The 140097-nt window shown below is 50.0% G+C and overlaps 4 protein-coding genes across 6 annotated transcripts in view; 3 read left to right on the forward strand and 1 right to left on the reverse strand.

Annotated features, from left to right (window-relative positions):
- Window positions 1–1580: 1580 nt before the first annotated feature.
- Window positions 1581–34330, reverse strand: MAP6 (microtubule associated protein 6). Of its 2 annotated transcripts, XM_032679902.1 has the most exons (5): window positions 33563–34330; window positions 14166–14379; window positions 12154–12350; window positions 6143–6204; window positions 5744–5948 (listed from the first exon to the last, which is right to left on the reverse strand). In XM_032679902.1, exons 1-4 carry the CDS (start codon window positions 34285–34287, stop codon window positions 6189–6191), a joined length of 1152 nt encoding a protein of 383 aa, XP_032535793.1. In that variant the 5' UTR covers window positions 34288–34330; the 3' UTR covers window positions 5744–5948; window positions 6143–6188. The 2 variants fall into 2 exon arrangements, with proteins under 2 accessions (XP_032535792.1, XP_032535793.1); XM_032679901.1 differs by lacking the exons at window positions 5744–5948; window positions 6143–6204 and adding an exon at window positions 1581–1846.
- Window positions 34331–43509: 9179 nt separating this feature from the next.
- On the forward strand, window positions 43510–56778 carry MOGAT2 (monoacylglycerol O-acyltransferase 2). The gene is made up of 6 exons (XM_032679338.1): window positions 43510–43772; window positions 48298–48476; window positions 53561–53765; window positions 55053–55227; window positions 55348–55547; window positions 56192–56778. The coding sequence occupies exons 1-6, from the start codon at window positions 43679–43681 to the stop codon at window positions 56344–56346; spliced, it is 1008 nt and encodes a 335-aa protein (XP_032535229.1). The 5' UTR covers window positions 43510–43678; the 3' UTR covers window positions 56347–56778.
- Window positions 56779–68116: 11338 nt separating this feature from the next.
- Window positions 68117–89309, forward strand: DGAT2 (diacylglycerol O-acyltransferase 2). The gene is made up of 8 exons (XM_032678604.1): window positions 68117–68233; window positions 74486–74605; window positions 75397–75504; window positions 76311–76381; window positions 83187–83391; window positions 86135–86309; window positions 86907–87109; window positions 87879–89309. The coding sequence occupies exons 1-8, from the start codon at window positions 68194–68196 to the stop codon at window positions 88031–88033; spliced, it is 1077 nt and encodes a 358-aa protein (XP_032534495.1). The 5' UTR covers window positions 68117–68193; the 3' UTR covers window positions 88034–89309.
- A 6876-nt stretch (window positions 89310–96185) lies between these two features.
- UVRAG (UV radiation resistance associated) overlaps window positions 96186–140097 on the forward strand; it is a 62117-nt gene continuing 18205 nt past the window's right edge. The window contains exons 1-13 of one of the 2 annotated variants that reach the window (XM_032678601.1): window positions 96186–96330; window positions 108481–108598; window positions 109980–110014; window positions 110838–110999; window positions 111301–111375; window positions 112983–113068; window positions 122216–122321; window positions 123177–123303; window positions 124200–124284; window positions 124738–124825; window positions 125394–125454; window positions 127272–127437; window positions 136845–136923. In XM_032678601.1, coding sequence (XP_032534492.1) covers window positions 96250–96330; window positions 108481–108598; window positions 109980–110014; window positions 110838–110999; window positions 111301–111375; window positions 112983–113068; window positions 122216–122321; window positions 123177–123303; window positions 124200–124284; window positions 124738–124825; window positions 125394–125454; window positions 127272–127437; window positions 136845–136923 — 1269 coding nt within the window. In that variant the 5' untranslated portion in view covers window positions 96186–96249. Of the gene's footprint in view, window positions 96331–101651; window positions 101697–108480; window positions 108599–109979; window positions 110015–110837; window positions 111000–111300; window positions 111376–112982; window positions 113069–122215; window positions 122322–123176; window positions 123304–124199; window positions 124285–124737; window positions 124826–125393; window positions 125455–127271; window positions 127438–136844; window positions 136924–140097 lie in introns of those variants that run through there. The other variant, XM_032678602.1, reaches the window with a different exon arrangement.

A 140097-nucleotide genomic window follows, 5' to 3' on the forward strand; every position in this document is an offset into this window, starting at 1 on the left:
GTCCTGCTTTCCTGGGACACCAGCAGCTCCAGGGAACTGGAGCAAAACCTCCTGCAGGCAACCAACTGGCACTGGGGCTTTGGACTGGTGTCCTCTCTAATAATTGTGCAATCATTGTAATTATATACCAAAAAAAAAGTTAATTACTTAATCATGGACCCTTCAGCTACCGAGCCAGGCAATTATTCCCAGGCATGTAATCTCCAGCTTTTGTGCTGAGGAGTTCATTAGTCACTATTCACATCTTCTCAGAGGTGCTTTGCAATGGTTCAGTGATTGGATTTACTCCAATTCCTTCTTGCCTTGTACAAGCCACATCCTGACAAATATTCCTCTGTGGTTTATTCCTTTAACAAGGAGGTTCTTTCCAACCTTCCTGTTACCAGAGGGGATTCACCACAATGTGAACATCGGGAGCTTTGAGGCAGTTTTAGGTTCCTGATTTTCCTTCCAGGTCCTTCTGGGTGGGTGTCTTTTGTCCCATGTTTGTACAGCTCTTGGGAGGGGTACAGGATTAATAGAAGTGATCAGTGCAAAAGAAGGAGATTGGATCTCCTAAATCATCTGCTCTTTCTAAAGGTGGTCCAGCCATCTGGAATAACTCCTGCACAGAACAGGGAGCTGTGTAGGAGGAGTACTTTGGAGGGGGAGGTGTGTTATGGACTCACATTTTCACTTCAAAATCCTTGAATGACTTCTCCCACCCCAAGGCAGTTTTCTTACGAACTAGACCCAGCAAACCAGACCCTCTGGATCTGGAGGGCTCTGGAGCTGCCACACTCCATGGACACTGCACAGCCCTCCTCATTTCCTTGCATAACTCATTTGGGAAGGGAAAGCAGGGTTAAGCTTCTGCTCAAAGTCAAGGCTTTAGGAAAATAAACCTAATCCCAGGTCTAAGTGTTATAACACTTCAGGCCAAACCTGGAGGTGTTTCCTGGAGTGTGCTGGGCCAGTGACTTGCTGGAATTGCAGCCTGGGGACTCCATGCCCTCTGGAGGGGATGGGCTGTAGGGCTGGGCTGCATCCCCCACCATGTGCCACATGCACCCTATAGAACCATAGGATCATTAAGGTTGGAAAAGACCTTCAAGAGCATCAAGTCCAACCTCGTGGACATAGGGAGCCTCACCCAGAAAATCTGGGCATACCCAACAACCATGAGCCAGCTGAACTCTTCCTACAGCAATTCCAGCTGGTACTTCATGGTTTTTCAGTTAAACACTTTTTTAGAAAATATGCTGATAAGAAACACTGATTTGCCAGCAAGTTTGGGTGTCTTGTCCAGCACTTCGTAAGGGGACTGGAGCACCTCCCCTATGGAGACAGGCTGAGAAAGCTGGGACTGTTCCCCCTGGAGAAGAGAAGGTTGTGTGGAGACCTCACAGCACCCTCCAGCTTCTGAAGGGGCTACAGGGAAACCAGAGAGGGGCTGTTCAACAGGAACTGGAGTGACAGGCCAAGGGGAAGTGGGTACAAACTGAAAGAGTAGATTTAGAATAGACATTGGTGAGAGAACCAAGTGCTGTTTCACAACTATGAATAAAGGGAGAACTGGACCCATTTTTCTTTCTCTGACTTTACTGTACTTACATCAAGGCACAGACATGCTAAACTTCATCACACAGCTCCTGGTGACATAACTCCATGTGCTTGAGAGACAGGAGAAGGTGTCACTGAGCTCTGCTCGCCGGCTCTATTGGAGGCCGCCAGGCCATACACATTCCATGCAGACTATCCGTGGGCTCCAGCGGCTGCTCGGACGAGTTCCCGACCTCACGAGGGTTGGTCCTGCACCAAGGTACTTGGCTCTTGCTCTGTAGCACCAGGGTTTTTCTCAGGGGTCCTGGAAGCAGAGAAAGAGCATCATTGCAAAGCTGTCAGAGCGATCAGCTGGTGAGGACAACACGCTGCCACCCCGGGGCTGGGGTTTGTCCCATACCCAGGGGCCCTGCAGTGCCCCCCAGGCACATGTTTGGTGTGTCCTCAGGCTGCTTGGTGAGGCTGGTCCTGGGCCCTGCAAGGAGCTGCTCCAAAACCCATGGATGTCCACAAAACTGGGAGGGCTGGGGCTCTGGACTCCTGGTTGAGCTGTGAGCAGGACCACGCCCACCATCAGCTCCAAAACGTGCTTGCCAATTGATTATAACCTGCCTGGAATGGGTTTGACACCTCGCTGTGTGACTGCCCCCCAAAGCAGCAGCTTGTTCCCCTCGAGGTGTGTGGGGGGGTGGAAGCCCCGTCCCAGGGGAGCCAAGTTCTTGTGCTGCTCAGGAAGGACCTGGCTCCTCTCAAAACAACCAGCAGGAAAACAAGCCCAGCCCACATATCCTAACCCCAGTGTGAGAGCATCCCTCCTCTTCCATGCCCTCAGGAGACACCAGGGGGTGAGGGTTGATCCATCCAGGCACTGGATGCCTGCTGGGATCAGCTCTGGAGCCAGCCCTGTACCTGAGGTGCTGGAGGAAAGGCTGGGTCTTGCGGAAGCGCAGAGGGAGGGATGGGGAAGGAAAGAGCTGCAGGGAACAAGGGAATCAATCTTCATTAGGAGAGAGAAGGAGGATCTGCAGCGATGAGGAGAGAGGTGTGATGGATGGGGAGGGATCTGTGAGGCTGCAGGAAGGCAGAAAGCAGATGGAGAGGCAGGAGAAACCTGCTTGGCTTTCAAATGGGCAGCTGTACACGGTGGTTGCATCAAGGCACTGTGGAGATGCCCATTCACCCCCCAGCCCGACACTGTCTTTGTGCAAGGAATGGTTCCAGCTCAGAGGAGGGTGCTGACACCATGGCCAGGAGGCCAGAGGTTGGTGACCATCTCCTTGGCCCATGAAACCAGCCCAGCCCAGATACAGGAGTCCAACCATCCCTGCAGGAGAGGCTCGTGGGGCAGCACCATGTGGAGAAGCCTGCCAGGACCATGTGGAGAAGCCTGCCAGGACCATGTGGAGAAGCCTGGCAGGACAGCTCTCCCTCAAATCCTCACCCTGGCCCTGCCCTATGTGCTGGCCATGAGGAGCCCTTTGCTGCCAGAAGCTGTTGGCAGAGGTTGGGAGGAAATCTGCTGAGTTCTTTCCAGTTCCTATGGGCTTGAGGTGAACCCAGCACCATAAATCAGAGGATTAGGGGAAAATGCTCAGGCTGTCCTGTGCCAGTGTGTATGTGATGATCCAGGCTCAACAGGATCCAGGGGAGCCAACACCTCTCCCTTGGTGTCCAACCCCGCTCTTGCTGCTGCCCTGCATTTCAGAATAGAGCTTGGAAAGCAAAAACTCAGCTCTGAAGCAACAAAAACTCTCTGTCATCCATCAACACTTTTCCTGAGCCCTTGCCAGAGTCACCAGGGGACTTCTCAGCAGCACTGGGAGGCCAAAAGCTGGTGCATGCAGTGTATGTTCTTCATTTTAATCTACTGGCTCTCTTCCCATGACTGGCTGCATCCTTCAGCCATGGATTTCAGGCTAAGACCCAGCCTCCTGGAGAAGAAAGAGTCTGTGTCCCATCCCCATCTCCATCTCCACCTCCATCCCCTGGTTTCCTCTTTGTTTGCGCTGGATACAGACAACTGTGTGACTGTCTGTCCCAGTAAAGCTCATTCCAAACTGGGAGGAGTGTGAGAGAAGGTGATTCCATTTTTGTCCCCAGGGCCACCAGAGGATGCAGAGCAGGACCAGCCCTGGCTACTCTCTGCAGGGCTGCACAGCGAGGTCTGGCCCTTGGCAAGAGGGAGCTGGGAGGGTGCAAGGCAGCATTCCAGCCTTGCTCTGCACCCCAGCAACCAGAGGGGCTGCTGTCACTGCACAGCTTGGGGGAGACCTGGAAACCTGCCCCAGTTTGGGGCCAGTGAAGTCTGAAGGGGGAGAAGGTGCCTGGTTGTGAGATCTGAGCTGACATAGGTGTGAGGTGAGCAACAAGGACCTCTGCCCTTCAGAGTTCAAACCAAGGTCTGCCTGCAAAGCAGCAGATAGAGAAGCTCTTCCAGAGCTCTCCTGGCACAAATCTAGGTGCCAGAAGACTTCAGTGGACTCCCAAGGTCAGCTGGGGACCTCAGTGGCACATCTAGTCCTGGCCTGGGATGGAGGAAGCAAATGTTCAGGGCACCTTCTAAGCCACAAGAAACCTCCTGGGCATCCATCTCTGGAACATGCCAAGCCAGCTTCTGCTGCTTGCCCTGGGAGATGCATCTGCTTGGGCTTGCACTGACACACTCGTGCCCACTGTTCTCTGCCCCAGAGCAACGACGTTCCTTTACCATCAGCTGCTTCTGCTCTGGGCTACAAGAGTTCTCCTTCACTCTCCTCGCCTGCTGCATTTGTTGAGCCACCTGGCAGCACAGGACACCTCTGCAGGGAGCTGGAGGAAGGCCAACCTCTTTAGCAGATGCACCAGGGTGGCAAGGGACAGGAGGTGCTGCAGCTCCGAGTGTGCCGGGCTCCTACGCTGCCAGCAGAGCTCGTCCCTGGGGCTGTAAAAGAGAGAAACAAAGGTACCAGAGGACAAAAGCACGAGCAGAGTGACCCCAAAAGACTGTGGGAAGAGAGGCAGCAGTGAGAACAACTGCTCCACTGGCCACAGGGACAGACACACGATGCACTAGCAGACACATCCAGTGAAGCCACACCAAGAAAGGAGAGAGAGAAGGGGCAGTCGGTGGGTGAGGTATCGTTTATTCCAAGCAGTGAGTGAGATCACCCGGTACAGGCAGAGAGAAAGGCTTTACAGTCCAAGAGACAGCACACGAGACACTCACTGGGGGGAATGGGAAGGACAAGGTCCCTGGTGGAGCTGGGAATTCAGGATGGTGCAGAGGGGAAAGGTGCTCAGGGGGAGAAAGCAAAAGGTTGGAGAAGCAGCTGTGGGACAGACGGGGAAGAGCTGGCAGGGATGAGGGAGGGGAAATGATTTTGAAGGCAAAAAGGAACAGCACCATGGGATCTGGCAGGGGTGAGGGCACTGCAGGCTGCAGGGACAGGAGCCAACAGGGCCAGGGGTGTGTGATCAGCAGTGGAGCTTGGGGACAGGGGTGGGAGCAGGGGCAAGGGGGGCAGGGACATGCAGTGTCCTGTGGCTCCTAAGCATGATCTGTGTCAGGAAATCAGAGGTGCCTTGCTCGTGTCCCTGCTGATAAATCACAGGACAACACAATGGTCTGGAAGGATTTCAAGATCATCCAACGCCCCTGCCACGGGCAGGGACACCTTCCACTAGCCCAGCTTTCTCCAAGCCCTGTCCAACCTGGCCTTGGACAATTCCAGAGATCCAGGGGCAGCCACAGCTTCTCTGGGCAAATCCCCTGGCTCCAAACAAGGTGGCCACAACTGAGCTTGTCTTCAGTCGGGTCCTAAATCCTGAACCAGCCCAAGGAGCAGCTCAGTCCAAAGGCCAGGGGCTACTCTCTGGATTTCCCTATCCTGACCACCTGGTCCTGGCACCACCAAGTTCTCCTGGGTGCTGTTTAACTGATAAAGACAGACCCACCCTCCACCCTGTGCCATGCCTGGTGCTCCTCACCCTCTGCTGGGACCCAGCTCTCCAGACCCCTCCCAGAGCCAGGTAGGACGTGCAGGTCTCCCCAGGAAGACACAGGAGACCCAGCTTTGCTCAGGGGCTTGGGGCTGCTGCATGCCACAGGCTGGGGCAGGGTGGGCAGGGGACAACAGGGAGGGGGCAGAAATGCTTCCCCCTTCCATCTCTCACACCACTGAACACACTGAAGGCACAGTTATCATTCCTCAGGGCTCTCACACGTCACTAAGGTCTGCCACTGCTCCTCATCCATCATTTTCCCGGTGGCTGGTCCTTGGCTTCCCTGGAGCAGCCTGCCTGCAGGGAGAGTTGGCCTTTTAGGAAGCAGAAAGATGCCTTCAATCCATTAGCAGGATTTTCTTTCATCCTTGCCTCACATCTTCTCCACAGGACCGTCAGGATTAGGGAGCTGTTCCCAAGGCACCCTGCAACAGAAATGAGGTGTTCACAAGCAGCTCAAGAGTTCCTGACAGACCACCAGTCCTGAGGTGCTCAGACCTCTGTCACCCCCATCCCACACCCCCCAGCTTGGGAGTAGACCCAGTGGCACTGGGGGAATTGCTCCCAGCCCAGAAAGCTCACGGGTACAAGGACAATTCCCCAATGGGATCAAACTTACCATGGCACTGCTGGAACCAGGCAGAGCTGAAGCCCATGTCTGAACATCACAATACTTCCCAGCTGTGGAAAAGATACTGTTCTTAGAGCTGAGCACATCCATATCATCCTGTTCATACTAGAGAATTTCTTCTTTCTGCATGGCTCCTCTTCTGCAGCTGATGCCACTCTTGGGGATGGCAGTTATTCCTTGGATGTTGGGAGACACAACTTATGACAGAGGTATCTTCTTAAAAAAAGTCCCTTTCTCTCCTGCACTGGTACATCTTTAAATAAGCTCTAAATCCAGAGAATATTATGACACACAAGAGGCTGCATTTGTACGAGGGCTGACATGTCAGCTGATGGAACATCTGCACTCATCCTTTCACCAGCCAGGGAGGTAACAACGATCACTGAGGTTTTCAGAGGAAGCTCAGAGATTTGGAAGTGTCAGCACTGATACATCTCAGTCCTGTGCCCAGGCTGGAATGGAAGGATGGGGAGTATCAAGGGGGAACTTCCCCATCCCCCCATGCACAAGGATCCCAGGTGTGCACAGGGAGTATGTAAAAGCAGTTCATTAACACGGGAAGGATGGAGGCCACTCCTCGTGGGGCTGCTCAGGGCAGGCAGGGTGACACCTCTGCAAAGCCACGCTCAGGTCACAGCATTATTTAGGCTGGAAAACACCTCTAAGATGCTCTGTTATCAAAAGTTCGAGAAGAAGACTTTTGACTCTTTAAATTCCAGTTATTGTCCCCCTCCTTGTCCCCTCCCCCAGACCCCAGCACTGACCATTAGGGTGGGAGCAGGTGGGGTCCCCATCCGTGCTGCAGGCATGGAAAAGCCCCTGGACCTTTGTGCCATGGGAGAAACATTTCGTTGGCCATCATAGATTGTCACAGACAAGCCCCAAGAACGACACATCTTTTAAAAATGAACATTTTCTCCAGTACCAGCTGTGGAGGGTGAAATGGTAAATCCCCTGACCTACAGCCCAGCTGAAAGACTGCAAAGGTCACCCAGGGGTGTGTGGCTGATGGATGGATGGAGCTGGTGGGGAAGGGACAGGGAAGGCAGGGTGGTACAGCAGGACATCAGAAAGCAGCACTGGTATCAGCAGGTGGAATAAATTCAGGCAGTGATCTGTAAACCAGGCAGGGATGTGCAATAGCCCCCAGCAGCAGTAAGGCAGAGAAGGGTTGGTGCTCCAGGGAGGTAACAGAGCTATGGTGGAGGAGAGATTTCAGAGTTATAGACCTTTAAGGCCATCTAGTTGCAAACTCCCTACCATGGGACACCTTCCACTAGACCAGGCTGCTCAAAAATACAATAGTTTTCTTCAGGTCGGTGGGGATTTTATTGGAGCGTCCATTAAAAGAGAAAACAGGATTAAAAAATCAAAATTGTAGGCTAATTAAAAGAAAAAAAGATTAGGGTCACCATTTAAAATAAAATTGTGCTCCCAGCCCTGCTTTTTCACAACCACCATTTTCTCCAGATATCCAACACTTTCATTAATATAAAACCAGAGCTTTGCATTTCCACAGGCTCTCAAAGTGCTCAACCCAAGAACTTGCCACCTCCTTTCAGTGAGGGTTTACAGCCCCTCGACCCCTCATGGGCTTTTCAGGTGGTTTCCACAGAGTCCCAGAATGGTTTGGATTGGAAGGGACCTCAAACCTCATCTCATTCCAACCCCCTGCCACGGGCAGGGACACCTCCCACTAGACAAGGTTGCCCAGGCTTGGTTTTGGGAGAAAAGCAAAGCTGTAGGCACTTGGAAAGGTGTCATTAACACTGGAAAAGGGTGTGCAATCAAGTCATCTCATCCACATCACCTCCCCTCCCTCCAGCTCTCCTTGGGGTTTGCTCCCTGAGCCACTGAAGGTGGGCACGGGAGGGCTCAGCAGGGCTCTCACTGCACAGATCCCCTGCTCACAGACATTTCACATGGAAAATAAAGGCAAACCTGCTCCAACCACATGACTTCACTGCCCTCTGAGTGCTCCAGGCTAGTCTGGGGTAAGCAGCCACCTAAAGGGAGTCAGGCTGTGCCTATGGCAGGCACAGAAGGGGCAGTTCTAACAACACAAGCCTGATTTCAGTTGGAAGGGCGTTTCTTTCACTGAACTGTGCTTCTTATCGAGAAAACAAGCTCCAGGAGGTGGTATTCGTCTTCAGCATTTATTTATCATTGGAAAAAGAACCCTTTGAGCAAGCAAAGATCACAAGCACGTCACAATCAATTGGCTATACATTAATTTGTGTGTGTGTGTCTGTGTGTGTGTGTGTCACTCTCATCAGAACAGCAACAAGGAGAAAGCACCACGAGGAGGTGTGCTCAACATGTTTACAAGAGACAATCCGTGATATGCAACCGAACCCAGGCCACAAAATATTAATTAGACACTTCCTATCTGCCTCCAAGAGGCGAGAGTTTGTGGAATTCACGGGTGCCAGGTCTGGACACCGGGCAGATGGAGAAGCAGGTGATTGGTGTGCGAAGCGTCAGAGAAACAGGAGCTCAGTCAGCAAATTAGCACCATTTTGCAGAAAGGAGTAACAGTACAATACAGTGAAAATGCAAAAGCAAGCAACAGACAGCACAGGAACTCTCACACAGGGTAAAAAGCAAAACAATTTTTTTTTCTTTCTTTTTTTTACAAGGAAAGCAGAACATAATTACAGATCAGCATCGTGGGAGCTGCAAACACAGAACAGCAGAGCAGTTTCCCAGCGGGATCGACAAGCTCAGAGCCCAAAGTGAACTTGGAACGGCAGAGATTTGGTCTCCTTTCTGATAAACCTGAGTGGGTTGGATGGGCACAGAGCCTGGGGAGGGCAGAGTGGGCAGGGTTTCCCCCTGAGGCTCGACTCTGCTGCGTTTCCTGGCGTTCAGTGCAGTGCTAACTGTGTGCTGGGGGGGGGTTGGATGCATGCTGAGACCTGCTGCACATGGAGCACAGCCCAAGGATGTCTATCCCAGTTCTGTTGCTGTTGAGAGGGGGGTCTCCAGGCCCTACCAGTCTCCTAGAAAAAAACCCCTCCAAGGACCATTCCTCCCACCCTCAGAGAGGTGGCCAAAATAGGCGGCTCGAGGGCCCTTGGGAAGTTCCTTCCTAGGGTGGGAATCTGGCCCCCTGACTAACACTTCACACCTGGCTTTGTACTGAGCTCATGGAATGGTTTGGGTTGGAAGGGCCTTAAAGACCACGGAGATCCAAGCCCCCTGCCACCAAAAACCTTCACGTGCTAAGGAACACAAAGCCATGCTGTGACCACCCACTGTGCACTGTTCCACTCAGACACTGGGATGGATGCTCTCCATCGAGAAGGAGCAATCCCAGAGCTCATGGGTGTTCAGCAGTCAATCCAGAGTCATGGAGATGCTTTGATTAGGTGCTCTGAGCACCTGAATCATGTTCCTTGAGCAAAATTTAGTTAACCTTGAAGCCAAGGGCTAAATTCCCCCTGAACTCAAGGCGAGATGGTGGCAAAGCGTGACCGTGTCCCTTTCAATGTGACACTCGGGGCCAAAACATAACGGGGACAACTGTTTGGTGTGGTCTGTCCTTCTGTCAGATTGGTGTGTTGGGCTATTGGGAACTGTCTAGTGCCTTCCTGACGTGCCCTGCCTGCTGTGACACATCATCTTCAGGGCTGGTGCCACATCCTGCGACAGCAGAGGACGCTACTGAGGAGTGGGAAGATGCATGAAGCACCTCAAAGGCCAAGGAATCACACCAAGCCTTGCCTTGGGAGCTCATCTTCTCTGGCCAGTTGTCCCTTGTGGGTGGGAAGAGCTGTGAGCACACCCCTCTCCCCCAGCTCAGTGCTGGAGACAGAGCTGAGCTGCTGCAGGGGCTTCTGAGCACTCAGGAAAGCAATGGTCAGTATGCACAGGTCAGCATCTCCATGAGGGCATGCACATCAAAATTAAAAAGAAAAAAAAAAAAAAAAGCACTACATTCACAAAGATTTCCACAGTTTTACTTCCTGGAGGATTTTCCCTGGTTTCCTCCCAAACAGCGGAGGTTTAAATATATATATATATTTCTATATATGAATATATATTTTCCACAGACACAACCTGACTAGCTCATAGCACACAGTTCTAACACAGCTAAGCTTTGGAAACACACCACTGGGTTCAGAACACTACACTCACTGCTACTCGAAGGGTTAGGCTGTCAGCAAGGCAAACAGGACACGTCACACGACACACTGAACGTGGCACTTACTCAGCACTAAGGCCAGCAAACCTCACTACCTGTACAGCACAGAGCTTCCCTCCCCTTGGGAAACTCCCTCGCAGCCTTGCAGCCCACCACTCATTTATGTTTCCAAAAAAAACCCCAATCCTAACGGGGTGAGACCCTAAAAGTGGGACTCCTCATCCTCCCAACACGTCCCTTTCTCTGTTATGTTTCACATCCCTAAAACACCCTGGGCAGTGAGACTTTCCTCATCCCAGTGCCTCCCTACCCTACCTCCCACCTCTCTCTTCGTCCTTCCCAGCTGTCCTCCGAAGTTTCACGCTGGACTTCACGTTAGGAGAGAAATTTTGGGGCTGCCAAAATAAAAAATGAGAACCCTGCACCTCGACTTGAGGCCTCTCTGCTACGGGAGAGTTTAACAGCTCAGTTTGGTGGGATCAAGGTAAGTCCTCATGTATTTAGGACCCAGTCCAGGAGTCAGGCACAATAAATTCGGACTGGGACCACAGCTCTCCCAGCTCCCACTGCTGCAGTGACCCAGGTTCTGGGGGATGCAGGGCCAGTCTGCTGGGCCAGGTCACACTGCTGACAAATGGTCCTGCCCTGTTCAGAGCTTCCACACTGGGCTGTGGGGATTTCCTGGAGTAAGGGCACAGTAAATAGGATTGGAACCCTGAGATCTTGTCTGGAGGGACTCTAGGGATCCCAGCATCTTTTTTTGTGGCCCTCTTGGGACGCTTATGAGCCACATGAACCCCAGCAGCTGGAAGGGTCAGCACGGCAGGGGCCGACAGCTCCAGCCAACCTCGGTGACACGGTTCTTTCTACCTCTTGGAAGGGCACCCCTGCAAACCAAACCTCCTTCTGAAACCTAACTCTGCCTGCTGGCACCCCAAGAGTGAAGAAAGCAGACCAAGATTCCAACCAAACCGGGAATAACTCAAAAGGTCCATAACCTGGGGGAAACAACAGGGAAGAACAACCTGCTGACAACCCCGTCTAACCTGCCACGGGCTTGGAAAGTCTTCACTGCTCTCTGAGCCTTCCCTCACTCAGTTTTTTACTTAAAATCAAGGACTTCAAGTGGTGCTGAGGGTGAAGCTGCCTTGATGCAGCTGGACCTGCCCCCAGCTACCCCGGGGGAGGACTTGGCCCTTTATTTCCACGGGATCTCTTTTCCCGTTGCTTCTTGGAGCAGAAATCCCACCAGTGCCACCAGGGGGAATCACTCTTGGCCACACCACTGGTTCTGGTGGATTCCCAGCAGATCCACACCACTGGTTCTGGTGGATTCCCAGCAGATCCACAGCACCATGAATGAACCTGATCCTCTCTGCCTCCAAAACCCTTCACCCGCCGGCACCAGCGGGAGACGACCCAACAAGGTCCAACCCAAAAAGGCCTCCTGGGATGAGAGCAGAGCCCTTCCATGGCTCCACGGGCACTTCCACGCTGGCAAAGCCCCGAAGGACCAGCCCAAGGAAAGGGCCAGGCTGTTGGATGCAACCATGATCCATCACCTCCATCTCCTACGCCCTGCTCATGCATTCCCACGTCCCTCACTCTGTGCAGAGCCGTGTTGTGCAGGCAAAGCAGAACAACCTGACCTCAGAAACAAGGATTCCCTAATCCTCCTTGGAAATAAAACAGAAAAGCTTCTAATACAATCAGAACAAAAAGCAGATTAGAAGCCTCTAATTAATTTTGTGGCCTTTATTTAATCAAGTGGGTGGGGGGGGGGGAAAAGAAGGAAAAAAGAAAGAAAAGGGGAAAAAAAACGAGTAAGAAAGGAAAGTGCAGTGACATTTACTCTTTTGCCTCAGCCAGTTTATTGTTCATCTCTTTACTTTTCTCCTTGTCCTCTGGCTTTGCTGTGTTGGAGGTCTCGGCGCTCTTTTTCTTGGCAGCCCGGCCAGATGCAATCTGCTTGTCTTTGGCCTTTTTCAGGGGTTTATGGCTTGTTGTGGTCTTTTTTGGTTTGGAAGGCTTTATGCTAGGCTTTTCCACCTGCATGGAGGACAGGCAAAACGACAACAGACAAGGAGAGAGAGAGAGAGAGAGACAGGGACAGAGAGACACAAGGACAGGTGGAAAACAGGATTTAGATCAGAAACAGCACAAATGTTCCTCATCTGCTCAGCTCTGCCCTGCCATGAAGGAGGGGAGCAGTTGGGCTCATGCTGGGTTGCAAATGGCCAGCTCCTTTGCTGATGCCCTGAAGCCACAGAGCCCCTGGAGCCAGCAGAGCCCGTTGTATCCAGATCAGGACACAGCAGGATGAACAGGAGAGGGAATGTTATCAGGCATTTTAGTAATTCCCCCATCTCTCTCTGACTTCAGGAAGGGCTTTGCAAGCCCACAGGGGATTGTCTCTCTCTGGATTGGAAGCAGAGAAATGATGCTCAGGACAAAGAGGCTGCTACAAATCCCCACCCTTCCTGCAGGACAGGACTCCTCTGTCTGTTTATTCTTAACAGATTCCTACCACACAGGAAAATTCCTTGGGGATACCTGGGGCACAGGACACCGACTGGCACCTGGAGAAAAGTGCACAACACTGTCTTGTTTCTACAGCTCCCAAAATCGGAAGAACAGCTACAAAACTAAGGAGGAACAGAAGCCTTTAGCTCCTCCATGCCTGCCCTGCCACCCCTCTGAGTCCTCACAGATCCAACACTCCTGAACTCTGGGAAGGACTAATGGTCCTGGGTTTAAAACTGCACAGACTCCTTTCAAATGCAGATCCACCACTGCTCCTGGAAAACAAGGCTGGAAGACATTTCAGCTCAGGTCCTTCTCCACACATGTCCTGGATCTGATCAAAGCCAGGAGTGGGTACTGTCACTCTCTGTGCTCTGAATTAACCACAGATGAAGATCTGGCTCTTACCATGTTGTTCCTGGGCAAAAGAGCAATGTGGAGTTCCTATAGTTTTAGAGGGAGAAACAGAAAGCTGCCTAGATAATCATGTGGGAAATGACAACACAAAACCCTCTTCATCTGGGCCCTGCCCTGACTCCTCAGTTTGACACAGGGCACTACTGTCTCCAAAGTGCACCGAGCTGTTCTAGAGCCCGTAGAATTATAGCATGGTTTGGGTTGGAAGAGTCCTTAAAGACCATCTGTTTGCAATCCCCTGCCACGGGCAGGGACACCTTCCAGTAGCCCAGGCTGCTCCAAGCCCCGTCCAACCTGGCCTTGGACACTTCCAGGGATCCAGGGGCAGCCACAGTTTCTCTGGGTGACCTGTGCCAGGGCCTCCCCACCCTCACAGCCAACAATTCCTTCCCAATATCCCACCTATCCCTGCCCTCTGCCAGTGAGAAGCCATTCCCTGTGTTGTCCCCAGTCCCTCTCCAGCTCTCCTGGAGCCCCTTCAGGCCCTGCAAGGGGCTCTCAGCTCTCCCTGGAGCCTTCTCTTCTCCAGGTGAACCCCCCCAGCTCTCCCAGCCTGGCTCCAGAGCAGAGGGGCTCCAGCCCTGTCATCATCTTAGTGGCCTCCTCTGGACTCTCTCCAGCAGCTCCAGGTCCTTGTGCTGCTGTTCCCCAGGGCTGGAGGCAGCTCTGCAGGGGGGTCTCACCTGAGGGGGCAGAGGGACAGAATCTCCTCTCCCCTGCTGCCCAGGCTGTGGGACCAGCCCAGGGCACGGGAGGTTTTTGGGCTGCCAGAGCACGTGGCCGGGGCACGTTTAGTTCTCCCTCCACCACCACGTGCAAGGTGGATCCCCGGCTGGCCAGAGTGAAGATGCCCCAGGAGGGGACTGAAGGCAGTGGTGTCCAGCCCTGCCCTGTGGGTTGGACGTGTCCCCCCGGGTCCCTCACCTTGGGAGGTTCTTTGTAGGGCTCGCTGTAGAGGGTGCGTATCCTCCTGCGCTCCAGGTATTTGTTGTCAGCTGGAGAAGGCTTGCTGGTTTCCCCCTTGAACTGGGCGCTGTAACTGGTCTCGTGGATCATCTTCTCCTCCGGGGGTTTGTACTGGGGCTTGGCCCGTATGGCCTTCACCGGCTTGACGTCGATCCAGGGCCGGAACTCGTTCCTGAGGGATCAGAGGGAAACAGGCTCAGGGATCCAGCAACGGATGGAATCCCACGTTGCTCAACGACATAGGAACAGGCTCGTTTTTTACCTCACCCAAAACCCACCGACAAATCACGAGGAATTGAATAGAAACGTGGTCTGTTAACATCAGCCAGCCCTGGGCACCCCTCGGCCACGCCTGTGAGGAGAGAGTTGTGTGATTCCACCTGCACTGCACCAAACTGTGCTCAACAGTTCGGTTAACCCCATACTAACAGATAAATAATTGGGATAAGCAGGTAAATAATCAAGAGAAAGCTATCTTAGGTGCACAGTCTATCAGGTGGAGCTATGGCTTCTCTTTATTAGCTCATAGTGAATTCCTGAGTTACAGGGAAAAAATAACCCCATCTTTCATTTCTTTTGGACAGAGCTGCAACCTTTTGGAGGAAGAAAACCCAAACACGCTTGAAAGATTTTTAACATCTGCTGGACACGTTCCACAACTTCCTTCTCTTGTTTTTCCCAGTTCTTCCCAGCACAGCACCAACATCTGCTCAGTTTTGAAGCAAACCCTTTCATTTTTCTCTCTAAAAATCGATATTCATCTGAGAACGGGGATGGAGAGACCCAAATGTGTTGGTACCTTTACAGGGGTTGTGCTCAGACACAGCCCAAGGCAGTGTTTAGGTCCTTAAAACTCCAGTGCAAGCCAGGAGTTATCCCAACAGTGGTGCTATGAGCCCTCTGCAGAGGGGTGAATTTTCCTTGGAAATCACAGAGTTTGGTTTGGGAATGGTTTGGGTTGAGAGGGACCTTAAAGCTCATTTCATTCCAACCCCTTTTCATTTTCTTGCCTTAATTTCAGGGCTTCTGAGGCAGTGGGATCTCCGAGCTGCAGACCCTGCCCCTCCTGCCCCGCTCCACGTTTTTGGGCTGTGTTACTCATTTTCAGCCCGGATTATGAGGGAAATGAACTCTGTGAGGGTACTGCCAGTCAATCCCTTCCCGTAATAGCTCTGAACATCTTAATCAGCTTCAACCAAATTTGACAAATGGGCATGGGGTTATTCAGCTTTCCCTTTTACGAGGATAAGCAGCTGGAGCGAGTCCAGGGGCTCAGGAAAGCTTCAGTTTGGACATGCACACATCACCAGAGGATGCTCAGACAGGGCTGCAGAAGGTCATCCAGTGCCCTCAGGGACTGGGAATCCAGGATCCTTTCCATGTGCAGGATCAGGGCAGCTCCCTGCCTGCTCACTACTACACTTCTCATTCCCACAACCCCTCTGGAAAATGGGAAACCCCATTTCTCTTCCAAGGTAACTGCTGCCTGCAGGATGAGCTCAATGCCTCTCTGGGCTCTGTTCATGAATGGGAATGCAAATATTGTGAGATACTCACAAATACACCCCTGAAGGTAGGTATTGTTGTCTCTGAGCCACATCCCAGCTCCTACTCTCCATCCTTAGTGTTTCTTCTACCTACATCTACTTTTTATTTTACCTGTATTTCCTAAATTCCCTCCCTCTTTCCTCTTCAGCCCTTCCTGGGCTTGGACAATGCTGCCAAAGGCAGGGATACTCCCTCTTTGAGGGATGCTGTTCCTCAGGAAACCACTGCACTGAATGAGCAACACATGAATTAAAGGCTTTTCCATTTGAAAAAAAACATTCCATTCCCATTTGAAGACATTCCCAATTGAAGACTCTCCCATTCAGTGAATATCATCCATTTGTCCATAGGCATTTCTGTGCAGTCCATTGTTAAAATATCCCTCCTGCATGACAGGTTTTGAGAGAAAGGAGGAAGAAACACGTTTGAAGAACTGGATTAAAGATGTGAATATATGACTGACAAACTGCTCTCCAGAGCTTGCAGAGGAGCAGAGGGAGGACACAATCTCAAACCATTTACTACAGCTACATCTGATGCTCCAGGATATTTATGTCACTCAGAGATGTTGTATCATAAATTTAAATACTTCTTATATGCAGCAAAGAAGTGAGGGGAAAATTAGCAGCTTAAAAAGTTAATTATTTTATTTTTTTTCTGTATTCTGAGAATAGTAAAATAGTAAAACAGTAAAAACATCTGTTCTCTAAGGTACAGTCGCTCCTGCAACACTAAAACTAACTCTGGTTTGGAGAGAGATCCTGCAGTTGAGAGAATTCCCTCATCACTGCTTAACATCCTGAGGCCAATTTGTGGGGAAGGTGCCCAGAAGTTACAAATTCCTTTTTCAACCCGAAACAAGCCCTGAAAACAGTATTTTCCCCCCTGTTTTCAGAACAACAGGTCACGGTGGTGTCCGGACCACTGGAGAATCAGCTCTCAGAGTGTGCCAGACCCCATCCTAACAGAGCTCAGCTCCCAGCTCACCTAACCCTGAGCAAAAGCCTTGGTGAGGCAGCAGGGATGAGCCATGGAGCAGCTCCAGGCTGGATGTGTCCAACAGGCACAGCTCAGCCCAGCTCTGGAATTCTTAATCTCCGGGATCGTCACCGCTCTTCGTTTTGCTGAGGAAGATTTGAAGAGCTGCTGCTGGTCTTGGCAGGAAACAAAGGGCTTGGACTGAAATAGCAGCAAATTACAGCTCTCCGAATTTTGTGCCCGGCTCTGCTCCCAGCCTTACAAAGAATAATTAGAATTAGTGGGGAACCCAGCGCCGACCTGAAACGGAACTGGAAATGAAACTCAGCAAAAAGGAGAATATGAGGCACCAGACGACCAAGTTCGATGGGAAAAATCCCCAGGGCAGCTAAAGAGAGTATATCCAGAAGAATATTGGGCTGTGCAGGATGGGGCAGATGCCTTGCAGATCCTCCAGGATGACAGCAGCCTGATCCATGTCCATGAAAGCCAGGACTGATGTCCACATCCACCAGCGGACACTACACTGCTCCACCCACCCCTTAGTTCATTTGAACTGCATTTCCCCCTGGCTGGGCATGGCTGCAGGCAGGGGAAGGTGACCTGAACCCCCTCCACGGGACACTGGGGTTGAGCTGAGCTCCGAGCTGCCTCTGGAGATGCTCATCCAGACCCGTGTGGGCATGGATTGCCTTCATCTGCTGAGCCACAGCAAAGCCAAGGAGGGGAAGGAAGGGGAGGACAGGGCCAGGCTTAACCACTTCAAGGCTTCCACCTCCTTTGAAGGGCTTTAAAGAGAGGCTGTGTTTGTTCAGCATCAGCACGGGGTGTTCAGGGGGTTCTGCTGACAGCAGCTCCACTGGCACTGGGCCAGCCCAGCTCCCTTATCCCAGTGTACACGGACAAAATAATGAATGGTGCAGAGCAGGGACACAGGAACTTCATGCTGGAGTCCTGCACAGAAGGGGTATTTCCAGCTTAACCTGGAAAACCACAGCTCAGAGAGAAAAAAGAAAAATATCCAGGTTTTTCACCAGGAAAAAAATGATGCTTTACAAAGTGTTAGGCCCGAAATGTTTAATTAATTCTAAAGGGAAAAGTTGGGGTTTTTTTCAGTTTCTTTAGTTCTTTCCCGTCCCATTTTTTTTTCCCTTATTCTACTCAGGACAACTCAAAGGGACTATGAACCTTCTTTTGAAGCAAAACACCAAAATGCTTCACAGGTTGTATTTCAGAACATCACAGTTCCTCTATCAAAACAGCAATGAAAAAACTAAGTAAAAAGTTTGTCTGGGATTTTCAAATTATTTTACCTTTCTGGAATATTTGCTCCTAAATATCCTCCAGCTCCCTTATACCTCTTAATGCAGGAAAAGAGATGTTCAGTGACATGAAATAGTGGGAAACCTAAAATCAATGATAATGGTTGGTTGAACTCTGGAACTCGATGCCAAAGGAGGACACTGAACTCCAGTAAATAATGAAGTTTAATTAAGTCATGGCTGTTTAGCTGGATATTGAGAGTATTCAGAGTTATCTGCAGCATTTAACTGTTCTCTAAAAACCATGGGTCAAAGCAGCAGTAATTCCATGGTAAAGGAACCTCCTCCAACCTCCCTCTGGTTGTGATCAGCCAAAGATACTGGACTGCCAGCAAATCCTGCTCTGAAAGGACTACCTGTGTTTTGACCCTAAACTGTTCTCTTTCTAATGTGAACAGAAAACATCCCATTGGGACTCCATATAAACAGGTTGTGCATCCTCCTGCAAACATCAGTGATTTTAAGGACAGGCCTGAGCAGTGGTCACTGCTCAGCAAGAACCAAACCCTGACTCCCAACCCACTTCCAGCAGGAAAGGAACTGAGGTCCCTCATCCCACTTCCCACCCCAGCCTCCTTTAGTTTGAAAATCCAATTCCAACCATCTCCTGCTGTCACTGGCCTGGCCAACACACCAGATCTGCCCCTGCCAGTGTCAGCACTGCTCTGTCCCTGCCTGTGCACCCAGTGCCCTGTCCCCAGCTCCTACATGGATGTTTAATGACAGCTTTATCCTCTGCTGCCTGGGCTATTCTCTTGGGCACAATAATTTACTGTAAACTGGCACTGTCAATGGTATAAAGAAGCTCCTGGTGCCCAAGATCATTGTTTCCCCAAACATTTATAATCAACCTCTAAGACACACACACCCCCACAAGTATATATATATATATATATATATTTGCACACATGTACACAGAGCAAGTCAGTTTGGATGGGCCCACATCTAATTGTGTACTAAAACAAAGTGATATATATTAATGCAGGAATTGGAAACTTGGACAGTGGACAATGGAGTGAGTGTGAGCAGGATGGGGAGGGCTCAGCATGTGGGAACACCCCCAAGCACAGGACTGGCACAGAAGAGGAGCAAAGTGCTGAGCCTTCAAGAAGGTGACTTTGGCACTGGCTGAAGGAGGTTATGAGCAAGATACCAAGATTAATGTCCTGAAAAGGATGAAGTCAAGTCATTTGGCAGAGCAGAACCATGCTGTGATCCATTTATAAAAACAGCTTCAGTCAGCAGCCCACGAATCATGGATATTGCCTTGCCTGAGGGCCACGGAGCATGGACTTCCAGGGAGGAAGAATTAATAATTCTTCAGCCCAGGCTGTCGTGTCTGAAACGTCACAGACGTGGGAGTGAAGGTGCTGGTGAACACTGAGAGGGCCAAGGAGTGGGGGAGAAAAGGAGTTGTGGGTGAGTAACCCCAAGAGTAACAGCCCTGCCACTGCCCATGTCTCAGTGTGGAGAAACGGGACAGTTCAGGAGCACCCACGAGGAATAACAGCATGGAGAGGCCCATGGATGATAGGAAAGGGTGAGAGAAATCCCCACACTCAGCCTGAGTGGCCAGCCCACACCGAGCTCCCAGGGTGACCCAGCCTGACATTTCTGTGCTCGCCTGCAGAAATAACCCAGCTGTAAATGTCATGTTCACCCCTGGAAAACGGGTCAGGATCGGGTCAGAGCTCTGCCAACAGCCCATTTAACAGCCCCTGTGCCTGTTCTCCAGTGGGCAACAGCCCAACCCCTCAGTGCTCCAGAAGGGCAGAGGAGTGTGAAATTTGCCACGAGGTTCAACAACCAAAGCAGCTGCAGAGCAGGGATGCTGTGACACAGCAGCATCAGGATTGGGAACAGCATTGCCACAGGCAGAGCAGGACGGGCTGCAGGGACCTGAACAGAGGCAGGAGAGCCAAAGTGCTCCTCTGGGAGTTTGCTGGGCCAAAGAGCATCGTGGGTCTGCCTCCATTTGCAAGACAACACATGCAACTGCACAGAAATACAGACACTGCATTAAGTGGGTTCCTGCATTAGGGCCCCACGGATAAAAGCCCTCGGGAGGAAACCTTCACGTCAGGAAAAGTGGAAGGAATTGCAAATTTAACACAGCGTTGTAAATTCTTCTTCTCTTTAAGTGTGAAGGTTTTTTTTAGTGCAGTTCCTGGTGAGTGCAATGGACTCATTCAAATATCCAACTGGAGACAGGGAAACCAGGAGCTGTCTGTCCCTGCCCCTCCCCATGGAAAAGGCACAAGGAATCACTGAATCTTTTAAGATGGAAAAGCCCTCCAAGATCATCGAGTCCAACTGTTTCTCCAGCACTGCCAAGGCCACCACTGACCCCTGTCCCCAAGTGCCACTTCCACATGGCTTTTAAATCTCTCCAGGGATGGAAATTCCACTGCCCTGGGCAGCTGTGCCAGGGCTGGACAACCCTTGACTAGTGGCCTTGTGAACCTTGGCTCCAGTGAGATTCTTGGTGGGGGGATGTTTTTCAGCACCTCAGGTCGAGTGTCTGAAGACACAAATAGGAGATGAATTAAAAATGCCTTATTTCAATTTAGCTCAGGTCATGGTTTGTGGGGATAAATACAAATGAAATAATAAAAAAAATCATAATACTAATAAAATGCGTAAATACTGTACAAGGCATAAATACATAAATAAATACATAAAAATACATAAATACTACATACAATGCATAACAATAAAAACATTGGCACAGATATCTTTTGCAAGAACTCTGGCAGAAACTCTTTGAATCCACCTGCTGGATCCAACCTGACAAATATTTCACAGTAAACAGTTCTGCAGCTCGAGGAGCTGCATTTCCACCGTGTCCACAAGTCAGGGACAGGGAGATGTGCTACACATCCCACAGGCAGTGTGACACCACCACAGCCTTCCATAATGCAACACAGAAGTGGATTAACCCAAATCTGGTCTGATCATCCACCTCTGCCATGCCCCACGGGGGTTTGTATTTGAGCTCGTCCCATTGCTTTACAAAATTATAAAATAGTCTGAATCTAAAGCACTTTTAGCACACAAAAGTCCCCAGCCAGTCCCTTGGACAGAGGGCTGAATTCTGTTTGCCATCTTAGGCTTTCCTGTGCAATGCACCCGCTGAACTTCTCTGCAATTAAGAGGTTTTAACTCTCTTCAACTGGGAAAACCATAACAGGGCTGGGTGGGAACTAAGTAGATGAAAGAAGAGAGCTGAGGATTGAGCAAAGATCTTCAGATAAAGGATTACTGGGCTCAGAGAAAGGCTGAGGCGGATTTCCCCTCCCATCTTTACCCCTTAATGCTGTGCTATTGCAAGGGCTGCAAAATCTAGTTCTACAATTGATTTGTGCTGCAGACAGGAAGGTGCAGAGCTCCTTGCACGACAGATGTGGAATTACTGGAAAGGAAACACACGAAAATTCCCTTGAAAATTGCCCCGGGTGCCGTGGGGAAGGTTGTTCTAAAAGCATGAGAGACTGGGACAAGGTGGAATGGCTTTAAACTGAAAGAAGGGAGATTTAGGTTGGATATTGGGAAGGAATTCTTCCCTGTGAGGGTGATGAGGCCCCAGCACAGGTTGCCCACAGAAAGAGAACTGGGAGGCGGGAAAAATTCCTTGGGAAGAGGACAGAGCTTAAGATGCCCACGAATCTTTTTAGGAACCCACAAAACACAGCAGCACAGGTCACCAGGGCTGTGTGGGTGTAACAGGGAGCACAATCAGGTCCATTAAAGTCCATCCCTTTTAACAGTGTAATAGTCAATCCACACCACTTCCAGTTAACCCATCTTTCTTTACAAGCTCTCCCTGCCAGAGGGGAGGCACAAAATTATCTGAACTGCAGGGAATTAGAAAAACTAGTGAAGAAAATGCTCGTCATTTCCTCACCCCAAGCTGGGGAAACCACCAGCACCACTTTTCCATCAGTAATGTTCTGATGGGGAGGAACCACTCCCTCTGGCTCCCCAACAGCTGGATTAGTCCCGTGGCACCAAAATGGTAAATATTGGGACCATCAAAGCTGTCTCAGGGGAGTCTGGGGAAGAGCCAGCAGAAGGCACTGGAGCAGATGGCTCTGCTGTGAAATCTCCTCCTAATTAGTTAAAAATGAGGACCAATATGAGTGAATGAAGCAATTAGTGGTCACTGCAGGTACCACGCTGTCCACACCAAAGCCATCAGGAAATAAAGGGTAAGGAGGATTCTCAGAAAGCTTTATGTGGGAAATGGCAAGAAAGCATGTTCTGGAAGAAGGTTATTTTACAATTAATTGGTTGTTTTCAAGGCCTTCTCCAGCGCTTGCGAGGAGTGCAGAGCTCTGAGAGCAAAGCTCAGCCCAAATAGGTTGTGGTTTTATCCCAAAGGTGCTCATGTTTAGCTGCTCTGACCGGGACAGAACCCCAGAAACACCTCAGGGACTCAGAGCCTGTTCCCATTTTGGGGAGCATCCTGCATTGCCACAGCTTGGGAAGCCGATGGGATGTTCCCACCCAGGGATCTGATGCCCTGGAGTCTTTTGGCACCTCCAGACCCAGCCTGGAACATCTGCAGGAGGCTGCAAAGGGGCCACTTGCTCTGAGACAGAGCTGCACTGGTGCTCCTGTGGCCAGAGACACCAGTCTAGAGGATGGTGCCATTGTGATGTGACTGCAAATAGCCTGAAAAACAGGTCTGGATCATGGAAACCCACTTCCCAAGAAAGACAGGACTGAATAAAAGCATGCCTCCCTGCAAGCATCACCTATCCCAAACCCAGCTGCCAGCACGGAGACGTGGGCACAGCAATCCCTTCCCTAAAGCCGAAAAAAAAGGTCCCAAGGCAGGAAATCCAGGGACCAAAAATCGAAAGCATCACTTTTATAAGTCCTCTGCAAAGAACTGGGAGGAGGATCTGGCTCTCAGGAAGCACCTTTGTGGGCCCAGCAAACGTTTACAGCCTCTCCCAGCCACCTGCACCTGCTGGGTAAGTAACACTGGTCTCATCTGGAAGCGAGACCATTTGCAAAAATACTTCTTCCCTTGGAGCTGTTCCAAGCTTGATGGAGAAGCACAACATGCCAGGCACCAATGTATTAAGCAGGTAGCTAATTGAGAGAGGAGCTGATGGGAGCAGGCAGCATCCCTGTCTCCCAGGCAGAGCGTGCAAGCCCTAAACACACTCCCAGGTTGATATTTATTGCAGCAGACAGAGCAGAAAGGCTCAGGAAAAGCCCTCCTTCCCCTCCCATAAATAATTCACCTCCCGTAGCAGGTCATAAAATGTTTATATTAAGTAATAATTAAATACTGCATTGCAAAAAAAAAAAAAATAAAAACATAAACTAATGTGCCAGCCAAGAGAAAATTCAACCCAAAGGAAGGTGGGGGAAAGGATTGTTTGGGAACTGTCACGTTGGGTTTTCTCTGCTGCAGCAGTTAAATGGGGTCATTCCTGGCTGTGTTCTGCCCAGTTTGATCAAATCCTGATCCTGCCCCAAATGATGAGGTGTTTTCCATTGATCTCTGCAATATCCACGTGGATATCCTGCTCTGGAGTCACGGAAACACAGAATATTTGTATTGCAAGAGCCCTCTGAGATCATCAAGCCCAATGTTTCCCCCAGCACTGCCAAGGCCACCACTAACCCACATCCCCAAGTGCCACATCCACACATTTCCTGAACACCATGGGGTGTTTTCCAGCCAGGCAGGGCAGGTCCTGTGGTCCCACACCCACCTCTGCTGCCAAGGGACGGGGCTTTTGATTCCAAGCCCCTGGCAGTGCAGGAATGTGAGGAGGCTGTGAGCCCACACACGGGTGGGTTGGTCCTGGTTGCAAAGACACACAAGGTCCAACATGGGATAAGGCTCCAACAGTGGGACCCCAACATGGGATAAAGCTCCAGCAGTGGGACCCCAACATGGGATAAAGGACCTGGAGCATGACAGGGAGGAGAGAGGGCAGTGGGGCAATGTTTGGTGGTCAGCAGAAGCCATCAGGATCATATAAATCAAATGTCCCCACACACATACCCAGGCAGCTTTTATTAAAACTGTAATTGCTTCATCCAACCTGTGCCCCGGGGAGCAGAAAGGAAAACCAGCAGCACCAAGGTCACTGCAGACAGAAAATCAATGCAGGGAAGGAATGGCAATGACTTATTTTTTTCCCTGGATTCAGAGAGGGGCTGTGGAGACACCCTGCTGGCACCTCCCGTGCACAGTGTCCCTCAACTTGCTCCAGCCAAGCATTAATACCCTTTTTGCTCTGGACATCCCAGTCCTGACCCCTCCCATGGGTGTCCTCAGGACTCTCTGTGGTCCATGATTGCTGAAGGACAAACCTGAATAAAAGAGTCTACCTGAGACTTGACTAATGTGGAAAGATGACACGTCCTCTCCATACATCCCAGTGCAGGACTTGCTCAAAAATATTTCTTTCTTGAGTGGTTTTGTTGCCAATTTATTATTTTTTTAAAAAAATAAAATAACATTACTGAGGTGTGATTTGTGATTCCCTGCAAAATAGCTCCTGCACCAGCACTCCTGCTGATCCCCACCTCTGTGTCCTACCCTGCCCTCACCTCTCCTGAGCTGCTGCTTCTTTATTTCAGGCTATTTCTCCCCACATGTCAAGATCTCTGTGAATTCCAATTCATGCAAAATGATTTAGCCAAGCACAGGTGAAGGACTCAGCATGAGTTACATGGATGAAACACAGCTCTGAGCTGGGATGGTCCTGTTGCCACGTTCTGCCCCGAAAAATCTCTTCCCTGCACTAAGGAACCAGTCAGAACTACGGCAGGAAAGCAGGGTTTAATTTAAATTTAAATTGCCTGTGGGATGTTTAAGGCATCCTGTACCTAAAGGGGCTCCAAGAGAGCTGGAGACGGACTTTGGACAAGGACCTGGAGGGACAGGCCAAGGGAGAATGGGATACATGGGATATTGGGAAGGAATTGTTGGCTGTGAGGGTGGGCAGGCCAAGGAGAGAAATTGCAACTGGTCATAAAGGAGAATCTCTCTTGGGAGGATGAAAATGCTCCGTGTACAGGGATCAGCACATCAGTCAGCAGCCCTAGAAAAGGCAGGAAGGGGAATCATGGCCAGTGGGGCTGGGGAGAACCTCAGGAGCACCTTCAATCCCTGCCCATGGTAGGGGGTGGAACTGGATGAGCTTTAGAGTCCCTTCCCACCCAAACCACCCCGTGACTCTCTGATCCTGCTCCAAGCTTTATTCCAACCCTGCTGTGCCACCAGAGGCTTCTACCCACTGATGGAGGCACAACCACTGCAACCTTCAGCACCAGCCCCTCCCCTGCTCTCTGCAGGACCAGGATGATGCCAAAACCATCCCAGCTCCCCAAAACCCACCTCAGCTCCCTGAAACCCATCCCAGCTCCCTGAAACCCAACCCAACTCCCCAAAACCCATCCCAGCTCCCCAAAACCCACCTCAGCTCCCTGAAACCCATCCCAGCTCCCCAAAACCCACCCCAGCTCCCTGAAACACATCCCAGCTCCCTGAAACACATCCCAGCTCCCCAAAACCCATCCCAGCTCCCCAAAACCCACCTCAGCTCCCTGAAACCCATCCCAGCTCCCCGAAACCCAACCCAGCTCCCCAAAACCCACCCCAGCTCCCCAAAACCCATCCCAGCTCCCCAAAACCCACCTCAGCTCCCTGAAACCCATCCCAGCTCCCCAAAACCCACCTCAGCTCCCAAAAACCCACCCCAGCTCCCTGAAACCCATCCCAGCTCCCCAAAACCCATCCCAGCTCCCCAACACCCACCTCAGCTCCCTGAAACCCATCCCAGCTCCCCAAAACCCATCCCAGCTCCCCGAAACCCACCTCAGCTCCCTGAAACCCACCTCAGCTCCCCGAAACCCATCCCAGCTCCCCGAAACCCACCTCAGCTCCCTGAAACCCATCCCAGCTCCCCAAAACCCACCTCAGCTTCCCAAAACTCATCCCAGCTCCCTGAAACCCACCCCAGCTCCCCGGATGGGTTTTCCTTGTGGTTTTCCTGGTGTCCTGCCTCCACTGGGCTGCTTGCCAAGGCAGCCCTCTCGGGGACTCCTCCCCGTGAGTTGCCATGGCTACTGGCTGTGACACTGTGACAACTCTGCTGCTCGGCTGAGCCGCTGCCTTCCTCCCCGGGATGTGCAGGGGACCTGGGGATGTGCAGGGGACCTGGATGTGCAAGGGACCTGGGGATGTGCAGGGGACCTGGCTGGGGGCTGTCCCCCCCCCAGCAACTCCAGCCCAGGGCTTTCACACCCTCACAGGACCTCCAGTGCCCCCTTCCTTTCCCCCCCCCTCTCAGACCTTCTACCTCCACTTACATCCAAATAACGAGGGCACAGAGCGTGGTCCAAGCCCTGATCTGCAGCCCACCAAAGTGGAAACATCAGAGCACGGCAGCCAATAATTCCCCTCCACCCCACCCCCAATTTTAGGAATTAATTTCACATAACCATAATTTAATTGACAGCTGGGCCTCACACACAGGAGGCCCAAAAGCAGCACATTGGTCAGACCTCGTGCCAGGGGAGCAGGGTTGGGATGAGTGTGGAGAAGAACCTCTGAAATCAGCTGATCCAAGCAGTTGTTGATGCCTCATCCCTGGAAGTGTTCAGGGAAGGGCTGGAGCAACCTGGTCTGCTGGAAGGTGCAGGGGGGTTGGAATGGGATGGTCTTTAAGGTGCCTCCCAATCCAAGCCGTTCTGGCACGAACTAATTTGATTAATTAATACATAGCTCCTCTCCAGAAGGCCACTGGTTTCTTTAAACATCACCACCTTCTATTTTTCTCCCCTTTCCGAGTCAGACAAGTGGCACAGCACCTGCACAGCCCTTTTAAAGGACAAGAAGAGCAAAGCAGCAGCCAGGCACCACAAGCTGGGCCCCAGTGACCTTGCAAAGAATTCCAGAGAGGAACCCCTGGCTGCTTTCCGGGAGGGCACCTGCAAGGCTGGGTGGACAAACCTGCAGGAGCTCACTGACAAAACAAAACCCAAATGAAACCAACAACCGAAACCCAAAAAACCCAAACAAACAAGACAAAACAAAACAAAAAACAAGCAAAAAAAAAATCCCCCAAAACAAAACAAAAAAAACCCCAAAAAACAAACAAACCAAACCAACCAAACAAACAAAACACTCAAAACATAAAAAATAATTAAAAACAAACTTTAAAAATTTTAAAAAATAAATTAATTTTTTAAAAATTAAATTTTAAAAATTAAATTTTAAAAATTAAACACTAATTTATTTTATTTTTAAGAAAAAGTAACAGCCCTCCAACCTTCCCAGCACCAAACCCCTTTATTTTGTAGTCTCAGTAGCCCAGCTTGCAGCCAGCTCAGCGAGCAGCAGGAGTCTCTCCACATGCACAAAGTGCTGCAGGGTCCCCTCAGGTGGAGGCATCGTTTGAGAAAAAAAAAAAAAAAAAGAAAAAGTATTAAGACAAAGAAAAATGTGTTCCCTTTACAATGAGCTATTAATGGAAATAAAGCAGTTATTAATAGAAAGCAAAATGTGTTTGCTATAGAGCACCTGCAATGCTGGGGCTGAGGAGGAGAGACGAGTTGGAGGTTAAAGGAGGACAGCCCAGTTTGTGTGTATATTATTTTTAACATAAATAAATATATATAATATAAAATATAATATATCATATATAAAATAGATTACTATAAAAATAAAACAAATAATATATAAGTACAAAAATCTAAATATAAAAATACATCTAAATATGTATGTAAAAAATACAAAGGACATTGGAAGGATATCCAGAGTAATGAGTTCTAAATCAAGAGAAATAAAGCTTCCACCCTATAAAACTTCCCTAAAACAGCCCTGGTGACTGTGGTAGCAGCAGAGCATCCTTGCTCCTGCCCTGATGGGTCAAGGCTTAGCTGGAGCTATCATACAAATATATATATATTGAGTGAATGTGAACACATTCAGCTCAAAGAACAGCAAGATCGATGTGGGATGGAGCACAAAGCACTGGGAAAGCAAAGGCCTGTGCAGCCTGCAGGAGACAGGAACAGCAAAGGTCATGGAATGAACGAGAGAGAAGTCAAATCTACAACTGCTGCTCGTGATTTAGTTGGAAAAGACAGAACTGGGGGCCTAAGTGAGCTGATTCCTCTCCCCTTCTCTTTTTTTACTGTTTGTGTCACAGCCTGAAGCCACCAGTGGAAGTGGGATGTGCTCCTGCATCCCAGGGAAGCTGGTGGTCCCCCCAGACACGGCTGTGTGGGGAAAGGGGAAGGGGAGAGATGCTTGACATGTCTTTGGGTACGACAACTGACTTAGCAGACGAAAGAAATGTGAAAATCTACCAGGTTTCAGCAAAGCATTTTTATCCAGGGCCGTGTGGGAAATCCTTAATTAAGGCAGTGAACAGGAGCACCAGCAGAGCAGGGAGCTGGGCGAGGGGAATGACGAGTGCTGCAAGGCTGAGCCGCAGCCTGGAAGGGGGTTAGCAGTGTTTAACATTTTTAAGGTTGACTTTGGCACGAAAAAATGTAGGGCAGCACTAATGAGAGCTCCTAATGACACCAGGTGGTCGGGCAGCACCAATGTGGAGCGGGATCGGGGAGGCACAGGGGAAGGCAGGCTCTGACCTTGGCTGCCGTGCTCAAAACGGGCTGGAAACGAGCAGGAATAAGTGCCAGGCTTGGTACTAAACACCAGGATCTTCTGCTGTGGGATGGGAGCTCCAGGGGTGTGACTGCCTGAGGAGAACAGCGTGGACACGCTGGTTTATCCAAGGGTAAACGAGGGATCCACAGCGAATCCGTGAGACCCACAAACACGGCTCATGAGCCTCAGCACAAATGGGCACCTCACCTCCAAAGGGCAACACTCTGCAACAATCTGTTTACTAAACAGACTTCACCCCGGAAGAGCTGGAGAGGAAAGGCTGACACAGGGAGCAAACAGGAGACTAAAAATATTTGGACTTTCCCAAAGGATGTGGGCGCAGTACCTGGGGACACTGAGCAGTGACATCTGGGCAGGAGAAAGGCACTGAGCAGCCCAACAAAACAGCCAAAAAATAAAGCAGAAAGAAAAAAAAACGACAAAACAGCAAACTACAGAAGGAAAGAGAGAAAGAAAGAACGAAGGAAACCCAATAAAACAGCAAACTACAACCTGTCCACTGACTCGGACTGGAAATGGGTTGCAAACCACCAGAGACTGAGGTTCAGAGGGTCTCATCCAGCCCTGTGGGCCTAAAGGTCCCTGCTGGGGTCACCCAGATGGATGGGAGCAGTGGAAAAATTGCTCAACCTGGCCTTGGACACTTCCAGGGATCCAGGGGCAGCCACAGTTTCTCTAGGCAACCTGTGCCAGGGCCTCCCCACCTTCCCAGCCAACAATTCCTTCCCAATATCCCACCTCTCCCTGCCCTCTGGCAGTGGGAAGCCATTCCCTGGGTCCTGTCCCTCCACCCCTTGTCCCCAGCCCCTCTCCAGCTCTCCTGGAGCCCCTTTAGGCCCTGCAAGGAGCTCTCAGCTCTCCCTGGATCCTTCTCTTCTCCAGGTGAACCCCCCCAGCTCTCCCAGCCTGGCTCCAGAGCAGAGGGGCTCCAGCAGCATCTCTGCTGGACTTTCTCCAGCAGCTCCAGGTCCTTGTGCTGTTGTTCCCAGGGCTGGAGCAGCTCTACAGGGGGGTCTCCCCTGAGGGGGTAGAATTCCCTCCTGCCCTGCTGTGGGATCAGCCCAGGGCAGGGGGGCTCTGGGTGCCACCACACGTTGCTGGGTCATTTCAAGCTTCAGCCTGGTGTGGTCTCAATGCATCACCCCCTTCCCTGCAGTGGGATGGGCACCAGCTGGTCTTGTCAGGTCCTTCCAGCCCCACATGCCCACAGCCACAGTGGTGGAGCCCAAATTCCCTGCCTGTGTGTGTCCTGCTCCAGCCTTCCTGCCTGGACATCCCTCCCCAGGTTATCTCCTCCGTGCCTTCCAAACCCACACAGCCAGTCCCCGGTGCTGACTCATTCATCTCTACAGCTACTACAGATCCTCATTTGCTCCACATCTTCTGTACCTCCAGGCTCTGAGATGAATGACAGAACCTTAGCAACAGGCAATTCATTAATACCAGGGCCAGACCAAAAATTTTCCACGGAAGCCTTTATTGTTTTGCTTCCTCTCTGCCAGGAGAGGAAATTGGTGGGGGAGAAAAAAAACTAATTGCTTTGGTAAAGAACTGGAAACCTAGTTTGGGCAATATTGCTTCTCTGGGGGAAATTCATGGCCTTAGCACTCATTTTGATACTCTGCGAAGGGGGTGAAGTGTTTCCTCTCCCTTTTATATCTTTTGTCTTCAGGAAATAAAGGTAACAAAAGGAGAAGAATGCAAGACAAAGAAGAAGAAGGAGGGGAGGGGAAAAAACACCCAAGAAACACCTAATTCTGGCCTTTTTCCATATTTTCCAGACAAAAAATATAAAATATTCACTCATTCCTTATTACATTTTTGCCAGATGTGCTTCTAATTTTCCCACATCCCCAGTAAATGCTGCTGTCTGCACATTTTGTCACCTGCTCTCTCTGGTCCCAGGCCCCCAGGGTGAACTCCAGCAGGGAGAAGAGCTCTGCCCATCCCTTCCAGGGGGAGAAATCCCCTCCCAGGCACTGCACAACTGGGGTCACAGGGTCACCCTTGTGCCCAGTACAGACAAAGCCCCCCGTGATGCCACCAGATCCTCCTACAAGACATCTGAGAACTGAACAAGAAAAGGTTCCATCCACCAGGGGGTGGCCAAATTGTAGTTAATGAGTAAATAAATATATAAATAGTAAAAAGACTTTTAATAATATAAACACATAATAAATAATACACATAAATGCTGCTTATTCTGCAGGATCCCTGAGCACAGGCAGTCTCCAGCAGACACCCACTGCTGCTCTGGCCTCTCCAAAGGCTTCTGGGCTCAAACAAATCCATCATCCCTGTGGCTGGGAGGAGCCTCCATCCTCCATGGACACCTCCACCAGGCACCACCTCTGCTCTGCCCCTCTGGGCAGACCTGGCAGGAGCTCACATGGGCTCTGCAATATTCATCTGCCTTGGTACACAGAGGTTAAAAAAGGGAATTGCTCCCTTTGGCATGGACTTCCCCCCATGACCTTGGGCTGGCTGCTTACTCCATTCCATGCTCTCACAGGGAAATAATGCCCAGGGGGATAGAGGGAGATGAAAACCCACCCCTAGTGTGCTCTTTGGCTGCACCAAGGAATTGTTTGCCAGGCCTGGAGTGTCACATTACGCTGATGTGCAGCGGTGGCAGAGCACTGTAAGGAAATCTGCCCTGCTCTCTGCTGCTGGCCAGCAGCACCAGCCCATCCCTGCACGAGCCCAGGAGACAAACCAACCCCATGTGAGCCATCCCTGCTCCTCCCTAGTCACCAGGAGATAGTCTGGGCTGCTGGGTGGCCCCCAGGGTTGCCCAGATAGGCTGTGGAGCCTCCAACCCTGGAGATGTTTCAACACCCACCCAGTGTGTGAGCAGCCAGGCCCTTGGTAGTAACAAGGATTTGGAGCATTTGGCTTTTTAAAAAGAACCCAAACAATAAACAACACTTAAGAGATGCCTAATTTGAACAGAAAATGAGAACAATTAGCCACAACATCACTTATGCATTAATGAAGAGATGCTTGTGTTCCAGGGCTGAGCATCAGAGCAAACACTCCTCCTGCAATATGCTGCAAGGAAGGAAAACATGGAATGGGAGAGCAGATGAGGACCCAAGTGGAAAGAGAAGCCCTAAGGGTGTCCTGAAAGCCAAGGAGCAACAACAAGGAGAGCTGAATCCCTCTAGTTCCTCTTAGATTTGACATCCCAGCTGACCCAACCCTTTCCTTGGGGAGGAACCCCAACCCAACCGCTGTAGGAATTTGCTGGAGCAGACTGGAGGGATGGGGAGGTGAGCAATCTGCATTTAAATGTGCAAGTAAATAAGTCCAATTATCCTTTGCAGCAGTGGGAGAGAGGCATCACAACAACTCCCCAGCTCCAGGAGAGCTTTCTGCTTTAGCCCTGCCATCCCCAGCACAAGCCCAGCCCTTGCAAAGGTGAGCAGACAAAAAGCCCAGCCTCAGCCCCCAGCTGGCCACGGCAGATTAAAGGGCTGTGTCACTCCTGGAAAACCCTTTTCCCACACACTCCACCCCTGCAGAACAGAGCCCCCGAAAATCCCTGGCCATTTTCTCCTGTCTCAGCCAAGCAGCACCGTCACACCTGGATGCTCCTGAGCCTCCAGCACCACTCACATCCCCAGGGAGAGCCAGAGCTGATGCTGAGCGACAGCAAAAATCAAAATCTCACTGCTTGAACCACTCAGGGGTGAGGGACAGGAGGTGACTGTCAGCTCTGCTGTGCCACGCAGTCATCGGTGGGACAGGGGAGTCAAATCCCAGCTTCAGCTCGGATCTGCATGGATGTACCACCTGTTTGATGGCTGGGTGTCACCTCTAAACCTCCCCAAGGAGGAAAATCAATCATTCAAAGGCACAGACACCCCGGCATTCGCGCGGCCACAGGGAGAAGCAAAAAGGCTGCGATGACACTTCTGTCACCACAACCCCCGCGTTTGCTCCCTGCCACCTCCACCCCGGGCTCGGCAGCGGTGGGCTCTGCCAAGGAAAGCTCTGGAAAACACAACCGCCGCAAACCCTCCTTGCAAACGTACGTGCAGGGCAGCCGCCCCGTCACTTTTGTTTTGCATTCCCAACACATCCAACCCCTTCACCGGGAGAGAAACAACACCAGCGGCTCGCGGCGAGGAGTTCCGCGCCCCGAATCCCAAACCCGGTCTCTTGTTTGAGGTGAAATAAGGGCACCCGTGTCTGGCTGGGGGGGACACGGGGATGTGTCATCCCCCCCGCGCCGCGTTAAACATGGCAGCATCCGAGGCTGCCCCACCCAAGCGGCCTGGGATGCGTGTCCTGCGGCCCCGGGATGCTTTGTCTCCGGGGGTGCCCGTCCTGGGACGATTCCCGGGACCCTCCTGCGCGTGGGGCACCCCACCCGCGCGTGGGCCCCTTGGGGATGCTGCTCCTTTGGGTCGGCTGCAGCGCGACATCCAGGGATGCGCTGGGAAAGGACCAGAGGCCACTCGCACATCCCGGGGACGTGACCCCAGACATTCCCCCCGCGGAAATCCCAGGCGGCGGGTGTCTCTGGATTTTGGGATGCGGGGGGAGGGACCACACATACACAAAGACACTCAAACCTCCTGCCAACCCACCCGACAGAAAGCGTCCGTGTATTCACCACCTGCACAACATCTACTGCCCCATCGCCGACCCCAGAGAGGGGGGGAATTTTAAGGACAACCACCCCGGGCGGGGGATGTGCAACCCCCCCCGGAATGTTTCACAGCCTCTCTCCCAGGGTGGGATGCTCCTCCCGGGGACGTGCAAAGGGGGACCGGAGAAGGGCTGGCGAGGGGTCGGCAGGTTGGGGGTCTGGACGGGGGGGTTCTCACCTGTAGGACGAGCTGACCCCCGCCGCCACCTCCTCCTTGATCTGCCTGTTGAGAGCATCGGCGGCCGCCCGGCCCCTGCCCGGCTCCGCCGGCTGCCCGCCCGCCTCCTCCGCCTTCTTCCGACCCTTGTCTCTCCCGTCCCCGGCCCGCACCGCTTTGGGATGCTCATCCTCCGCCTCGGGGTCTTCCTCCTTCTTCTCGGGAGCGATGTGCACCTTCCGCCGCTTCTCCTGCGCCGGTTTCTCCGGGGAAGCGCGGTCCAGGGCCAGCACGGGGGAAGGGCCCGGTTTGGGGATCCAGGGGTGGTCGCCCCGCTTGGGGATGGGCCAGGCACGGAAATCCTTCTGGTACTGCGTCTCCTTCTCGAAGGGAGTGTCCGAGGGCTGGTACTCGCTCTTGGGCTTGCAGCTCGGCTCGGGCCGCTGCACCTTCCAGGGCTTGTAGTCGTGCCGCATCACCGAGTCCGCCGGGGGCGAGGCGTGCGGGGCCGGGCCGTGCGGGGCCGGGCCGGGCCGGGCGGCACCGGGACCCGGCTCCCCGCCCGCCGCCGCCTCCCCGCCCGGCTGGGTCTCGATGGGGGCCGCGGGGCGCGGCGGGGCGGCGGGGGGATGCTCGGTGGCCTCCGAGTACTTGGTGAAGACGAGCGGGACGGCGATGTCCGCCTTGTCCAGCTGGTTCCAGAAGCGGGCGATGCAGCAGGCGCGGGTGATGCAGGGCCACGCCATGGCGGCCCCGCGAGCCCCGCACCGCCAGCGGCACCGGCACCGCGCCGGGATCGCCGCGATCCGCGCCGGGATCCGCGCCGGGATCCGCTCCTCGATCCGCTCCGCCCACACCGCGTAGGGCGGGGCAGCGCGGGGCGGGGCTTGGAGGGGCGGGGCACGGGGGGCGGGGCTTGCACACGGGCATGGGGGGGGGACAGTGTGACACACCTGGGCACGCACCTGAGACATTGCGGTATATGTCTGACACACCTGGGCACGCACCTGAGAGATGACGGGGGTGTGACACACCTGGACACACATCCGAGACATGGGGGGGGGGGGGGTTTGACACATCTGGACACACACCTGAGACATGGGGATGTGTGTGTGGCACACTTGGACACACGCCTGAGACATGGGGGGGGGGGGGTGACACACCTGGACACACACCTGAGACATGGAAGGGGGGGTTGACACACCTGGACACACACCTGAGACATGGGGGGGGTGTGACACACCTGGACACACACCTGAGACATGGGGGGGGTGTGACACACCTGAACACACACCTGAGATGGCTCTGTGTGTGTGCACACCTGGACACACATGTGAGACATGGGGATGTGTGTGTGCACACCTGGACACACACGTGAGACATGGGGGGATGACAGACCTGAACACACACCTGAGGCATTGGGGTATATGTGTGACACACCTGGACACATACCTGAGACATGGCTCTGTGTGTGTGACACACCTGGAAAGACACACACCTGAGACATGGATTGTGTGTGTGACACACCTGGACACACACCTGAGACATGGGAGGTGTGAGTGACACACACAGACACACATCTGAAACATGGAGGGGGTGTGTGACACACCTGCACCTGGACACACACCTGAGACATGGGAGTGTGTGTGACACACTTGGACAGGCACCTGAGAGATGGGGGGGTGTGTGACACACCTGGACACACACGGGAGACATGGGGGGGGGGGGTGACACACCTGGACACACACCTGAGAGATGAGGGGGGTGTGACACACCTGGACACACACGTGAGACATGGGAGGTGTGACAGACCTGAACACACACCTGAGACATTGGGGTACATGTGTGACACACCTGGACACATACCTGAGACATGGCTCTGTGTGTGTGACACACCTGGACAGGCACCTGAGACGGGGGGGGGGGGGTGACACACCTGGAAAGATACACACCTGAGATACGGAGGGAGTGGGGGTGTGACACACCTAGACAAGCACCTGAGACATGAGGGTGTGTGTGACACACCTGGACACACACCTGAGAGATGGGGGGGGGGGTGTGTGACACACCTGGGCACACACCTGAGAGAAGGGGGGACGGGGTAACACAACTGGACAGACACACACACCTGCACACACAGGTGAAGACACACACGGGTGTGTGTGCATTCGCAGGCACACGTGTGCCTGTACACACTCACACAGGGGTGCACACTCACACCTGCACACTCACACCTGCACACACGTGTGCCTGTACACACTCACACAGGGGTGCACACTCACACCTGCACACACGTGCGCACACACGTGCCACACATCCACGCTGCCATGCAGTTGTACCTTCACATACACACACGTGTGCGGGTGTTTGCACACCCACACGTGCACACACACACACACACACACACACATGGACACACGAGCACATGTGTGCACAGACCTACACGCCCACACCGCCCCACACACCCCCCTGTGCACACACGTGTGCAAATGCACACCCAGATCCTTCAGGAGCTGCTGCAGCACCAGCTGCTGCTCCCAGTTCCCCTCCCTGGATGGGATTTGTGGCTGAAGTCAAACACGTGTGCACACGTGTGTGCAGACACACACACACACACATATACACGTATTTCATTCTTGCCTTTTGCCCATTTCTTCCCCATTTCATTGCAGACTTGCAGCTGCAAACCCAAAGCAGAACACCTCCCACCCTGCTCCTGCAGCGAGGCCGGCTGAGGGCTGCCTGCAAAATCCTGTTCCCAGGCTGGATTCACAACCCTAAATCCCACCCTGCACTCCATCCTCTTTAACCCTCTGCCTCCACCTTCTCCCCACCCCTTCCTCCTTCCCCCTATTTCTCCATCTCTTCACTCCACCATCCCTCCATCTCCCCATCTCTCCCTTCATCCCTCTGTCCCTCCATATCTCCATCCCTCCATATCTCCATCTCTCCATCCCTTCATTCCACTATCCCACTTTCCCTCTGTCCCTCCATCTCTCCCTCCATCCCTCTGTTCCTCCCTTCTCTGTATTCCCTGATGCCAATAAAGTCCATTTACACCCAAATCACATCCCCTCCTGCTCCAATCCTGTGCAGACGCCCCTCCCTCGAAGCTCCCGGGTCTTTCCCAGCCTCCCTGCACTGCCAGCATTCCCACCGGGAGCAGGACTCCAACAAAAGCAGCGATCCCAGTGAAAGCCACACACTCGAACACGGAATTGCCTCGAGAAAGAAACAATTCCCACCCATCAGTGGCTGCAGCTGCCAGGAGTGCAGTGAAAGGCAGGATTATTCCTGTCGGGATTGTTCCTTTAATACAACACTTTGCATCCCCTTATTGATCCTTGGGCCCTGAGGGGGTTGGGTTTGTTGGGTTTGGGGTTTTTTTTTTTGCTTGTCTTTGCCCGGATTTGCTTAATTTCATTCTCACCTGTAGGCAAATTGTGGAAGCTCATTTTATGGATGGGATTGGAGCCCTCACTGCTGGGGATGAATGGATCAAAGGGCTGCCTTTGGAAAGGGAATAAATAAACAGCAACTAGGGGTGTTCATACACAGCCATTGCTTTGTCTTCTGGGATTGTATCACCTCTGCCATTACAGCTAGGGCAATTAAAACTGGGGATAATAATTAAAGGTTTGGGAAGCTCCTCAGTATCTCCCAGGCTGGACGTAGACCTTGGTCTGGGATCTGCTGCCCACAGAGGTCTTGCACATGTTTGTGGACTTTCCTACAGGAAACATTTTTGAATTCAATCTGTGTTGTTGTTTCAGGGTTTGCAGCACAAAGAACTATTAGTGAAATTAATTGCCCAGGAAGTTATGTGGGAAGAAGGACATGGAGCTGCTGGAATGAGTCCAGAGAAGGCCACTAAGATGATGACAGGGCTGGAGCCCCTCTGCCCTGGAGCCAGGCTGGGAGAGCTGGGGGGGTTCACCTGGAGAAGAGAAGAATCCAGGGAGAGCTGAGAGCCCCTTGTAGGGCCTAAAGGGGCTCCAGGAGAGCTGGAGAGGGACTGGGGACAGGGAGTGGCTTCCCACTGCCAGAGGGTAGGGTTAGATGGGGTATTGGGAAGGAATTCTTGGCTGTGAGGGTGGGGAGGCCCTGGCACAGGTTGCCCAGTGAGGTCTAGTGGAAGGTGTCCCCATGGCAGGGGTGGAACTGGATGGTCTTTAATGTCCCTTCCAACCCAGACCATTGTCCATTTCTGTGATTCTGGGATATCAGTGTGTTCCTGCTGGATCCCAGCCCGTGTGAACCCACTGGAACAGCCCCCACTCTGGAACTCAGGTGTGTCCCAGGGGTGTGCACAGCACCTCGCACCATTTGGGGGCTGGGGACTGGCCTGTGCACAACCTTTCTTTGAGCATCCCTCACCTGCAGCCAGTCTGGGCTCCTCTCACGTGCCCAGTCCTGCCCTGACCATCCTTTCCTTTTTTTTTTGGGAGAGGACATGGGCAAACCTGCCTGGTAAGGTTTTGCAGCATCAGGAGCCTTTGCTGCTCTGCAGGCAGCAGGCAGACCTGGGTGGTGTTAGAGGCTGCAGAATGAAAAAAAAATTGCTTGGTGTCTCCTGCAGTGAAATCTCTGGTTATTTATATATATGTATATATACATCCTGAAGCATGGCTGCTCACTCACTTGCAGGAATCAGCTATGGAAAAGCATCGTCAGGCAAAATCCATTAGCTCTAATCAGTGGAATTGATGTGCTGGCTGCAAACCTCTCTCAGAGAGGATGGGAGCTAAATAAATAAAAATGTCTCTGTTTTTAAATTACAGCCACCATGGCAGGAAGCAGGAATTGCTTTCTCCTGTTCCAGCCTCTTCTGGGAAAAGGCCGTGTGAGGCCACGTGGTGGGACATTGGTTTTGGGGTGGCCAAGGACATCACAACATCAGACCGTACCAGAATCCTGCCCAAAGGGTGTGGCAGAGCTCAGTGCAGGACCTTACAGGAGTGGAAGGTGGGGTTATTTAGGGAACAAACCCCACGGGGTGGTAGGGAGGCTCAAAGGGAGGCTCCCGGCTGATCCCTGACCAGGGGCGGAGGGAGGGGATGGCAGCTCCTCCCATCGCTCCCGGGGGAGCACCAACAAACGCCGGAGTGAAGTGAACGCAAAGAAAACGAAAATCCCAACAAGGTAGGGCTGGCAGGGACCCCACATGTCCTTAGGAGCCTTTCTCCTCCAGCACAGGGGGACCTGAGCATCAGCTCCAGGGGCTAAAGGCAGGGCAGACTCCAGCTCCAAAGCCAGCCCTGGAGCACAGCAGCAGCCCCCCGGTGAAGGGTGTTCACCACAACACTCAGTGAGGTGCAGGAAAGCTCCACTGACCCGCGTTTCTCCTCCCCGGCACTGCTGTCACCTGTCCCCGTCCCGTCAGGGCTGTCCCACACAACCCCCTGCTCTGCAGGACCTGTCCCCGTCCCGTCAGGGCTGTCCCACACAACCCCTCTGCTCTGCAGGACCTGTCCCTGCCCCGTCAGGGCTGTCCCACACCCCCCTGCTCTGCAGGACCTGTCCCCGTCCCGTCAGGGCTGTCCCACACAACCCCCTGCTCTGCAGGACCTGTCCCTGCCCCATCAGGGCTGTCCCACACAACCCCCTGCTCTGCAGGACCTGTCCCCGTCCCATCAGGGCTGTCCCACACCCCTCTGCTCTGCAGGACCTGTCCCTGCCCCATCAGGGCTGTCCCACACCCCCCTGCTCTGCAGGACCTGTCCCCGTCCCGTCAGGGCTGTCCCACACCCCTCTGCTCTGCAGGACCTGTCCCTGCCCCATCAGGGCTGTCCCACATAACCCCTCTGCTCTGCAGGACCTGTCCCTGCGCTGGAGACGCTGCTCTGAGCTGCTCCTGTGCCCAGCACCGACCTCCGGGGACAGGAGAACATGACAACACTGCGGGGGACAATTTAGAGAGGATTTCTAGTGGCCTCTTCACATCTTAAATCATTTTATAATCACACACAACTTCTGGGAATGGAGTTCTGCCTGGGGTGTTCTCGTTTTCCTTGTCAGCTCTCCTTATGACTCATGTATGTTGGGAGAGTGTTTCAGGGCCAAATGGGACAGGAGCCAAAGCAAATCCATATCAGAGTGCTGCATAAAGAGAATAATTGAAATGCATGAAAAGAAGAATTTGACCAATAATTCAAGTGCTCTAAAGGACATGAAATTTCTTTGATGAAAACCACTGGCAGAACACAGCCAGATTTCAGAAGAAGTGGTTTTGTAACAGGTAGTAAAATCTGAAATACTGTGTTTTGAAAGAATTTATATTAAAAGGGAAAAAAAAAAAAAAAAAACCAACAAAACCCCAAAAATCAAAGCCAAAAAACCCAGCAGGCAGAAGTGGGCTTCTGTCACACCCACACCCTCACTCAGAGCTGGGGAGGGACAAAGACCAGGCTTGGTGCAAAGGCATCACGTGGGTTTGGGGTGATGGGGAGAAGGAGGACCTTGCAGGGGAGACACTGCTGGAGGAGTGATGGGTCAGGAAGGAATGGGACACAGAGAAACCATGGGACAACCACTAAGATACCTTCAGTCAACTTCTGATAATTTTGCCCGCTGGAGGGTAAATTAGGTTGGTGGGAAGCTCTAGGAGTGCATGTGGATAACTGAGAGGCTTTAGGGTAAATGAAAGGGGGTTATGTGTGACTGGAAGAGAGGAGCACTGATCTGAAGGGTAGTTGTAGCTCTACTGCTGGGGCACCAAGTCCCACAGGGTCCACATGTGGTGGGGACTGGCCAGGGAGCCATGGACAGCTCCTGGAGCTGTGCAGTGTCCTGGCACCCTGTCTGTGCCCTGCACCCTGTCCATGCCCTGCACCCTGTCCATGCCCTGCACCCTGTCTGTGCCCTGCACCCTGTCCATGCCCTGCACCCTGTCCATGCCCTGCACCCTGTCTGTGCCCTGCACCCTGTCCATGCCCTGCACCCTGTCCATGCCCTGCACCCTGTCCGTGCCCTGCAGCCTGTCTGTGCCCTGCACTGCTCCTTGTGCTGCTTCCCGCACATCCTCTGGGCCAGGCTTTCCCAGCCCTCCCCCTGGAGCCTGGCCAGCTCTCCAGGGACAGCCCGGGAAGGCTCCCGGGCACATCCCACCGTGCTGACTTGCAAAGCCTCCAGCTCTGACTCAGGGTTTATGAGGAGAGGTGGACGTTGCCCAGTGGAGTCGCAGGAGGCACTGATAAAGGGATTACAGGGGACGACTTATTGAGGGATTAAAGGAACTTAATGTTCCCAGACCAAATGCAAGCCGTGGGAGATTGGATAAATGGCTATAAATAACCGAGAAGGGAAAGCCAAGGGGAATGTGGTGGGAGCCCCCCATGTGTGAGTGGCTGGGTGTGTCAGGAAAGGAGGCTGACTGAGGTGTCAGGGTATAGGATATCAGGGCTCAGTGTTTGGGCATGTCACCTACTGCTCAGTTGGTTCAGTACCTCAGACACGGCTCTGCCCTTCCCAAAAGCAGGAAAAGAGAGGCTCAGGGGGGACCTTCTGGCTCTGCAACCCCCTGACAGGAGGGGGGAGCTGGGGGAGGGGGTCAGGCTCTGCTCCCAGGGGACAAGGGACAGGATGAAGGGGAACAGCCTCAAGTTGTGCCAGGGGAGGTTTAGATTGCAAATTAGGAAAAATTTCTTCACAGAAAGGGCTGTTCAGCCCTGGCACAGCTGCCCAGGGCAGAGGGGGAGTCCCCATCCCTGGAGGGATTTAACAGCCCCGTGCATGTGGCACTTGGGGACATGGGTGAGTGGTGGCCTTGGCAGTGCTGGGGGAACAGTGGGACTTGATGACCTTAGGGGGCTTTCCCAACCCAAATGATTCTGTGATTCTAAGTCACAGGTTCAATTTTATCTGCGCTCAGCAATGAGATGCATCTCTCCCAGCTCCTCCTGTCTGTCTGGAGTTCTGTGATCCCCCTCTAATTTAGGCAGGGGATCTCAAAGCCCTCCATTAGCAGGTATTTTTCTCTCCTAATTTAAGAAAGTAGAAAGACAAAAAGCAAATGACATAACCACAGCAGAGCAGCTCATAAATATTTATTACCCAGCTGAGCCTTGCTTCACTCCTTGGTCAGCCCTTCCAAGGAGCCGACTTGTTAATAATAAATCCGGAGCATGGGGCTGTGCCTGTCATAATAAACCACAGGCAAAGAGCTGGGACTCTCTGCAGTACAGCTGCTCTGGGAACAAGCAACACAACTGCTCTGGGGCTTAGCCTGACGTTTCTGGGAGCAGAAAATGCTTCCCACATGTCTGGGTGTCCCCAAGGCACAGGTGTGTGGCCCCTTTCACCAACAAAAACCAAAAGAGCTCCTTGGCATGGCTGGGTTCCAACAAGGACAAGACTGGATGGAAAACACCATCACTGAACCAGATATGTCCCTGCCAGGGCTTTTCAGAGTCATAGAATTGTTTAGGTTGGAAAAACCCCCTAAGACCACCGAGTCCAGCCCTTCCCCAGCTCTGCCAAGGCCACCACTGATCCATGTCCCCAAGCACCACATCCACAGGGCTGTTAAATCTCTCTGGGGACAGGGGCACCACCACTGCCCTGGGCAGCTGTGCCAGGGCTGGACAGCCCTTTTGGGGAAGGAATTCTCTGTAACAACCGCTCTAACCCCTCCCACCACCCCCTCCCTGACGGTGAAGGGGTTGCCCAGCCCAGGAAGACCGGGAGCCCCGGGCCCGCAGGTCTCTGCTGAGCATTTTGGAAATCACTGACGGTTTCTCACCAGGAAACATCCCGTCTCCAGGCAACAGTGCTGAAAGAGTTAAAAACCTCCTTTGCAGGGTCCTGACATCAGCTGCAGAACACAAAGGGTGGGGAGAGATTCGAGCGAAATCTAAACCATTTCCAGCTCAATTAAAGCAACCGGTGTCTTTAGGAAAAGATCCCTTGGGGTTTCACCAGAGCCCTGTTGTTCTGGTGATTGGGGAAAATGGAGTTTAACAGATGTAAATCCCTCGTACCCCCAACGTCTTCCTAGGGCCTGACAAAGGGGAGGGATTATTTTTCGGTCAACATCCCTGATTTGCTTTTGCCAAAGGTTGTTTTCGGTTTAGTTCCGTAATTCTTGGCGGCGGCGACCCTGGGGATCTGAAATGCCCCTTAGACAAGCGAGTGATGCCTTTTGTACTCGGCCGGTGCTTTGCAGTTCATCGGCTCATTGTTCAGTGCAGCCTGTTCCCGGTATTATCCCGTATCCTGGTTACAGCCAGGCCTCTCACAAGACGACTTCTTTGTTTTACCTGAGTGGCTTGTCAGTTCCCTGAGGATTTTTTTTCCTCCCAAATTTCTGTGTGTTTTGCTTTTTTCTGTTGTTGTTGTTTTGTTTTTCCCATGCAGTAAATTGCAGCTCTTGGCACTGAGGCTGAGGCTCAGACTGTGCACCTGCTTGGGGGTGGAAATGCCAGAGGGAGGGAGGATTTCCTTTCTCTGTACCCACATAAACGCGTGCAAAGATGCACGTGGACACTTGTCTGCCCCATCCATCCACCCATCCATCCATCATCCGTGTCCCGACAGAGGCATGAGGTTGCTCGTGTACCCTGTGCTGAGCAATGAAAACCCTTCTGTTGTCTCCCCACCTCCTCGGCTGAGATGGAAACCCATCCTCATCACATCACCCGCAAATAAAAGTGACCTGCCCGTGCTTGTCCTTCCTGCTGTGTGAAACCCAAAAGCTCGCCGGGGGATCGGGGTGCACGGGGTGGTTTGTAGGGGCAGAGGGAAAACCAAGCCTGGCTCACAGGCACAGGTGCCTCCTCCTCTCTACCAGCACCCAAATATGGCAAAATTTGAGAGAGACAGGGAAGGTGAAGGCGGGACCGGGCCCTGAACGGAGTTTACTTCCCATTTGGGTGGCCGAAGCAGGAACTGGTGCCCGTCCAAGAGCGCGGTGAGTCACTTTGGTGTCAGGCTGGGGCCACCTCCCGGCCGTGCCCGTCCCTCTCTGCCCGCGGAGGGTGCTGGGGGCAGCCACCAGCGCCACTGTACATTGCACAACCCCCTGTACAGTAACACTGAGCAAACATTGACGGGCGACTTTGCACTTTGCATTCGCCACTCGCTTCCTCCTCCTCCTCCTCCTCCTCCTCCTCCTCCCGAGACGCGAATGCGGAGCCCAAGATGAAGGTCGAGTTCGCGCCGCGCTCGGTGCCGCTGCAGAGGAGGCTCCAGACGGCGGCCGTGGCTCAGTGGGTCTTCAGCTTCCTGGGGCTGGGTAAGACACGTCTCCCTTTCCTTCTCTGAGGAGCCTTCCGCAGAATCCCAAAGCGGTTTGGGTTGGAAGCGACACGAAAGGTCATCCATGGGCCGGGACACCTTCCGCTAGCCCAGGTTGCTCCAAGCCCCGTCCAGCCTGGCCTTGGACACTTCCAGGGATGGGGCAGCCACAGCTCCTCTGCACAACCTGTGCCAGTGGTTTTGGCTTCTTCCCACCCCCTGCTCAGCGCACGGTGGCACCCGGGTGGGTGGCTGCCTACCTGTGCATGGGAATATCCACAGACCTTACGGAGCATCCAAACCTGAGCGGGGTTTTCAGCTCCTCCTGCTCTTTAGGTTCAGTGTTTTCCCTGTCTAAGGTGCTGCCCCGCTCGGCGATAAGTGTGGGAAGCAGCATTCCCGTGCTTGAGGAGGGGAAGAGCCCTGGGGACTCGCCTTTGCAGCCCTGGGAACAGACACTTCACTCCATAGAGGCGCCCCTGCACATCCCTAAAGGAAGTTTTTCCAAGATAGCCCAAGCAGGTTTAGGGAAGAGACACATTAGCAAACTGAGACCCGGGCGAACTCGGTGCTGTGTGGAGGGCATCGGGTGCTGATGGAAGGTTTGGATGGGATGCACTGGGAAATAAAGAGATGGGAGAGCCAGAGGCAGGTTAGCAGAGAGGGCAAACTCGGGGGCCATTTACAGCCCATCAGGCGCCAAGCTGGGAGGTGACATCCCGGAATTTCCGATTGTTAGGGAAATGAAGAGATGGGAGCATCAGAGGCGGGTTATCAGGGAGCGCAAACTGTCTGGGGCCATTTACAGCCCTGCGGGAGCCAGGCTGGAAGGTGACATCCCAGAGCTTCCCATTGTTACGCCAACTGGGAATCTGGGATAAGATCTGTGTAAAGCTCCTCCTTTGCTGTGGGAGGGCAGTTGTTGGCCAGTCCCAACTCTGCAGTTCCCTCTCTGTCCCTGCACCCCCATTTCCCTCCGTGGTGCCGGGATGGGATGGGATGGGATGGGATGGGATGGGATGGGATGGGATGGGATGGGATGGGATGGGATGGGATGGGATGGGATGGGATGGGATGGGATGCAGCAGAGATGTGGCCGCAGTGTTAACAAGGGATACAACAACACATCCCCATTCCCGGCACGGATGCAGCTGGGGCTTATGGAGCTTTCACAGTGTTTTCCAGTAAAACGATTCGTACTTGAGGTTTTTCCCTTCTTGGTGTTGGGAACAAGCTGGCACTTGATTTTCCAGCGAAGGAAATGACTTCTGGAGCCAGCAGAAAGACAGCACGTGGCCAGGAGGGAATCCTCCATGGCTGTAGGTTACTGTGGAGTTTCTTGGAACACAGGCTCGACCTCCTGCAGGGAAATGCTGTAGGAAATGGATGAGGATGAGACCCAACCTCACTCCTCCTCCATGGCTAACCTTTCAGGGTTTACCACCTTTCCCTGGAACAATTTGATTTTGATTTTGGGGTTTCTCTGTGATACAATCTGAAACCAGATAACCAAACCTTAGGAAGCAATTCCAGCCGGTTTGGTTCGTTTCACAAAGTTTCTTCAAGCCCGGACCTTTCCACCCAAAACCTCCCAGTTTAACGAGTGCAAAAGCTCGATGCCAAGGGATACCCTTCATTTCACCCCGTGAGCTGCCAGACATCCCCGTTGGCACTGTTATAACCCTCGGGCACAGAGTTCAGGCCTCTCGTAGGCAGGATTGAGCTGCCGGCTGCTCCTTTGTCTCGGGGACAGGCTCCTGCTGCAGCTGCCAGGGAAGGGCTCCTGAAATTCCCATTCCAGCGCTGCCAGGCACTGGCGCAGCCCTTTGGCCAGAGCTCCCCGCGCGCTGCTGGCAGGCAGCTGTTGCCATGGTTGTGCAAATACATCCCTGGAGAAGCCAAGCACGGGCCGAGGGCTCATTCATTGCCGGCGGGATGCGAGATGAGGCGGCAGCAGCCCGGCCCCGCTGCCCCACACCCCCTCAACAGGCGGGCATTGTCCGGGCTGCCGCTTTTCCCCAGGATGCTTTTCCCGAGGATGCTTTTCCCGAGGATGCTCCCGGCCAGGGCGCGGAGACAGAAGGTGCCAGATGCTTGGGGAGTGTGCACAGGGCAAGGATGGGCTGCAGGGCACGGAGCAGGGACCTCCCCGGCCCCCAGCACCGCCCAGGGCCCCCTCCTGGTGTGGAGCAGCCAGGCTGTGTGCAGGGAACTGAAACCAGGGGGGTGGTGCCCGTGCCTGCTGCACTGCTGCACTGCTGCCACCCTCCTGCCCACTCTCCATGGGCGTGGACATCCAGCCAGGCACATCCAGCCAGGCATGGACATCCAGCCAGGCACATCCATCCAGGCATGGACATCCACCCAAGCACATCCACCCAGGCATGGACATCCAGCCAGGCACATCCACCCAGGCATGGACATCCAGCCAGGCACATCCACCCAGGCATGGACATCCAGCCAGGCTCACCATGCAGAACCTGGAGTGCAGGGCTGAGCCCCTGCAAACGACCCCAGTGCAGGGGTAGGAGAGCAGGGCAGGCTGCAGACCCAGCTCAGCAAAGCCTTTGAACCCTCCCAGTCACCAGGCCTGGCTCAAAGGGCACACGGTGCCAGGGCGATCACGGTGATTCCAAGCCTCTGATTCCTCTTGGAAGTGTTCAAGGCCAGGCTGGATGGGGCTCTGAGCAACCTGCTCTAGTGGAAAAACCTGCCCATGGCACATGTAGTGGGCTCCTTTCCCAGGGAGAACTAAAAGGTTTTCAAAGGACTCAAAAAAACCCTGATCTTAAGGTTGAGTGAAGGTCACTGTGGCCAAACTCTGCCCCGCAGAAAAAAAAAAGAAAAGAAAAATAAAAAAGTCCAATTGCAAATGAATCGAGGGAGAAATTAATAATTATATAATTGCAAGATAAAGCCTCTCTTGGATGATAAGTGTGTGCATTTGGACCAGAACAACTCCTTCATTTTGCAGACTGTACTTTGAGCTTTGCACAGCACGATAAAGGGAGAATTAGGCATTGCAGGGTTTTGCAGCAGCCCTGACAACCCGGCTCCTGGGCGCAGGAAACTGCAGCCTGTGTGTTGTGTTCGCCTGTCAGGTGGACCTGGAGCTGCAGTTCATGCTCTGTGTAATTCTCCTCCAGGGTTGCAAAGTCTGTGTTTGTGTGGCATTTGAAAAAGAAGCCTGAGTAGCAGGTTGAGGGAGGGCATTCCCCCCCTCTGCTCTGCTCTCATCAGACCCTACTTGGAGCAGGACCAGAGGGGGCCATGAAGGAGATGCTCCAAGGGCTGGAGCCCCTCTGCTTTCCCACACAAAGCTGTGGGGAAATAATCACCAAAAAAAGGACTATGAGCTAAATATACTTATTTATCCTTAACTAAAAGCAAACAGGAGGTACAGGGAGGTCTTAAATGAGAGCATCCTATTCCTCTCCTCTGACAGGGCGAGATGAGCTGGAGAGAACAGGTGCCAGGTGACTCCCAAAGATGGAAATCCAGGTCTCAGAGGATGAGGGTGTGGGTGCATCTATCTCACAGCTGAAGCTGAAGCTGAGTAGGGCATCTCCATCCTCGGGTCCTTCAGTCCTGGTGCTGGATCTGTGATGGAGACCCCAAAAAGAACAAAGCACATAACACGTGGTGTAACCCACGGGCAGGGGAAGGCAAACCACTCGGGTGCTTTGTTTTGGTTTTTAGCTCAGTTTTCCCCCTCCCAAGCAACACCAAGGCTTCCAGAGGGACAGATGGAGAGGACACAGCTCTTCCCAGGCACATTCTAAGGCATCTGCTTTAGCAGGTGGCATCTTGGTGGCCATCACCACTTCCCAGTCTCTGCAGACAGACAGTCTTGGACTTGGGCAGGATTTCATGTACCAAGTGATGCTTGTTTGCACATAGACTTTTCTCCTCTTGTTCCCTGCCAAAACCCAAGGTATGAGGGGGGTGGGAGGTAGAGGTCAAAGCTGAGCACTGACTGGAAGCAGCTCAGAAAAGTCTCTAATGACTTGGGAAAGTCCCAAGTCATTAATGTCTTAGAGAATGAAATAGAGCATTCTTATAGAATTCGTGATTGCACCGAGTTGAAAGCACTGAAAATCCTCTGGAGGCCAAATTAGAGCTGAGAGAGAACCTGAGAAGTGGGGGAAAGGGTCCAAAATCAATAAGAAAAAACTCAATAAAGAGTAAAATCTTAAATGTGGGGTTAAATCAAGGGCACAATTAAAATGGGGAATCAGACAGGAGACAGTGCCCTGTTTGCTGCCATTGCAAAATGTCAGGTGTCAGCACAGGACATTCACAGGAGTTTTGGGATAAAATAAGGCAGTTATCATGGTTCCTCTTCACATTTCTGGGGCAGGTAGAAAAGAAACCACCTCTGGCTCAGAGGTGCCTTCACTCTGATCAAATAACTCAGCAGGAAGCCCAGAGGGGGCTTGGGCTCCATCCCGGGACAGAAGAGCCTCTCCCAGTGAACCATCCCTCTGCCAAAGCCCTCCTGACCCCGCTGGCTTCTCTTCCAGCCCCGTGCTGCATCGCTGCCTTCATCGCCCTCCTCTTCACCCGCTTCTGGCTGCTCAGTGCCCTCTATGCCGTGTGGTGGCTCCTGGACCGGGACCAGCCCAGCAGGGGCGGGCGGCGCGTCCAATTCCTGCGGAACGGCGCCGTCTGGAGGTACATGAGGGACTATTTCCCCATCTCGGTAAGTGCCGCCCGCCCGGCCCAGGGGGCCCTTCGGCGCTCCGGGGAGCAGCGTTGTCCTTGGGGTCTGGGGCCGGGTCACTGGAAGATCCAGAAAAAACCGCGGAGCAGCATTTTCACAACCCCATCCCTCAACCACCTGCCTCTTCCGCACCAGTTTGACCTCGCTGCCTTCCAGCTGTCCTCCACGTCTATATTTCAATATTTCCACGTCTATATTTCAATATTTCCACGTCTGTATTTCAATATTTCCATGTCTATATCTCAACACTCCTGCCCTTCGGGTTGCTCAGCGCTCACCCTGTGGACACGGGGCCAAGTTTTGACCAAAATTCAAGAGGTGCTGGTGCCGAGGGAGGGGACGGGTGGGGGGAGCTGGGTGTGCACTGGGCAAGCCTCGCAGAGCTGCTGCTCTTTCCAGAGAACTTCTGTGACGCTGTGTGACTTACTCCCAAGCCCGTGGCTGCCCTTTGCCCTTACCCTTTATCTGGCACCCCCCTGGATGCAGGGAGCAGCACCCGGTCCTGCCTCAGAGCCGCCACGGGTCGGCTCAAACCCGAGCAGTGCAGCAGAAGGGCTCTCCCAGGTCCCTTCCCACCCGAACCACGCAGTGACTCCGTGAGATACACGACTCCAACGATTACACGCAATACCTATCGCGTAAATTATTTGTGGCCATAACCCACCACTTGTGCACCAACCTCTCTGCTAAAATTTAGCTGCCGGCTGAGCCCGGCGGTGGCCGCTGTCCCGTCCCTTTGTGAGGACAGGCAGAGCCTCTCCTGAACGCCGCAGCCCTTGGCTGGAGGACCAGCAGGACCAGTAGAGGGAGCGCGGGACTGGGTTTGGCTGCTGCTCGCAGGGGTAGCTCGGTGGAGCCTTTTCCCCCCACTCTGATCTGGGAGAAAACAAGAGAGGGTTCCGCAAAGGGACAGCAGAAAACAAGACAAAAACGTAATAAAAAGAGCTTTTTAACCAAGCAACCACATAATGGTATTTCCCCAAAACATTTTCTCAGTCGTGGAATCACGGAATCATAAAATGGTTTGGGTTGGAAGGGACCTTAAAAAGCATCTGTTTGTTACCCTTTGCCATGGGCAGGGACACCTTCCACTAGCCCAGGTCGCTCCAAGCCCTGTCTAACCTGGCCTGGGACACTTCCAGGGATCCAGGGGCAGTCACAGCTTCTCTGGGCAACCTGTGCCAGGGCCTCCCCACCCTCTCAGCCAACAATTCCTTCCCAATATCCCACCTAACCCTGCCCCCTGGCAGTGGGAAGCCATTCCCTGTGTTGTTCCCAGTCCCTCTCCAGCTCTCCTGGAGCCCCTTTAGGCCCTGCAAGGGGCTCTCAGCTCTCCCTGGATTCTTCTCTTCTCCAGGGGAACCCCCCCACTTGCCCAAAGCCCCAGTGAGAGCAGGGGCACAAGAAGTGGGATCCAGGGACACCAACCAGGCTGGCCCCCAGCACCCCAGGGGCTGTGACTGTGTGTGGATGGAGTTTGCTCAGCCCTGGAGAATTAGATGTCCTGGGAAGATTAAACGTGGCTCCTGATCATCCCCAATCCCAGCAGCAAACAGGAACACCACGGTTTGGGATGCAGCTTTAATGGGTGCCTTGGAGGGACCCCTGGGTGTGTTTGCTGTGGGGGCTGAGCACTGCTGTCTGGGCAGGGTGGTGGGCAGTGTGGAGCTGAGCTGTGCTCCCTTGCTGTGTGCCAGGAGCACCCTCTGCCCAGCCCACCCTTGCACAGGAACCACTTTGCTGCTGGGTTTGCTCCCCTTGGAACTGGCTGTATTTTAGTTTATGGTTTGGGAGTCAAAGGGTCAGGCAGGACCTGAATGAGTTTGGGTGTTTTTAAGAAGTGGATGAGAAGAAAGCAGGTAGAATCCAAATGCATTGCCCAGGAGAGTTACTTCTGCTTCATTTCCCTGCATTTTAACCCTGCTCTAGTCCTTTTTTTTTTTTAATACACCCTCATGATAGGCCTGGATTTGACCTGGAGTTGTTTAAAAGCTTGTGTGCATGTGTCACTTGGGGACATGTGTTGGTGGTGGGCTTGGCAGTGCTGGGGGAATGGTTGGACTCAATGGTCTCAGAGGGCTTTTGCAACCTTAATGGTTCTGTGATTCTCTTATTCCAGTACCTATCTGAGCTCAGCTGCACTATAATGTCATGTAAAATATACCAAAGGGTTTAAAATTAATCTCCTTGGGCCAGAGTAGGTTTGAACAGATAATCAGTAATGCCTGCTGTGGGCTGATGAGTGAGACAATCACAGATGGGTTGGGTTGGAAGGGATCCTCATGGATCTCACCCAGTCCCACCTCCTGCCATGGGCAGGGACACCTCCCACTAGCCCAGGTTGCTCCAAGCCCCGGCCAACCTGGCCTTGGACACTTCCAGGGATCCAGGGGCAGCCACAGCTTCTCTGGGCAACCTGTGCCAGGGCCTCACCACCCTCTCCTCAGGCATCAGTGCCCAGCCTCACACAGGGAATTGCCTGTTCTCTGCCTGCCCATGGCCTGGGGCACGACAGTCCAGTCCATAGGAAATCCCAGCCACATCTCAAGGGGTGAATTAAATCAGGCTGGGTAAAGCAGTGCTGAACTCCTGGGCTGGTAAAGTCACTCAGAAGCCCTAACTCCAATTAGCTTAATTCCCCTCCAAAATGAATTAGAACCCAAAGAAAACAAATACTAAATGAGGGGCACTTTAATTCCATCTAAGAGCATCTACTTGGGATGTTAATGCCATTTAACTAATCCAGTTTAAAATTAATTTGGATTAATTTGCTTGAGATCCTCACCAGGACATGGGCTCTTTTCGGGGCTCCTGGAAGTTTGCATGTGCAGCTCCCTGACTCGGCTGGCAGTGCATGGGGAAGGTCTCACTCAGGAGCTGGAGGAACTGGGACAGGGTTTCACCCGTGTCTTGGACTCATATTTGAGCAGAGAGAATAAGGGGAGTTTTCTGTTTCAGAGCAATCACTGCAAGCCCTGAAAAACTGTAGCTATCAAGATATTTTTTCCACGATGAAGCACAAAATAGATCTCATCCTTCAAAGCCCAAACTTAAATTCAGCACTGAAAGGGCTGTCCAGCCCTGGCACAGGCTTTCCAGGGCAGGGGTGGAGTCCCCATCCCTGGAAGAATTAAACAGCTCTTTGGATGTGGCACTTGGGGACATGGATTAGTGGTGGCCTTGGCAGGGCTGGGGGAACGGTTGAACTCAATGATCTTAGAGGGCTTTCCAACTTAAATGATTAGGATTTGTTAGGAAGGCCAAGATCACCCCCCATCTGGGATGCAAAAGGCCTCATGGCACCTCTGAGAAGGGATCATCACTGCTGGCAGCAGCCAGGACACCAGGCAGCACCCTGACCGTGCCAGGGGGCAGCTTGAGGAAGTCAAACCCCCATGGCTGGGTTTGGAGGGCACAGCCCCGAGCTGCTGCAGCTCTCTGCCTTCAGAACACACGCCAGACACAGGAACTGGGCACCCCTGGAACCTGGGGGATGAGGAACTGCTTCTGGCTGACCTGGGCTCGGGCATTGGCTCAGTGAGGTGCTCACACGTGTGACACTGGCCTGGCTGGACACTGAAGTCCTTGCACAATTATGGAATGTTCCACTCACCCACAAAGCCCAGAGCAGCAAGTACCTTCCAGAGGGTGTGGGAATGACAACCCATGCAAGGCAGGAGGGAGGACAGTCCCACCTCTTGGCACCCCAACCCAGCTCTGTAAGGCACCTGGTGCTGGACAGGGTCAGGGATTAACTTCCCTGGGAATGGAGATTGACCTCTGGCAGGTGGAGAGGGGAGGAGGGAATAGACAGTGGGAACAATCCCGAAGGGAGGGTGGAGTTTCTGTGTTAAAGAATTTCCAGAAGGAGAAGGGAGGGTGAGAGTCCAGGGGCCTGACTGCAGCCTGGGAGACTTTGCCCGAGTCTCTCCTCTGCTGCAGATTTCCTTCTCAGCCCTGTCCAGGCTCCCTGGTTTCTCTGGGAGCTCTGCCCAGCTCATCCAGGTGTGAGCAGGCACTGTGACCAAACGGGGACCTGCTTTCCCCAGGGCAGCACAGAGCCACAAACGCTGCAGTTTCCAACACACCGAGCGCCTTCGCCTTCCCTCCCTGCTCATAAATCACCCGGAGATGAAGGGCTGTTTGGGAGCTGAAGATGAATGCAGGGAACATTGATGCAAAAAAAAGAGCACAGGGTAGCAGGGGCCCTGGGCACTTAGTGACTGGGCCATCTGCCCTGTTCCTGCTGGACAGGTCTGCACCCGGGCAGGGGGGGACTCGTGTTTGTCCACCCCCTCATTAGGAGCAGGCGCCTGAATGGGCTCATGTGAACAGTCAACAGAGCTTTGGGACAGGGGGGAAATGAGCCATGAGGGAAGGAAGGGAAATACAGCCCCACCATTAACCTGCAGCTCTGGCTGCTCCGGCAGAGCACACACACCGTCAGCTGCACCCCGAGGGGGACGGGGGTTCTGGGAGGGCTGACACCCAAAAACGCACAGGGGTTGGTTCTGCTTGAGCACAAGAGCCTTGGAGCTGCCTGGAAGTTCGTGGTGGCTCTGTGGTCACAGAATCACAGTATTGTTTAGGCTGGAAAAGCCCCCTCAGACCATCGAGTCCAACTGTTCTCCCAGCACTGCCAAGGTCACCGCCGGACCGTGTCCCCAAGTGCCACATCCATGTGTTTTTTTAACACGTTTAGGGATGGTGATTCCACTGCTTTTTAACTTTTTTTGCCTTGTATTAGGAATTGTATTGGAGGACATTTTACGCCAAGCCAGCTCCCAACAGCACCTGGAGCAGCCCAAGGCAGCACGAGGGACTGGGCCTTTGGAAATGTCAGCTTGGGCCCATGGGTGGGGGGAGATGGAAACGCTGGCAATGAAACACAGCTGGGTGAAAAAGGATGGGGTTGGGCCAGTGGACCCTTTCCAACAGCAGGCGTGGTGGGTGCTAAGGAAGCCCCTCCAGGAATGCCTCACCTGCTCTGCAGAGAAAATGCTCCCCCCCAGAGGTGACAGCCCCCACTCACAGCCCCTTCTTGGCTTCATCCCCCTGTCCAGCTGGTGAAGACAACGGAGCTGGACCCCAGGCAGAACTACCTGCTGGGCTTCCACCCCCACGGGGTCCTGGCGACTGGAGCCTTCCTCAATTTCTGCACGGAGGCCTCGGGCTTTTCCACGCTCTTCCCGGGCATCACCCCCCACCTGATGATGCTCTCCCTGTGGTTCCGGGTGCCCTTCCTCAGGGACTACCTGATGAGTGGAGGTGAGGAGCACGGCTGGGGGGGTGGGAACACAGAGGGGAAAAGAAGCCAAGGGGCTGTTTTCCCCCATCTGTGGCCGGTGGGACCCCGTGCATGGACTCAGCCACTGCAGCTGGCACCCCAAAAACACCCTGAAGCTACAAACTGCCCTCCTAGTTGTTATCTCTGTAGTTCCACTTCTTCACAGACGGTCTCTGAGCTCAGGGCATCACATCCAGGTGCTGTGCCACAGCAAAACCCAGGGCAAACTGTGAGCAGGAGTATCTGCTGCTTGCAGGGTGAGAGGATGAAAACAGCAGCTCGTGCTGCTGCAGGATGACGGGGCAGGGGAGGAAGGAGTAGCAGCAAAAAGGAATAGGAAATGGAATAGGTAAAAATGAAATGGGGAGAGGGGAAAGGGAATTTTGAGAGATGTTTAGAGGCTGGTAGGATGGCCTCCATCTCTCACCAGCGGGCTTGGGCACGGCCACTTCTCCAGCTGAATGTGGGCAGAATTCAACAGACTGAACACAGGCATCCAGTTCCACCTGACGGACCCCAGGGCATCCATCACCCTGTTTTGCACAGAAACTCTGGCTCCTGCTGCTGAAAAAATATTTACCTGGACGGTGAGGAATCAAAACAGCGAGATGGGAGAGAGTTGTGTAACCCAGGCAAGGGAAGGTTTAATCCCTGTGATGCAGGAGTTTGGTGCCTAGCTCATTTTCAGGTCCGTTGAATCCATTTCACGAAGAAGTTTTAATTTGCAAATTATTTCAGCCCCTGAAACAAGGATTTTATTTTTTTTTAAAGATAATCAAAACAATGTCGCTCTGTCATTTCTGAATTAGAGACTTCTAACTTTCGCAAGTAAACAACATCAAGGGACCAAATCCCTCATTACATTCCACTTTAAATCAGCAGCATCCACTGAAATTCACGTTTTGACCTAAAGCAAATGTTTCCCTGACTTTAGAATGGTTTGAGATTGGACATGGTTTCACTTGCCAACAAACCAAAACAGATTTTCCCTGGGGCTTTAGTGCAGTTAGTTCTCAGTTTATTTTATTCCTAATTTTTTTCCCCCTCATTACTCCCTTCTGAGGCAGACAGCAAAGGGATAATTGTGTGTTCACCCAGCAGGGCTGTGCACCAACCCAGCACCTTTCAGGGGGCCAAAGAGCAGGAAAAGCCTGGAAATGAAGTGTCTGGTACCCCTCCAGAGATGGATAACGGGGGGAAAAACACCCAGAGCACAGCAGTGGGGTGGGTTTGACAGATCTCACCATTCACCCCTCTGTGTCCCCCAGGCCTCGTGGCCTCTGACAAGGAGAGTGCCTCCCACGTGCTGCAGAGGCCGGGGGGGGGGAACCTGCTGGCCATCATCGTCGGGGGGGCTCAGGAGGCCCTGGATGCCCGGCCGGGGTCCTGCACGCTGCTGCTGAGGAACAGGAAGGGCTTCGTGCGCTTGGCCATCCAGCACGGGTGAGCAGGGCACGGGGGGGGGCTCTGGGCGGGGTGATGGGGGGTGTGGGACGGGAATGGAGGGGTTTGGGTCGGGCTGGGCTGATCCTGACAGTCCCAACCCGGGTTCCTCTGCCGCAGCACCCCGCTGGTCCCCGCCTTCTCCTTCGGGGAGAACGACCTCTTCGACCAGGTGTGGAACCCCAAGGGCTCCTGGCTGAGGTGGATCCAGCACCGGCTCCAGCGGGTCATGGGCATCTCCCTGCCCCTCTTCCACGCGCGAGGCATCTTCCAGTACAGCTTCGGGTTCGTGCCCTACCGGCGCCCCATCTGCACCGTGGGTGAGTCCCTCCCCGGAGCCCTGGCACACACCCAGGCCCCTGGGAGACCACGGCTCAGGAGACCTTTGGTTTTGAAGAACTTTTGCCCGGTTTCAAAGACCCCACGCCAGGTGAACCCGGGGAATTAATGCGGGGGATTAATCCAGCCAGAGCCACTGTTTGGAAAGGCTGGAGCTCACCCCACTGATTCAGTTTGACAGCCAGCAATTACTCCTAATGGCATTACGACCTGTTTGCATCTTCTCAATGGTTTTATGGGCCGGGCAGTATCACCAGGGCTCTCCCTTAGCTGGGTGAGGGATTGTGTTACACGGTGGTGAAACCCTCCCTCACCTGACAAACACAATCTGAGCAAGAGCCCAGAGCACGAGAGGAGCCTCACGGACCCCCCCTGCCCCGTGCAGGCACCTGGTCCTGCTCCTGCTGGCTCTGGGAGACAGGAAGGTGCTTATTCTTGTCTTCCAGAAACATTCAGATTTACCTTGAATTAAATGTGATCTTAAGATAAGGGGGCACTTGATCCCTAACAAAAACCAAACGATTCGTAAAAACTTTAATCTGGGCAAAGTGGAAGCAACTCCACTGCAAGTGTGTTTAGACAGCCTGCCACTGGCTCCTCTTTAATGCCTGTGCTTCTTTTCCAGTTGGGAAGCCAATCCCAGTGCAGAAGAAGCAGAAACCCTCTGAGGAGGAAGTGGATCGAGTCCACGAGAAATACCTGAATGAGTTGTCCAAGCTCTTTGAGGAGCACAAAGCTCGGTACAACGTCCCAGCTGACAGCCACCTGGAGTTTGTCTAGAGTGCCTCCAAGCAAGGTGAAACCACGGAGACCAAGCTCCAGGCTTTCCCTTTCCCTGGAACTATCTCACAACCTCAACACAGTCACAGTTAACACACAATCTGTACAGTGTAGGGAGAAGGAACTTGATTTTCCCAGGATTTGATGGGTGTAGAGCCAGAATTTTCGGGTTTTCGTCACACAGGGGACACGTGGAAGGTATAAAGAAGGAGAAGGAAAAAAATGCCATCTGTGGACAGCACTACTGAAACTCCCCAGCACACTCCCAGCCTGCCTTGGACGGCAGTTTTTCCAGATATTTCCAGGCGGATCTGAATTCCTTAAAGTTTCCTTTGCGTTATTTTCATTCTGAAACGGGATGATGAGCCATAATTCCTGCTGAATGTATGGGGTTTTTTTTTTAAATATAATTCACCCTGATCAACAAACAAACACTGTTTGCTTGGTGCCTGTGCTTGCCCTGAGCTCTTTTCTCCCCACCTGCAGCACAGTTTGTCAGAAAGCTCATATTCCACAGCCTGGTGCCAGGCACCCTCAGCAGCAACACCAGGGAGAGGCTAAGAGAGGGCTCATCCAGAGGGTTCAGCATCCCTGGGCTCCAGGAGTGCTGCTCCTACCCTGATTAATGCAACCCCAGACCCCCCTGCATGGGCTCCCCTGCTCCTGCAGGCGCTTTTTGTGATACAGGTGAGACCATTTCCCAAGGGGAGAGGAGCACGAGAGGGCAGGGAGAAGTGATTTGGGGCAGGAAATATCCCCTGGGGTGTGGTCTGGGAGAGCCACATTTGGCAGGTGACCAAGGCTTTAAAGAGCTGCTGCTTTTCAACACCCAGAACTTGGTTAAACTCTGCACTTAATGGGATTTTGCAGCGTGGAAGTTTCGGGTGGCAGGAAGGCACCTGCTCAGATCAGCTCTGCACCACCCTACAGAGCCCTGAGACCTTCACTTCTTCTTCTCTCTCTCTCTCTCTCTCCCTTCATTTCCCTTTCTCTTCCCCCACATCCCATTCCCAACCTTCAAGGAGCCACCAAAAATCCCATAGATCACGTGCACTTCCTTTTTGTCCCTGAAACTGCAACAATTGTATTTTTGGACAAATTTTCCTCATTCAAAAAATGAAAACTCTGCCTCAACAGACAATACTGGGGCCACCACTGGGTTTTGTTTCCTTTCCCTTTCCTCCCTCCCTGAGCAAGTTATTCCATCGGATTCTTAATCCAAATGACCTGCTGCAAATCCAACTATTCCCAGGAAACAAACAGTAACAGGGAAGAATTTGGTGGAGCCCTTATCAACATTTCTAAACACTCCTGTAATCCCACCCTTAATCCAGTCAAATAAAGCAGGTCACCTGCTATGATTTCTTCCTTGCTTTCTATAAATAGATTTTTTTTTTTATATTGTCCTTAATTAAGCACAGAGGTGCCTGAACAAGAGGAAGATTTATGCACCAGAAAAATTAAAATATTTCTCTCCTATCCTTTTTTTTCGGCGTTCATCCCCACCCAAACTTCACCAGGGTTTTTTTTCCCATCCTTTCTTCTGCCTTCCCTGCCACTGGTCACCCACCCCCAGCTGGGTCATCCTGAGTGGTGCTGACATCCTGAAGGAGGGGAAAGGCAGAAAATGACTGGTGAGGGAAATCTCCCAGGGAGGAGTGGGGAGGAGGATGCAGGAGCTGCCTGAGGGGTGGGGGGGATGGTCAGGGACACCCAACAGCAAAGGAGAGGGGTCGGAGGAAGGGGTTGGCTACACAGAACTGGCTTCCCTCAAGGTCAGTTTTAGCCACAGACTGGAACATGCCCTTGATCCCTCAGGGACCCACATAACCCAGGAGAGAGGGGCCAGTGCCTGGCCTTGTGTTAAATATATAAATACAACATTAAAACAATAACTCATTGGTGTCCTTGCAGCTGGGACTGTTCGGGGGCTCAGCACCAAGAGGGGTCTCATCCCAAGAGTCCAGAGCTGGCTCTGAGTGAAACTCTGTAAATCCCGAGGCTTTGGTGCTATTTCAGCCTCCCCAGAGCTGTCTGGAGGATTAAAACTCCTCCAGGGCTGCACAAGGCAGGAGAAACCTTAAGGAAGGAGCAGTGCCCAAACCAGTCAGTCAAACCAAACAGCACTGGAGCTTGGGACTGGCTCAGCTGGAGGCACAAATGGTGCAGCTGAGGGACCCCCAAGCTGCCACCTGAAAATAAGGACCATTTACAGCCCAAACAACACATCCACTCCCCTCTTCTGTGCCTGGGTTTGATTTGAGAAACAACCCCGAGGAGAAGAGAGGAATTCAACTGCCCCCCCCCCTTGCAGGAATTTCAAATTTCACCCTTTTTTTGGGGACTTCTGTGGAAACTCCAAATTGGCAAATGAGGTAGAAAATCAAAGCGTGGTGACTTGGTATTCCCCTGCTGTCTGCCTCTTCCTCCCACCTCTTGCCTCCTGATCTCTCCTGTATTTCTGCTGTGAGAGGCTCTAAGCTGGATTTGCCTTACTTAGCAGGTCCAGATCATGGGGCTCAGAAAAAAAAAACCTTGATGACTGATGAATACAAAAAATGGACTAATTCTCCAAAGGAGGAAAACCAAGCAAAAATGCCTTTTTTTTTGCCCTTCTGTGGCTCTAGCCCCTCAAAGTTGCTTTGCTGCCCTGGGAATGGGGTTAGAAGGTTGCTTGCTGCGCTTGCTGTTGCAGCAAACAACTGGAAAAATGTGTGGTTTTCTGCTCAGGGGAAGAATTGCTGCCTTTAGCTCAATAAAGTCCCCAAATGTGGTATGTTAAACATCCCTCCCTCACGCCACAGAGCTTTTTCCTTTTCCAGAAAGGAAATAAAAATGCAAGTGCATCTGAAACCCATCACTTTGCATTAAAAAAAAAAAATAAAAATTAAAAACATTCAAAAAGTCAGGTCTCCCCATGAATACTGATGCTTTTTGGGGGGTAGTTCTGTCTGATTTGTACCCAGTGAGCTGCTTCTCTGCTTCTTCCCATCACCTGAGCTCAGCTCTTGGCACAGCCTTTCTGGGAGGAAGATGCCCTGAGAATTCCATACAGAAACCACAATGGGAAGGATTTGAAATCCCTGGGGCTTTATGAAATGCTTTCAGGAAACCACAAATGCACAGAACATCACACATTCACAGGAAACTGTGCCTGCACGGGAGAAAAATAATGCAAAGAACAAAAACGCTTGGCTAATTCTGGGGGAGAAAAATAATGCAAAGAACAAAAACACTTGGCTAATTCTGGGTGAGGGAGATTTTCTGGTGCCCTAAAATTGAAGGGGAACAGGTGCCAGCAAACAGTGCTTTTTATCTTCAGCACTGCCAGCAAGGACAGGACTTGGTTGCTCACCTCAGATAAAAGCTTCTGGACAAGGGGGTGTGTGGATGCTGAGGACTTCAGAGGAATTCGCCTCCACATCACCAGGGACTTTGGACTGGGAGAGCAGCTCTGCACTGCCAAAGGCAGGTGAACAGGGCTCTGGATTCTTCCCCCAAGGGTATGTCCTGAGGTGCAGGGGATGTCCTGAGGTGCAGGGGATGTCCTGAGGTGCAGGGGATGTCCTGAGGTTGGGATTTTCAGAACTGTTTACAAAGTGCTTATCTCCCACCTCCTGAAGAGGACATCCTCTAAGCTGTGGGGATCTCCCAGAAAGCCTGAGCACCTTGTTTTCCTCATCAGCAACCCTAAAATTTGGAGAGACTGGGCTCCACTCTGTGCTCCCTCCCTGCAGCCACAGCGTGTCCCTCGGAGGAGGGTGACAGGATCCTCCATCCTCTTTTGGGTCAGTCCCATGACATTCCCTACAAACCCCAGGGTGTGCCTTGCTTCCCGGGACTGCGAAGCACTTTACAAGTAAATAGGATCCCTAATCCCCAAGAGGTGGAGCAGGAGCTCCTCTAACCCCTCTGTTGGTGCTGGGCCGCTGTTGACCCCGGACCAGGAACGTCACAAGGCCAGAGATAAGGAATAAGCAAGACCCTGTGGCCCAAATTCCCAGGTCACCCAGCCCCGAGGGATCTGCTGGAGGAAGGCTGTAGCAAAGTTGAGACCCAAATCCTCCTGAACCATAGAATAGCTCACCACCCTCACTATAAAAGACTTCTTCCTGTATCCAGTCTGAATCAATCCTCTTTTCTATGAATACAGAGGTAAACAGGAGAAGGAAGGACATCAGTCTAGGAAGAAATAGGCCAAGCAGGTTGAAATGACAATAACTTTAAAGCAAGAAAGCAGAACGGCTAAATTCTTACTTAAAAACTAGAAACAAAGAGGTGATGACCAGATTTGACAGGCATTTAGTATAAAACGTGTTCCCTGCCTCAGAAAGTGCAAATGGCACAGTACAAGTCCTCTCCACATTAACCCAGTGGCTCAGGAGCCCCTGCAGCCCCCACACCACACTGGTGGTGGGTCTCCCTCGCCAGACTTCAGGCCTGGGCATGGCTGGAGCAGCAGGAAAGGTTAATTCTCACTGACAGCTTTATTTGGGTAAAGGAGACCTTCCTTCCACCACCTCACTTTCTTTTGTGTTGGCCAGCACAGAGTATTAGAGGCGTCAGGAGCAAGGAAAGCCGGGAACAAGCCAAGCCACTGGCCACTGGTGGCAGTAGGAAGGAAGGGGTATTGATCACTTCCTAGCAGGTCACGCTAAAACTGGCCTCACCAAAGATCTGCTGAAGCCTATTAGCCAAGGCACATCCTGGGGCAAATCCTCTTAGAGCAGTGGAGGTGAGAATGGAGCTGATGTTACCCTTCCCAGCGCTGCAATCACAGAGAGCCAGGGCTGGGAAGGGATATTAAGGGGTCAGCAGGGCCATGCCCTTTATCTCAAGGGAGGATCAAGTCCATCCATGTCATGTGTCACCAGGCAGACATGGTGTTAACATGCTCTGAAAACTCTCTACGATGAAGATGCCACAGCCTTTCCAGAGAATTTATACCCAGCCCGAATTCTGCTCCAAATTCCCAAGGCTGTGATTAGGCCCAGGGCTTTTGTTCCCATCCAGTACGGGCATGAAGACAAGATAATTCCCTTCTCTGTATCTGTCTCCATGTCTTTATATATCCTGTCTCCTCAACCCACAGTTCTGCAAGCTCAAACACGTCTATTTGTTCAGTTGGATCCAGCAGAACCTCCAGAATCACCTCCCCCAGGAGGGGAGCTTGTGTGCACATACACCTGTGTGTGTGTTTTGTGTGTGTGTTTTGATGATCAGCTCGGCTTCTGGAACTGGATGACAAGGGGGCCACGAGGGCTTCCACGAGTCTGAAAGGCTGGAAAATGGCCTGTGGAAATTGTAGAAATGATGTGCTTCCCACATCTCAAGTTTCCCCACCTGTGTTTGGATGCTGGTGCTGTCCCAGGGCTGTCTGGTTGCCAGCAGAGAGGTTTGAGGAGTCCACAGGGAAGCCTTGAGGAAAATTCACTCTCCATCATGGGCAAGAGCTGAAAATGCTCATTTTTAAAGAAGCACAACGTGATGCTTCCAGAAAGATCATGGAAGTCTCCCACCTTTCAATAAGGGGAAACTACTTTTCCCTGTTATATTTAACCAGTTTCCCACGTCTCATTTCCCCACACCCTTCTTGAAGAAGAAAGCGAACACAATGGAGAAAAACACTAACATCACCTTTTTTTAAGTGTGTGTGTATGTGTGCCAATTCTTGTTTCACAATTGGATTCCAAATGGAGCTGGTTAACTGTCTATTACTAATTCTCCAGTGCTCATTCAGCACAGGGACCAAAGTTCTTTGGCCATACAGTTAATTTTTAGGTGCTCTAATTTTAGACTGTAGCTAGGCAGCTCTATCCTGACTTGCAGCCAACAGCCAAAATCTGGCTTTGCTCTGTGACTTGCATAAATCTTCCTATCTGTCTGGTGGGGAAAAGCGAGGGTGGGACTTTTTTTAAAAAATATACATTTCTATGTTTTATTTTGGTTTTAATGCCCTCCAGCACAAAGCTCACTGTGAAGCCTTTCTTGCAGTTTTGCCCTGAACTTTGCTTCCACTTGTGAAAAAAAAAAAAAAAAAAAGGAGGTGTAAGTGCAGCTTAGAAGGAGAAGAAATGGCTACATTTCAAAACCTCTGTAGCGTTAAATAACTTTTAACTCCATGAACAAAAAAAGCAAGTGCTGTGGAAACAGCTGATTCCAGCTCTGGGCACCAAAGGGGTTGTGCCATTAACCAGGGAGTGTCACAGGACACTGCCCAAAATAGTGACTGTGGCCAAACTGAGCTCTGCAGGGCTGGTGCTCCTACCCCACACTGAGAAAGGAGACAGGACCAGTGCACGGAAGAAGTGTGGGGGTTCTGGTCCATCTCTGGGGATGGGCTGGTCAGGGCTCCTAAAAACACTCCAGCAAACTCAAAAGCAGGGGCAGAAAGGAGAGTCCAGGCACTGCTGTGCCCCTGAGGTGACAGAACGTTTCCACCAGAGCAAACAGGACCTGCAGGATCCCACCAGAAGCCAGGGCCAGGAAGCAGCAGAGACCAGGGGTAGCCCTGAAGCTTATGAATCCAAGGCTAAGGAAAGGGGTGAAGCACCAGGCCTGGAATTCCTACAACCACCTAAACCTGCGCCGTTCCTTCCGAGGGATTGAGCAGCTCAGTTCCCCAGCAACCTGTGCCTCAGTTCCCCCCTCCATGCCCAGGGCTCACAGAGCCTTGGGGTTTATGGGAAGCTCTGTAGGGAGGCAGGTGCTGGGTGGGGAGGTGGGAACACACCCTGAAGCTCAAGATTCAGCTCATCGCTCAGGCGAGGTCTAAGCCAAGAGCACAGGTCCATAAAGATCGGCTGGAACCAGAACTGTTCCCATTTAGGCAGGAAAAAGGATGAAGGGACAGATGAACCCTCCGCTGACTTTCTGCCAGCTCAGTACAAAATGTTCAACACACCCCGGGGCAGGTGATGGATGGACCTCCCCGAGGGCAGGGGCAGAGGTCTGGGGGCACCCTTGTTTGTGTGTCCCTCCCCAGTGGCACGTGGGGGCTCAGGTTGCATTTTGGGAGTAGTTCCTGCCCTCCTGTGCCTGAATTAACTGGCAGAGGAAGGGGACACAGTGTCTCGGAGGGAGAGCAGAGTGACACACAAGGCAAAGGGGACACAGACAGTCACATTCATGGCAGGGAGAAAAACAACCACTGCAGGAGTGAGAAAGGGGCTTGTTGCTGTTTTTCCTGCTTGGCAACCCGACAAAAGCAAACCTTGCTGGCTCCTGACTGGGGTTCAAACTCCTTGAGAAATCCCAGCTCTTATCATCTGGTTTACTATTTGTGTCACTGGAGATTCGCCATCACTCCCAGCTGGGGGATGTCACAGGTCAGAGGAGGGGGCAAGGGGACAGCAGACGTGACCTGGAGGTCCCTGTGGTCTGGTGGGACACAATCTGGCAGCACAAACTTGGTGTGCTTGCAGAGCTCTGTGCAGGGCTTGCCCTCTCCATGAGGATGCAAAGAGAGCAGACCTGATTTCCAACCCAAATTCATCCCCCTACAGACATGGGAGGAGGGGCTGGAGTGTGCTCAGGGAAGGGAATGGAGCTGGGGAAGGGGCTGGAGCACCACGAGAGGCTGAGGGAGCTGGGGGGGCTCAGCCTGGAGAAAAGGAGGCTCAGGGGGGACCTTCTGGCTCTGCAACTCCCTGACAGGAGGAGGGGAGCCAAGAACAAGGGACAGGACAAGGGGAAACGGCCTCAGGCTGTGCCAGGGGAGGGTCAGGCTGGATACTGGGGAAAACTCCTCCATGAAAAGGGTTGTCCAGCCCTGGCCCAGGGCAGAGGGGGAGTCCCCATCCCTGGAGGGGTTTAACAGCCCTGTGCATGGGGCACTTGGGGACAGGGGTGAGCGGTGGCCTGGGCAGCGCTGGGTTGACAGCTGAACTCAATGATCTCAGAACGCTTTTCCAAAACCCAAATGGTTTTGTGATTCCACAAAATAAACACTGAGCTGGACCTGATCACTGACCCACGTTATGGTCCCCACCACAGGGGTGGATCCATCATCCTCTTAGTGAGCTCAGGAGCAGAAACCAGAGAGAAACAGCCCTTTTCAGATGCTGTGGTTGCACTCCATGCAGAGATGGCTGGATTGATGGACAATCCTGGGAGCTGTAAATCCTGGGGTTTTAAGACGTGTATTAACCCTGGAAACAAAAATCTATTAAATATAATAATATTGCCCTGGAAGAGGAAACTTAAAAATCCATAAGCACAGGGTTAACCACAGGCAGGGAAATCTCCATGGTTTTAAGTCAGAGAAGGAGAATTACCAGGATAGATAAGGCCTCCTGGGGTGCGTGTGTTCTGACGTGCCAAATGCAGGGAGTTTCTGCCATGATCCAAACCTCTGGCCCCTGGGTGAAGACACTGGACACTGATGCTTTGAGAGCAGGGCATTTTGTGCCACAGAAACAGAGCTACAGAGCTGCACACCAACTGCTGACTCAAGGTACTGCAAATCCTCCCCACGCCTCGCAAATGGTTCTTCCAGTCCCTGAATAGAGGTGGGAAGGGAAAAACAAGTGTGTCCTCAAAAGCTTTTATTCAACAGGCATCGCCCCAAAAATTAGGAAAAAAAAAAAAGGCATTAAAAAACGTGGCTGTGTAAGGGTGCATTGCTGCTCTGCTGTGAGATTCTGTTGCTGCTAAAAACCAGAAATAAAGGAGTCTGAAACTAGTGTGCATTGTTCTTGGCTGCAGGGAGCTGCAGGACTGGCTCCTGCCCGTGTTACTCTGCCCACAACCCATGTTTTTCAGGCTCAGGTGGAAGAATAGGAGGGTGTTTGAAAGGGTGTTATTGTCCAAGAATAATCGTGCCAGACACACAGGGTAATAATAGACAGGGTTGTGTATCTCCTGCCCCAACCCAAGCACCAAGAAAACAAACCAGGGGCTCTTCCAAACCCTCTGGGGGAGCAGCAGCGGGTGGTGGGAAAAGGCATCCTTGGGGGAACGGAGCCAAGGCAGTCCTGGTCTGTTCTTTGGGGCTGTTTGCTGATTTCCAGGGACCTGAATGGGAGAGACAAAAAAAAAAAAAAAGGTTGCAGGACAAGTCCTGGTGGAAGAAGTGAGGTGGGAGCAGGCTGGGAGCCAGGGCTCTGTGTCAGTCACGGAGTCCAGGATGGGTTGGGTTGGAAGGGACACTAAAGATCATCCATTCCCACCTTCTGCCATGGGCAGGGACACCTTCCACTAGCCCAGGTTGCTCCAATCTGGCCTTGGACACTTCCAGGGATGGGGCACCCACAGCTTCTCTGCCCAACCTGTGCCAGGGCCTCCCCACCCTGCCAGCCAGGAATTCCTTCCCAATATCCCACCTAATCCTGCCCTGAGGCAGTTTAAAGGCGTGCCCCCTCATTGTGCCCCTACATGCCCCTGTGAAGGTGGGGGCTGTCCTGGGGCTCAGCTGCATTGTCAGAGGTTTGGGCTCAGCTTTTCTTTCCTCCCAAGAAAGGTGGTGTCACGATCTGCACCTGCAAGTCAAGGATTAGAGCTGCTGCTCAGCCTGGGGCTACGGTGGCTGTGTCTTTGCTCCTGCCAGCTGTGATACTCCAGGAAGCACAAAGAGATTTTATAATGATTAGGGGGTTTTTTTATTTTATTAGTGCATTCTTCCAGGCTGGGATGCTGTTGCAGTGTATGGAGCAAGAAAAGTAGCCCAGATCCCACCCCATGCCCTTGGCTGATCCCACAGCAGGGCAGGGGGGAATCTGCCCCTCTACCCCTCAGGTGAGACCCTCCTGTAGAGCTGCCTCCAGCCCTGGGGAACAGCAGCACAAGGACCTGGAGCTGCTGGAGAGAGTCCAGAGGAGGCCAAGGAGATGCTCCAGGGCTGGAGCCCCTCTGCTCTGGAGCCAGGCTGGGAGAGCTGGGGGGGTTCACCTGGAGAAGAGAAGCTCCAGGGAGAGCTGAGAGCCCCTTGCAGGGCCTGAAGGGGCTCCAGGAGAGCTGGAGAGGGGCTGGGGACAAGGGATGGAGGGACAGGACACAGGGAATGGCTTCCCAGTGCCAGAGGGCAGGGAGAGATGGGATATTGGGAAGGAATTGTTCCCTGTGAGGGTGGGGAGGCCCTGGCACAGGTTGCCCAGAGAAGCTGTGGCTGCCCCTGGATCCCTGGGGGTGTCCAAGGCCAGGTTGGACGGGGTTTGGAGCAACCTCAGAGAGTGGGAGGTGTCCCTGCCTGTGGCAGGGAGTGGGATTGGATGGGTTTAAATTCCCTTCCAGCCCAGACCAGCCTGTGATTCTGTGATCAGGATTCAGAGAATTTGCACCAAAATATATAAAAAGGTGCCTGTAGGTCAACAGAAAGATGATGGATCTGGAGAGAAGGTGATCCCAGCACACAGACTTTTCTCTCTCTGCCTCTCTCGTGCTGTGACAACTCACCACTGTGATTTTCTGCAGGTTTTTATTCCAGTTACAATAAGAAGAGATGTCTCAGCCCTCCTTTGCTTGCAGATAACTTTATTTAGCTCTGCAGGGGACACAGGCAGGAGAACATTCCCCTTTCACTCAGCAGTACTGCAGAGGGGATTTATTTCTGTTCTGGGCTCCCTTTTGGAGGTCTCAGCCAAGACTTGTTGGGCAAGACCCTTTCTTTAGACAAGCTCTTGCAATTTTACGTTTTCATACAGATTTCAACAGGCCATTACAAGTGTTGGATCACAGCCCTGTGGCCAAATGGGGAGAGAACAAGTCCTGGTGCCAGTTTGACTCAAAAAGCTGGGGATGGGAATGCCTCGGGGGACTGAGAAAAAAAATAAACCACTCTTTCACCTCTGAGTGGCAGATTTAAGCTCACCACAGCAGAAAATATGACATGGGGGTTTTTTGTGAAACAGGCTGGTAGACACATCTCTCTGGGCCAAAAAGTAGATGTTGGAAAAAAGCTGCTGACTCGAGTGGGCACGATCCTGCTCCCACCCAAAAAACTAGTCAAAAGTTGAAGCATTTTTGGGGCTGCTTCAGTGGTTGTTGGTACCTGTCCTCCACGGGTGGGGAGCTCCATGTGCTCCTTGCTTTCCATAGGCTTTTCCTTGAGGGATGTTAAAGTGCTCCTTAAATACAGATGATTCCATTTTGTGCAAATTGCAGAGGAGGAAAATGAAATTTGGGAAGGGGTGGTGGCCTGATCCTTTGTCCAGAGCTGTAGCAAAGTCCCCCCTTTACCAGCTGGGCTGGAAATGACCCTGTTATAAAGAATCTGGTTCAATCTCATGGGAGCTGGGACGGACCCATCTGATCTCAGAAGTCTCTTGGCAAGTGCAGCTACGTTAAAGCCTTGGTTCAAACCTAAATAGCCCCTTGTTTCTTAGGGATCCCTTGAGCATGTCGTTAGAAGGAATGAGGCTTGGTCAGTGGTTTGGGCACAGAGAAGCTGTGGCTGCCCCATCCCTGGGAGTGTCCGAGGCCAGGCTGGAGCAACCTGGGCTAGTGGGAGGTGTCCCTGCCCATGGCAGGGAGTTGGAATAAGATGAGCTTTAGTGTCCCCTCCACCCCACACCGTTCCGTGATTCTCTGTGGCAGGGAACGACACGCTCTGCAGAGGGGATGGGGGAGACCCCCTTACTTGTCCCCCCGCTCCCAAATCCCCATCCCGCAGCATCCCCGGGGCCGAGGGCTTCGCTCCCACTCACTTCTCCTGGGCTGAAGGACGCGGGCGGTGCTGCCGGGCCCGCCCCTCCCCGCCCTCCTCCTCCTCCTCCTCCTCCTCCTCCTCCTCCTCCCGGTATAAAGGGATGCGCCGCCGGGGTTTCCCCCGCTCGCGGCTGCCCCGGGGAGCGGAGCCGGGGTCGCTTCTCCATCCCATGGCCGTGCCCGGGTCCTGACCGTCCCTCCACCATGAAGACCATCATCGCCGCCTACTCCGGGGTGCTGCGAGGTACCGGGCTGGGCAGGAGGAGGAGGAGGAGGAGGATGCTGCGGGGTGGGCGCGGCGTTCCCGCGGTCCAAGGGCTGCAGTGGGAGCGGCGCCGAAACACCTTCGTGATGTCCCCCCCCCCCCCTCTCCCCTTACGATTTTGGCGACAGGAGTGGTTGTTTGAGGGGGAAGAGGAAGGGGAAGAGCGATGTGCAATGGCGGGGAGGCGGCTGCGGCTTTCCTTCGGTTGAGGATTACAGGTCTCTGCGCAGGTTTTGTATTTTAAGCGAGCTCGGAGGCTCGGGCTGAGCTCCGGGGGCTGCTGGAAAAGGGCTCTGCTTGGTCCAAGCGATTTTGCACCTTGGCAGAGTGTGGGCTTGGGTCACTTGCTTATAAACGAGCCTTTACCCCCCCCCCCCCCCTTTCTGCGATGGTAGGAAGGGAAGTGTAGTAGCTTTATAAACGCTGCACGGCTGGTAAAACTCAGCCGCAGCCTTATATTCATAGAATCACGTAGGTTGAAAGAGGCCTCTTAAATGCATCAAATCCAACCGGTTTGTAATCCTGCGGTCCCACCCCTGCATCAACAGGAGAGGGGAAAGAAGCAACACGTTGCTCTTCGTTGTTGCTTTACAACGGGGGAGCTGAAGGCTCAATGTTCAGCGAGTGTTCGCGGCAAGAAGTCCCTCCGAGTTGGTTTTTACAGCTCTTGGTGCCGGTAAGCGACTTGCGAGAGCAGTGGGAAGGGTGTCAGTGGCTGACACCCATCGCGGGCAGAGCTCCTGCGGACACCCAGCGCGTCCCTGCACGCTGGGACATGTTGGGTGAAGGCTTCGGAGGCAACGCAGGGAATCCCGAGGCACAGGCTCCCTTGCCAGCTTGTAAAGGCAGCTCGGAGGATCCTGCAGGAATGAACTCAGCAGGTCTGGGTGTTTTGCCGGGCAGAGCTCTGTGCCCGTCCTGCAGGGGTGCTTGTCTGCGGACAGAAGTCAGGGTTTGCAAACAGCGGGGGCTTTGCATGAGAATGCGCTCGGACAGCGATTTACCCTGTGATTTGGGGAGGGTCCTCGAGTGATCGCTGCGTTGTGAAAGGCTTTCCGCCCTCAAAAAGCAACGCTGCTGATTCCTCCTGGGATGAGGAGACCTGTGAAATGGCTCGTTGATTAAGCAAACCATTAGCAGAGCTGAAAGGACTTGGACCTGGCGAATTAACCTCTGAACTCTTGTTTTTGCACCGAGCCCTGCGGGCAGAGCTGCTGGTGCTCGTGTCTGCCAGAAGGATCCTAGACATGGATCCGAAGGATCAGCTGAGAACCGACCGGAGAGAAAACCCCCGTGTGTTTCCTGTGCTCATATCTGCTCCTCAAAATAACTTCTCCCGCTTACACAACTAGCAGAAGGCAAGAGATGTTTTTTGAGCTGAGAGAGGGCACTTGAAATAGCAGCACCTGAACTGTTAAATTGAGGGTTAACAGCGAGCCAAGCGCAGAGAATAAATAATTCAGGAGGCCTATAAAATATGTAGGGCTGACCTGGGACCTCAGCGGCCACCTTGTTGGCACTGGCATGTTAATGATGGATCTGGGACACGTGCATTATTCAAAATGGAGTGTGGTTTAGGGACAGTGATTGGCCTCATCTCCAGATAATCCCGATTAGCGATGGAAAGCTGTCTTAACTCTCCTCAGGTCAGTTTTCCTCCGAGGTGCCTCGTGGGGGTCTTGCAGCGATATTTGTACTTTTTAACTTGTTTCTGCCCGGGGAGGCGGGAGGCGTTGCCTTGGCGACCGCAGCATCCACCCGCACAGCCCTTGCCGGGGCTGCAGCCTGGACACGGGCAGCAAAGCACGGGACCAGCTTCAGAGCCTGGCTTTTCAAAGCAGAGCCCAGGTGCCTCGCAGAGGAGCCCTGACTCGATGGGCTTTGGGGCTGGTGATGTGGGACCCTGCAGATCAGAGACTGGTAGAGGTGCAGCAGTTTGTCTGTGAGGCCTCATGTCCTGCTGGCTCATGTTGGATAACTTCCCCACTACAGAGGATGTTTGGAACAAGCCCACCAGACATTTTTTCTCCCACATCCCTGAATATTTTTTTCCAAGTATCTCACCTGTGTGAAGGGCTGACTTAGGCAGGGTGAGTGGCTCATCCTGCCCTTCAGTCCTACTGCTTCCCTGGCATGTGGCTTTGCCCCAGTGCCTGTGACTTTGGCTGAATGAAGTCTGATCCTGTTTAAAAACAAGCAAAAAGCTTCCAAATAAACAAATAACCCCTCAATAAAATAAACCAACATTCAGGCATCTGCCTCTCTCTCCATCCCTGTGTGTACTCAGGGGAACTTTTTTGGATACCAACCCCGTATTGCAAAAATCAGAGCAGGTCTTGGACCAGTGCCCAGGTTGGGATGATGCTCTGACACACCTGGGTTGGGGCAGGAGGGGTTGCTGTCTCCTCATCCTGCCCCATTTTGGCCACGGGCTGTCCAGGAGCTGTCTCTCTGTGTTTGGCAGAGCAGCAGGGAGGTCTCATCCCCCTCTCCCGAGGGGGCTGTCCTGTGCTGGTGTCTTTGCTGATCTTGCTCTATCCATCAGAAGTTTGGGATCAGGAGGGTGGCTTTGCTAGGCTTTGCCTTGGAGCTAGTCTTAGGCTGCACCTGAGGTTTAACAGACCTCCCTTCTGCTCTGGGGTGGGGCATCCTGGGAGCTCCTGTTTTGGGGGCACAGCATCCCCGGGCTGCTCTGGGGTGTCTCCTCCTGGCACTTGTTGCTCCTGCTGAGCCCTTCCCTCAGTGCTCTGCTCACACCCACGAGCTGCAGCAGGAGGGTTCATCTGCTCCTGTCTGGAGCTGTGAAGTCTTGCTGACTTCAGTCTAAAGGTATTGGCTGGTCTGGGGCAGCTGGGCTTCATGGTGACATCCCTTTAACCCCCTCACAGCTGTGAGTGTGCAGGCTGAGGGCCAAGTTCAGTGCTGTGAGTAAACGTGGAACTAAACTGAGGTAAATGCCATACCAAGTTTGTTTGTTTGGTCTGGGGAATCCCAGCTCCTTCCTAATACAAATATTAGGATATAAATGTTGTTGTTGCATGTCCCTGTCAATGGTGCTGTTGATCTCCAGTTGTAGACACTCTTTCCTGCAGATGACATGGGATTATTGAGGAGCTTCCTGGGACAGGAGCAAACTGGTCTAAAGCTGTGCACAGGGCAGGATAACTGCACCCTGCTCTGGTTACTTATTATTTTCCTAAGAAATTGTTCCCAATCTAGTGAATATGCTTGTGCTTGGGGCATCTGAGTAAACCCAAGACACAGAAGAACTTGTGTTGCTCAAGGGGTTTTACAGGTGTCCCCTTTGTAGCAGCTTGCTGTGTGGACTCTGCTCTAACCATGGGAGGCTGGGTCCTCCTGAGTGTCCTGCTCTTGGTGTATTTATCTTATCTAGCTTTGTTATGCCTCCAATTTCAGCTTCTGTGCCAAATATGTGGCTCAAAATGTCCATTTGCACTTTTTGCTTTGACAGATTTAACTTGGTTTTCCTCTAGATAATCTGTGTGATGCAATTTAATTCCTGGCCAAGAATTAACATACTAATTGTCTGGAAAAGGTGGCAGATGAAGCTTGGCTTTTAACAAGTGTTCAGTGTATTTTTAACTTGTCTGTAACACTTGTGCTTCCCCTCAGTTAATTTCTCCAACTGCGTTTTAATGAAGTGCTGTGAACTGGGGTTTTTCTGGTGCCCAGGTGTGAAGTCCTGTTTGCTTCCACCCCTGGGGTCCTGGATTCTGCTGGGGTTTTAATGTGTGAAGGGTGTTTGGTGTGGGCCCTCAAAAGGAAGGGTTTTCTCTGAGTGCCCAGAACACAAGTGTCAGTGTTGGGTCGCTCTGCTGGAGCTGAGTGCCAAAAAACCCTCATGTGTCTGTTGACTTGTCCAAGCTCTTCTGCTCTGTCACCAGCACCCGGCCTGGTTCTCCAGAGCAGGGAGAGTCTCTCCAAAAATGCCTCCTGGCTCCTGCAGCTGGAGGGGAAAGGAGGCAAGGTGTGGGTGGAGGGTTGAACACACAAAGTGTTGGGTCTGCCCTGATGTGCACAAGGCTCAGGACTGGCTGGGAAGGGCCTCTCAGCCCTGCCTTCTGTAACTGCCCATTGATGCACTGGGTTCATCTGGGTGTGCAGGTTTGGTGCACAGGTACACACTTGCAGGTGACTCTGCTCATCCCCACAGTCCTTTTCATTGCCATTGGACTAATCATCCTTAACTGGGAATTAAATGTTAGTATTAATCAACCCATGGTAACTATGGGCTTTCCTGTGGGGGATCTTGTTCCCTGGGAAGGATGTCTTTGCTTTCAGCAAATAACTGACCCAGGACACCACTTGTCCAAGGGCAGGTGCTCAGAGCTTTCTGCCAGAGCAGCTCCCTGTGTCCAGAGGAACTGACACAAAAAGCAAACAGGCTGACAGGTTGACTTGTGCTACCCAATACTGTCTATTTGCAGGGCTGGCAATGCCTACGATGTGTTAAAGCATCCAGAGAATGCTGCAGTCCAGATTCTCATCTGGAGGGGTAAACAGTTGTTCCCTTTGGGAAGAGGAGAGGGATTGAGCTGATCCAAGGCTGCAGTGTTGGGTTTACCAAGCCAAGGATGTTTTGGTGGTGCGAGTGCAGGTGTTGGAAGGATCTAATTACACAGGGCTGGGCTTTCATTGTGGGTCACGAGTCATCTCTCAGACTTCTGGCTTATTTTGAGGACACAGACATATGGCGGTGACACCACTGCTGCTACAGGCTTCTTTTAAACTTGTATCTGGTTGTCCTCAGACTTAATACTGTGCTATGTTACCTTGTGAAGAACTGTTCTAGCTCTGCCTCATCCTGGATTAGTGCTGCAGGTCTCAGTTTGTGGTGATATGATCTATCCCTACCTACATCTTGATCTGCTTGGAGCGGTTAATGGCCAAGTTGTTACCAGGGTTTTTCATTCAACAGGGACTAAGCAGAGCCAATGGTCTGAGCTGGGTGGGCTGGCTCTGGATTTAGGCTGCAGCCTCTGCTGTGGCTTCCCAGGGATGGGGCATCTGCCCCCTCTCTGGGGAACCTGTGCCAGTGTTTCACCACCCTCCTTATCTAATCTAAATCGACCCTTGTTCCTGTGAAACAGATGCTTCACTATTTAAAGGATGTGTCAGTGAAAATTTCTTTGTAGGAATGACCAAAAATCCTCTGCCTGCTTTTATCTGGAGAAGGAGTTGGTGTCAGTCACTTCCATTGGACTGAGTATGAGTGCTGGCTGTGGCATCACCACTGGCAGGGTCGTGTCAGCAAGGACTGAACCCATTCAGTGTAACAGCTTCTTTCATGTTCCTTCTAATAACAGGCTGACCCTTAAACAGAAAATGAAGTATGTAAATAAACCTGGCTGGAGCTTGATTTGCATTTTAGCCAGCCACTATAGTGCTTTTAAAATAAAGAAGTGAAGGAAAACCCACTTGCAAGTGCTTCTTTCTGCAGGCTGTTGAGCATATTGGCAAAAACCAGTGGGTGGTTCCTCATATAGAAAGCAAGTCTTTCACTTCAGTTTTTTGGTGTTCTCCCCCCTCGAATACCTTGAGCTTCTCCAGCCGTGGCTTTCAGCTCCTTCCTTCCCCATTTACTGCTCTAGGGACACTGTGATAGTCCTCCTGCCCCCTGGAGCTGTGGATCCTCAGTGTGGTGGGTCAAGGTGTTGCTCAGCCATCTCCTGGGCTGTGCTGGAGCACAGAGCTTTCCTGGAGCAGCACGTGGGAGTTGTGAAACAGGGCTGCTGAGGGTGGGTGGCACAGCTCAGCCCCACAGCCTGGTGCCTGCCTGTGGTTGGAGGCAGCTGCTCTTTGTCTCCACCGAGCTCATGGGTTCTGCTCTTATCACACACCACTTCCAGGAACTGGCAGCCCGAGGTGAGGGTGTGTTAGGGACGTGTGTTAACATCCTCTGTGTTTCTGTGGCCAAGTGAAGAGAGCTGTGCTCAGGTGGGAGCTGGTGTTACCCATTAATCCCCTCCAGTGTTCCCAAAAGAGCTGGATGTGTGCAGAGGGCAACCTTTCCCCTGCCAGCATGGGAAGTCTTAGCCTTTAACAAGTCTTGCTCTAAAAGCAGATTGCACATTGATCTAAGACCTCCTATTTTATGAGCTGGACTTGATGATCCTTCATTGTATGACTCTATCTGAAAGGAAAATATTGTTCCCTTTGCTCAGTGTGCACATGTAATGTTATTTCTTTAATTTTTTTTTCCCCCCTCAGGCACAGGATCGAACATTCTTTCTGCTCTGCAGGATTTGTTCTGGCTGTCGAAATCCAAAGTAGAGAAACAGCTCCAGATCATCTCTGTGCTGCAATGGGTTCTGACTTTCCTTATCATGGGTAAGTAATACCTTTTAGCCTAAGGCAAAGCTATTTTTGATTTAATTCTGGAAGAATTTTAGTGCAAGAATGTTAACTGTTACCTTAATTCCTGGATGTGCACTGCAGCGAGGGGTGTGTGGATATTGTAAGCCACAGCTACATACTGGGATATTTTTGGCAATAAATGACTTTTTACCTGGCTCTAGAAAGTCATAGGAGCTGTGGAAAGACCAACTGATGTTCAGCTCATGTCTGTGTCTACCCTGCAAATCAGACTGGAGCAATTGGAAATCTCCTGCCTGGGTCACTCCTGGGAATATCCACAGAGATTTCTTAGAAGCAACTGGTAACTGATGCAAGTAACTGCAACAGGAGAGTCTTCCTTTGGCTTGGTCTCCTTCCAGGAGGCACCAGAGCTGGGCAAGGGGTGTTTGTGTTAGACCAGAACAGACTGTTTGTCTCTGGGCTGTGTAGAACCTCAGGCTGCTCTGCTCCACTGTGCTGTTGATAATTAAACTGGAGAAAGACGCTCAGTGCAGGCATCAAGTCTTGTTCTTGGCTGGTGAAGCAACTGCCCTACCTGAAAATATGATGGAGAGACACCTGGAGACACCCTGGAGGGAAGGCTGAGGTTCTCCAGAGCTCTAGAGGAAGCTGGCTCTAAGGAGTTTTTAGCTAAATCCAGTTCAATTGAGGATTAGTGACATGGGACTGAGACTGCAGCACAGAGGGGTCAAAAGGCAAGGGGTGTAAATGGAGACCCAAACCTGATGCAACCTTGTTTTCTTGTCTTTCCTGGACCCCTGCAGGTATTGCTTGCACTTTAATCCTCATGTACATCCTGTGCACAGATTGCTGGGCCATTGCTGTTCTGTATTTAGCCTGGCTGGTGTTTGACTGGAATACACCAAAGAAAGGTAAATATTGCAGAACAGATCTTTGCTGTTTAAGTGCACATATTTAGACAAAGAAGCACTTCCTTGTAATGGGTGACTTCCCTTCTTAGTGGGACTGAGTGTTCAGTGGCTGAATCACTGACCAAAAGCATTTAAATGTCAGCCCTCGGCACGAGCAGTTTTACTGATGCTGATTACATTCACTAATGTTGTGCCACTGCTGGGTTTTAGCAATGTATTTGTAAGGCTCAGGTTCTTTGTGCAGGTCAGAAAGATGTACATAAAGATTCCAGACCTTGCTGTGCTCTCCAGCTCCTGCAAGGGTCAGGTTATGATGTGGCTGTTAAGATGTGGCTCCTCTACAGAGTCAATGCTGCTGCAAATTAAGCAGAAGACTTTATTTCAGAAAAAAAAGCCTTGTAGAAACCAGGTCTGGGAAGCAGCAGTGGCAACAAGATTTGATGGCAACTCCCTTTAAAGCCAGATTAGCACAGTTCTCCATTGCTTCCAGATGACTGAGATCATCCAGGATCTTGGCCTTTCCCAAAGGATGAGTCTGAGTGTTTCTAGTTTGAATTGTCTGTTGCCCAAGAACCAAGCCAAGTTCTACCCTGACTTTGCAGTCAGGCCTTAATGAGCTGGAAGGACCCTGAATTCCAGAGCATGGATGGTTCTTCCTGATCTCAGTGGAAGGTGCAGGTGTCCCACTCAAGGAATGAAAGTGTTGGTTCCTCTGGTGGGACAGCAAACCCTCTGGAGTCCTCTGGGCTTTTTCATGGGCAACTGTGTGGAAAGAGCTTTAAAAACTAGGTTTTTTTTCTTTTCAGGGGGAAGAAGATCCCAGTGGGTGAGAAGCTGGGCTATATGGAGGTACTTCAGGGATTATTTTCCAATAAGAGTAAGTAACTCTGCACATTGGGACTTAACTGTTTTAGTGCCCTGCTGCACCTGCACTAGTCCATGCGTGGCACTGAGCTGCCAGCAGGACGTGGCTCAGTGACTGTCACACTGCTGCCTGTGGCAGCTGGGGTTGGACAGTCTGCAGTGCATCACCAGGGATGGCAGCAGGGGTGGCAGAAGCTGCTGCTCCTGGTGCTCATACCAGACTCCCTGAGGCAATCTGGCCTGGAGCAGAGAGAGCAGGCTCCCTGTTCACCTCTCCAGCTTCTGCAGGCACTGGCACAGGCTGCTCAGAGAAGCTGTGGCTGCCCCTGGGTGCCTGGAAGTGTCCAAGGCCAGCTTGGACAGGGCTTGGAGCAACCTGGGCTAGTGGAAGGTGTCCCTGCCTGTGGCAGGGGGTGGGAATGAGATCTTTCATGCCCCTTCCAACCCAAACCATTCTGGGGTTCACTTCTGTGCTGCAGCAGAGTCCTGTGTTGTGTCTGACCCTAACTCTGTTCCCCTTGTAATCTGGCTCAGTTTTGGTCTCTTCTCCAGTTACACTGCTTCCCTGGGATGTAGGATGTATTTATACATTTTATATATATATATAATAGCTGGGAGGCCTGAGCCCTTCCCAGGGAGCAGTGAGATCAGCTCCCAAGTCTCTTTGCTTTGGAGAAGGGGGTTTCCAGCAGTGGGAAGAGCTGCAGTTCTCCAGCCTGTACCTTGCTCCCCACATGCCTGTGTTTTTCCTGCTGGTTCAGGTATGTTCAGACAGAGGACAGGGCTGCTCTGGGACTGCAGGATGGGCCGAAGGGCTTGGAAGGGAGCAGATTGGCCTGGGAGGGAACTGGATCCCTTTGGAAGGGCACACAGCTGAAAGGACTATTATGTAAGACTGCTGGCAAGGTTTATTCAGCCTGAATGTGAGGGAGGGACCTTGCCATGGCTTCTGAGCTACCTAGCCCCAAGATAGTCCAGCCTCAGAAAGGAACAGGGAATCCAATTCCAGCAGGATGCCAAAGCAGCTTACACTGGATTTCTCCTTTGTGAAGTCACTTGAACTCTCAGGGTGCCTGAATGTGCTGCTGGTGAACAGACCTCTTGTTGTACTCTCAGAAACATGGAATCATTTGGGTTGGAAGAGACCTCTAAGAGCAAGTCCAACCATTAACCCAGGGCTGCCAAGTCCACCATGAAACTTGCTGTTGTTAACAGGTAATTCTTGGCAAGTGTATGTGGAAAATTCACTTTGCCTGCACAGCCTGGGTCTCCTGGCTGAGGGAGAGCTGAGTGTGCTCTACTGCTGGAGATGGTCTCAAATGTGTCCCCTTTAGTACCAAGTCCTCAGTGCTGCAGAAATCCCTGCTGAGGAATAAAACAGGCTTGGTTTTCCTTGGGACTCGATTCCACAGGGTCACCGGTAGGGCTGGTCCGTTGTTTCCCCATTCCTTTGGCGGTGTGTTTATCCCTGTCTTCATGGAAACATGCTCTGCACAAGCCCTGCAGGTCAGAGCCACTGTGGGTGTTACAGGTTTGTCAAACAGTTGTGCTGGTTAAGTAGGTTTGGAGGTGAGATGGGGCAGATAAACCGAACTTCCCAGCTGGTTTTTAGGTAAATACCTGCTGGTGCCCACAGTCCATCTGTGAGCACCCCTTGTGGCTGCTTATCCTTTGTCACTGAGGGGTGGAGTGGAGCAAGGTTTATGCAGAGGGCAGGACATGAGGGCTGGCAGCTGGGGGTGGCTCCTGCCCCTGCTCTGGGGGCACTGCTGGTGGCTGCAGGGCTGTCCAAAGCTGCTGCAGGAGTCACAGGGCAGAGTTTGGGTTGGAAAGGGCCTTAAAGATCATCTTGTTCCACCCCCTGCTATGGGTAGGGACACCTTCCACTAGCCCAGGTTGTTCCAAGCCCCGTCCAACCTGGCCTTGGACACTTCCAGGGATGGGGCAGCTTCTCTGGGCAGCCTGTGCCAGGGCCTCCCCACCCTCCCAGGGAAGGGTTTCTTCCTCCTTGGCTTGCTGTGTCAGAGCAGCTGTGTGGGAATCAGGCTCTGCTCTGCTGTTTGTGCTGACTAGGCTGCTCTCACCTGAGTCTGAGACACCAGCAGGACTCTTGTACCTGTACCTGGAGATACCAGGCCATGTTTTGTAACACCAGGTGGGTTGGGAAAGCAGCCTGGATCTGGCTCAGTTACTCAGCACGAGCAGTGGTTGGCCACGTTCTCTGGGGCTCCAGGCAGCTGCTCTGACAGCAATAAGCTATTTTGGGGCACTGGAGGCTTAGGTTTGTCTGCTGCTTAGTGGCTGGGCTTGCAAATACTGCTGTAAGCCGAGCAGTGCAGGAGGAGCTAAGGAAGGTTCCAGGGAGGTATCCTGGAGCTAAGGGTGAGGGCCAAGCTCTGCAGGTGTGAGTGGTGCTGGGCTGGAGCAGCCAGGTCCCAGCAGCCTCCCCAGCACATCCTGCTGGTGTGAGGATGCCATGCTGGGGGTGCCCCCATCTAAAGGTCTTTTTTGGGTAAAAGAAGCCACCTGGGGGTGTGAGTATAGCTGCTGCTTATCAGCAGCACTTCAGATGGCAGGGCTGCTGCAGACCTTTGGCTCCCCTTTGTCAGGCTGTGAGTGCTTCAGGTGTGTGCAGGGAGACCTGCTCACTGAGGTGGGAGAGTAGGCAGCTGGCCAGAGCAGGAATTGCTGCAGAAAGTGTGGGTTTTTTTCCCCTCAGTGTTTGTCTGTACTCTGTGGCTTGGCTGGCTTCCTGGCAAAGCTCCTCCTCAGTTGTTGTACACGAGTTACAGGATGGAGATGGAAGGGTTTGGTAGCTGTGTCCTAACCTGGGCTAGTGGAAGGTGTCCCTGCCCATGGCAGGGGGTTGGAACGAGATGAGCTTTAAGGTCCCTTCCAAGCCAGTGCAGTCTGGGATTCTGTGTGATGTATTTTATAATACTGGGAGCCTGGAAGGGTCTTCAGGTCCTGGCCTGCCCTGCTGGGAAGGTGAGATAATTCATTCCAGAGCACGGCTGGGTGTGATGCAGCCAGTTGCAGTTGCTGGGCTGTTTTGCAAGCTCAGTGCTCACTAGAGCTGCTGCTTGGATGCTGCAGGGTGGGCTCTGGTTCTCTGCTCTCTGCAGGCTCCCATGGTCCCTGTGCTGCTTAGCTCCTGCCCAGAGCACTGGTTGTCACCCTGCTCTTTGGCTCCTGGCTCTGAGCAGCAGTGGCTCTGCAGCCCCTTTCTCCACTCCTGAATGTGCCACTTGCTTGTCCTGTCTGTACAAATAAATTTGCCAATTTTATTTTTATTTCTTTTTATTTCTCTTCTTTTTATTTCTCTTCTTTTTATTTCTTTTTATTTCTTTTTATTTCTTTTTATTTCTTTTTATTTCTTTTTATTTCTTTTTATTTATTTTTATTTCTTTTTATTTATTTTTATTTATTTTTATTTATTTTTATTTATTTTATTTATTTTTATTTATTTTTATTTTTTCCTTCCTTCCTTTTTTTCCTTCCTTCCTTTTTTTCCTTCTTGGCAAATTTGGGGGTATCTGGCACTCAGACATTAACATTAGTTTTCTCTACACTATTGCACTGGTTTATTGCTTCTTAAAGGCAGGCTTAGGTCTGTGTGAAGAAGACAGAGGGATGGATGGCCCTTTGCTCCCAGAGGAGCAGGTTTGGGCTCAGGCAGCAGCTGGGAAGGGGTGTGTGGGTGCAGTGGGGGGAAGGTCCAGCTTCATTCCCACCACAGATTGTCCAGCTGGGATGCAGCAGGGACATGCTGACTGTGCCTCATCTGGGAGCACTGAGGCTCCAAGGAGCTGCAGAGACCTTGGAGGCTCAGAACAGTTGCAGTGTTAACAAATGACAACTAAAGAAATTCCTTGGGGCATCCTGAGGGGGCAGCTCAGTGTTTGCTTGGTGAGGGGAAACGTGCAGGAAAACCAGCAGTGAGGGATCAGCCTCCTAAGGAAGGCTTCACTCGTGGAATCATGGAAGGGTTTGGGTTGGAAGGGACCTTTTAAAGGCATTCTAGTTCCAACCTCCCTGCCAAGGGCAGGGACACCTTCACTTTTGCTTGAGGCCAGAAACAAATGATTACAGCATTTCAAAAATTTCTGCTTCTAGATGAAATTTAGGGAGAGATGAACGCTCTGCCTTTGGTGCTGGCAGGTCAGACCCTTCCTGGGCTGAGTTTGTGCATTAATGGATCCAAGCCCTGTGGAAGGGCACAGACCTGTCTGATGTCTGGTGGTGACCAGGCTGACTCCCAACCCTGCAAATCCCTCTTGGGAGAGTCTGATTCCCCCTGAGTGTCCAGTGCTGCTCAGATATTCCCCTTATACCTTGCTGTGGGTGAGCTGGATCCCTGCACACCCCTTGGAAGGGGTGTGCAGGGATCCAGCTCACCCACAGCAAGGTAATAAAGGTTCTGTGGGTGACTGTGGTGGGTGCTGCCAACCCCAGAGCTCCATACCAGGAGCTCCTGGAAAGCAAACCCGCTGATGAGGCAGCAGCTTGGCAGGGGCTCACACGAGGCATCCAAGCAGTGGCTCCACTGGGATCTGGGTGTCCTTGCACGTGGTGGAGGGGCTGGAGCAGGAGGACAGCGTGTGTTCTGGGTGAGCTGTGTGGCCCTGCCAAGCCCGGCACGCAGAGGCCTCGTGCTCCGGCGACAAGGACAATCCCCCTGTTCCAGCTGCCTTCCTTTTAAAGGAGCTGTGCTTGGGGCAGGGGAAAGGCGAGGCCTGGGAAGCACCCCCCTGCTCTGACAGGAGCTCTGGGGAGGGAGGAGTGTGTGACCCTGGCCCAGCCAAGCCACGTGTGTCTGCAGCCATAGACCCGGAGAACTGTTTGGGTTGGAAAAGCCCTCTTGGATCACCAGTCCAACCATTCCCCAGCACTGACCCATGTCCCCAAGTGCCACATCCCCACGACTTTTAAATCCCTCCAAAGCTGGGCACTCCCCCTCTTCCTGGGTAGCCTGTTGGAGAAGTGTCTCCTAGGACTGAGCAAGAGCTGGAAGATGGAAGCAGCAAGAGCTGCTTTTTTCCTCCACTCTTTCCTGGTGTGGTCTTTTTCAGTCTGCAGCCTGTGATCCCTGTCTGTTCTAGTGGATCAAGGGACAGCCCTCCCACCCTGGGGAGTGACAGCACAGTCACCTGCTAATTGGGAAGGGAGGGAAAGGAGGTGAAAGGATGACTTGGTGTGGGATAGGCAGTGGGGCTCTACAGAGCCTCTGTGCTCTCCTCCTGGAGTCCTGTGTGACCTCAAATCCAGAGGAAGGTGTGGAGAGGGGCAGTCACCTTGCTGACCCTGCTGCTGTGTCATGCCTGTGTCCCAGCAGCTGTCCTGAATAGCACAGGGGCTGTGGCCTCGTGTAGGGACAGCTCTGGGGACAGGGGGAGGAGGGGATCAGGTTTCTGGGCACACTGGTTCAGTGTGTTGCAATGGCACTTCAGCTCCCTGCAGTGGGATTCAACAGGAGGGACTCACTCAGTGCCAGAACTCCTCCTGGCCGGGGCAGTGGGGTGGGAAATGCTGCTCTGACGTCTTGGAAAGCCGCGTTTTTTCCGATGGGAGCTGATGCAGAGTGGCCTTTGCAGCAGAGTGGCCTTTGCGTGGACAGTTTGAGGGATGGGGGGCAGTTGTCACCTCACGCTGAAGGTGCCACTTACAGGTCCTGCCCCTGGGTGCTGCAGTTGGCAAAAACTGGTGCTGTTGAGGTTTAGATTTAAATTGGATATTGGGAAGACACAGTTGACTGTGAGGGTGGGGAGGCCCTGGCACAGGGTGCCCAGAGAGGCTGTGGCTGCTCCATCCCTGGAATTGTCCAAGGCCAGGTTGGAGCAACCTGGGCTGGTGGAAGGTGTCCCTGCCCGTGGCAGGGGGTGGGACTAGGTGGGTTTTAAGGTCCCTTCTAAACCCAAACTATTCTAACATATGGGAAAAAATAAAATTTGATCCCTAGTTTTGCAGGACAATGCCAGAACCCTGCTGTGCCTCCTCAGATCCCCTGGGTACCACCAGGGAAAGCTGCTCTGGCACGTGGGATGCTGCTGATCCCCACAGCATCAAAAAACACCTCTGGCAGCAGCAGTGCCAGGACCTGAGTTGTGCTGTGCTGCCCAAGACAGCTTTGGAGTGTCCGTGCTGTGCAAACAGAGCAGCACATGGTTATAGGAATATTGCACAACCCCAGAGCAGTGTGATCCCAGCTCCTGGAGCACGTCCTGCAGGAACCACAGCATGGCTGTGCATGGCTTGAGGTCCTTTGGCATCTAGGCCAGGGCTAAACCTCTTGAAAGTAGGGATAGTTTCCAGTGGTAAACCACCCTTCTGCATGCTTTTCCACTTGGAAAGTGGCCAACAGGCACATTAAGTGGTTGGGTCTATTTTTCAGGCATTAAGCAAACTTGCTTCTGTTCTGGGACAGTGATTTTTGTGTTCCTTCCCCCTCACACTGGGATGTGAGCCACTAATGTGCTGAGAGAGGGAAGGAGGCGTAGCTGTGGGCACAGGACTGGAGAACTTGGTTGGTTTGGGGAAGAGGTGTGCAAGGATTCCTCAGGGAGGAGCAAAGGGCACAGGCTGCAGCAACCCAAGACCAGTTCCTGCTCATGTCCAAGACCAGCCTGATTATCCTGCTCCCTCTGCTTGGGAGCCTGAAGTCTAAGTGGCCTCTGAAATCCAGGATAGCCCATACCCCAGCTCTTGGACTGCTGCCCTGGTGGGAACAGAGACAAAACCTGGGGGATGTTTTTCTTCTCCCATTTTTATTTATTACCTGAAAACATCTGCCTTCACATGAGCTCTCTCTTCTCTCCTAGCTGGTTAAAACCCACAACCTGCTGACCACCAGGAATTACATTTTTGGGTACCACCCACACGGCATCATGGGCTTGGGGGCCTTCTGCAACTTCAGCACAGAGGCCACGGGTGTGAGCCAGAAATTCCCTGGGATCCGGCCCTACCTCGCCACCCTGGCTGGGAACTTCAGGATGCCCATTTTGAGGGACTACCTCATGTCTGGGGGTAAGTGCAAGCACACTGTGCTCCCTCTGCTCATGCCCTGGGCTGCATTCCCCTCTTCCAAGTGACCACTTCCCCCTGGGAGCACCACCCCAAGTGTTGCTTTCGTAGAGCTGTCAGGAGGAAGCTGGGAATAAATGTGAGTGCCTGCCAGGAGTGAAGAGGCTGGGCATTCCATGGTTCCAGCTGTTCAGGAGAACTCCTTCCCTGAATATATTCCTAAAGAGGGATCACAGGGCTTGGGCAGTGATGCAGCTTTGCTGAATGACATTAATGGTCTGTTCTAATGGATTCCAGGATTTTAATGCTGGAGGGCTTGTAGGTTATGACCAGCTTTTAAACCCTTAAAAAATAGTGTTCTTGTATGGCCTGAGCTCCATTTTCAGTGAGGATGCCCATAGGTTAGGTAGAGGTGAGGGAGTGACACTTAAAGACCATGAATTGAGCAGTCCAGTACCCTGTTTTCTGTTCCTGGAACTGATTCACCAATAAATGCCTTTACAACAGATCTCTTAATAAAGTAGCAAGGCTGGGGAGAGGATAGGAGGAGCTGTGCCTGGCTCTGACTTGTCAGGATTGACTGCTTCCAAGATTACTGCCTTCTGTTGGTGAGGGAGAGGAAAAACTGCCTGGATCTGATGTACAAAAGGTGTTTGTCCTTGCCTAGAAAGGGCAGTATCCCCAGCTGGTTTTTTATCTTCCTGCAAGTTGCTGTGTGAAGTCCACAATTTGGGAATTTCACGGGACAGCAGTGCAGGAGGAACTGGGATCTGCTTTCCAGCCCATCGTGCCTGTAGACTTAGTGATGTGTTGCTAAAGTTTCCATGCAGCATCAGCTTTCCTATATTTTAAAAAACCACGTTCAGTCTTCTCAGTGTGACTGGCAGATGAATCCTGTGGCCAACCAGAGTTGCTTGCCTGTTTTTGGAAGGAAGGTGGGAGTAGACATGACCCGTGTCACTGCTGGCTTGGCTGTCCCTGGGCACTGTGGTCAAACCAGCGGGAAATTCCGCTTCCCATGAACTTGGGATTCAAGCAAGGCTATAGGTGTGACAAAGTGACCTTTCTGAAAGCCATCATTGTCTTCACTTTCCTATCCCAGGACTTGAGTGAGGCTGCAAAGGCTTTAACACCCTTTGGAAAGCACTGGTAATTCCCTCAGCCCTTTGTTTTGTGGATGAGCCACTTCAGGTGAAATTCTAAGGAATCCAGTACACAGTTAGTTGGTTTACAACTGCTAGCAATGATTACAACATCCTACAGCCTCCTGGAGGTCGGGGTGCAGCAGGGATCCTGTAAGGCATGAGGAGATGGCCAGAAAATCCTCTATACTGTGTGACTGTGCTAAAGGGCAGAACTCAGCGACTGCCCTTGTCCCTGCGTCTCACTGCATTTTCTGGAGGCAGGATTTGGTGCTGGGAGCAGCAGGAATCTCCTCCTGCTATGAGTGGGAGAGGGCTGGACACAAACCTGTGCTGCCCCCGTTAGCCAGGGCTGTGTGTTCAGTATGGAGGATGGCAGCAGGAGGAAGGGTGGAGCAGTGAGCACAGCCTGAGCCTTTCAGAGGAAAAGTGTTCAGAGTGCTGAAAAAACTGAGCTTTTCATCTTAAAATCCAACTGATCTATCTGAACTGTGTCTGCCCCTCTCTTGTCTGGAGCTGGGATAGGTGATGACCTCCATGCCCAGACAGACATGAAGGCTTGCAGACTTGCCCTGTCTAATTCCCCTGGGCCTGTTCATCATCTAGTTCTTGGTTCAAGTAATAAATACCATGAGATGTGCAAAATCAGCTTCTAAAATTAGTGTAATGCTGTCCTTCCCTGGGCAGTGACCTGAAGCTCTTGGGTCAGATGTGTTGTGTGAGGGGAATGTAAATGATGGCATCTCACTTCTCCTTGGCTTATCCAGGCTCAAAATGTGAGGCAGGAGCAAGCTCTGGCAACGACTGTAGCATAAAAGTGAATTTAAAGAGCAGAGAATCAAATTTCTTACCAGTCTTACAGATTAAAGGTACCTTCTTTCACTGGGTTGTTATTTCCCTGGAGTGGGGAATGGTGTTTTGGGCAGGAATTGCTTTGTAAAGCTGAAGGGGAGTCCTGTCCCTTCCAGTGCAGGACAGAGGGAAAGACCTTCCCAGACACTTCTGAGTATGGACTTATTTGAGCACCCAGTCCCACACATCCTTTCCTTCCCAAGACAGCAAAGAGTTGTGTTCTTGCCATGCAAGAACTTCATGTTGTTTCAGGAAAATATTTTCTAAATGAATTCATAGATCTGTCTCAAAGGCTTATCCATGTTATTCTCTTTGTATCACTAGAGCATTGTCCCAAAGGACAACTCAAGCCACAAAGTTGTGCTGAGGAATTGCTCACATTCAGGCTCTTAATCCATCAAAATAATACGGCTGGTTTCCTCCACCCTAAAGGTAAACGAGATCCTGCTGTAAAGTGTACAGGGAGGGATGCCTGACACAAACACCTTTGGCATCACTGAGTGCAGAAGAAAATACTTGCTGAAGTCTTTTGGTAAAGGAAAGCTTTTGAGAGCTGATGTTGGTGCAGTTTATGACCAAGTCTAGTGCTGCCAGGTCTATGAACTGCTTCTTTAGCTGGGGAACGGGTGCCTGATAACACACACCACCCTCTGTGGCAAAACCTGGAATCAAGGCACAAACTGCAAGTGTGGCTGGTGGCTTCGGGGTCACCTGAGTCTCACAGCCTGCCCCTTGTCTGTCCCCTGCCCCAGGCATCTGCCCTGTGAACCGGGACAGCATCGACTACATCCTGTCCAAGAACGGCAGCGGCAACGCCATCATCATCGTGGTGGGGGGGGCAGCAGAGTCCCTCAACTGCACCCCGGGCAAGAACTCGGTGACCCTCAGGCACAGGAAGGGCTTTGTGAGGCTGGCACTGAGGCATGGGTAAGGGCAAGGGGCAGCCGTGGGGCTGGGGCAGCGCTGCTGCCCTGGGGAGGGGCTTTTGTCTGAGCAGCCTGGCCTGGGTGGAGAGGGCCCTGCTGGGTGCAGGGGGTTGCACTAGGCAGCCTTTAAAGGTCCCCCCAACCCAAACCATTCTATTGTGTTCCCTGAAGCAGCTGATACCTTGGAGGGTTCTGTCCAGTCTCGCTGTGTTCTGTGGGTGTTTGCCCAGGAGTGTCCTCTGGCTTCTGGGACAGCGGGAAGGGTCAGGAACCTGCACAGGGCATCACCCTGTGACCCCATGGGTCTGAAATGAGCTGCCCCTCAGAAATGGGAGTTGGAGAGGTATGGAAGCATGTCCACTGCCTGACTGCACAGTGTTCAGGGGCCCAGGGCCGGGACAATTCTCTTGCAAGCCTTAAAAGTGGATCTACTCCATTATGTCCAGCCTGGCTGACTTACGTGTCCTCCAGCCTTATGCTGCAGGAAAAGCTCTGGACAACGATCTCAGCAACTGTGCAGCCTGGCAGAGCCCCAAGGGTGGGTGTGGGGTGTAGGACAGAGCAGGGGTGGGGTCCTGACATCTGTCTGTCCTTCCAGGGCGGACCTGGTTCCCGTGTACTCCTTCGGGGAGAACGAGGTGTACCAGCAGGTCATCTTCGAGGAGGGCTCCTGGGGCAGATGGGTCCAGAAGAAGTTCCAGAAGCACATTGGCTTTGCTCCCTGCATCTTCCACGGCCGTGGCCTCTTCTCCTCCAACAGCTGGGGGTTGTTACCTTACTCCAAGCCCATCACCACTGTGGGTAAGGTTTTGGTAGATGCTGTGTGCCACTTCAGTCTGTGCCATACCCCTGCTGTAGTTTGGTCGTGGAGCCTTGACTATAAAATTGCTTTCCCTTCTGTATAAACCTCCCAGCACAGCTGACAGTGAGCTAGAGGAGTTTCCAGAGGTTACAAGCCTTCTGGCATGTTTTGCTTCCAGACAGTTTTGCAAGTGAGCCCTTTCAGGGGGGAAAAATGTGCTGTAGCTGCTCCTTTCTCTGCCCTTGGATGGGCAAAGTCAGGAGCAGCCTGGTCCCCACACCCCTGGGACTGGCAGTGGGGAGCTGTCTGATGACTGAATCTTACAGACAAGCCTAAAACTTGCATTTGAGTCTTCCAACCCAAGGCATTAGGGCTTTGAGGGAGGGGGGAGAAAGGTCAGCTTTGCTTTTCTGGGGTGTGTAGGGGAATACACAAGAACTGACTGTTGGCTCCTTATAATTGAGGAGGGATTTTTCACTCTGCTGTAAACATAAGTGGGACTTTCCATCCACCCTGTACAGTGGGGGCTCTGCTCTCTGGAGTTTGTGTAGCTCAAGTGGGTCTGGTATTGCTGCAGATGTGATGAGGGCCCCGGGGGTGGGACAGTTGTGCTTCAGAGACTGGTAAAACTGGGAGAACTGGGGAAACCTCTGCTATGCTGGCACAGGTGGATGTGCTGAACTACCACAGCTGTGGCCACAGATGACAAACCTCCAGGCTGTACAGGGGCATTTAACCTAGAGTGTGGATTTTCCCTCTTTTTCTCAGTTGGAGAGCCCATCACCATCCCCAAAATTGATAATCCATCCCAGAAGGAAGTGGACTTCTACCACAGCATATATGTGGACTCCCTGATCAAACTCTTTGACAAATATAAGAGCAAATTTGGCCTGCCAGAGACTGAGGTCTTGGAAGTCAACTGAAGGCAGTGGCTCAGCAGCACCTCCTCCTCTCAGAACCAACACATCTTCTCCAGGAGTCCAAGCTGTCATGGTGTACTTGAAAGCATGTGTGGGTGTATGTGTCCTCCAAAGAAAGTGTTTAAAGTATTGCTAGACCGCTTTTAAAAATAATAAAGAAAGGCTTTACTTTAGATAAATCCCATTACAAACATCTTTTTATCCAAAAAAAAAAAAAGAAAAAAAGGAAAAAAAAAAAGCACAACTCTCTTTTGCTGTGAGGATTTGGATGGGGGAAATGTTTGCCTTTGGAATCTGCTCTGTCATGCTGTTGGATCACCAGCAATGGATTAGAAACGTTCCTGCAGCTGCCGTACCCACTGGCACAAGCTATTCTGGGGGGAGTAGGATCCATCTGGTTTTCCAGCTGAAAAGCAGCAGGTTGGTTTGACCAGCAGAGCAGTGTCACAGGAGTGTTGCACAAGGGTTATGTTGGGATGTGCTTATGTGGCACAGGGGCTATCTGCTTTGGAAAAGCCCTCTTTGGGAGCACAGCGGGGGGCTGCCAGCCTCCCTGGTGTGGCACCTCTGACATGTGGAGCAGGGAACCAAAAAGGGCAGAGTCTGGGCCTCAGTCCACAGTGTGGGGGGTGCTTTGGTGGCTGTGACCCCAGCACTGTGTTTGGGACGCCAGTTCAGAAGCAGGTCTGTGCCAGGCTCTGCTTTCACAGAGGCAGGTAGCTGGAGATATGGGATCCCTTCTTAGCCAAGGATGAGCTCTAGGAGCAGTGGGGTGGTGCAATCATGTGGCCCTGGTGTTGCAGGCCCTGTAGGGGTTAAATGCAGTGGGGCTGTTCGTGCAGGATCCCAAAAGTGTTTGGGGAAATCCAGGAGTAACTTCTGCCCTAAGATGGCTTTTAACTGTTCCGTCCAGTGAATGTAAAGGAGTAGCTTTTTCACACATAGGACCTAAAGTGAGCTACTTTTAAAAGTGTTTATATAATCTGTTTACGTGGATGTTAACACTGCTTGTAGTGAGATTTCTTCAGAGTACAACGTGTTTATGTCTAAACCTGAAACATTGCACTACTTGCATGTCTGACCTGCCTTTTCAGCCGTCCAGTGGAGTGTATCTTGAGCTCCAAAATGTGCCTTTCTTCCCCGCAAGAGGATGGTACTTCACATTCCTGGAATCTTGCCTCTAAAGACGAATGTTCATCTGTCATATTTGATAGATTATTGTATTACAGAGTATCAATTTTTTTGTACAAATTTCTAGAAATAAACTTGGGCAAAACTAGCGGGCTGCCTTGGTGCCTTGGGTGTCGCAGTGCTGCGTGGCTGGGTCTGTGTCCCAGCACTGCTTTGGGTGACTGCAGCTGGGCCTTGGCTTTGAGGGGGAGAGGAAGGCTTGGACTGACCAAAAGCAGACCTGGAAGTGTTCAGAAAGTGTGTAGATCTGGTGCTTGGGGACTGTGGTTCAGTGGTGGACCTGGCAGAGTGAGGTTAATGGTTGGACTTGGTCTTGGAGGTCTTTTCCAGCCTTAATGATTTTATGTTTCTGTTCTACCATCTGCACTGTCCCTGCATGGGACACCCAGGATACTTAAAGCAAATCTTTGTGGTTTCAGAGTGGGGTTTTGCCCATGAGTGTACAAGGAGCTAAGGCAGCCCCATCTCTGCACCTCCTTTACTGAGCAGGTAGAGAGAGCTTATGTCCTTTTGCTCCTTTCAGCTGATTACTTTGGGTTTTGTTGCTGCCTGGATTGCATTTGTGGTCCTCAGCTCAGGAAATCCTTCCAGCCCCTTTCAGTACTTGGAGAGGGCTCTTTAAAATCTGACTTTTTACATGGATGGATAATGATAGGACAAGGGGTAATGGTTTTAAACTAAATGGGGTAGAGATTTGGATGAGATGTTGGGAAAAAATTTTCCCCTGTGAGGGTGGAGAGGCCTTGGCACAGGTTGCCCAGAGAAGCTGTGGCTGCCCCTGGATCCCTGGAAGTGTCCAAGTCCAGGTTGGATGGGGCTTGGAGCAACCTGGGTTAGTGGAAGGTGTCCCTGCCCATGGCAGGGGGGTTGAAAAGAGAGGACCTTTAAGGTCACTTCCAATTCAAACTGTGCTGGGATTATTCTTGTCAGAGCCCTGAGCCTCCTAGTACTGGAGATGCAGAGTGCTCCAGAAATAGCACCCCGTGCTGAAAAGTTCACGTGGGCTTTTTTAGTACCGAGGGAGGGTTTAACCTGTTGTCTCTGGCCCGTGAGCCCTGGAAGGGATCCATCAGTGCTGGCTGACACTACTGTTCTTCAAGGTGAAAGCCAAACTTATTCCCTGCCCTTTTCAGACTTGGCCAGGGGAGTTTGGAAGCGTCCTGCTCAGGGAGATAAACCCGGTGTGTTGCTGCTTCCCCTTTTCCTCACCCCCCCGTAGGATTGATTAGTATCTGTTTTCTCCCAGAAGACATTAAGGTTGGATTTCCAGTGCCTTGCCTGGAACCATGCCGTGGATGCTCTGCCCAGACCACTTTGAACTGTTTGCGAGTCGCTGGGAACCACTCTGAGCGGGGGCTGGAGGAGGCCGGTTCTTGCAGAGCTTTTTTCCCAGGCGCTGTTCCCAATTGCCGGGTTTTCTCCCCGAGCCCAGCGGCAGAGGGGGGAGGTACCTGGAGTGAGCTCCATTCTGGGACCGGGATGGGAAGAGATCCCGAGCAAGTGCTGTCCTCGTGCGGCTCCCCTCGGGAACTGCAGGATAACTGCCCAAGGTTTCCCTTTAAAGAAAAATCCATACTGTCACGAAAAACGGGCCTTTTCCTGCCTGTTCCTGGCAGGGATTCAAGAGACCACCTTATGCAGCGAAAGGGCAGGGGAAAAGTGTTAATGCAGGGATTTCTTTGCTCTGCTTTGTGGGGTTATTTTCTTTTCTGGGCGGGGGGCACTTGGGGTTGAAAATGTTTCAACAGGCTATAAAAGGCTATAAGAGGAGCCTGGTGGGAATTTGAACTCTGTCCATGGTCCGATCATTTACTGGTTCCTCCCAGATCCGATCCATCCTTGTTCTGGGACTCTATGACTCCTCAGCCCCAGCACAGACCAGCACACCTAGAAAGCTTTTCTTCAAGAGCAAATGATTTTGGTTTTTTTCCCTTGCTGCCTTTAAAACCTGTTGTTATTTCCCCTATTTTCAGGGAATGATGGATGCATGGATTTAAGATACTGGCAAATTTTAGGGACATTGCACTCAGTTTTGCTACAGGAGTCTCACCCACCAGTTACAGTGTGAGTGGGTCAACCTGTATTTTTTTTTCTTGGGAAAAGATATTCCAGCATGTTTATTCCTGGGGGTGGGGGTGGGTGTTGCCGATTGGTTTAGAAGTTGTTTGAATTGGCTTGTTAAACATCCAAACAAAAGCTTATTGTCCAAAAGAGCAGGAAGGGGGTCAAGGAGCAGGGGGCTGTAAAAACCACCTTCAGGAGGATGTTATTACCTCATCACTGTGGCCATAAAGAAAAGCTTTCACCAGGAAAAAGTTTAACAAGCTCTATAAATGTTCAAAGAACCTCACAAAAGCTCCTCGGTTTGAAAACGGCCTGAGCTATTTCTCGACGGGTTTGTGTTTCGGAGTGTGGTGAAAGAGAAAAGTCACGGTGGGATTTTCCAGGTTCCACAAGGAAGGCAGAATCAGGAGCAGAGGGGCAGCTCCGGGGCCTCCTCTGGACTCTCTCCAGCAGCTCCAGGTCCTTGTGCTGTTGTTGCCCAGGGCTGGAGGCAGCTCTGCAGCACCTGAGGGGGCAGAGGGGCAGAATCCCCCCCCGCCCTGCTGCCCCCGATCCCTGTGGGATCAGCCCAGGGCACGGGGGGGTTTGTGGGCTGTCGGTGCTCTGTCAGGTCATGATGAGCTTTCCATCCACCAGCACTCCCAGTCCTTCTCCCCAGGGCTGCTCCCAGCCCACTCTCTGCCCAGTCTGTGTTTGGGATTGCCCAGATCCAGGAGCAGGACTTTGTACTTGGCCTGGCTGGTCTTCTCAAGGTTCACACAATCCCACCTCTGCAGCCTGTCCAGGTGCCTCTGGATGCCCCATCCCTCCCCTCTAGAGCATTAGCTTGGACAGACTGGGAGGTCATGGAAGTGGGAGAGCACTCAGTGCGTCCCTGCACTTGCTGCAGCCGTGGGAATTCCATCTTTTACAGTAACACACCTCGGGAAACACCCACAGGCACATGACGAAGGTCACACTCTGATCTCCAGAACGATGCAGACAGATAAATGCCGGCCTCTGGATGTGGTTCACAAATTCAAATGGGAGTTTCCTCGGGGCATCAGTAAATTCCACAGGGTCCAGGAACACGGTGAGTTGGGCAGTTCTGCTCCAGCATCGCTGCCTCCAGTGACTGCTCAGGAATCAGGGATGAAAGAAGCCACTCCCCGGCTGCAGCTTGCAAATACTCTGCTTAAAATAACCCAACAGCCCTTATTAATTAATTATTTTTAGCCCAAAAGGTATTATTATTTTGTTACAATTCAGGCAAGATCTGGGGTTTTTAATGGCTCTCATTGTGTTGACTGGTGAACTCTACAAGGCAGGGACTAAACCTCTCCAAACTCGTGAAAATCGGTTGTAAATCTGAAACCTCACCCCCAAAAACTCCTCATTTTATAACACCCTTGGAAATGGTTCTTTATCACACTAAGATAGCAGAACCTAGAGATAACTCTGAAATTTAGAAGGAGGCCAAAGCTTTAGCTGGAAATCTGCAGGGACTTCTTTGGAGCTGTATGAGCTCCACTGCTATAAAATCATATTTGAATTTTCCTCTGGGGGGAATTCTGCTGCTTAGTCCCTGAATTATGGGTTAGAACTCTCAGTCAAGAGTAGCAAAGGAAATGCAATCTCCATATACAGGGCAGGTGAGCTGTGTGTTTAGTACCTTATTTGACTTTTCTAAATGTGACAATTTTAGAAGAGTTTTGAGATAATCATCTGCTCCTGTGGAAATTAATAAAAATAGGAAATCCCCACTATGGTACTGTCCTACGGACTTTAAATTCACTGTGTGAGTTAGTGACCTGGTTTGGTCTGAAATACAGCTAATTTTCTTCCTAGTAGCTGGTATGGGGCTGTGTTTTGGATTCAGGAGGAGAATAATGTTGATAACACACTTTTTATAGAAGGGGAAGATGAAGAGCGGAGGAAAGTCAGTCACAGAAACGTCACATTTCATCCAAGGGCGGATTTATTTTTTTAAAAAAAGAAAGGATGGGTTTCTATTTTTCTTTTGTGTGTTTTGGGCAAACAAGCAGTGGCATCTTCATGCTGTTTCCATAAATTGTTTTTAGTGATTTGTCTCTGGAAAAACTGTTCTTACAGCTGTGATCTTCTCTGATTTTCTGTCTAGTTCTGAGCTAGAACCAGTTCTCCTCAGTGGAGGAAGCATAGCTCAAGAGGTTCAAAGTCAGAAAGCATTCCCAAAACTTCTTGATGATCATTTCATCAATCTGAATGCATTTTTCACACCTTGGGCAAAGAAACCTCCCAGATTTCATCTTAAAAAGCAAGTTTCAATCCTCTAAGGTGAAGATGGACAGTTCAAAAGGAAGGAGCACATGTCTTGTAATGAACCAGAAACCAGGAGGTGAATCAAACTGATACAACAGGTCCAAAATTACTATGTTTGAACCTCCTGATCCCAACAACACGGCTCAGGAATCTGGATACTTGAGAACAGCACACTTTGCTATTGAAAATAGTGAAATAGTAGGGTGGTTTTTTTCATCAGAAGTTAAAAATGGAGATGCACTGGCTTCCAGAAGATCTTAAAAAAATTAGTCACTGTTTTTAATCAATTTTCCCCACCAGAGACACCAACATCCAGAACTCACACACAACTCCAGGCTTGCGGTGCCAAAAGCTTAAGCCTGAGGTGTGGAATTTATTGGGTGCCTCCACGTAGAATCAAACCATTTGGTAAAAGAGGCCCACACAGATGTGTCACTGTGTGGGAAAACAGGGAATCACCCAGGGGAAGAGTTCAGCAGCCCTGGTTCGACTCCCAGAAAACACTCTGGAGAAAGGCAGAGCCACTGCAAGGGAAGGAGGGAGGACGGAAGAGGATCCTGCAAGGATGGCCAGTGAGCTCCAGAGATCTTGACTTCCCCCTCCAGTTCCACGATTCTCCCTGTTTTTAGAGCGTTCACTGTTGAATATCCAAGCCCCAAATGCCAAAGGCAACGCTGTTAGCACACGAGTCCCCGCAGAAGGGGCATGACAAGCCCAGGAGCGCCGCAGGTGCACCATGGCTCGGTGGGCTTCCAGGGTGCACCATTGCTCGGTGGGCTTCCAGGGGTGCTCTCCGTGGCGTGGGAGCTGCAGGACAGGCGGGCTGGAGCGGAGGAGGAGCAGAGAACAGGCTTCCCAGCACCGCGCGGCTCACTCAGCCTTTCCAGAGCCTCCCGGCGCGGCGGGAACAGGCCCTTCCAGTGCCGCGGCACGCGGGGCACGGGCGTGTGAGGGGTGGCAGGACCGGCGTTCCCGCGGCGCAGGGACGGGCACTGCCATGGGGATGAGCGTCTCCAGCACAGCCACCTACGCCGGGCAGGCGCTGCAGGGCACGGGGGGCACCGGCGGGGCGCGGGGACAGCGCTGGCACACCCGGAGCCGCGCGGTACGTGGGGATGGTGCTGCACCGGCTGGCGTGGGGTGGGATGGAGGGAGGAGCCGGGGGCATGGCTGTGGTGGGTGTTGGTGCGCGGGGGCTTCAGCGTCGGCGTGACGTGGGGGGAGTTGGCATGGAGAGGGATGGGGTGGCGTGGTGAGGGATGGGTTGGTCTGATGGTGGGTGTTGGGTTGGTTGGTGGGGCAGGCTGGGGTGACATGAGGCAGGTGGATGTGATGTGGGGCAGGTTGGGGTGATGGGGAAATAGATGGGTGTGGTGTGGGGCAGGTTGGGGTGATGGGGAAATAGATGGGTGTGATGTGGGGCAGGTTGGGGTGACAATGAGATAGATGGGTGTGATGTGGGGCAGGTTGGGGCAATGGGGAGATAGATGGGTGTGGTGTGGGGCAGGTTGGGGTGATGGGGAAATAGATGGGTGTGATGTGGGGCAGGTTGGGGTGACAATGAGATAGATGGGTGTGATGTGGGGCAGGTTGGGGTGACAATTAGATGGGTGTGATGTGGGGCAGGTTGGGGTGACAATGAGATAGATGGGTGTGCTGTGGGGCAGGTTGGGGTGACAATGAGACAGATGGGTGTCATGTGGGGCAGGTTGGGGTGGCAATGAGATAGATGGGTGTCATTTGGGGCAGTTTGGGGTCATGTGGGCCAGGTTGAGGTGACAAGGAAGAAGTCGAGACAATGTTCAGGAAGCCGGGGTGACAAGGAGGTGGGTGTGACACAGGAGGTTGGGGTGATGTGGGGCAGGTGGCGGTGATGTGGAGGAGGTTGATGTGCCATGGTGCAGGCCGGGGTGCTGTGCAGGAGGTCGGGGTGATGAGGAGGAGGTGGATGTGACGTGCAGGAGGTCCCTGTGCTCTGCAGAAAGTTCATATGACACAGAGAAGGTCCCTGCGCTGTGCCGGAGGTTGATGTGACGTAGAGGAGGTTGATGTGACGCGGAGGAGGTCCCTGCGCTGTGGTGGAGGTGTGACAGGAGGGGGTCCCTGTGACACGGAGGAGGTCCCTGCGCTGTGCCGGAGGCGGATGTGACAGGAGGGGGTTCCTGTGACCCCGATAAGGTCCCTGTCCGAGCGGAGGTCTGTGCCCACCCCAGCCCCGTCCCCTCCACAGCCGCTGCCGTTGCCATGGCGACCGCACCCCCCCCCCCCCGCTCGCCCGCCCAAGTATTTCCGCCCCTCACGTGATGAAAACAGCTCCCGCACACGTGACGGAGGCCGGGCTGTCAATCAATAAGCTCCCCTCCAATCACCGCCCGCTCCTCCGGCCTCTGTCCCGCCTTCCGGAAGCGGGCGCTCCAATCGGCGCCGGCGCCGTTCCAGCGGTTTGACAGGCCCGGCGGAGTGGGGCGGTGATTGACGTGGCACTCAGCCAGTCGTAGCTCGGGGATGCGCCCGGGGTCCCGCCCCCGTGGCGCGGGGGCCAATGGCGGGGCGGGCGGTGGCGCTGGCCCCGCCCCCCGGCACTGCGGTAATATGGCTCCAGAGCGGCGGCCGGGTCGGCGCCGCCGCCGCCATTAACCCCTGGCAGCCCGGCGGCCCCGGCTCCGCGGGGACCCGCCGCGACCATGAGCTCGGCCGCCGGCCCCGCCGCCCTGCCACCCGGCTCTGCCGCCCGCGCCCTGCACGTGGAGCTGCCCTCTCAGCAGGTACGGCCGGGCCCACGAGCGGCCCGCGGGGCTGCCAGGGAGGGGGGTACCCTGGGGTGAATAGGGGTGCTCCCAGAGTTGTTGGGTATCCTGGGATGCACAGCGGGTGCTCCTGGAGGTCTGGGGTGATTAGGGATGCTCTCGGAGGTGTGGGGTGTTCTGGAGCAAATAGGGGTGTCCTGAGGTGAATAGGGGTGGTCCCTGAAGTGTTTGGGTGCCCTGGGGTGAATAGGGGTGTCCTGGAGTGCCCAGGGGGTGCTCCCTGGGATGCTGGGTGTCCCGGGGTGAATAGGGGTGTCCTGGGGTGCGCAGGCGTGCTCCCTGAGATGTTGGGTGTCCCGGGGTGAATAGGGGTGCTCCCTGAAGTCTCCTGGGGTGCACAGGGGTGCTCCCTGAATTTTGGGGCGCCCTGGGGTGAATAGGGGTGCTCCCTGAGTTGTGGGGTGCCCGGGGTGCTCCTCTCCCCCCTCTCCCAGCGGGCTGGGCAGTGAGCCCGGGTAACACACGCCGTGTGTTCTGCAGAGCGGTGAAGTGTCCCCTCCCCATCACATCCTTCCTTCTCCCAGCTCTGTTTTTCCTGTTTGCTGGTTGCTGGCTTTTGGCTCCCTGGGCAGCTGTCCCAAGTGTTATTTGGGAGAGCAAGGGTAAGCCAGGAAGCCTCGGCCCGGCCTGGGGCTTTAGCAATCCCTGTCAAGCCCAGGCTGTGCCCTTTCCCCTCTGGCAGGCAGTGACTTATTGCACAGGAGCTGGAGCAGGACTGCTGGAGGGGGGAGATAATTAACCAAGTCTTGCTTTTCTGTAGAAACACTGAGATGTGAGTCTGCACTCGGTGTTTGGGTTCACTGACTCGGTGCAGTCACTGTTATTAGGAGGTAGAGGCATGATCTGAGTTCCTTGAGCTACGTGTTACCAGGTGGGAATATGAAGAGTTCCTCGAGAGAAATCAATAGCTGTCAACTGGAAGTGGAGCTGTAACTGCTCCTGGGATGAACATGTATTACCAGACATCCCCCCAGGGGCAAAGGGAGGGCGTGGAGGTGGCTCTTGGCTGCCTGACCCTGATTTGAGAGCAAGTGCTTCTTCTAAAATGTGGGCCTGTTCTGTGGTAATGAATGTAAACGTGAGCATTGCTCTGCATGAACTTTACAGGGAACAGTGGATCCTCCAGGAGATCCAGTGTGGCCTCCTCCCTGCTGAAGTTCTGGTGTTATTCTTTCCCAGGCTTGTGCAAGGACCAAGTGAATGCTGCAGGGAGAAGCCCGAGCTATTAGTCACTGGACTTCATTTGTGAAAGTGAGACCAAAACAGAGGCTTTTTCTCCTAGGAGCAGAAACTGTTTTAGGAGTTTGTAGGAGCAGAACCTGAGTCATCAATTATGGGATGTTCCAGTTGAGTAAATATTTGGTTGGAGCCATCCAGGATGCTTGTGTGTTGATTGTAGTGAGTGTGAGGCTGTGACAGGCCGAGGGATTGTTGTACTGTGTGCTCTGCAAACACAGGGACCATGTGCTGAGGGACCTGTGCTGTGTCTGTGCCTGCAACCAAACCCAGAGGCTCCAAAACTGCTGCTAAGACACTGATAACAGATCCCCCCTCCCACTGCCGTGTCTGAGCTCAAAACTCTGTTACTGAGCTGCAGGATACCTCAAGGGGGCTCAGCACACTAGGGCTATTTTACTGCAGGATCATGAGAAAGAATGGAAAAGTCATTCCCAGTTTGTTTTACTGCCTCTGGAATGGCAGAACCTGGCTGTTCTGAGCTCTGTGGTGCTGTGTAAGGCAAGGTAATGGTTTGCTACCTGGCAGCACAGTAATCAGCTCTGGGATTTGTTTCAGTAGCAGTTTCTCTGGAACACCCAGTGCTGCATTTTTTCACTCCAAGGATGAGAGCAGGATGGTCTGAGTCACGGCTATAAATCTCTCTAAAGCCCAAATTCTCAACTCGAGGTGAGTGCTTTTAATGGCTGAAGTGACACTTAAAGGGCCAAAGGACTGAGGGTGTTGTCTAGGTTCAATTATTCCAGTGACTCTCACATTGATTAGAGAACAAAACTCCTGCTAGTGACACTTTTGCAGGAGTGAAAAGTCACGTCCAAAACCTTTTGCCACTTCTGTCAAACTGACTGAGCTCTTCTTTAAGTTGTTTGTTGGTGGCAGGACAAGCAGGCTGAAGAATGCCTTTTCCTGTTGTATTCTGCATTTCAAGAGGGAGAAATAGAGGATATGGCTGTAAAGAAGTGCATCTGGTTAAGCATAAAATTCCCATCTGAATCCATCAGTAATTGTGCCAGGATGCCGTTTCCTTTTGCTGGAAGAGTGATCCTGACAGAACCGAGGATGGGAAAGAATTACATTCCAGAAGCAGAGATTCCTTAGGAATATCCCTTCCCAGTTGCTCGATGCAGGAAAACCAGGAGTGTCGTGATAACTTAGGGATTTCTGGATTCAATCCTGTCATTATAAGCAGTTCAGAGCAGTGGGGGGTGGGAGAGCCAAACCTCTCCGGCTCTTCCATCCTCCATGGAAGGGCTTGGGCAGAAGAATGCAGGCTGAGCACTGGGAGCCAGTCATGCTGCAGTCAAATGATCTGGTGAGTGTTGCTGTGCTGATTGCTGGCCAGGACAGATTCACATGGGGTTGTCTGGAGACAGGAAAGCCCCGAGCCGTGGACTCCTGGGGGTGCCTGGGGAGGTGCATGTGAGGGAGGGAGACAGACCTGGTGAAGGTGCTGAGGAGGGAAGGGGTAAATGTGCCATTGTGCACAGCTGGGAATGGGGCCAGACGAGGTGACCCCGTTATTTCCTGTACCTTCAGCTCACAGACCCTAACCAAAGGCTGGAATTGCCCTTTTCGGGTTTAAACTCTTGTTCCATGGTCCTTCCCATAAAGGAATGGGAAGCTGATGACAAGATCTGATAACAAGATCATTGGCAACCAGAAGTGAAGTTTCTGTCGGTTCTCTGAAAGTTGTTGTAGAAGAAATCCTTCCACTGAGCTACACTGAAAGAAATGGTACACAGTAAACAATTCACAGTGTTGGAGCTTTTGGGATGTTGTTATTTACAGGAGCTTAATGTACACAGTTCAGAAACTTGCATTGCTGCCCTGTATAACCCAGGACACAGATGAGTGGAAGTCAGGAGTGAAGTGAACTTTAAAGTGTTTCTTTTGGAAGTACTCCTGGCAAGAACTTCCTCGGGGAAAAAGAAACAGTTCTTCTGGATGGCAGGTACTTCTGGATGGCATTAACAAATAAACCCAGTCTTTTCAGCAGCTGGAAGTGACAATCCAGGGTAGTCAGTCCCTTGGGTGCATGTTTAGATACTTCAGGTGATCCAAGTGAGTAGAGATAAAGCAACATGAGCAGAGTATGTGTGAATTAGGACACGGTTATAATTTCATGGTTTCTTTCTTTGAAGGTGCATACCACTCATACACAGCATTTTGGGGAACATGGCACAAAGGGGGGATTCAAAGTGTGCTGGCAAATGTGTTTGAGGGGTCTGGTATATGGGAGAAATGAAAAAACTGCTGTAGGGACCCAGGGCTGCACATGAATGAGACTTTCAACTACAACAGTGAGCAAGTCTCTGTTTTTAAAACAGTTTTACATAACCTCTTGTTATATACTCCCCTGAGTAATATGAAAACAAAGTCTGACTCTTAAATATTTTACTTCCCCTTTCCTACTAAATAGCGAGGGGGGGGGGAAATCAGAAGAGTGGATGGAAAGTGTTGTATTTGAATATTGCTTTCACTTCTCTGTGACACACTGTCTCTAAACACTGAGAGGGAGGGAAGTGCTGCTCCAGTGAAACACCAGAGAGTGAGTGATCTTTCCTGGTTGTATCCATGCCCAGCTGTACCCTTGTTCTGTGTTTGTTAAGAGACAAATCAGGAGGAAATAGTTGTTGAAGTTCTGTAAGATTCCAGTGGTAGCCCAAAAGGTTGGCTGTTCCCCTGGGGCTGGGTTTTTGCTCTCTGCAGTGTACTACCAGTTTTCCCTAAGGGATGCAGGTGTGTTTTGCAGAGTGAATGATCCCTGGTAAGTTAGAGACTGTTCTGCCCAAAAGCTGTAGTAAATCAGCCTCGGTGCTTCATTTGGGAGATTTGTGGGGCGTTAGGGAATGCTCTTAACTGAGTGAAGAAAAGGTCTCGCAAGCTAAAGACTGAAGTCTCATTTATGGAGAGACACTTACTGGTTTGCCCTTGGTTTGTCATCCAGCAACATGATAAACATTAATATGCTTCAGGTTATTAATCAGCACGTGCTGTTTGCTTCTGCAACCTGGTGCTTCTTTAAGGTCAGAAGTGCCTTTGCTCTGACTCCGTTGATGCTCTTGGTTCCCCAAGACCCTGGTTACTTTTTGTGTCCTTCCTTCTGAGCATCATCATGGTTTCCATTGCTTAACTGGTATTCCCAGGTCATTCCCACAGCTAATATGGACTAATGCTCCCTTGCCCAAGGTGGTGTTAAGAGGCTTAAGGGACTCTCTGAAGTTCTGCAGTGTTATTAATGAGGTGGGACTTGCACCCCCATGTTCCTTCTGCCCCATGGCTCAGTTCCCACGCTGGGCCAGAGCAGCAGTTGGAGTTTTGGTCTTTGATCTTGTGAATAAATACTTATTAGACAAACTCAGAAAAAGTCAATAAGGAAAGATGGTCTTTCTGCTGTAAAGACTGTGTAGTTCCCTGCTATTTGGATCTCTCATAAACCCCCACCAGGAGCAGCTTTGTCTGGCAGTGGGCAGTGCTTGTAAGAATTTCTTCCCCCCAGTCTGGAGCAGTTTTTTTAGGGTGTGCTGACAGTGTCCTATCATAGAATCACAGAATCAGACGGGTTGGAAAGGACCTCTGAGATCATCAAGTCCAACCCTTGATCCACTACCACCACAGTTGCTAGACCATGGCACTGATGCCATGTCCAGCCTCATCTTAAAAACCTCCAGGGATGGAGAATCCACCACTTCCCTGGGCAGCCCATTCCCCTGATTACCCTCTCTGTAAAGAATTTCTTTCTAATATCTAATCTTGCCAACTCTCTGGATCTGTCCCCCTTGATGTTGTAGTGCCCATAACCAAACACACCTGTTGGAACAATACACAGCAAGAACTTCATTTGCCCAAGTCCCTGCATGGGCTCATGGGTTTGCTTTTGGCCCCTTCCTGCTGTCATTACATTTGTGTTAATTCTGTGTTGTGGTTCTTGTTTTGTCACTTTTAACCAGCTGTCCTGACTGAATGCTGTGTCTTCTGTGCCCACCCCTACCTAATCTTTTAAATAAGAGGCTTTTTCAGTCTTTCTGCAGAGATGAGCATGAATTTTAGATGTGGAAATGAGGATGAGGATGCAGAAAACTAGTGAGGTGTGTGAACATAGTGAGCTTACACTGAATATCAGTTTTGGTCTTGGTTGTCTCATTGGTTTTGAGCTCTGCATAAAGTGGTGCAGTTTTTCTGCATGTGATGATGTGCAGTTATGTTCCTGGGGTGCATCTTTGAACTGGTGTTGGCCTCAGATCTGGTCCAGAGCAGGCACAGCTTTTTAAAGCTGTTGCCAGAAAGCAGCTATATTTTAAAAAAGGGAAATGAGTTCCTGAATGGCTGTTGAATCCCATCACTTGTCATGAGGAGATTGAGGTCTGAAGGAGGTACAATTACAAGGAGAACCACAAATGATTCATTGAACTAATGATGGCTGTGTAGCTTTGAGGGCTCTGCTGTCTTCAAGTGTGTGCTGGAAGGACATTAAAGTAGAATTCCAAAAAAATTCCTTATGGTGTGTCCCACAGAGTTGCATATCAAATACTTCAGCTTTGCTTCTGAAGTAGATCTGGAATGACACGTGATTCTCTTGACTCTGAACTGTGGAAAACTGTTAAATCACAAACCTTATAAATCTTCCTGGCAAGTGTTTAGGTTGGATACAAGCATTTTCTTGTCCTTCCTGTGGTTTTAAGCACCAACACATCTGAGAAGCTGAAGTAGTTAGTGAAAAGCTGAGGAAGTGGGAAGGCATTATAACCTGGTGGGGAGCAGTGCTGTGATAGTAAATAATGCCCACGTTGGCTAAATGCAGATCACACTTTGATAACCTTTTTTTATTTTACAGCTAGAGCTTTTCTGCTTTTTAAGAAAAGAAAAAAAAACCACCTCCACCTGCCTGCTGTGAGCTCCAGAGCACACAGAGCCCTGTGTTCCAGTGGGACTTAATTCTGACAAATATTCAGACACCAAATAGCTGACATTGCAGGCTCAGGGCTGGGAAGTCCAACACCCCTGGATTTGCTGTGGTAACGTGTGTGTTGCTAACTAATCTTTGCCTCCTGCTTTAATGCTAAAATAGTTGGAAGGATTTTCCTTGGATTCTTCCAGAGTTACTGCGGGTCATAAAGCAAGGGAGCAAGCTGGGAAAGCCAGGTGAAAACATCATGTACTGCCTTATACAGAGGTCAGGGCTGATTTGAAAGGAATTCATGGAATATTCTCCCCTGACAGAATCAGGAGGAGGGCAGCAGTCTGAGAACAGAGGTGAGGGCTCTGTCTTGCTGTGTGTATAAAACCTCTCTGGTGGGTAGGGTGCCCCACTGAGGGCTGAGGAATTGGTGCTGGAATTGCAGCCGGTGTTGAAAGTCCCGTGTGATACATCTCCTGGAGAAACAGTGACTGCTTTTCAGCTCAGCAGGCCTCTGGGAGAGCCCCGAGTGCTGATTTGCTTTTGGCAAATTTGGGCTTTTTCAGTAATTTATGTACATTTCAACTGTGCCGTACAAGAAATTTTCCCAGCCTCTTTACGCTGGTTTCACCATTGCATTTACACTGCAGGCAAAAGTGAGTTTCTGGGGTTTTATTCTTTCCCCCACCTCGCTCCTTTTGGAATTAGAAATGTTCTCTTGACCCCGTGTGATGCTTTTGCACTTTACATGGGTTGTGTGGAAAGTCATGAGGAATGGGTGCCTTGCTGAAGTTCAGATGATGCTTTGACACCTTTGCAAGTTGATTGGACATGTCCAAGTGCCTGCTGGGAGCAAGAATTCCTGGCCAGCTTTGCTGAAGAGGGCAGAGCAGGAGAGTGAGAGGAGGCACATGTGGGACAAAGAGAAGACAAACCTCCCCTTCTGCCAGCAGTGAGCCATTAGATCATCTCAGCTGCTGCTGGCATGATGGGCTCCACGTGATAAGAAGGGGCTTTGCTGTTGCCCTGTTAATGCCCTGAGCTTCACAAGTGATCCTGGGAGCCAGAGCTGGTGAGTATGAGAGACACAGAAATGCTGCTTGCCTGGGTTCTCATCCAGCCTGGATATACTAACAGTATTATTTTTTTCCCAGGGTCATCAGCTTCTTGTAAGAGAATAATAAAGTGCTTGAGATGGAAGAGGAGTCAGAACTCTCTGTGCCTTTTTTTTTTTTTTTTTTTGCTACCCATTATGTGACCCTGAACAAATAATTATGAAATTCCATGGATACTTGAGGTAGTCCTGTTCTCCTTGTGGTTCCATGAACAGGCCAGACCTTATGTTAACAACTGTGCACTTCTCTCTCTTGTTAATTTACTACCTCTTCTTACCTGCTCCCATCTCTGCAGTAGTTTTTTTTTAATGATACCAGATTATTAGACAAAAAAAAACCCAGTGACTAGCTTTGTCACTGCAGTTTCTCAGGCCTGGAGGGGAGCAAAGGGTGGAGGTGTGTGGGGCAGTTTAAGCCTTCAAGTGTCCCATGCAGTGTTGGTTTGCCTGCCCTGTCCTGCTCTCGTGGTGGGCACATCCTCATAGCTGCAGGGAGCTGAGCTGGAGGAACCTGCCCAGATGTTGAACCGAGTTCTGGTTTGAGCAGCTTCACCTTGGTTCAGTTCTCTGCCCCTCACCATGAGACTGCACAAAACACCTCGTGTGGCACGAGAACAAGTGTTTGCATGCTGAAGGTGGTGTTTTAGGCAGAGGTGGTGAAAAGTTGGTATCTTAGTGGTGAGGGAACTAAAGCACCAAGGGACCAGACAGTTTCAGTCCTTTAAACCTCTGGAGACTTGGTAGACTGGAGAGTTCTGGGATCATCTGATGAACAGGCAAAGTATGAACAAGGTTGATGATGAAAATCCTTTCTTCTGTAGCAATCTGACTTGTTTATGGCCTGTGGTAAATCTGGAGGGGTTCCCAGAAAGTCCTTGAATGGGAACACTGGATACATTACACAGCTGCAAATAGTTCTTCCAAGTGATGAAAACTGAGTGCTTTTCTTGAGTGAGAAAGGAGACCCCTGGCTTTCGAGAGGAGCTGGGCATTGCTGAGCAGGGATGGTCTGGCTGCTCTGTGGAATCCCAGGAAGCTGCTTTTGTGGCTCTGCAGGCACGAGGGATGGAACCTGCTGGTAGGTTCTGCTCTTCACATCTCTCCTAAAGCTTTCCTGCTCAGCCTTTCTGGGTATCTTTGGGATAGCTGGCTGCTTGGAACCTGTGATATCTTTACCTCCAGCAGTGTTTTTAAATACAAGCTGCTACTCAGGACTTCTTCTGAGGGAAAATTAATGGCTCTCTTCTCCTGGTTTGCAGTAACTTATCTTCAGGGTAGAAGGGAGCATTAATTTCTTTCCTGTGGGTCAGTGCAGAGTTGCTACAGAGCAGTTGCTTTTACTCAAATGCAACTTAGACTGGCAATTAAAGCAAATGATAACAGGGCCTGCTATGTAATTTCACTGCTCCATTAACTTTCTTGGGAATTGCAAAGGACTGGGACAAGTGTAATCAGAGTAACTCGTGTCACAACCCCCCCAGAAGGAGCTGTTGAACCTGCTCTACTGCTCTGCTGAGCACTGATCCAGATCTGCCAGTTCAGGCTGCGTGTGCTGAATTCAGAGCTGCTGGAAAAGTCAAATACCCTTTTTAATGGTACAGCTCTGCTTTGTCAGAGCTTACCTACATCAGTGCTCTCCTGAAAAATAACCTTTTTTTGAGCAGGATATCTCATTTAGATGCCTGGTGTAGTGTCTGAGATCTTCAGTCCTGTGTTGCTGTTAGACCGTCAACTGTTTGAGGACACAGCAGTGAAAATTATCTCTGCTCGTCTGCACATTTTGCTTATTTTCTCTGTGAAAGCAGATCCTGCACTATCAGCTTGCAAACACACTGGCCTTTTTGAAGTTATGTGACTCACGAGGCTGCCAAAGCACTCGGAGTGCTTTTTAGCACTTGTATTTTGGTTTTTAAGCTGGGCTTTTTGAAATGGCTGTTTGGCGCCCGGCATCTCCTCTGAGGGGGACCTTCCTCAGGATTAAGATTTCTTGATACTTTTAAGAAAGGGAGAGCAAAAGAGCTGCAACTTGCCTGCAATGAGAAGTGGCCACTCTCTAGCACTTCATCTAAAGAGGGAAATGAAAGAACTCTGGATTATTTGCAGCTACTTTATTCCTTATTTGCAGCACTGGGGACTGGCAGCATTTGGCTCCTGCCGGTGATAGCTGAGCTGTGACACAGTGGGGGTTTTGTTTGGTGTGTTCCAGCATCTCCAGCAAAAAATGATATGAGACACATAGCAGGTTACACTTGATAGAGGTTTACAGACTCCCTCAAAATTATATTTCCTGCTTGTCCCAGAACAGCTGCAAGGCCTTTGAGGAATTCTAGAGCTTATTTGAGTTGTCTTTGTAGCTGCTGGTCTCCTGGCTAAAGCTCATTAGCTGTGGTCAGGAGAGGTTAATTAACTGCTGCCTCTGGAGAGTTCTGAGGAGGGCTGGATAATGCAATATTATATCAGTGACAACGTGGTGGGCAAACTGGAAGGTTTATTTTCAGGATCCAAGTCCCTCTGTCATCATGAGCTCACACTGAAGCAGGTGAATGATAAAATTGTCCATATAATTGGAATTTTGTTCCCCCCCAGCCAGGCTGAAGGGACAAGAGGGAAGAGGAGAGCACTGGCTAATCTGGGGATTCAGAAAGACATCACCTGGTGCACGTTGAGTCCTGAGCTGTGGTATGGTCTCACAGCCCTGCATTTAGTGGTCCTATTCCAGCTGGTTTGGGAGAAGTGAGACTTTAGGATAAGCTCCAGGCTTTGAAGGGTGCAAAGAAGTCCCAAACCATAGAGATAAGGATGTCAGAGTTGCATGTGTAGCTAGGACAGCTCTGTTCAGCCCTCACTGTGGACAGTGAGTGATGAGGAACCTGTTTGGCCTTGCCTGAGGGCTGAGCAGTGTAACACACACTTAAAGCAGGCCCACAATGAGTGTGCAATCCCCAAGAGACCTGGGGAAAGTTCCCTTCTTTTTTAGGTGCAATGTGGGCTCTTCTTTGCTTGTAAGGGATTTAAAACCAATCCTGTCAATAATGATGGGGGAGTGTGCACGGTAGTTGATTGGTTTGTGTGCTCCTGAAGTTAATTAAGGGAGAGACAGCACATACAACTCAAATAATTTCTACAGGGAGTGCAGTGCACGTTCAAAGCCTTTTCTTAAGGAGTGTTTCAGTTGCTCATAAAAACAACCAGAGAAAATGCCCAGTTCAGATGAAAAAAATAATGTTCAAGGTCCATGTGGCTTCTTTTAAGAGAGACTTAATCTTTCTGTTGACATTCTTGATACCAGTCTCTAAGAAAATAAGACCATGTAGTCCCACAGTTAAGCAGCTTAGAAGGTTTTTTGTTGGTTGTTTTTTTTGTTTTTAATTTTGTAATTCCTCTGTATACTAGAGGTACCTGGGCATCGTATCTCAGGCTCTGTTTTTAGTATAACTCACAAACAGGCTTTGCAGGAATGAATCCATCCGTGATTTTTAGTCTGTCATGTGAACAGAAATTTAATATTCCTCATATTTTCAGGAAGGAAATGAATTAATGGTATTAAGTGATATAAAGTGTCACACTGTGATTCCAAAACAGATTATGGCCTTTCAGCTCTTGTTAAAAGCCTTTTAGGACAAGCTGCAAGCTTTTGGTTTCAGAAGCATTTAAAATCTGCTTTTGGTCAGTCCACTTTTAAGGTGGATTCAGATTTACAAATGAATAAGCTTTTGGGGAAAAAAAAAAGAGTGTGGTGTAAGATGCACTAAAGCAGTTGTTTGAGGCTTGTAGGTGTGGTTTGTGGTGATGCAGAAAGGATGAGGAGCCAGCATCCCTGTGGCAGGTGGGTGAGAGATTGGCTGGGAAAATGTGACACTGAAGGATTTGGGGAGAAGTTCCTATATCTGAGGGGGCAGCTTGCTGAGTACTGCATTCATGGGAGATGGTTGCGTTAGGAACCACAGCTGGGCAGTGATTGAAGAGCGACAGTCCTACAGCATGGCTTTGTTAACTGTAGTTAAATTTAACAGGTTAATAATGTAAAATGTTTGTCCAGGGTTAAGGGTGTGGTGTGCTTTGAAGCTGAGGACTTTAGCCACAGCTATTACAGCTGCTTGGCACTCAGAGGGAGAGAGAGATTGATTCAATCTGATTATTTTCATTCAAGGTTCAGTATTGTAGCAAAGTAACTTAATGTTGGAGTTGGACAAAATCACTTAAACTAAAGATTTTAGTGATGAATTTTAGTGTATTCAGTCCAAGAGAAAAGGACTCTCATCCAAGCAAATGGTAGCTGACAGACATCTCTGAGTTCCATGTGCCCTTCGTTTTCCCTGAAAATCTTGGTACGTCCTTGTGATGCACTTCAGTCTCAGGTTGTTAGAGCAGTTTCCAGGATCACTGTGAAATAAGGAGGCTTTGTCCAGCCAGTTCCTTACAGCTCTGCATGAGGAGGTGCCTTATGTTGGAGCCCTTTGTCCAGTAATTCTTGTTCAAATAGCCGAGGCTGGGAAATGTTTCCAGCGGGGTGACGGGGAACATCTGGGTGATGCTGCTGCTGTGCTTGGAGCTGAGAGTGTCACAGCTTTGACCCTGCCTGAATAGTTGGTTTAGACATGTGGAATAAGAGTGATGTAAAGGACACGAGTGAGAATAGCTTGTCTTGAGTATCAGTGTTGCTTAATCCCAGCTCGTAGGTGCTCATCGTTTGGCTGCATCCTTGCTGTTCACATGCACCAGGAGCCTTTGGTGGGCTTTTTTGTGACAGCAGTGCTCTGGGAGCCCTTAAAACGTTTTGCTACAAAGCAGTGAAGGGGTTCAATTTCAATCTAAGGAAGTTCTTGGACTATTTAGGGGTTTTTTTTCCCCTTGTTTTCAGCGCCGGCTGCGTCACCTGCGGAACATCGCTGCCCGCAACATCATCAACAGGAACGGGTACCGCCTCCTGGACACCTACTTCACCCTGCACCTCTGTGACAGCACCAAGATATACAAAGGTAACCAGGCTTCCCTCAGCCTCCCTGCCACTTCATCTTTGAGGTCTTATGACAGGAATTCTCTCGCTTTTTTCCCCACCTTGCCAACCCGCTGCCGTTATTTCCATCACCTTTGTAGCTCTGCAGAAGAGCTCTTCAGTTCCCTCAGCTTCCCCAGAGCTCTCAGTGTGAGCAGCCAGGCGAGCAGAACAGGTGACAGGTTCGGCAGAGCCTCTGAAACCAGCCTGGTTTTGTCTTTGCTCTCCCCCCACTGATAATTTAAGAAGTTGGGAACTTCCAAGGGCACGGAAGAGTGAAAGCTTTTGGAGCCGTGGTTGCCTGTTGTGGGGGAGGGTGTTCTACTGGTGCACAGCAGTTATGTTACAGAGCAGACACCAGCACTTATCCAAGTTTTCCAGGAACAGCATAGTCAGCCAGTGACATGGAGCATCCTGGCATCTGTTGTGCTCTGGGTCACTGTGTGTGTGTGTCACACCTCGTGTCTCTTCATGCTTTGCTTCCCACTGCAGTGGGTAGTTCTTCATTGTTGGTAGAAATGCATTTTTATGCTCCTTTTGATATGATCAACAGTAGTTGGAGGCGAATTCTGGTTTTCTCCTAGGTTTTTTTTTCCAACTGGCCCAGTTGAACCTTGTTTGTTTCCCAGAGTTACTGTTTTAGCAGGATAAGAACACACAACTTGAGCTTACTCCTTGGACTTGTGGTGGTTGGTTGAACCTGTGACTGATGACTGTTTGTAGGGGCTGTTCTGCACTCCATGAAATCTTTATCCTTGGCCTCCAGTGGGCTGGGATGTTGTACAAAATCTGTATTCCAGCCTCTAGACCTGTCTACCTAAAGCCTTTAAGCTCTCACTTTGGCTGGGAAAGCCAAGATCCATGTGTCAGCATTTGCTTATTCCCATTTAAATCCAGGGTTGTTGGCACCTGTGTCAGATAACTTGGCAGTTCCCTCTCCAAGCTTCTGGAATTCTCTCTTTGGGAAAGCTCTGCAATTATTTTATCTGAGCTGAGCTGTCCCAGGAGGATGTTGTGTGACAAACCAGTCACTTGGCAAACGTCATCCAAATATTGTTAAGTACTGGGGCATGTTCCTTCCCCAGAAACCAAAGCAGATCTCGAGAATTATCCTGGGAATGAAGATGAAATGCTAAATTTAAATAATGACTTGTAATAAATTACTCCTCCACACTTGATTTAGTCAAAAGCATGACTGCATTTCAAAGTCTTTCTCCTGAATCTCTTACTAATAAACTAGACCCACTAGCATTTGTCTTTCCCGAGTGTTACTTTTTTTAGCTTTTTCTATTTCAAGTACTAAGATTTGTATCAGTGTTTAAGCTAATCTAAAGGTATTTCTTTTTTTACTCCTTTTTCTTTAGAATTTTATAAGAGCGAGGTGATCAAGAATTCTCTGGTAAGTTATTTTAATGCGGAAAAACTTTCTTTTAAAAACTATTTATTTAGTGCCAGCATATTGATTTCTCTGCTGAATATCATAGCTCTTTCATGTGTCTTTCCACTCTTCAGTTCTAGGAGCATCACGCTGTTCTCCCCCTTTTCATGACGTTGGAATAGGGAGTTACTGAGTAGTAGAAATGCTGATTTCTTTGAGCATCTGTGTGTTGTGTAGGAGAACAGTAAGAAACATATACCTGGATATATAAACATGTGTATTCATTGAAGAGCTAATAGCTGTAAGAAACTAAACTTTGTAAACATCTTGGGTTTTCTAAATTTTCAAGTTTAGATCAGTGAAGGGGCCAGAACTGAACACTTTATTACAACTGAGAAGAAAGTGAACAAACACATCAACAGGTTCTGTAAACTGAATTATTGGGGGATAGATCAGCATTAAACTTTTGCAATATAAGCTGTACCCTGGTTTTCAGAAGCTGAATTGTAAATGGGAAAGGAATATTACTTCCACTTTGAAAATGTCCTGATTTGGCTGAACTGAATTAGTGGATTCTGCAGTAAAATCTTCAGTGTTTTGTACTGGAAGGAAGCAGAGCCCACTCTCTGTTTCTGATGTAGCTTTTAACCCAGGCATTCTCTCCAGAGAAGGAAGCAGCAGAGCTTGTTGGCCTCAGCTCTGTGTGAACCTTGAAATGGCTGCTGTTCCTCATTCTTTAGATTTTTTAAAAATCTGTGATGTGGACTTTGCTGCTTTCCGAATTATCAATTTTTGGGCTACTTTCAACCTGTTTAAATGTATTTATCCGTCTTTGACTACTCAGAATCCAACCTGGAGGAGCCTGGACTTTGGGTTGATGCCTGATCGTCTGGATACCTCTGTGTCTTGTTTTGTTGTGAGGATCTGGGGTGGCAAGAAGGAGCATTTCCAGCTTTTGATCGAATGGAAGGTCAATCTCGATGGCCTGAAGTACTTGGGCCAACAGGTAATGGGAAAACAGGTTTTTCCTCAACTTTTTGCTTAAGGAGTCAAAGCATCTGGATGAATTCATGTATAGAATGCTAAGAAAGGAAATGAATGTGTTTGAAGGATGTGTTTTAAAGTGTGATTGCAGATATTCGTGTGAGTTTTACCTCAGAGCTTACCAGGGTTGAATTCATTTTTTCCCCGAGGTTTTGTGTGCCTGCAGAATTGCAGGTGATGAAAAGCTGCAATTTGTGTTTGTTTGCTGTGGAAAGCTGTAGTAAGCTGGCTGTGAACTGATTTGTTTCCTTCCCTTCTTACAGATCCATGCCAGAAACCCAAACGAGATTATTTTTGGTCTCCACGATGGTTATTACGGAGCTTCATTTGAACAGAAGGTGAGGGTGTCTTGTATTTGTTCTGGCTTGTTGGTACTGGTGACAAGCTGAAATTCAGCTTGTAAGCTTGATTTTTCACACTTGGATGCTCAGAACATTAAAATGCTCCGTTTTGAGAAAAAATACTTCTTTGACGTGACAGATAAGTATTATCTTGCCTCGGTTGCAGGGCCGTCTGAGATGTCTTGAAAAGGCTTAGTGTAGCATTTTAAGTCCCCAAAAAATCTCTGGTTACTGAAAATAAGCTTTGACTGTGTTCATTGAGGCAGACATATTGCAAATGATGTAGCTGTTAAGGCTCCTTTATGTGGCAAATATAAAACCACATTAAATTTTGGTTATTGGTCTGAACCCTGGAGTTTGTAGCTCCTTAATGGGAAGCTGTTTATTTGCTCTGTTTCAACTGCTTCACCCCAAGCTGTTTTCCCAGAGGACTCACTATAGTATTTGTGCCTGTCCAGCCAATATTGTCACTGATTATTACCTCACTGATGATGAAAAAAGTTTAAATTTGCCAGTTGTAAGCAGTGCATCTGACAGGGTTTTTTTTAATCCCAAATGGCTGGAGGCAGTACTGTGCTATGGATAGTTTGTATAAGGAGTTCCTTGGCTGGAGGGGAAATGCCTCCTTGGCACACAACCTATGCCTATTATTTTTTAAGTTATTTTTTTAATCAGGTAGATCCTGGCACACTTAATTATTACGAGTCATTATTTAGGTGTGACCATGTTTTTGGTGGAGGGGAATGTCTGCTGTGTGGCCTGTGGTTAACACAGTTGTGAGGAGGTGTTAACAGGTAAATGCATTTCAACACCACCTGCATGGAAGCTGCCTGTTGAGGCAGGAAGGAATCTGCAGACAGGGGTTGTGGGGCTGGAGTCCCCCTCCATCCCTGTTGGAAGGCTGGCTGATCACAGGGACAGCTGGGGCTGCCTCAAGCACTCAAATAAAGGCCTCTTTTCCTGGAATCCATAAACTTTCCGACAGTGCTGCCAGGTGGTTTGACCTGCTTAGAATTCACTTTATCATCTGAAGAAAGCGTTCTGAGTTTGTGGAATTCTCTAGGAATGTGCGGGCCCGTGCCTGACATGGAAAAGCTCCACAGCTGCCCCTTGCAGCAGGAGGAATTGCTGCTGGGCTGTTCTGATTCTGATCCCTGCTGTGCAGAATTGATGCTTTGGGCTCTTAAGATTTTGTAACTTCCAGAAACTGGTTCAAATCACTCCAAACTGAGATGGCTTTGACCTTTCCAACGTGTCGCTCTGGCACGTTCCTGTCTGGGCTCTCGGGTCTGGAGCTGAAGGGTGGCAGCTCTGTAAACTGCATCCTTCAGCGTTCCTGGGCAGAAGATTTGGACAGCTGTGGATCAAAAAGTGCAGGAAAAAAACACACTCTCTGTCTAGAACACAGATAAAGTGTCTTTTACACCTTTACAGGCAAGTGGTGTTATTGCCACCTTGAGTTGTTTCTACCCATCGGACGTAAAATTATGAAGACATTTAAAATACGTTAAATGCCAGGTCATTTGTTCAACCAAAAGTGCATGCTTTTGGTCAAGGTGGAAAATTTTTTGATTCTTAAATAGCTGTTCTTTCCTTGCCTTAAGGATCACTCAGGTACCCTGAAGAACAGTCTCCTCCAGGTGGATCAGAACTGTGTCCGTAACTCTTACGATGTCTTCTCTTTGCTTAGGTAAGGCTTTTGGTAACACCCTGTGTAGCTATTGTAACTTCTTGAATTTGGGTGTGGAAGGAGCCTTTCTGAATATAAAAAAAAAACCCTGTTCTGGTGTGGAATGTGCAAAGGAGATCCTGAGGTCAGGCCAGTTTCCTGCTGGTGTCAAGGAGATGGGTCTTGGTGTCTGCACATTCCGTGGTGGTCGCTGGGCTTCTGCCACAGGGATGTTTGAGAGCTCTGACCAGGGGCTGGCTGTGGAGCTGGACAGGCCTTGTGGATGTCAAAATCATGGAGCTTCTCTGTTGGAAAGCTTCTGTGGAAAGCCCCTGCTCCATCCTCCTCAACAGCATTAAAAGTGTTTTAAATAAATGAGAACAGACCCAGTTATTCCAGCACATGTGTGGCATAAGAGAGCTTACAGTGGTTTTTTACTTTTGGGTGGTTACTTAAATGTCTCTGGTTGTAAAAAACATGAAATGGTAATAAAAACATAAGCAAGATGTCCTTTTTCAGATCTGCTTTAATTGTAATAGCTTAAGAATGTTAGTTATGGAGAAGTATAATGGAGGTCCACCACTGTCAGTAGTTTGAGGAATCCATATGTAAAAGGCATTTTACAAGGTAGGTTCTGCAGGAACAGCACTAGATGTGCTGTGAAGGAAACCCTTGAAAGAGAAATGTTTAACATGCTTTCAAAAGTCCTTGGAAAAATGCAGTTGACTTTTTTTTTAACCTAAGTTGAATCCATTCCATAGTGCTGGCAGTAGGTGTCAGTGTTGCCTGTCTGAAGAAAGGGGTAGGAAAAGAAAGGGGTAGGAAAAGTTAACTCGAGGTTGCTTATTCAGAAGTCCTTATTTTATAAGCTCTCTTAAAGTGTAAATGTGCTGTTCCTTGATTCTGTAAAGCATATTTAAACTGAGGCTGTGTCTGTTCCTGTGCCTTTAGTGGGATACAACCCAGGGGGTGTCAGGAAGTTCTGGTTTCGTTCTGGCACAGTCCATTAGCAGAAGGCTCTTGTACCACCAAACATAAAGTCTTTGTTGAATAGAAAGAAGCAAACATGTGCAGCTCACCCTGATTGCTTTATTCACGTGTTTTTCACATTTCTTGTGCACTTCCATGGAGTATGAACATACTCCATTAAAAACAGGTCCTGGCCTAACCCTTCGCTCCTGGAAAACTTCACAGTGAGAGTTTGTGTGGCTGATCTCTGTATCAAAACTACTTTGGGGGGGAAGAAGTGATGGCACTGTTTTCCTCAGAAGCTAAAAGTTGTGGATAGGCCTTAATGGAAAGCACGTGCTCAGCTGAAATTGTGTTGGTTTAAAAAAATTAATTAGCAATGACAGTATGTGTGAGCAGTAGAACTTTTTTTGTCTGTTGGATCAAAGTAGCGCCTGTGTGCTCAGGTGCTGCCTTACAGGGATTTACAAGTTAATTAAACAGGAGGAAAAGGTAAGGTGCAAAGCTCAGCTTTACACCAGGAAGTTCTGGGCACCTTTGCAGCCCAGGAACCTTCCTGTTCCAAGGCAGGGACAAGATCTTCAGGTGAACGTGAGGTTGCTAATAAGTTGTTTGTGGCACGTGGAAGGGACTGATGTTCTTCCGGCCATTGGCTTTTAAAAGGGCTCACTAACAAAACCTGGAAAAGCTCAAATTTTGAGTTTTTTGCTCCTTGTCAGATTTCCTGAAGAGAGGTCACTGAAAGACTTTTTCTAAATATTATGTTGCTGGTAGTAATGGGTTGTGCAGTAACATGTTTCACCTTTCACACAGAGCTCAGGAAGGGCCAAATTCATCTGAGCTCATGTTCTGGACGTGTCTCCATAATCAAGTTCTCAGCACGTTTGCGGCACTAATGGGAATAGGTTTATATTTAGCGTTCTCTTGGTTTTCTAGCCTTTCTTTTCTTTAAGCTTTGAAAAACAGACCTTTCAGTATTAAGTGGTGTTGGCAAGATGAGATGTCACTAAAGAAAGGGCTTAAAATCCTATATGTTAAAACTTTTCTTCAGTTTTAAATACAAAAACTAATATAGTGTATTCTGCAGCTTTTCTTGATGATACTTAGAGAGCAGTTGGCCTGTGCAAGTATGTGAGTGCCTGAAATCCTCCCAAATCCTGCCTGGAGACAAAAAGTGCTCTAAGGACTAGTGAAGATCTGCCCCTTTGAAGTTCAGCTTCATATGGTTTTATCTCTGCAGTCAGAGCTGCTCTCTGTGTGGTTTAACCATCCCTTCAGCAGATGGCATGGCATGTTTGGGGGGTTTACCCAGCCAGTTAGGGCAGATTGAAAACATTTTGGTTGTATTTTTGTTTAAAAAAATAGTGGTTTTTAACAACATCATCATCATCTGCTATTGGTGCAATTTGAGTGCTGGATGGGTAGAAGAGCAGCTCCAGGCAGCTGCTGTAATATTACTGGTATCTAATCTGGCTGAATCTGATTTAAATAATATTTCAAGGTGTTAATCTGTCATAGGGCAGAGTAGGGTTCAAGTGACAGGCTTTGCTCTGGGGTTTACCATTTGTAATACAACTGCTCATGTAAGGAAGAGTGTGTTTGTCTTGTCACTGAAGAGAGATTATTTAAGAACACAAATGTAGGTATCATTTGTCCGGGATCTGAAATGCTGATGTTCATACAATCACCTTCAAGTGAGCAAGCCTAAAACACGGGGACATGATATAAAGTCAGCTTTTGTTTAGCTCTGCTTATCTTAGGGAAGATGCTTTTAAATAGCTGTGCTGCTTGTGTTTAAATTCCTCCAGCTTTATTAGAACTTTTACAAGTGAATCTCTGAAACTGGAAATGGAGGCAGCACACCTGGTCAGTGTAGGCAGCTGTGGTGGGGAAATGCTCATTAGTAGCTCTGAGTAGTTTGTCTGAGACACCAGTCAGTGGGACTGTGTGTGCCAAATGTAGGAACTGCCCTCAGGCAGCTGTTTTTAACACATGGAGAGGATGCTGCAAGTGAAGCTGCTGTTCCTAAGCTCTGAGCAGGGTCTTGGTGGGCTGAAGCTGCTCAGTGTGAGGTGTGTCTGGGGCACGTGGGGCTGCTCACAGAACAGTCAGCCCTGAGCAGTGCCAGTGTCCTCCCTGGCAGCTCCGTCACACTTTGCTCTTGTGTGGTGGGTTTAAGCAGCAATTCCAAACTCTAGGCTTCCAGTTGTTTAGTGGGGTGAAAAGGAGGGAAAGCAGGAAGAAGACATGCTCTTATCAGCTGCTCTCTAACTTCATCTGATAACAAACCCCAGGGTGAGCCATGCAAAGCTGTACTGCCCTTGAACTTCCCTGGAGTCCTCTACGTTCATCCTCATCTCTGTGGAAGAAGTGAATCCAATGGAGCTGGGCAGCATCTGGGACTACATGGAAATAGAGCTGCTTTTTGCTGCCCTGTCCCTCGTGGCATTTTGGGAGATGCAGAGAAAGAAGGGGAGGCAGGAGAGAGTTAAATTTTAAAATGTCAACTGACATCTCTCGTTTTCAGCTTTTCCCTTTGCTGTCCTTTTCTCAGAGAAGGGCCCCAGCTCATAGCCCCGAGCAACCCCTTTCTCAGTGGTGCAGTTATGGATGTCCATGCTGTGGGCAGTGCCACATCCTGAGGAGATGGTGTGGATGTGCCAGGAAAGGTGGTCACCAGGAGCCTGGTGCTCTTGCAGTGCCTTGCCCCAGCTTTTCCTGTATCTTGGCAATGAAATTGCTGGCTCGTGTTGCAGACTTTCAGATTTCATGTTGCTACTGCTGATGCCACGCCCCTGTCCCAGCCAGTGTGGAAATACAAGTGTGGGATGGGTTGTAGGATTCCTCTTACCTGACCTATGCTCTGAAATCACTCAGTTCCTCTGCCAGAACATGGCTCTGCTGGTGATGAGTGTGGTTGGTTCTTTTTGATAGCCAACTTTGTTTCTAAACAGGAAACATTTGCACCTGCAAGACTTGGCCCTTTGTCCTGTAGAGGCAGCCAAGGCCAGGCAGGGCAGGGCATCCCTTGGCTTTGGGCAGGCAAACCCAGGATGGATGAACAGGAGCTGCAGTCAGACCTCTCCAGTGCCTCTGTGCCTAATTAATTAGCACTGACATAGATGAACATTATTGCGAGTGTCATCCCTCTTGGCCTGGAAGCCACGTGGGGTGGAGCTGTGGGGTGGTGGCTTCTTGGGAAGCAGCAAAGGAGGTGGAAACTGGGATGGGAATTTTTTTTTTTTTTTATAGGTTCTTTAGGGATTTTAATTGGTGGCATCAGGCTTTTGGACAGCTGTATTCCCAGGGGTTCTCCATGTGTGGTGCTGAGCTGTTGGGGAGCTGAGGCTGCTCAGTCAGCACAGGGGTCCATTTACAAGCCTGGCTGTTGCCAGGAGCTGCAGTGGAGAGCGCCGTGGGTCACGGCCAGGGGAAACAGCCCATGAAGTGTCAGAGAGGGGGAGTCCTTTGTGTGCTCACTGCAGGGTTCAGCCTGCTGCTGCTCTGACCTTCAGATGCCATGGGGAACAAACCACCCCTACAGGGGCAGGTTTTTGGTGTGAACGAGGCAGGCATGTTGCCAGCTCTTGGGCAAATTTGAGTTCAGAGCACTTCTAAAAGAGAAAATGCACAGAGCTGTGCAGAACTTCAAAAATAGCTTTGTTCTGCCTCTCTCTGTTTGTGACAGTGTGTAAAAGATGGTGCTAATGAAGCAAAGTTCAATTAGATGAGAAGTCAGAACACAGTCCTGCACCTTTTCCTGGCTCTGTTAGAATTGGTGAAAAACAGACCATGTCAGAGAATCATCGAACAGTTTGGGTTGGGAGGGACTTTTAAAGACCATCTTGTGCCAAGGGCAAGGACACCTTCCACTGTCCCAGATTGCTCCAAGCCCTGCCCAGCCTGGCCTTGGACACTTCCAGGGATGGGTAGGGGATGCACCAATGTCTGAGGAGCTGCAGAACCCTCCTGTGAGCGTTCTGACCATCCCTGGCAAGTGGGAGTTCTCTCTTCTCTACTGCAGCTGCAGGATTCTGCTTCTCTTGGAAGTAAGTTTAGGTTGGAGTTTGGGGGTGGCTTCCAGGAAAAGTGCAGCAGTTGCAGCTTCCAAACATGAGTCTCCTGAATACTGGGTGGTGTTCCTCCTCCCTCCCTGGGTAAGGCCTGTGTGCTGTTGTCACAGGCACCTTCTCACTTGGGTGGCCAGTGACTGGAGGAACACAATCAAGTGGAGAGCAACTGTTTCCCTTCTTGGGTGGAGCCTGTAACCCATTCAACCTGAATTTGTGCATCTTCCTTTTCATTGTGCAGTGGACTCCAGTTTTAGTCTTGCTCAATAAAATTGAAGCTTCTATTAAGGTTTGTTGGCCAAAGGCAGTGGGATTGTGCTGGTGTCACTGTCCTGCTGGCAGGAGTTAGCATGACGTGTTTATGCACTTGGGAAATCTGATTTGCATCTAATTGACCTTTCTACTAAACACAGTGTCTGGAGTGTGATCTTTTCTGCTCTGGCAACAAGGTTTCTGTAATCGCAAGCTGAGACAGAACAAAAAGAAACTTCCTCTGTTACTTGCCACAAATACATTTGTTCTTTGAGTAAAAAAAAATCAACCCATAAATCCATCCCAGCACTAGAGTTAATCTGTGAATTGGAATAAGAGGACTAGAGACATCTCAGGTTTTGTGGCTTCATTTCTGGAAAAATTGTTTGAGCTTCCCAGTAAGACTCTTCTGTTCCCTTCATGCCCTGGGAGTAGTGAGGGTGATCTGTATCCTACCTGCTTCCCTTAAATACTCCTCACACTGCAGGCCAGGACCTGCCCTGCTGCCAGTGTGATAGACGTGTTTTTTCCTTTTCTTCTCCTTTTCCAAATGGCTCAAAGCATCCATTCCTGCAGTGCACAAATCCACGTGGACTTGGTTATTCAACAGCTTAATTGGAGTCTTGCACATGCAAGGCTCAGATGGAGACTCACATGTCAGCATAGGACTCACATGTGACTCACAGGTAAGACTCAAAACAGTTTGGAAGAATGCTGGAAAGTTATCTGTGCTGTCCTGGGTGAGTTTCTGACAGCACTGGCTCTTGGAGAGGTTTAATGTCATAAATGAGTAAGTCAGACTTGCATTTTGTTCTTTTCTTACTCCCTACTGTCTTCTCTTGCCCTACATCTGCTTTTGACAAATTGTAGGTATAGGTTTCTGAGGAAATTGGAAAGGGAGTATATGATTATAAATTAAAAAATTTTTCTTGTGGGAAAGCAGATGTAGCAAATGATGGTTTAAGGGGTTATGTAAAAAGTACTTTATAGCTGGCTGGCACTCTCCACAATCCAGTTTCTGGGTTGATATTAAGTAGTGTGCATTCCAGGTTTTATATTTAATGGGAAGGTCTTAGCTTATTTTTTCTTTAATAATAGGTTTGGGTACTTTACTTCCAGGATCCTACGTCTCACTTCTTGCCAGAATTGTTCCATTCTATTTTCTAAATCCCTGGTAGTAATTCTCAGTTTAAATTTAGTCTCGCTGTAAACTAAGGTTGTTCTGGCAAATAAGACCAGAGGCATTTATTTCTCTTGTGAGAAGTAGCTGTAGTATGTGACTGCTGTAATTAATTGATGTATTTATGGCTTAAGGGTCCTGTACATGAAAAATCCAGATGTGGCTGATAGAAGCAAATAGATATTTGGAGTGGATGATAGAACTGCAAAATCATGTATCAAATGTCTAATAAAGCCGAGGCTCTTTCATTAATGTAAATACAAGCATATGTGAGCTTAATAGGCACAAGTCTCACTGCACTCCAGCTTTCACGTTGTTACAGATTGCAGCCAGCAAGGAACTTGCTCTATAAACCAGTAAATCACTGCTAATGCACAACCAGGAGGGACCAGGACACTGCAGCCTGTCTGAAAGGGCTTCAGCTGAACCTTCCAACTTAGTTCAGACTGAAAGACAGTAAATGTGTTGTTACAGCACATTCCTGGGCTGTACAGTCAGGTTCTGTTGGGCCAGTGCACTGTGCAGGCCTGGCAGGTCAGGAAAACTGATTGATCTTCTTGACTCTGTCATGGGAAGAAGTCTAAAACTTCCCCTCCAGGGCAGTACCCAGATTGAACTGACTGGCAGAACATTGTATGCTGGAGTTGTTTCAGATCTTCCAGCCAAGGGAGAAAGGGGCCTGTGGGCTTAGATATTTCTTTTATTTTATTTTATGGGGAAGCAATTTGATGTCAGACTTGAAAAGCCTTGAAGAAAGAACCCAAATAGCCTGTGTTTCAGGAACTTGGGATCTAGCAAGCGAAGAGGAGAGATGTTGAAGTTATGCCTGCTGCTTCTTCCTAGACCGAGTAGGGATGCAGCTTTTGTTGGGCTCAGCTTACAGTATGGCTTATGTTTTTAATCTGTCTCACTGTCTCCTAGCCTTCCAAAGGAAGGGAGGGTGTTTTGTTTCCTCTCCCTTTCCCCCATCTCAGAGAGCAGGTGATATGAGAATGGAACAGCAGCCCCGTGGATCCCCACCTCGGGTCCATCCGAGGGCTCAGGAATTTTAATGTCCGCTCTGCTTTCCGGTTTTTCCCAGGCAGCAGCGTGGAACTGGCTGAGGTTGGACAACTGCACAGCAGCTCTGGGGGCCCCAGGCAGTAAATCTGTCCCACTTCCCCTTCCAGTTGCTGTGCTGCTGGCTGACAATGGCTGGGAGCTCTGCAGACACGAGCTGACGACACTGTTGGCTGAACCATCCCTTCAGAAGGGCTGGAGTTTCTGCTGGAGCTGCCTTGGCTCTCTCAGCCCCAGAGGAAATTTGGTAACAGGCCAGTGGCCTCTTGAAGCCCTCAGTTAGCTTCTTAAGTGCTGTGGATGTGATAATTTTAATAAAATATATTGAAAAATGAAGTCTCGAACGACGTAGGAAGAATCCTGCCTTGGCTGATAGCACGTGGGTTGTGCCATCCGTGGGCTCAGCCTTGGCACTTCCTAAGCCAGGCTGGGCTGTGCTCAAAGCACAGCTTGGGCTGACTTTGGGCTGGAGCACTGGACCTGCATTCAGCCTAGAAATGGGAACAAGGTGCAGTCAATTAGGGTTGGAGTTTCTCTCCATTCGTTCTCTATAAATTTTAATCCAGATTTATGGTGTCAGCTTGCCGATCTCCATCCACTGCTGCAATCATAATTGCTTCCACCAAGGGCTGTCTTGTACGTGCAGAAATGATGGACAAAATTTCCATGCTGGCATTCCTATGGCTTGGTTTGTATTCCCCTCATTGGATGACCACAGATTTCCACGTGGGGACTGGTTTTGGCTGGGAAAGGGAGATTTCTGTTCGTAGTTGCTGCTTTTGTGACATGGAGTCCCTAAAATTTTAATCTTGGAAGACTTTAACTTTGGATGTGGTCGTGTTCCTCCTGTTACCATTTGAAAGTTCTTGGAACAGCAGTGAACATCCTGGGATTGAGTCAGGCAGTGTCAGAAAATGCTCTGCCTTGCAGTGGAAATGGCACTGTTTGGCATCAAGGCAGCCAAGTTTCACTGCTGGGGTTTTACAGTGCAAGAAATGGCTGGATGATGTTTGGCTTACAAAGAAATCCATTTCTTATTGAAAGCAGACTTGATTGCAGAGCAGTTTTTGTAGGTTGGGGTATATCTTTAGCTATCAATTCACCCAGCTGAACCAGTATTCCACAATATGGATTGTTTTGAGGAGTCAGCCTGAGTGGATGTTTGTTCCTTATACTTGGGCAAGGGGAGAACTTAGTTACTACAAAATTTGTAGGTTGTTAATGAGAATTGATCAAATCACTGTGAGGAGCTCACATGGCAAATGACCTTCCTAACAATTTATCAGTTACCTAAATCACAGGATACTGGGAGCTGAAACACTCTTTCAGTGAGTAAAACACCTCCCAGCAGTCAGGATTTGCTGCCTCGGTGTCGGGATGTGAAAACTTGTAAAACTTTCTCTTAATCACATGACGGACTAAATGGAGAAAGTTCTCCCAGTGTAAAATGAGATGGAGAGGAAAGGCAAGTGTCACTCAGTTGTTACTCTTCGCCTAAAAGTTTTAGCTTTGGGTGAGGCTTTCTTGGTAAGAAAACGTGACGGACTTTTGGGAAGGGGCAGGCTGGGATGTGTGGGACGGAAGCCTCAGCCCCTGCTGCAGGACGTGCCACAGCTGTAACTTCTCTTCTCCCTGCAGGCTCCACAGAGCCCAGTGTGCAATCAAACAGACTCAGGTAACTGTGCAGAGGATAGGGAGGGAGATTGAGGAGAAGCTGAGATGTACATCCACACGGAACGAGCTGGTACGTTGCATTCCTTACAACCTCCTTTCGTGGGCTCGCTGAAGCGTCTGGCTCATGTCTTGATCCTAAGCTTGGCTTTTTTTAGCACTTGAACTTAAAATCTTTCTTCAGGCCTGTCATTTCAAATGGGAATTCACCTGAGGGCTGTGTGATGTAATGGCTGTGAGTTGTGTGTGGTGCTCAGCTGGATTGATAGACTCCTTAGCCTATTTTTACCTTTTTTTTTAAATGCTATAAAAGCATAAACATTGCACAGTGCACGGAAGAGGCTTTTCAGGAAAAACAAACTTGTAATGATTTAGATCAATCTTGACAGCAACCTGTGGTGGATTCAGGGTGAGGTGAGTCTACTGGCTGTACCTTGCTGCACCCCAACTCCCTTTGGATGAACAGAATTCCTGCAGAAGCTGTCACTCAAGTGACATGCTCGTTTTAAGCAGGAATTGTACTGGATCTTGCAATAGCTTTTGACAGTTTGTTTTGCCTGCCCTCTTCCCCTCTCCAGAGGAGTCTGTTGGCACTGGTTTCTGCTTTCTGCCCAGCAAAGCTGGGCTCAGCTCAGAGCAGTGGGTTTGACAGAAAAGAGGTGGCCCGTGGTGACTTCCTTGCATTGGTGCTCACTGGCACATGTCTGTGTGTGGGACACGGATGAGTTGCTCTCCTTCCAAAGCAGAAAACCATCAGAGTCTTTGGGAATCTGTTGCCTGTGGTAATCTGTGAACTCAGCCTTCAGTCTGGCAGGCACTAACCTTGTCCTGTTTATTCCTTCCCTCCTGTACCCTTTTTCGTGGAACTGCTTCCATGCAGAAAAACTTGCCTTTTCTTTTTTTTTTCAATCTGTGTTTCTCCCAACAGAAGAAGGAGAGTGAATGTTTACAGCTGAAGATCCTGGTGCTACGTAATGAACTGGAGAGGCAGAAGAAGGCCCTTGGTCAAGAAGTAGCCTTGTTGCACAAGCAAAAAAGTAGTTTGAGTGACAGAGGTGAGTGTAGGAACCTCAGCCTGGTTTATGGTCATGGTGCCCAAAATGTCATGGTTTCTGTTTCAGTTTTATTTATTGTCTGGCTCTAACATGCTGTGTTTTTTCTTTATCTGAAATCTGCAGGCAGGTATAATTTCTTCACCATCTGTGTTACACTGAGTTTTGGGTAGCAGTTTGTAGTCTTGTAGTCTTGTCTCTAAATAACTTCTTACTGTGACACCTCTCTAAAGTGATCTTTAATCTGTCTTTAATTAACATTTTAGGAGAAAATAGGAAGAGCTGCACTGTAATACAGTAAACAGTGGCTTTGTAATGTCAGGGGAGAAGTTACTGTTCCTGTGATTAGGATTCCAGTTCGAGTGTTAGGAGAAAAAAATCCCTCTTAATAGGGATAAGTGAAAGGTGAAATGCTCAGTCATCCTGGTATTTTCCTGTACTGGGAAGGTGTCCTACAGGAAAATGCTGCATCACTGCCCCTTTGGAGCTCACCAAGGCCAAGCTACACAAATGCTTGATCTTGTTGCAGGATTTTTTTTGTTGTTTTTAGTACCTATTTGAGTCTCAAGTAATGAGTCACTGCTAAAATGAGTTTTTTGCCATGTACTTCATCCTGGCTGTGCAAGGATTGGGGTGCCATACTTCATTCCTGCCCTGCTTGGCCATGAGGGGAACAGGTATGAAAGGAAGCTGAAGTTTGGTTGTGTTTGGATGGTGAGTGGGTACATGGAGATCCCACTGTGCTGGCATTCCCTACTTTGGGAGCATACCATGGAAAATGGGAAGAGTTCAGTGGAGGATTATTGCCAGCTTTTGTGTCAGTATCTACTTTTAAAACTTCTGCTAACTAAGAAAATACCTGATACTATTTTTTTTCCCCCCTGATTCCTCTTGTTTAGAAAATGCATTTGGGACTGAATATGAGAAACTTGGAGAGCACAACGAATCCCTGTGTGAATTAAGGAAGGAATGCACTGCCAAGAGGTAAAAGGGCCTCTGCTTGTTCTGCAATTGGAAAAGAAACACAAGCTTGAGAGTAGGCCATTGGAAATGGGACTTCTGGCACCAAATCCTTCCTCCTGTGGCCCCAAAACTTCTGTTAAAACATCTCTGCTACAACTTGCAGATATCTAAAGGGGGGATTACCAGTGGCAAGTCTAGAAGAGGAGAAAACAAGATGCTTGGTTGCCTGTGTGGGCTCTGGTGGGACTTTTAGGTCTGTCTTAGTGTAACAGCTCCGTAATACCTAATTCTCAGTCAAAAAACCTCTGAAATGTGAGGAACATGTGAAAACAACAACTTCTGTCTGCTGTGGTGCTGTTTTGGGTGGAGTTACCCAGCTTTTGGGGAGGGCAGGGGATACCTGGGGAGCTGCAGGAGGGAGTCTTATTTAAGGTTTTTGAGGGAACTAATGAGTTGGGGATCTCTTTCCCCCAGAGAACAGCTTTTGAAGACAAATGCCCAGCAGACTATTCGATGCAAGCAGCTGCTGTCAGAGCTGTCCTACATCTACCCCATTGATCTGGTATGTGTGCAGCACCCTAAAAATCTGCCTGAGCTGAAATGAACTCCCTGTTTAGTGCAGTGCAAGCAAATATCCTCTTTTATTCATGATGAAATTTGCTCTTTGCTCATCCTGTTTATTCCAGCTTCTTCTTACATTTGGTCCTTGGATTTGCAAACTTCCCAGGGAGGGGACTCCACTGCAATGGTAGAATAGCTGTAGCTCTAATTTAATGGATATTTGCCACGTTGTTTGCAGTGGTGTAAAGTAAACCTGACAGTAGGTGAGCTGAACTCTAACAGAGTGCACAGAAACAGATGTCAAAATGTTGAACTCCAAAACCTTTTATATAATGATTTACAATGAAGCTCTTCCTTCTTTAAAAAAGTTGCATATATTTTCTGAGTTTTGTGAAATGTGGATTAAAATACTGTGTCAAAGTCACTCTGAGTTTAACTGGATATTTAGGTTTTGATTTGGATTTTTTTTTTTTTTCATAGCTTTGTTGTCATTGGATTTTATGCAGGTTTTGGTTTTCTGGATGTTATTGTTCCATTCTCACTTTCCACTGTTGATTTTAAACTTACAGAATGATCAAAAGGATTACTTTGTTTGTGGAGTCAAGCTTCCTAATTCTGAAGACTTTCAAGGTAGCTGAACATTCTTAATGTAGCTGTTACAGTTAACACTGCTTCTAAATTTCATGGAATTAAGTAAACTGATAATAATGGCTTGGGATCCAAATTTTTGACCAGAAAGATCTAGACTAGGAAAAAAAAACTTAGGAATTGTTTATCCCTGCTCCCTTGCTGCTGCAAAGGAGGTTTCTGTTGGCTCTTGGAAAAGCACCTCTGTGTTCTGAGACTCCAAACCTGGAGTTACCCAGAGGGGCTGTGGAGTCTCCATCCTTGGGGATGCTCAGAGCCCAACTGGACACAGCCCTGGGCAACCTGCTGCTCCCTGCCCCTTCCCAGAGGTGCTTCCCAAACCCAGGGATTCTGCAGAATATTTGAGTCTGACCTAAAATTCCTCTGGGACCACTTCTAGTCCATCAGTCTCGCTGGGGCAGCAGGCAGGAATCCCCACTGGGTTTGCTGGAGCTGCTGGTGAAATTCTGGGATAAATACCTCACCAAAAGGAGCCTTTAAACCTCTGTGACAGCATGGAGTGCTTTACAAGTCAGCTGCTGCTTTAACTGTCGACCCTCATCCTCTTGCAGAGGCAAATATTTCATGTGCCTGTGTGTACAGCAGTTGTACAGGTAACTGCATGCACTCAGCTGCACGTGTTTGGTGTGACTGGAGCTGCAGTAAAATGCCCTGGAGAACTTCCCAGTATTTGCTCACTCTAGTTTCTTGAGCAAAAACCTCCATCTGTTGTCTAACTCTTTAAAGCCATCCCATAGTAACTAACTTGTACTGACAATATGTGTATCAGATGCAGAATAGTGGGGGAATAATCTTTAAAACAAATTAATTTGTCAGCAGGACAAAACCCAGTCTGTTTCTTTGTTTTCCTGGTTGCACTGAGTGTTGTAATGAACTCAGTTGGGTAATTCTTGAGGACTCACTGGTGTGCATCTTCTGGCCCATTTTCAATTTCCTGGCATTAATTCCTTACAAAAGAATTGCTAATTCTTTATCCAAGGCTCTAGAAATACTGTGTTGTGATGAAGAAGTACTAAGTATTCAGCTTATTGAAACATGCAGTTAAATTTGAAACCTGGCATGGATCTTATCTCACTCAGTAGGTAATATTTTTTTAAAAACTTGGCATCTGAAGGATCAAAAAAAATTGATTCCCTAAAAAGCCAGTTTTGCTGCTGGTCCTCTTTGACTTCATGGGATTCCCTTGTGCATCAGGAGGGGTGACTCTTGTGCTGTTTGTATCCCCTACAAAGAATAAAAATCAGAGAAAAAGGAAAGGACAAGCCCTGAGGTGGCTAAAGGATGTCATTTGAATCACCAGACCCGGGTGTATTCTCAGCAGGTGAAGCTCCAAGGTTGAAACCTGAAATGTCAAATTAAAAAGGATACTTTCAACCAAGGGGTTAACCCTAGTTTTTGCAGTTGCTGGCAGAGCTCCTGCCCTGGGGAGGGTGTCTCTCCAAGTGACCTCACTGGTGGCTGGAGTTGTGCAGCAGTGCAGCCTTCCCCTGACCCTGGCAAGTCCACCCACACAAATGCACAAAGCTTAAGGCTTGACTTTTGTCTTGGGAACCCTGTTCCACTTTTCCCATCTTTCCTTGGCCCTCCCCCAGCCAGGCAGTTCAGCTGTGGACGTGTAAAACTGGCAGGAGAACGAGCCACGACCAGCTTTCCATGAGAGCCAAACACAGGGAGTGCAAAGCTCTCCAAAGTGACTGAAGTGTTCCTAAGTTCTGGTTTCTGAGGGCTGTGTTGCCTGTGGTGCTCTCTGAGCAGCAGCATTCCCTGGATCCAACGGTGGAATCTCTTTGTCCTTGCAGCCAAGGATGACGGGAGCATCGCCGTTGCCCTGGGCTACACTGCTCACCTGGTTTCCATGATCTCCTTCTTCCTGCAAGTGCCACTCAGGTATCCCATCATCCACAAGGGCTCCCGCTCCACCATCAAAGACAACATCAACGACAAGCTCACCGAGAAGGAGCGAGAGTGAGTATGTTGGGAAGGCACTTCCCTCACAACAAAAAAATCAACACCAACCCCCCCCCCCTCCTGAACAGGTTTGGGTGCTCTGAAGTGACACACAGTTTGTCTCTCCTTGAAAACAACAAATCAACAAGTCACCACCAAAACAACTCTCACCTTGAACGGTTTTGAGTCCTCTGAAGTGACAGGGAATTTGAAGGCACTGTTTCCAGCACTCGTTGGAGTTTCTCGTGTTGGAATTCTGGGAATTCAGCTTTGTTGTTCTCTCTCTGTTGGCACACACACGCCTCTGATTTGGCTTCCAGTAATGCTAGAAAAACTTAAATAGTGTTTCTTATAGTGCTGGTTGGAAAAATTGCCCTTTGTGTTTTGCTACTGGCTGAGGGAATAAACTGCAGGTGGCAAGTGCAGCCTCACTGGGAGCTACTGCCAGTGCTGGGCAGAGAAACGTGAGGGAACAAATTTTCTCTAACACAGAGGGGTTTTAATCCATTGAAAAAGAGCGCAGTAAACTGCCACCTACTGTAAATCAGCTTAATGTTCAGTAAAGAGCTTTTTGTTTGCTCTGTAATCGTTGTCTTTCAGCATAAGAATCCAGATCAGGATGGAAGGGTTTTATTGTGCCTGGCTGGCAGGATGGGGATGCTTGGAGGGGTCTGATTTCTCTTTGAAGCTTAGTGGCTTTGGGCAGGACAGACAAGGTAATTTACCTTAAGAGTTGGAATCACTCAGGTCTTCTTGTTTTGACACATTAAATGCAACTACATAATGATGTCTGGCAGAGTAATTTTGATGCCATTTTAATAACTTGTCCAAACACTTCCTGGGTGACTTAACAGAACATTAACTTGTTTTGCTTCAGTGTGGGTCTTGAGGCATATGGTCATATCCTTCCTGAGCATCACTTGGAGAAGGATTGCAAGCTAGAACATTTATATCTGCAAAACACATTTCTGAGGAGTAGAGCTGCCTGTGTGTGGGTGTGTAAAGATTAACCCAATTTCCTGTTGTCTGAGACAGATTGGAGGGTTTAGTCCTTCAGGCTACAGCCTTCCAAACCCCCATGACTTAATCCTTGATTTCACAATAGATTTGTGGAAAGGAGAAAGTTTAGCTAAGAGTATGAATCCCTGTTGGGCCATTTACCTGTGTTCTGCAAGATTTTTTCAGGATTAGCTCCTGCCTGAGAATCTTCTCTTCCCAGCTATTGGAGAGACAATCCCACCAACTCTCAAAGGACTTTGGTTACTACAGAAAACCTCAAATGTCATAAATTGCAGTTTTCTTTCTAAACTCATGGTTCGTGTTTCTCCCTTGCTCCTGACTGCACTGAGCACAGCAATTAACATGCATTATTAAATTTCTTTATTTCAGTCACCTGTCCTTTAGCAGCTTTTCAAACTCCAACATAAACTGTTGAGTAATTGCAGTGAGGTAATCCCTGTATTTAATCTTTATTATAACACATACATCCTGATTACTGACTATGTTAAACATTTTACTTGGCTTTGTACTTCTTTTTTTTTTTTTTTTTTGATGGCAGGGTTGCCCCAAGATCCTTATTAGGAGCTTCTAGAAGTTGTGCTTTGGGGGGAATAGCTGAGTTTTTTCACTCCAGAGCAAATTAATAAGTAAATGTGTGTATTTTTAAAGTTGTAGTGTATAAAGGTGCTACTACACTTCCAAGTTTCTTTTCTCAGTGCTCTGGTCTGGTTGGCAAGGTGGTGTTGGGTCATAGTTTGGACTCCATGGTCTTGGAGGTCTTTTCCAACCGTAATGATTCCGTGATTCCTGAGGGTGGAATGAGGCATGGAATGACTGCCACGCAGTGTACGGGCAGCCCTGCAATCATAGGGATATCAGTGTTTATAATCCATTCAGTAAGTGTGTTCCTCTTTATTCAAAATAGTTTAGGTACTACTAAAACACGAGTTTTTCTTCATGGGAAGGGCTGTCCAGCCCTGGCACAGCTGCCCAGGGCAGTCCCCATCCCTGGAGGGATTTAACAGCCCTGTGGATGTGGCACCTGGGGACATGGCTCAGTGGTGGCCTTGGCAGTGCTGGGGAATGGTTGGGTTTGGGTCATTCTTAAAGATCTACCAACCTACATGATTCTGTGGACATATAACTCCCAGATTTAAGCTCCTTGGGACAGCAGCTTGTTCCTCTGTGCAGTGACAAGCAGCATGTTTGCAGAATAAACCACCTCAGTTCCTTGGCTCTGTTCTGGTGCAACTGAAACCTAACACTTCATCACATTCTCATCAGCAGCGTGAGAATGCCGGGATTAAACTCTTTCTGATGTGTCCTGACACTGTGTCTGTCGAGCCCTACATTTCATGCTTCTGTTAGTCTGCTCCCAGAGTTTTGAATGCAGAGTAGCTTCCAGCTCAGGGCAAAATAAGGATTGTTATGTCTGGAGTGGGACATACGCTGTGAAATTCCCTGTGTTGGCGTTGCTCCTCCTATCATAGTATTTTGTAGTATAAACAGTTTGGAAATATATATACCCCTCTAAGAAAAATAATGGGGTTTCTGGAGTTTAATCACCTTTCTAGTTACCCTACATGTGTCTGGACAGGTGAAATGCACATTCAGAACAATTATTTCTGTTGGACTTTTGCATTGTCACTCATACTGTGTCTTTTAAAAGATTTTCAAGAGCTCTTACTTCCCTGCTGGGTGAGTTGGAAACGAGAAGGGTTTCAAGAAATAGTTCTGCTAACAGGGTAAGCCCCCAGGGTTGGAGGTGCTTCAGCAGTGCCCAGCACAGGGCATGGGCACTGCCCTGGTCCTGCTGGTCAGGAAAGCTTGCATTGTGTTGTGTGTGCTTCACAGTGTTAAATTGGAGTTACTGACAGTGGAAGTTCTGATGGGAAAAGTTTCTTCTCAGGCTCTCTGAATAAAACCAATGTGGAATTCCTTGCCAGTTCTGCCCCAAAACTGCTTCCAAATTACCTTCCTCAGTGTGTTGTCACACCTCAAAGAACTGGAAGACAAGCTGTATTTGCAAATAGGTGTTGCTGAACCAGCCTGTGGATAATGCTGGAGCATTTGGAACCCACTTGTGGAATGAGCACAGTCTGTAAGTGACCCTCACTGCTGGGGCCTCCCTCCAGCTTGGAAGAAGGGGAAAATCAGTGTCTCAATTTTAACAGGCTTGGTCCAGCAGCACTGAGGAGGTTCCTGCTCTGTGCCTGGGAACAGATGAGCCACTTGCAACAAAGCAACCTGGAAAATGGGGACACCAGCAAGTGAAGGGTAACTTTTCACTGACATGAACGTTCCCCAGCTCAGTGGAGAAGTCTTTAATCATATTTGGGGCTTGGGCTGAGATAATGAAATGGCAGCTTTGGGGAGAAATCTTGGCAAACTTAAATCAGATGGAGGGAGATGTTTGGTTGAGAAATCCAATAGCTGTCAAAGCAGAGCTGAATCTTTGGGGTAGATGGAGTGTGTGTTAAGTGTGCAGCTATATTGCTCAAAGAATGCTTTCTGCCATGAACTTCTCTTGAACTGTATTTTTACATTCTACATTCTTGAGGATATTTAGCTCGAATCCTGGCTTATTTTATTCTTGATTACCAAAATAATGCTCGTGCCTTCAGTGGGTCAGCAAATATTGCAGTGCATAGATTAAGAATTAGATCAGGTGTTCTTTAATAAATTTAGGTCCTGTTAACACTCTTTCTGGGAACTGGAAGTTTTTACATGCTCCTGGCCAGGCTGAGAGAGCAGATTTTTGTTTACTGCAGTGGATGAGACCACTGACCCCAGACATCTCCAGCTGAGAAATGTTTCTGTGAAGACATACTAGGCTTAATTTGCTCCCATTGGAACACTATACTCCTGATGAGATTCTTTTTCAAAACATGACTTCATTGTTTCAAATAAGCAGGGACTTGCCCTGTGTAAAGTGTCCTCCAGTTAAAAATGATCCTCCAGTGGCAGGAGATTTACAGTTCTGATAGCAAGGTTTGTGCTCTGCCCTTCCAGACAGCCCCTGTGCTGTGACATCCATCATGGCTTGGATGGTGCAAGCCTGGAATCCAAGCTGAAATCTGTCACAAAATGCCCAATTAACAAAAAGCCATCAGTGTCAGTGGCTCCATGGGTTCCTCTCTGTGCTTGGGGCTCTTTGAAAGCATTATTTGCTGGAGCAGTGGAATGATTCCCTCTTGTATAAATTGGTGACTGTTATCAGGAACTGCCTGACTTTCAGAATCTGGGTCTTTGCTTTTGTATTTTCTCCCTCCAGTCTGCCCACACTGAAGCTGCTGTGCATTGTCCAAGAGCAAGGGCACAGTAGTTACACTTATCACAGAGAGATGCTCCTGCTTTCCATTATCACCACCTTAACTATTCACACAGGCATTTTGAAAATACACTGCAGAAAGTCACACTGCTAATGTTTTCCTTTCTCACTAAACTAATTATCTCTGTGTTGTGCAAAGCTTGAAGGAGGATGTGCTTTTCCCCCTTGGCAGTCTGTATTTTTGTCATCAAGTTTGTTTTACAAGTGTAGCTTTTCCTCTCAAGTAGGAACTCAAACCCATGTAGTAATCCAGTCTGAATTCCCTTGGGACTTGGGATTCATATTCATGCCTTAATCTCCAACAAGTAAAGTGTACACTTGCCTTCCTTTTTCCTGCCTTTTCATTTAATTTTGGGTCTTCTGCTGAAGATCTGTGCCAATCTCTGCTCTGAGGCTGACAGAACTGTGGTGCAGCTTTTCTGAGAAGGAAACAGATTTTAAAGCTGTGCAGCCAAAGCTCCTTGTGCCCTGTCCTTTAGATGGGATGCTAAGAGGTTGGAAGTGCTGGGATTTTGGTGCCTGTGGCTTTTGAGCAGCCTACCTTTCCTAATATTTGATTTGAAGTGTCCTGGGGAATCCTGATTTCAAGTGCTGGCTGGACAGTGGTGGTCGTTCTCACTTAAAAGGGTTTGCTTTCTTCTGGTTCAGAGAAGTCCCAGCACTTTTAAATAACAAAGTTTGCTCTGCTGGATCCAACATTCCCTTGCAGTGAGCAAACAGGATGTGGTTGGGCTGGGGGGAAAACCCTCCTTCCTCCCTTGCAGACCCCCAAAAGGGCATGAGGGTGAAAGAACTCAGGAGATATTTAAACCTTTTTCTTGTACACTCCTCATACTTCAGGTATATCAAGCAAGAACTTGTGACTTTTTCAGGTCATTATCTTATCTGGATTGGGCTGTTTAGTTCTGTCCTTGTGTAGAGTGTCCCATCAGTAGATTTAAGCTTGAGTCTCATCATTTTCTTAACTGCCCCATTTTTTGTGGTGTTGTGTGAGGCACAGTTGTTCCCTGGATCTGATGGATGGCTCTGTTATCACACCAGTGTCTTACAGACACACAAATTACATCAGTTCTTTATCTGTATAATAGTGAATAATTGGGTTTCAGCTGCATCCTGCCAAGTCTGCTCCAGAGCCATCTCCCTGCAGCCATCCTGCTCACTGTCCTGGGAAATGAGAAGTGAAGGAAAAAGCCAGGTTGAGTTTGTTCTCTGACAAATTTGGTGCAGTTGGCCAGGAAGTGTCAGATACTGTAAATACAGCGATGTCAAAATACAGTGGTGCTGGTTTTATTTAGTCTTGGGACTAAGATTCCAGTCTCTAAGGTCCCTTCCTACCCAGGCCCTTCTATGAGAATTAAGTGTTCCTAGGGCATAAGTGTCCTTGCTGTTAGTTTGACTTGCAAAGCTACAAATACTCCTGGTCTTCAGAGTTCTGAATGATTTTGGAAATTAAGGCTTTATAGCACAATTCTAGACTAGGTTTGGAATTTTACTCACATTGGCCAAATGGGATGTAAGGTGCTATTGAAACTGTGCCACACTTCAGCCTGTGGAGGACAGTCAGATGGGAGGTGTAAAAATAATTATTCTACCCCCTTCTTCTCTTCAGAGCTTTCTGAAGTAGAGATTAAACTTTGATATAATTTGGGCAGAAGTCTGAACAGAAGAGAGAATAAAAGATCTAAAACACATGGTGTGACACCAAAGTAGAAGCAGGTGAAGGCAGTTGAAAATGAAGCAATTTCTTAAGCTTTAAAAATAGTTTGTATTAAAGACAGGCTGTTATAGACAATAAAAATGGGCCACCAGTATATTGGTACACGTGTGATAGTTCTGGATGCAGAGGAGTTCATAAATCACAGGACACAACAGCAAATGTACCTGGGCTTGAATTCATAGGAGATGCTTGAGGTTTGCAGTAAATGTATGGAATAAGGATTCTTTCATCTTTCCCTCACAGTTACCGTGTGCCTGAACCAACAATCCCGGGATTCTCTTGCATGTTCATCAAACACTGAAGAGACTCTGTGAAACAGCTAAAGATGAGCTGAGGATCTGAAATTAGAGGAGCTCTTGAGGGCTCAGAAGTGCTTGTGTAAGGCCAGCTGAGAAAGGTGGGACAGTGCAGAGGAGTTTTCAGTGGTTGGAGTAGAATATTCAGCACAATTTCTCTGAGTTGTAAGAGAGGTCTAATGCTTAAACCACCACCACAATCAGGCTGGTTTTAGCTTTGAACCAGGCCTGTGGTTTTCCAGAATCAATTTCTGCAGGCAGCTTGACAAGATCTTTTTTTCTTTAATCAGTTTTCTGTTTTTTAAATACACCTGTATTAGTGAGCAGTGGAGGCACTTTAGTATCAAATTGTTGCCCAGGCTGTCTTATCAAAACCAGGGGTTTAATCCATATATTTAGAAGGCAGTAAGAGATGGGTTGCAACCCTTTGTTAAGGAGTAACTGATACTCCTTATGAGTCACTGTTAAAATTACTCCTGCTGTCTGCCCTGCTCTTTATAGACAGATCATCTGCTCAGGGTGTATTAGGGCTGTGTTTTAAGGAGTCTTAAGTGCTGTTGAAATATTATATTCTGTAGTTGTGAGTAAATATCAACATATTTTTCCGAGGGCACAGGTTGAACCTGGCTGAGCAGAAGCTGTTTAGTTCAAAATTGCTGCCTGCTCACGTGGCAGGGGATGGTCTCCTGCAGTGGTAAGTGCTCCTCTGAGGAGAACCAGAGGTTGACTCAGAACAGAATTCCTCTTACTTGACAGCTTCTCTCAGATGATCTTTTCTGGTGATCACACAGCAGGTACCTGTAGCCTGTGTTTTTTCTTCTTCCCCCTTGGAATTTGCCATCTCAGGGTAGGTGTCTGTGTTCTGCTTTAAAGGAGCTTCAATGATCTCTTTTTTTTTCCCCCCCAAACATACCAGGAAGAAAGGAAGGTGCACTTTGGAGCAGAGTGGGCAGGCAGAGGCCATTTTGCAGTTTATTACGTGCTTTGTGTTTATAAAAGTACTGAAATAGTAGTTTTCAAAAGTATTTAGGATAACTAAAACCTTGCACAGCAGACTTAGCTTTCTGCAGCGTGCCAGAGGGAGGGGTTGAGCTCCCAGTCCTGCTTTTCTGTGGAGCAGGCAAGAAGAATTGGATGTGGGGAGCCAGCAGTTGGAGTCGTGTTCGATTATAGTCAGCGAAGCACTGTGTGAAATGTTGGGGTTCCTCTCCCTCCAGTTCATTGCTTGTGACCAGGCTTAATGGGCAAGCAAGATAACACCCAGAGACAGACAGAACAGTTGGGGATCTTTGTCTCTGGAGCCCTGAATGTGCACAGCCAGAGACAGCACTGACAGTTCTCCAGACTGGCCTGTCAGTGATTATGCTGGGAAGGCTGACCCGGGATGTGTGTGGTTTTAAAAGCTTTCAAGATTAATTAGTGCAAGTTAGAGGGGAGAAATGTGAATATTGGCAAAGAAGCAGGAGCAGTGTGATAAACAGAAAAGCCTGATTTTCCCCTGTGTGTGGGAGATGGTAGCACCATAAACCAGTTTTTATCCTCTTTTCTATACGGATTGAAGAGCTCTGTGTCTAATAATAGAATACATGGTTCCCATTACCAGTGACTTCATGAAATACTACCTTGGAGTGAAACATGGCTTGTGTTCCTAATGGTGCTTTTATTGTCAAACTTGGGTTGGTTTTAGGCTGTTAATTGTAAAGGTATCCTTTAAATGTAACCCCTGCTCTGCCCGGGAAGTGTAACTGGAGAGATGGAGATGAATTCCTTTTGCTTTGTGTTTTACACTTAGAATGGAATTTTTGTAGCATGTGTTCATTTGGAAAGGTTTCATTTTCTTGCATGGGGAACTAGTTGGATTTATAGATCTATTAAGCAAGGTGAGTTAGATATACACTATTCACAGGGATTTTTATATTCCTCAACTTGAAGTGACCCAGCGAGTTTGAAAGTAGCATAAAACCTGGAGCTGACATCTCAATATTTGATCTGCTGTGATCGTACCCTGCTGACCTTTAGCTTTAATGGCACTATATAATTCTTAAAAGTTGCAAATGCACTCCACTGTGGGGCTGATGGATGATAAAATCCACTTTGCCTAATCACCTCTCCAGAATGTGTGTTGTTTCTAGTAGATACTGATCTCCTGTATTTGTTATCTTATATTTGAGGGAGCCTTTGGTTTCTGCCTTAATGTGGGGTTTTATGCAGATAATACACTCAGCATCTTGATTAGGAGCTGCAGGACATGTGGCTCTTGAGAAGGCAGGAGCTCCTTTCATGGTGGAGTTCCCATAAACGTGGATTTCAGATTGTCCCGAGATTGCTGAACTGCCCAGGGTGACCTCAAACCTCTGCTGCTGAGGAGGAGTTAAAAGCCAACCCTCAGAAATGCAGTGTACAGCCACGAAAGCTGTTCAGGAGAACTGCTGCACTTGAGCTGAGATCTCTGGAACAGACATATGAAATGATATTTTTGAATGCAGACACTGTCAAACTGTTTCAGTGCTTTAGGGGCAATGAACTTTAGTTCTCCCATCTCACACAGCAGGTGAGGTGGTGCTGTGCTGTTCCACAAGCTATTTGTGACATTTCAGTGGTGAGCAATATTGATTAAAGAGGCAAAGTAAACATCAGGAGCGTGTTTGCAAGGGCTGTAGTGACCTGTGATGCTGTGACTTAAACCTTTGGGGGGGGGTATGAAAGGAATCACTTCTATTCTGACTCTTCCTCTGGTAAATGAGCCTGCAAATGCCTTCTGTGTGAAGGGCTTTGTGCTCTGCCCATCACAGAACAATCCACAATAATAAGTATCTTTTAAAAACCTGAAATGCTCAAAAAATCTGGAATTCCTCAGCTGAGTTGTGACATCAGTTTTTAAAAGGCTGATTGACTGGGGCTGCAAAGGGTTTCCAAGAACATCCTGCGAGGGGGTTCCTGGGAGAAGTCAGCAAGGGAAGCTTGTTAAATCTTTACCTTCTCAGAGAAGGAGTCTGGGGATTTTGGAAGTTTGCATAAGCATTTGAACTATTTCACCTTAAATGCTTTTTTTCCCCTCTTTTTTTTTTTTCTTTCCCATCAGATTTCCTTTATATCCAAAAGGAGGGGAGAAGCTTCAGTTTGAATATGGAGTTTATCTTCTCAACAAAAATATAGCACAGGTAGGTACACTTGAGGTGATTTTATTATTATTATTCTTTATTTATATCTATTTTCAGCTTAGTGTCAGTATGACCTGTGTGCACGTGCTGTCTGGTGATGCTGTTCTCTGTGGGGAACATCTGTGAACTAGGAGATATATCCTTGAAATCCTTGTCTTACCTTACAGCTGTGGGCTTGAGGTTTTATTCTGTGGTGCTTAGAGAAGGACTGGTCAGATAATAGTGAATCTTTTCTTTTTCAAATAGTAAATTCCATGAGTCTGTACACACTGCTTTGAAAATTGTAAATGTTTTCTGCTTTTTTATTCTGTCATACTTACAGATCCATCTGTGTCATTCTCACTGCTGTCTTTAATTTGCTGTATTATTACTTTAACCAGTATTCTACTCTTATAAGAAAACACAAGTAGAAAACCTGAAGTCTTGCAAAGGCATGACTTTATACTTAATCTAAAAAAAAGGACCTCCAGTCAACCCTACTTCCTTGCTTTTCATGTATTTTAAAAATCATCACATAATCACTTATTATAATAATCTGGTTTAAGTCTCTTCCTCTTTGCAGACTTTTATGCTCTGAAAGACCTCCTTCCGTTTTTAAAGTGTTCTCTCTCGATTTCTGAGGATTCTTCTTGCCTCCAGTTCTCCACCTGAGTCCCCATCTCTCCTGCAGTGCAGTGCCCACAGCTGGACACAGCTGGGCAAGTGTTGCTCTCCAAGCACTGAGGAGAGAATTGGCAGAAATGCAGCACAGCTCTTGTCCTTTTAGTTCCAGTTCCCTGTGTTCCAGTGGGTTTGTGCTTTGAACAGAGCTTCACTGCCAGAGTGAATCTCATTCAGTGCAGCAGCCCCAGGGACCCTCTGCACAGCACCCAAACCCCCCTGGGTTTGTGCAGGTTCTCAGTCATGTTTGACCTCCTGCACCTCGAGTGTGTCCTCAAAGATGCACCTTTTGTTCTCAGCCGTGGTCCTGACTTGGGGATGGAAGAAACTGGGGAGAGGGGGGTTGAGAACTCAGGCTCAGCTTTGTGCTGCTGCACCTCCAGCTCTCCTAAATCAAATGTTGCTGGAACTGGGGTTCTCTTCACCTGGGTGGAGCCCCCCTTCCCCTGCACTTCCATTTGCAGCCATTCCTCACTGCACCCAAAGAGTCCTTGCTCTGGACTCGCTCCTGCTTCATGAAAATCCCATTTCCCCAGCATGCTTGTGAGCATATTGCACCAGAAAGTGCCAAGAGATTTAAATTCCAACAGAAATATGCCATTTCTGTTTCTAACCCATTTGTAAGGCTTGAAAGTAGATTAGTCTTACAGTTTTATTCTTGAAAAATCTGGCCTTTTTATGCTTAGTTTCTACTTGTTTGTTTTTCTAGTTCTCTCTTCCATCACTTTTTTGCCATTCCTTACCCCAAATCGAAGTAAAGCTTCTGGATCTTTTTGTGTTGTTTGTTTTTTAAGCTTGGATTGCATTTACCATTTTCCAGACTTCTGGTGTCTTGCCCGTGCTCAGTGTATTTTGGACGATAACCTCCAGCGGCTCTGAAATTATTTAAAGGCTAAAATATCTTAAGATGAAGTTAATCAAGCCCTGCTAATCTTGGAAATTCACTTAACCAGGCTGTTAATGGAGCTTAGACTGTGCCTCTTTGTTGGTGGTATTAGTAATAGCAGCCAGCTGTTCACACTTGACCTTCATGGGGGGAAGACTGGTGAGAAAAAGGGATTAAATACTCTTTGATAGCTTTCCCTCTCCATTACTATCAAATCAATGCTCTCCTTAATCTCTGCTTCCACAAACCCATTAGTTCAGTCTGTAAGCTGGGAGTGGTAGTGCTGCTTTTGATCTCGTGCTGGACTTTACCATTCCATCCTGGGATGCAAACAAGAGCCTCTGGGCTCCTTGTCCTCCTCCTCTTCACATGCTGGTTGTTTGCAGTCCGTGTGCTGGGGGTTGGTTGGCCCTTGTGCCTCTTCCATTTTGTAGGAACTGTCACCACTTCCCTTGTTTTCCTCTTTATCCCTGACTTGTCCCTGCTGGACCCGCTGAAACCTCTCTCATTCTGGTTTTCCCTTTGTCCTGTTTGTGAGGCCTCTGAGCAGCTGAACACAGGGCCACTCACCCGTGCTGCCTTCCAGCTCCTGGCAGTTGGTTTCTGAAAGCACTGGCAAGTGTTCGAACCCATAAAAGTAAATGAAGAATTTCAGTGCATGTTTGTGTTAAAAAAGTTTCCAAATTTCCGTGGGGTCAGTGGTGCTGTGCAAGCTGGAGCAGTGGTGGCCAGGCTTTGAAGTGGTTTGTGCAACACCAGTGGTTCACATGGTAATGTTTGGGATTGTCTGCTCTTGGACATAAAAACGTAATGAAAGTAATTCGGGATTTCTGAGGGGCTTTCTCCTACTTATTTAATCAGGAAAGTGTTACTGATGTCCATATAAACTGTTGTAGTCACCTTTGTTTTGATATCCTTGGTCAAATGTTGCTACTTTTTATAGTTCTGCCAAGGGGAAATTCCATTGTGGAAGCAGAACAGGTAGGTAACTGCAGGAAAACATCACAGCCCCTCTGTTCTCAGGGACTGACTCGACCTGCAAACCTGAGACTCTGTGAATCCTTTGTATTCCTGGGGATGCTGGAGCTGTTGAACTGAAGTTGCTTTTAGAAGATCTCAGGGCTGCTTTCAGAGGGGCTCCCACATGTGCTTAGTTCATGTGGATGTGTGAAAGTAATGAAGTTTGGATGGAGAATGAGCAGCTGCCTCTCTCTCATCTCCAGACCTGAAAGAGGATCCTTTTAAGGCCCAGAGGTGTTGGCCTTAATTCAGAGAACCAATCCTGAAATGACTCTTTGTCATGAATAGATGTGAATCCATTGCCTAATTCCCTCAGTGTGCTGTGGGAAGGCTGGAGGTGGCTGGGAGGGACAGTGGTGACTTCACTGGAGAGTTAGGAGAGGAGCCTGGGTCTCCATCACCTCTCTTGAATCGTTCCTGCAAGTCTTGATCACTCTGGGTGAGAGACAAAGAGCCCAGAAAAACTTGTATCAACTTAAAGAAGTACTTGAAAGGATTTGTATGAACTCTCCCAGTTTCACAGAGTTTTATATAATGTTTTATTCCCTCTCACAATTACCTGGAGTTCTGCTGGCAGAGGAGAAACGTGAGCGGGGGAGAAGTGAGAC

The sequence above is a fragment of the Chiroxiphia lanceolata genome, chromosome 2 (assembly GCF_009829145.1).
Source record: "Chiroxiphia lanceolata isolate bChiLan1 chromosome 2, bChiLan1.pri, whole genome shotgun sequence".
Classification (NCBI taxonomy): domain Eukaryota; kingdom Metazoa; phylum Chordata; class Aves; order Passeriformes; family Pipridae; genus Chiroxiphia; species Chiroxiphia lanceolata.

Bases quoted from the DNA above. Each gene is read 5' to 3' on its own strand.
- DGAT2 (XM_032678604.1), top strand. From the start codon at position 68,194: ATGAAGACCATCATCGCCGCCTACTCCGGGGTGCTGCGAG. The intron at 68,234-74,485 runs GTACCGGGCTGG...TTCCCCCCTCAG, and splicing joins CTACTCCGGGGTGCTGCGAG to GCACAGGATCGAACATTCTT. The intron at 83,392-86,134 runs GTAAGTGCAAGC...CCCCTGCCCCAG, and splicing joins GGACTACCTCATGTCTGGGG to GCATCTGCCCTGTGAACCGG.
- MOGAT2 (XM_032679338.1), top strand. From the start codon at position 43,679: ATGAAGGTCGAGTTCGCGCCGCGCTCGGTGCCGCTGCAGAGGAGGCTC. The intron at 48,477-53,560 runs GTAAGTGCCGCC...CCCCCTGTCCAG, and splicing joins GGGACTATTTCCCCATCTCG to CTGGTGAAGACAACGGAGCT. The intron at 53,766-55,052 runs GTGAGGAGCACG...TGTGTCCCCCAG, and splicing joins GGACTACCTGATGAGTGGAG to GCCTCGTGGCCTCTGACAAG.
- MAP6 (XM_032679901.1), bottom strand. From the start codon at position 34,287: ATGGCGTGGCCCTGCATCACCCGCGCCTGCTGCATCGCCCGCTTCTGG. The intron at 14,380-33,562 runs GTGAGAACCCCC...CTGATCCCTCAG, and splicing joins GGGGTCAGCTCGTCCTACAG to GAACGAGTTCCGGCCCTGGA. The intron at 12,351-14,165 runs GTGAGGGACCCG...TCCTCCATGCAG, and splicing joins CCTACAAAGAACCTCCCAAG to GTGGAAAAGCCTAGCATAAA.